Genomic DNA, 144,179 nt, shown 5'->3' on the forward strand with positions numbered 1-144,179 from the left:
AACTGCTCGCCCTTGACAGCTGCTAGCATCCGAACCGGAATTGGATGTTAAAATGTTTTGACCTCTCGGTACGTATGGTCAGTTTCGCCGGAAGTGTGAGAATTCTCAGCAGCCTTCACAATTTCCGGGACCGGTTGCACTCGCCTTACTGTGTCCGCCGTTGTCGAACGGTCTACTTTCTCGAAAAAGGCCATCGCGACCATCATCATAGAATCTCCGCATGGGAGCAGCATCATACGGGTGGAAACTTTTCTCTGATGAGGTCATCAGAGACAACATCCTTTTTTGCGTTTTTCTACTTCTTTAATGTTTTAGTCTCATCTAAAATTAGTCATTTAGTCTCATAAGTTCATCTTTCCCTCGTCCTGGCTGTCGCTTGCCAGGACTGGACTCGTACAACTTCGTCCTTGGACGTGTCTGCAATTCGTATCAGTTCGTTGCGTTTCTTTATTTTGGTTTACGCGTCCGCTACCAACTATAGACAAAAGTCCGGTTTGCCATGCTCAATAATTCAGTCTATTTGTTGGATACTGTCTGCAATGTCCTCAATAAAATTAAACTGCACTCTGTTACATTTAAAATGCCACGCAACGTCCTTTTCTTTCTTGAAGCGTTTGACCTCCTCTTGAGCACTAAACGTTGACCACCTAAACTATTCTTTCATGTTTTTAAAGTCACTTAAAAGTAAATTTACTTTGCATTTTCATCCGCGATGTTTCCCAAATACACATGCGGAAGTTGACAATAAACAAATAAACATATTTACTGGTCATTAAGGGCAAAGCTGAATGACTATTCCATGAGCATGATTACCCGCCAATACAATACACTGAGCGACCCCTAACAGACACTTTCTTATGCCATGGAACATAATTTTCTTCTTATTCGCTGCGCTCAAACTAGGGAAAGTATATATCTAATGGCAATTGTTGAAAAGTTGTTGATAATAAACGGTTACACAAAACTAACAATTTACTCCACCAATGAAATAAGCATTCTCTGTATCATATTGTGCATCGGCACATTATTAGCATGCCTCAGTATATTATTCCTACGACTGTTTAGGTCGTGAGAACAATATACAGATGAATCTTGCTAAAAAAATGAGTTAGTAAGTCGCAGGAAAAACATAGCTTAATCATGGTAACGATATTAAAAGTCTTGATACAGAAATAAAATAATCGTTGCAATGACATAACAAGTCGTTTTAACGAAACAAGTCGGTCGTGGTAACGACATAGCTAGACAATCATAATACTAGTAATTTGGTTAACGTATGTATTCGACGACGGATCCAAAAAAACTGTCATGACCCTGTATGATATGAATATGAATAGGCTCGTGCATTTAAATGCTTTTCAAACTGGCTGTATTCTGATCGGTCGTTACCACGAGTATGTTATCTCAATCATTTGTGTAAGATATATCATTCACAAGACTTATTGAGTGGTTCCCGTGAGTCAGCCACATTGTTACCACTACTTAGGTACTCATTCCCGAGACTTGATAAGTCGTTTCTACGAGTTAGTTATCTCCTTCTCGCAAGTTATATGTTCATTATCTCGAAGAAATAAGCCTTGCAAAAATTTGCATACTCAGCAAACCACTCGAGAGTACTTGACTTTGTTTCATAATAATTCGAAGGAAGACGCCAGATATTCTGCAATGTTGTATTTAATTATCTATTATTACATAATAAAGTTATATTCATTCAGGCAGTATAGGCAAAAAACTTTTTTCGGATTACCTTTATGATACAAAAAATTATCGGCTAAATGAACATATTTGAAGAAAAAAAAACAGCAACACGGTATCGAAGTGTGAAAGCGAAACATCTCTAACTGACATTTTTTCACAAAACGACATTTTTGTGTATTTGTATCGCAACTTCCATGCCCATCATATATTAAAATATCTTAGTTCCAGGCAATCAAATAAAAAGTAAACTTGAAATTTGTCCTAAAGCTCTAAGTGATATTAAATATATTTTTAGTGCGAAAAGTTTCTATGTACAATGAAGTGCTACTTAGAGCTCTTTCGCATGCAGGTGGTTGAGTTAAGAAAAATTATAAATTAAACTTTAAGCAAAAATTGAGGAATATATTGATAAAAAATAATAATTATATTTACATTTTTAAAACCTCCAGAACAAATAGTATTTTGTAATTGATTAAACTAAAAAAAATGATAAAAGTATTCACTTAAACCCTTTTCGCACTGAATTTGGGTATCTTTTCAAATTTTCTTAAATATTTATTTATGTGTAGCATTTATGAATAACTTTTTTTGACAACATTAATACGAGTTGAATCACTTTTTACCATAATGTTTAATTTAAACATGTATATATTTTAAACAATAAAGCTTATTGAAAAATGGGAACGTAATTGCAGAGAAAATAGTTTAATTGGAAATATTTTCAAAGAGATGTGAGCCTTGTTAAGACCTGTACCTAATTGTAGCTAGGTTCAAAAGCAGTTAAACTTTACTGAGTCTAGTAAGAGTGCTGTGACACACTCTAGGCCCATGCCTCAGGCTCAGAAGGACCTTATGTACTTAGAAATTCACATTCATACCACTAGTATGCTTACACGAATTCCAAAGAGATGCGAGCCTTGCTATGACCTCTACTTAATTTCTGAATGAAAAATAGTTTTTGTTTTAAAAAACATGAAGAATAAACGCATTAAAGTGTTCATGGTTTGAATGTTAAGTTGTGTAATTGTAAAATTTCAGATACCTTTAATCTTTGTATTCTTCTCTCGCAATTACCAAGTACCTAGTTTGTTTTATACAACCTATTTAAAAGTTAAACATGCCATTTACGATAAATAAATATTAACAAACATGACAGTAATTTGGTTGATATTGTGGTATTTACCAACAATAATTTGTTTCTGAGGTGAGATGTGACTTAGTTGGTCAATGAATTACTTTTCTGAAAAGACAAAATAAGTTATCATTGTGGGGTGATGTAATCGCTTGGTATCATACTTCCAGTGGATGTTTATCAGTAAGTTACCATTAAGCCGTGATGTGATTTGCTTGGTATCTGTGCAAGTGGATGTTATTCAGTAAGTATTCATTCAGGAGTGATGTGATTTGCTTGGTATTTGTTACCAGTGGATGGTAGTTAGTAAGTAACAATTCAGGGGTTATGTGATTTGCTTTGTATCTGTGCCAGTGTATGTTAACAAAAAGTTACAATCCAGGAGTGATGTGATTTGCATTGTATATGTGCCAGTGGATGTTAATAAGTAATTAACCATTCAGGAGTTTTGTGAGTTGCTTGGTATCTGTACCAGTGGATGTTAATTACTAAGTAACCATTAAGGAGTGATGTGATTTACTTGGTATCTGTCCCAGTGGATGTGAATTTGTAAGTAACCATTCAGGGGCTATGTGATTTTCTTGTTATCTGTGTTAGTGGGTGTTAATTAGTAAGCAACCATTCAGGGGTTATGTGAAGTGCTTTGTATCTGTGCCTGTGGATGTTTAACAATAAGTAACCATTCAGGATTGATGTGATTTGCTTGGTACCTGTGTCAATTGTTGTTTATCAGAGGGTTACAATTCTGCTAAGATGAAATCAAACAACTGAATGTTGTAAATGTGTACCAATTATGATAATTTGAAAATTTGCTAATAATTGCCAAATAGCAGTTAAGTTATCCAAGTGGAAAAGCCCCTTCATATTTTACCTTGTGTTTTAAGGTTCAGTTAACGTACAACTACATGCTAATACTAGTGCTCAGTGGAAAAAGATTGTCCGTGGATTACATTTGAAAGACTGTTTATGTACAACAAAATAAAACATTTAACAATTATATTAAATGTATTCAAAAGTGGTACAGAGGTTAACTCTTTATATTAGCAGAGTTTCTTGACACACAAAAATCCCAACATTAAGGCATTAGGTATTGTGTTACAACCTGAAGTGTAATAACGACCTGAATTGTACTAAACTTTATTACATTATTACAATTGCATGACAACCTGAATTGTAATAACGCCCGAAAGTGTAATCAACTTATTTCTTGGTTTAAAATTGCATCTGATCGCATTTTTAAACAGAGATTATTGCAAAATATAATGCATACATGTATATAAAATTTATGATAATAAGGCCAAACGACCTATGAATGACAAAAAATGTGTTCTCATACAACCTCAATTGTAATAAAGTTATTACATTTGTACAATTGCTTGACAACCTGAATTGAAATAACGCCCGACAGTGTAATACACTTATTTCTTGGTTTAAAATTGCATCTGATCGCATTTTCAAACAGCATTTTTTAAACAGAAACATATCATTACTTATTTTCAGCCATATAATTAATATCATCATTGTCTTACCGATGGCTTATATCTTGCGGAGCTATTTATCCACAGCTTATTCGTAAATTAAGTCGTACGATATTTTTTGAAACGGCCCCCTGAAACGAAATAAACATTTTTCTCAAATTAAAATTGTACATCATCGAATTCTAAACAAATACCTTTGCGATGTACAATGTACAAATGTATCTAAATAAGGTAATGTGACCGATAAAGGATAAATACAAATGATGTTTAACAACCTGGTTTGTTTAAACGTATTTAATTATTACATTCACTTGCTCCCCCCCCCCACCCCAAGTGTAATAATGCCCTGAAATGTAATAAACTTGTTTGTTGGTTAACAATTGTATATCAAATAAAATGTATATTTAAAAAAGGTAATACGATTGATGACAGACACACTTAGATTATGTGATACATCTGAATTGTAATACATACACTTAATGGCATTATTGGAATTCTATTGTCGCCCTGAAGTTTGGTAACGTCATGAAAAGAAATAAAGTGTTTGGGGTTTGGAATTGTAAATCATCGATTTTCTAAACTAAAAATCTTGCGAAATGTTTGTAAAAAAAATGTAATAACGCCCTGAAATTTTATAAACATATTACATGGTTTTAACTGGCATATAACCCTACAGTATTGTGACATTTAAATGTGTTGTCAATCTAATTTGATAATCACTGACGATTGAAATTATTTACTATATGACGTTTGACTCATTAATGAACATTAATGATAATGTGATTTCAGATCTTATCATCCTTGTTCTGCCCGATCGCTTGTACCTGATTGGCAAAATTTGTGGCACAGTGCGAACCTTATTCTTGTACCGTTCCGACAACCACTTTTAAATTAGCGAACATTGAAATCGGTGATCGCTCATCGACATTAAACTTAAATGTACTATGAATATCGATGGCCAAGCTCGCACAACGACATTCTGATTATACCATTGCTTTGAAAAACGAAAGGTGCGCTCGCTCTTCGACATTCGTGTCTTTTAAAGAAGCGAACGTCGATATCGGCGATTGCCTATCGACATTCAACTTGTACTATGAATATCGATGACCCTTTTCGCCCATCGACATTCAGATTATATAATGGCTTAGAAAAATGGCTTTGCATATCGTTTTTTTAAAGTCATTATATAATCTGAATATCGATGTGCGAGCTCTGTCATCGATAATCATAGTCGACATCGTCGATCTCCTATCTCCTATCGACACTCAACTTGTACTATATCAAATATTGATGGCCCCGCTCGACATTCGACACTCAGATTATACAGAGGGGGTAATCGCGTGATAATCAAGATGGCGACGTTCATGCCGAGGCAGGTATTTTTGCCATGTTAAACCCTTTGTTACTTGTATTTATTGTTTAAATGCCTCTCACGTTCCAGCCAAATCAGCAACATAGTTACTAGCGTTTATTTCGTGTTGATATTCGCTCTTTATCTCGACTTTACTTGTTGCGAAATTTCTTAGCGGGATGACCTAATCAAAAGCTCCAGCAAGAAAATTTGCGGGAAGTAAAGTCGAGATATAAAGCGAATTTAAATACGAAAAAATCGCTTATCACGTGTTTACTGATATGGCTGGAATGTGAGCGTCATTTAAAAAGTAAACAAAAGTAAAAAAGGGTGAAAAACGGCGAAAAATAACTGTCTCGACATGGACGTCGCCATCTTGACTATCATGTGATTACCCCCTCTGTTATATAGTGACTCAGAAAAATTAGCCTATGGTTAAACAACGAACATATACTCTGTTAAACACTAAAAGCGAGATTATACGATTTTGTCAAATATTTATGAATTTAGATAAAATGTCTCAAACACTTATTATACAGAACAGAACAGAATAGTTTATTTGACTTAAGCATATACAGCTCATCGTCGTTAACATACATATACAATAACAGCATGCGTTACAATAAAATACAAAATATACATCATTCGAAGGAAGATCGATTCAAAAAAGAATGAAATACAACATGTTTAAGTGAGAATGTCACATGGAAGAGGTTAATACTGGGTGACCACATACTGTAAAAACGTTGTTTAATGCTTGCAACACGTATTACATTATTATACGCTTAGTGGCTTTATGAAAGATATATAATATATAGCAAGTTTCAAGTTTTTTTGTTGGAAAAATCGGCAAAACGCCATTGACCATTGACAAACCAGTAAACACAGTATAGTCATAGTGCATCTATGAATTTCAAATACAATCAAGTAAATAAAATATACTACAATGAAACATGTTCACATATATATGACATTTTCTCGCATTTCAAAGCCTTTTAAACAAAACATGGCTAATTTTCTTAACACATTTTTCTTTGAACTATTAAGTAATTCGATAAACTTAAAAATATTTGGGCGACATCTGTAATACTTTGGAATTAATGTTTTCATAACATCGGCATGGTAAGGACATGTAAGAACATAGTGATATTCATCCTAAATATCATTAAGGTTGAATTAAACACATTAACGTTGATCTCTAACAATGTTCTGGTGTCTACCCGTTTCAATAAATAATTTGTGAGATGACAAACGTAATTTAGCTATAATGTTTCTATGTTTTTTATTTTCAGCAATATCAATATAAGCCGATCTTTCGAATACTGGTTTTAATTCCTTATATAAAATCATTGAACTAGATGATGTGACACTTACGTTCCAGTTAGTGATATACTGGTCTCGTTATCTGTTTTTAAGTAACGGGATAAATTGATTAGAGTTCACAGATTCGGGGAATAACCAAACATCGTTAAAACCGGTTTGGTTAAGAATGTCCCGGTCTTTTGATGACCAATTGTTTGTGTTAAATTTGCGTTCAATGTCTAATCTCTGTGATATAACAATTTGTTTTAGAATACAATTACGCTGCTTTACAGTATATAATTTCAAAAAGTATTGTTACGTACCTCTGCTTTGAGGTATACCGTTTTAATGACTTGATTACTTATAGCTTTCAAATAGTTGTTAATATAGTGTTACGCTTGTTCCATCCGTTTTGAAATATGACACAAGTCCATAGTAAACATTTAAACAATAATTTATTCGTGCGAAGACAATAATCGCAATAAACTTCGTGCGAAGACAATAATCGCAATAAACAACCCGTTAGACAGCAACACAATGTAAGTGATTCCTAACCGCCAGCTTGCCGGTAATTATACTAGGTTAATATTTACAAAGTTAATGGCGTGTGACGCACAATAAGTCAGTTCTGCGTTCTTTCAGTATTTATATGTAAATAATACAATAAGAGTGTTAAAATGCTTCCAAAAATCAGTGTTACTTAATGTAAACAAACTTCAATTTACTGGATTATTACTATAAACTTATGTGATAACGACTATTGTTCAATACTGATGACCAAAATTGGTCAGTGAACAAGATTCTGGGCAGTGACCAAGATTCTGGTCATTAATGACCAGAATTCTGGGCACCAGTGACCAAAATTGGTCAGTGAGGTGACTGACCATAAATAATGACCAAGAAATTAGAACGATACATGACGTCATTTACCAAATGTCATAAAAATGAGACATAATGGCGCCTTATTTAGAAAAACAATGAACAATACAAAGTATTCAAATGGATGGCTAACTTCTAGACGAAAGTTCTGGTGATGTTTAGATTATATAGACTCAGTTGTGTACACTTGTTAATTGGTTTATAAAGTCACATAATGTTACCAGAATGAACAACTTAAAAGGCAGTCATTTGAAAAGGTAAGTGCAACTGTTACACCTGGAGTGTATCAGTATTGAACGATTCTGACATATTTGTCTCAATACAAGGGGAATTGACCAACTTCGGCATATAGCGATAATGAGTTTGTCGACACATTTACATTTAGTATTCTTTTACAAAATTTACGATGGACGCGCTCAATGTTTTCCGCTTTGATAAATCCCCAAACCTCACAATTATAGTTTAGAATTGATGAAACATATGCGTTAAAAAGATTTAACATGACATTTATAGGTACGTCCATATCTTTTGTTAAGTTGAAGAAAGAATGCATCGCTTTTAAAGGTTTGCAATACAATGTATTTGTTGCGGGTACAAAAGATCCACCGCTTGACATGACAATTCCCAGATAATTAATATTATTCACAATTTCTAGTTCTTCTATTATAGTTATTTCAATATGAATTAAAATAAAAGTTAAAAAGAACATGTGTCAAAAAATACGAAATAAGCCAGATATTTAATTCTGAAATCGAAAATGTCTGTAAAGTCGAATTCGTCAGCATGTATATCATGCATTAACGATTTGAATCTAAATTTAGTTTTAGTGAAGATTCGTTCATACGACACAAAGACACAATTTTGTTTTACGGGTCATTTTAACCTCCTGAAACGATATCTGTTCATACGACACACGAACACTAACCCCGATCCTAATAAAAAGACGAATGCTTCGGTTATTAGAGGAAAATATGTACGAAATATCTTCGTCACAAAAGGCTCGGGACGCTTATTTGTCTTAGCTGCATGTTATGAAATTCGTCTTCAATGTATAATTTTTCTTGCCTATTTTGTGGTATTATAACATATTTTTATCAATATATTTCAATTTAAGACATATAAAAATCGTATAATCTCGATTTAAGATGCAATGACAGAAAAAATTGCGATACTACAAAGCGCAATCTTTTTGAATTTTCGACATTCTATGTTCACAGAATCAATATGCTCCACGTAAGTCAGACATACAATTAGTGGTTATGTGTCGTATGAATATACATAGTGCTGATAAATGCCAACTAAAGTCCATTGCTCATGTACAATTTTATTGTTTGTGTGTCGTATATAAAATGTAGATAAAATTACAAAGGCTGATAAGTATTGCCTGACTATTCAAACGCTTTATATCAGACGATATAAACAGGACTGATTTCATTTCTTGAAGTCATCCTCATCACTTGTTTAGTGTATGTCTGTTTAAATATTAAAACAAACAATAATGAGACCTGTTGACAATGCTACTTATAACACCCTTGTAGAGTTGCTTAAGGGTAACTACCAACGAAAGGTTTGTGTAAGAAGTTATGTAGATAAAAAGGACCCTGAAGATGTTTTTGCGGAATAAACAACGATTGTCTCTACGGGGAGAAAATCGCCTTCATGATGGAAAGCTTGTTGTTCGCAAATCTGCCGTTCAAAACATAGTCAACCAGAAATTTAAAGAAACGAAGTGTGCTGGCGCAAGAGCTCTTGCATATTCTTTGAAGAGTAAATATACATCAGTTTTGTAGACAAGGCTCTTTCTGATCTTGGATTACATTAGTGTCCAGAGCGTGTGTACAATATGAAAGAGACCGGAATTAGTCCTGAAAATCGCCCGCGAATGTGATTCCCCCCCCCCCCCAAAGTAAAAGCCTCGGTCAGTGATTTCACCGCGGTCAGCAACTATCACCCTCATATTTGCGCCATAGCTGCTTGGAACCACATGCCCCCTTTCGTTGTTTTTAAGGTTGATATTATCATAAAATATTGCACATTAAAAGGGTAATAATAAGAAATCCTAAGCTGTTTGCATTATCTAAAGCGAATATATTAAATTACTGAATACATTCGTCGATTCCAAACATAAAATTACTTATATACGGCACTGTAGATTATTATTTTAAATGAATTACATTAGGAACGGATACGAGTTTGGTTATGTTTAGTTATAAACTTTATGACGATTTAAAAGTAACTTACATTTTATAGAAATGAAAAGATTAAATATATAAAGCGCAATTTAACAATACGATATGTACATGTAGGCAAAATAATAAACGCAACGCGGAGCTAATGGATGGAGCGACAGCGGGAGCCGATGCATCAATGTCGGAGACCGGTTTGTCGAATGCAGATTTGTTAAAACAATACATGGAGACCCATTTCCTGAAGTACGAAAACCGGTCCGATATGAAGCAGCCGGTGCTGTTGATCTTTAGCGGCCATTCAACCCATACGTCGCCTGACATTATCTTTCAGGCCAGAGCAAGAGACATTCATTTGTTCGTGTTACCTGCTCACACGTCGCACATCCTCTAACCACTCAATGTTGCGGTTCCGGTCCGTTAAAGAGCTACTATCACACAGCGTGCGCAACCTAAACGTGTATTTAAAAGCAGTGAGCCCACTAAACATCATTTCGGCATTTAAAAGGCTGGGCTTTACCCCCTTAACAGAAGCGTCATCACAACAGAGAAACCTCCCCCATGTGAAGCGTTTAGAGACTACAGGGAGACGCCGCTATAGAAAGCGGATGCAATGCGACGGAAAAAGATGCGATACTACAATACTTGAAGACAAAAGTGTTCCAAACGTCTGTCACTGCTGTCTGTGCAGACGGAATAGCAAAAAAGAGCGAAACTCAATCCAAACGGTCATGCAATTACAGGTAATCAATACTTGACTGAAACTTACGAGCTCGACAAGGAAAACGTTGCGCAAAAACCGCGTGATAATAGAAAGAAGCCAGAACAAAATACTTTTTTAATTACGACTTTGCCGTCGAAAAGTTGCATTTTCGAAGATTCGGAGCCTGAGAAAGAAGATGATTAAAGAAGATGATGAGGTCTGCTGCATTTGTCAGCAACGCCAGCCACCAACCGTTCATTACTGCCCTCACATTAAACTGCTAAACTTGGGATCATTTTGAGTTGTGCGTACATTGGGTGCACGTGCATTCGGTCATGAAAATCGAGTTTTCCGACGCGGTAGCTAAACACCTTATTATTAAGTTTCCTTGTTAAATTGTTTGTTCGTCCAATGGTTAAATTATTATTATATATTAGTATTATTAAACTCCAAAAAGAGATGTTACTTATTACCTTAATATGTTTCTAGTTTTGAGAATACAGAATTGTTATTTTATTCATTTTTGTTTGCATTCGTTAAAAATATACACACAAAAATCAACACATCCTTTTGACCTTCAGTTATCTCCCGTACCAAACCTCATTATGCACGTATAAATAATCGACCAATCAGAGTGACCGAATAAAAAAGAAGCGTGGTCCTGACCTTCAACTGTAAAATTAATAACGAGGTAATTTTTTAGCAAACAAACAGTTTTCGATGGCGATTTGCGTTAAAACTTGTCTGTTATGTATACTTTGTTGACACATTATGTTTTAATTGTGTATTGTATTGCTTATTAGCAATCCACTACCAATTATATTCTTTAGTGACCGGATAGATAGGAAAACAGGCTATACTCTCTTGTGTTTTAAAGCTATTTTGTTATTTACATGTTAACTGGTAGTCATTTTTTTCTCTCAATATTTTGGTGAAAAGGACTTGCGCTAATAATATAATTAAACTCTAATGATTCCTCGGTCGCCATGGCGTAGCGGGTAAAGTGTCTGCCTTGCAACCGGGAGGTCACTGGTTAGTTACCAAATTTGAAGCGCTCTTTAGATCTACCCGATATATACAAAGTATTCGGTCTACCCACAAACGAGAGCGTTTCAAAAAGCCTAAAGCTTTCGATTCAATCGAGACAAAATAAGTAGCTTTACGCAAAAACTAACTAAGATAAACTAAGGATAAACTGTATCATTGATAGTTTTGATCATGCCCAAACAAACGATTAATTTGTTTAATCGTACTAACTTTTTAATGAATTAATTAATATTATGTATAATTTGTATTATATGAATGATGTTAGAATAAATGTATTTCTTAAAGTTAGACTTATAAAAGTACTAAAACAATATAATTGATATATACGTTCACAAATATTATTTACAAGTTCATAAAATCGTCGTGAAATTATAAATGACATATAGATTTTACATTTATTTCACTCATCATGGTGTAGTGCTAACTTTCACCAAATGCAATTACAAATAAAGCTGCTGTACTAATATCTTCAACTGCACAAAAACAATAGCGTCACATAGGACACAAAAAATTAACAGGATATAAAAGCAAAAAAGCTTTTCAATTTAAAGAGCGCAGATTGTCCATGAAATGAACTTAAACAATTTGTTTATTCTAATTGTGGTTTCTAATTTGATATTATATTCTTTGATAATTATGTAATATTGAATATTACCTTTACAAATATAAATGATTATGTTATGCATGTATCACTACAATGAACTGATAACATTATCTCATACATTATGCAATTATATAAACGTATTATGTCATGCGTTATGCACTAAAATAAACTGTTTATCTCGTGCATTATGTACTAAAATGAAATGTCAAATGGCATTTGCAATACGCGTATGCTGCAGACTCCATCCATAAGTTCAGCTAAACACATGAAATGACAAAAGTGAAAAATATAAACTACAAAAAAAGCTGCCACCTCCCTTGCCGCGGATGAATTGTTGCCGAAAAGATAAAGACAGAATTTGCGACTGGATTTTCGAAAGAGCAAAAAGACAAACTTCCATCACAGGGAATTGGTCATGCCTACTTTGAAACCAAATACAATAACACTTAAGACATAACGCAATTGCGAAACTTTGACTATTTGTACTGTAGTATTTGGAGTTTATTATACTGTACAAGCTTGGCACATAAAAAACGCACACAAAAAGTTAGGCGGGTCAATATACACTTTGACACCCCCCCCCCCCCGATAAAAAAAATAAAACAAAAGGTATTTTTACTGATTCTGGTAGGGTAGCACGTACTTTATATAACATATCAAAAGTTTACCGAAATCGGAATACCGGGAAAAAAATCAAGATGGCCGCAAAGATGGCCGCAAAAACCTATTAATGATCATAACTATGTAACTATCCACTCAAATTTGATGTTTTTGGTTTCTATACCCAGGTTGCGGAGACAAAAGAACGTTTTAAGATCACCAGATATAGTGTGTGTAAGTTTAATATGAAACACATAGTTCCAACATGGCCTCCAAAATAGCCAAATAGAGAAGGATCACAAGTACATAACGTTTGACTCAAAGGCGTTTATTTTTGTGTAAAACGTCATAGTTTTAGAGACAAAGAACACTTTGATTGATTTGTTGATAACACTAAGCAGTTGGTTCATCATAAAATCCAATGTATGACATTCAGCTGTCCACTATCACCTGATACACAATCTGTTTCCTCGCCGAATAACGGGGCTATGGACGGGACGGGACCATTCCACTGTTGCTTTAACAACATCAACGTCTGCATACCCTGGTGACACAAGTGCATTACATCCCTTTTAGTCAGAGCTGTGCTGATCCGAGCAATCATGCCTGCATTGATTTTGTCACGAGAAAAAAGTCATAATTTTTGCATGATCATTCTGCTCTTTGTTGGAACTCGTCTCCGCGGTGTGATATCTTTTGTAGAAACGGTTCGTCTTCGTAACCATCGAACAGCACTGTTGCTTGTCCGTTAAATAGGCATAAGACTCGGCTTTTGCGTTGTTTTGTCGCCCTTTTTCCATGGTAAACGATGAAGCAAAGAGCCACCATGAAGCACGTAACAATCAGATTCAGGAATACAGTTTAACACAGCCTCACTTGTTACGTTTACAGCTTGATATCTCATTTAATGTTTGACCTGAGGCTTGTCTGCTTTACGAATTAGCTTCAAAGAGGGCAGGAGGAAGGGGACTCAGTTCATACAACAATATCACTTCAAGGAAAAGATCTATAGATGTTGACACTACCAGGAAACACTGAAACAGAAGGGCATGATAAATAGTACGGTCTTAAGCAATTTTAGCGGAAATCAAATAGCGGAGCTATTCCCAAGATTTAAGCCGCTGACTTTTCTCTTAGATTAGTAAAACAAAGGTCGACTGTCCTGTGATATATCTTATGATCATGTTCCCAACCTCCTGAAATGCATGAACATTCACATCTGTCCAGCCACTATCCAATTGACTGTGTTTTTCAAAGAGGATCAGCTGTGTAGGGTGAGCAGGTTGTAATATGGGTCTGCTGTTCTCGAGATCAAAAGCATTTCTTTTGATGCGCACCTCAGTTGATTCTTTGTGTTGTGGACTAGTAGTATAGGCCAGTTCTGTGAGATCCTGCATCGCACTGTTGTACTCGAATGTTACAGGTGCAAAAAGGGTCAAACGGTTTAGCATTACCTTAGACAACATGTGCTCTTGAGAGACCTCATCAATGTAAGCTCAATGACAAAATCACTGCTTTGCCGAGCCCATCACTGATTGCTCCTACGAACAACGTGAAAACATAAACGAACTTTCGATAAACCTCTTGGTGCGTTTCATATAGGCTTCATGTTGCCTCTTCTATGCAATCGTCTCTAATTTGAGCTAAATGTCAAAACATGAAGTATCTGCGTCGTCTCGCCCCTAAGAATGGAAGAGTGCAACTTCTCTGCCTGATCAAGCAGTATCTGAATCTCGGGATCTTTCTGATATGAGCTAACTGTGTAAGCAATTGTCAATACGAAAATGGTCCAGCAAAGCCGTCTGGACAGCTTTTCCTGTCATAATGTGCACAATTGCATTTACCCCATAGTCTTAAGTATGTTTTAGACCGGGTCATTAACTGATGAATCCTATTGCCCCAAGCAAATTCATAAAAACATTCCAACATCGGAACAATACTTTCAGGCAACTACTTTGTAGCACATCAATTATGATTTCGGCAGCCTTCCAATACAAGGATTTGTCAAACGTAAAAATGAAAAGGTGGGAAGGTTGTGCTTCAAGTCAAGGTTACAAACAGAGTCTAATGTTGACAGAATGCACGACTTATCCCTAGAGTACAAATGATTATAAGCAAGAATTTGACTGACGGCTGCACAAGGTGCTAGTTTTCCTGATGCAATTTATGCATTATGCATAATTCCCTGCTTGTTCGGTGTTGCCTGCATGAAGCTGAAGGAGACTTCTCACAAAAAATCGACCCTCTTGTCATAATCCAGAAATCGCGTCAGGTCCTCGAATACTACCTCAGTACAAGCATGCCTTGCCAACCCCGTACTCCAATATAGAAAAGCTCTGTGGTATGTTTTTGCGGAATCAAATCATTTGTCCGTGATGCAGGCTAAACAGTATATTGAATACCATTCCCATGACAGTACATTTGCCGTCAATGGTGATAGTATTGTGATCAACGCTATCGGCGTAAAGGAGAACACACATAACAAACAAATCGATACCACTGCCAAGGAAATTAGGTTCAACAAAACCCTCTGCCTTTGACGCTTACCTTCGAACGCTGTAGACGATTTATTTTAATAAGTCCCATTTGTATTGGTGCAATGACAGCTTGTGAACGAACTGCTTCAATAATAGCATGACCAACTTCTGCAACCTTGCGCCTTTTGTCTTTTCAATACAATAACCATTTTACATCTTAACAGGAATCACGTAGTACGTACCCAGCCAAAATGCCATGTGTCCAATTTAACCTTACAACAACAGAGTATGCAGTCTTTATAGCTTTTAAAACCTACACTTGATTGCCTTGTGGTTCTCTTTCGTACAGAACTACAACTTTGCTTTGCAGCATAACTTTCAATGTTTTTATGATTTGTGTACTGCTGACGACATTTCAATGTACGTTGGTACCAGCCTCAGTTTCAAGATCGTATGTTCGCTCCACATTAGCTTCATTTATTCCCTTCATTGGCGGACTTTCGTCGTCCGCTTCTGGTCTGGGATCGTTCTGAAAGAGTCTGGAGTACGGTTGAAGCGGATACTTGTAGAGGTCACTGCAGTATTACCTCTTTCTGTTTAGGAATGTGGTACTCTCGATAAGGAGAATCCCCGCAATGTCTGATATAACATCGGCCTTTGGCTAACTGGTCTTGGTGAGGGTCTTGAGATTGATGTAGGCGTTCTAACTGCTGCTTGTGGTCATCTCTTTGTCGATGATACTACATTATTCCTCAGTCCATTCCCCCTTTGCCTAATTTATCTTCTTCCTTACCTCCCTGTTCGCTTTCTTGTTTTGCCCTAGAGTTCAAGATGGTTTACTTCTCATGCCCCAGCTCTCTTCTTTTTTCACATAGGTCCATGATTGCGGTCTTTCCCCATTGCGTGTTCTTCGTACTCTTTCGCACAAGAACTTCTTCGGCCGATGACAGTAGGACATCCTTGATGTTGTTATTCATGGTGTCGATGTGATTGTTAAAGAAGATCAAGGCTGCAAACTTGCCACCTATCTATGGTTGAAATACCTCTGCTATCACTGGATCTTTCATTTTCTCCAAGTGAAATCTAACGCGAGGGTCCTTTGTGATGCAATTGCTCTTTAGTCGGATTATATCATGGTTTAATGTTAGTCATAAATGGTTTAATACATTATACGATACATCCAACCATTTATGACTAGTACATTAAACCATGATATAATCCGATTAAAAAAATATCAACGATAAAGAATCAAAGGCATTTTCAAAATCTTTTAGCCGAAATTGACCCGGAGTATCGTTTTTATCTGTGTTATTAAATAAAAAATGTCTTGGTTTATCATCGTTTGAAATGAAGGTATTTATACCTTGTGTTTGAGTTAATAGGATAACAACTCTGAAAACAACTGTGCCATTTTAGGCCAAATAGACTAAATTAAGTCAATTGTAAAACCAGATGAGCTGGGCTTTTATCAGTTGCCATATGTTTCAAACAATATCAGCCACTTTTAACTTGATTGACCCATTTAACACTTTAATTCAAAGTTGAGGTATTTCTATGTAATAGAAACTATTGATATCTTCATCGTTTACGTTTAAATTGTGATACTAGTATAATGTTTAGTAGAAAAAAGTAGAGTTCGTTCTTTGTCCGTTGGCAGCAGTTCCTTCGGGAAATCAGGCACAACTGGTTTTCACCTGACATCCAATATAAAGAAGTGAAACTCCATCTGCTGGAGCAGTATCGAACTCTTATTATAAACAAATAGTTGGTCCTTTATTTAAGGCAAGTGACCGATTGCCCAAACAGTACAAAACAGCACAATACAAAACAACATAAACACATATAAGAATAAAGCTGGGGTCACCGCCTTGGAACGTAATTTCATTAATCATTCCAAATTTTAAGAGAAGAAAGATATAGTGAATCGAAACCCAACAAGCACGTGATTTTAAGTACGTAAGCATCATATTCTTTTGATAAAAATGAGTTTATTAAATTGAAAAGTTTAATAAAAACATTTACTTTAAGATATTTGAATTTGCGAACACGCTTCAAAACATCTCCATAAAACGATGGGTGGAAAATCCCATTAGTTAAATGCCATTTTAAAGAAACATTATATTTAGAAATTAAATCACCATACTTTGAGTGAAATTTAGCGAATTTACTTCTAAGGCTTTGATACAAAAAACCTTGTTTTAGCAATTTCTTTGTTAAAATACGATTACTATCATTAAAATCTTTAATACATGAACATGCTCTGGCATAACGTACTAACTGCGAAATGTAAATACCATAGGATGGACCTTTAGGGATGTTGCCATCTAGGAACGGAAAATTCACAATTTCAAAGTTAAAGTCTTCCCGTTTGTCGTATAAACTAGTTTTAATCATACTATTATTAATAGTAAGATGTAAGTCTAAATACGCAGCGTCTGTATTGGATTGACAAGATTTATTTAAGACTAGTTCTTTTGGGTAGATTTTGTGAATATATTGTTCAAAAAATGAGTTATCTAAATTAAGTATGTCATCAATGTACCTACTAGTAAGGTTAAAACATTGAATTAAATCTAGTTGTTTAGTTTTAGATAATTCTAACATAAAATCGCTTTAATAGCAATATAAAAAAAAGATCAGCTATAAGTGGCGCACAATTAGTACCCATAGGAAGGCCGATAATTTGTTTATATATTTTACCATTAAATTCAACGAACAAGTTATCCAGAAGAAAATTAAGTGCTGCACAAAAGTCAAGACACGTCCAAATGATGTAATTATCTAATATCTGATTGGTGAAAAAGCTGTTTAGTGTTTAAAGCTAGATATGAACACTTCTCTCTAGCAAAAGATTTTTCAATCAAAGAAACAATTTTGGATTGTATTAAAGCGTGAGGAAGCGTTGTATATAGTGTAGAAAAATTGTAAGTGCTAACTTGTGACACTTTATATTTTTTCTTTTCAATTTTATCAATTACTTCTAAGGAGTTTTTTATTGACCAAAATATGTTAATATTACTATTTTCATTAACTTTATTACAATATTTAGCTATATGATATCTAATAGCAACTCTCACTTCTTGGTCGAGACATTTTACCCAACCACACCCTGGTATCTGCTTCAGTTGGCGGGTAAAACGAAGTAAGGGGACTGGTACGTTTCGTACAACCAGTTGCAAACTTTTTGGAGACCAGACGGCGCCGCCAAGATAGCTTTAAGCACAATCAAAGGAAATGACAAGGGTAAAAAAATAACAGAATACAAAGCCAGATCGGTCGGCGCCCGGAATAACAACAACCGCGCAATCCATCGCCAGTCTTTTATCGTTAGGAAGGAGGTAGTCAACAGCGTCATCAGTTGCACCCAAATCTGCAGCAGATTTATTTTCATCCATTCAGCGAAACCAAATCATCACAATATCACAATCATACAGGTCTATGCACTAATAACTGACTTCAAAAATGAGGAGATTGAACAGTTCTATGAAGAATTAGAGCGCATAATAGTCGTTGTCTCAAAGAAATACATTCTCAAAGTCCTAAGCGATTGCAACGCAAAAATTGGACCAGACGCATACCAAGACTGGTCAGGGACAGTATATAGATTCAACTTAGAGGAGACCAATTACAGAAGTTTGAGACTTCGTGAGTTCGCCAGAAGCCTCCAACTCACCCTTGCCAATACGCTGCACCATAACAAACCGTCCAGAACAACGACCTGACATGCTCCAAACGGGCAAGTACAAAACCAGATATTTCATTCTGGCGCCGCAACGGCTCAAGCTCAGCATCAACAAGGCGAACACAAGAACATTTACTGGCACAGACATCTCAAGTGACCATGACTAAGTGCTAGCCACCATCAAGCTCAAGTTAAAGAGGAATTGCATCACAAAGGACCCTCGCGTTAGATTTCACTTGGAGAAAATGAAAGATCCAGTGATAGCAGAGGTATTTCAACCATAGATAGGTGGCAAGTTTGCAGCCTTGATCTTCTTTAACAATCACATCGACACCATGAATAACAACATCAAGGATGTCCTACTGTCATCGGCCGAAGAAGTTCTTGTGCGAGAGAGTACGAAGAACACGCAATGGGTAAAGACCGCAATCGTGGACCTAGGTGAAAAAAGAAGAGAGCTGGGGCATGAGAAGTAAACCATCTTGAACTCTAGGGCAAAACAAGAAAGCGAACAGGGAGGTAAGGAAGAAGATAAAATAGGCCAAGGAGGAATGGACTGAGGAATAATGTAGTATCATCGACAAAGAGATGACCACAAGCAGCAGTTAGAACGCCTACATCAATCTCAAGACCCTCACCAAGACCAGTTAGCCAAAGGCCGATGTTATATCAGACATTGCGGGAAATCTCCTTATCGAGAGTACCACATCCCTAAACAGATAGAGGTTATACTGCAGTGACATCTACAAGTATCCGCTTCAATCGTACTCCAGACTCTTTCAGAACGATCCCAGACCAGAAGCGGACGACGAAAGTCCGCCAATAAAGGGAATAAATGAAGCTAATGTGGAGCGAACATACGATCTTGAAACTGAGGCTGGTACCAAAGTACATTGAAATGTCGTCAGCAGTACACAAATGATAAAAACATTGAAAGTTATGCTGCAATGCAAAGTTGTAGTTCTGTACGAAAGAGAACCACAAGGCAATCAAGTGTAGGTTTTAAAAGCTATAAAGACTGCATACTCTGTTGTTGTAAGGTTAAATTGGACACATGGCATTTTGGCTGGGTACGTATTACGTGATTCCTGTTGAAAAGACAAAAGGCGCAAGGTTGCAGAAGTTGGTCATGCTATTATTGAAGCAGTTCGTTCACCAGCTGTCATTGCACCAATACCAATGGGACTTGTTCAAATCAATCGTCTACATCGTTCGAAGGTAAGCGTCAAAGGCAGAGGGTTTTGTTGAACCTAATTTCCTTGGCAGTGGTATAGATTTGTTTGTAATGTGTGTTCTCCTTTACGCCGATAGTGTTGATCACAATACTATCACCATTGACTGCAAATGTACTTTCATGGGAAAGGTATTCAATACATTTATTAGCCTGCATCACGGACAAATGATTTGATTCCGCAAAAACATACCACAGAGCTTTTCTGTCTTGGAATACGGGGTTGGCAAGGCATGCTTGTACTGAGGTAGTATTCGAGGACCTGACGCGATTTCTGGATTATGACAAGAGGGTCGATTTTTTGTGAGAAGTCTCCTTCAGCTTCATGCAGGCAACACCGAATTAGCAGGAAATTATGCATAATGCATACATTGCATCAGGAAAACTAGCACCTTGTGCAGCCGTCAGTCAAATTCTTGCTTATAATCATTTGTACTCTAGGGATAAGTCGTGCATTCTGTCAAAATAAGACTCTGTTTGTAACCTTGACTTTAATCACAACCTTCCCACCTTTTCATTTTTACGTTTGACAAATCCTTGTATTGGAAGGCTGCCGAAATCATAATTGATGTGCTACAAAGTAGTTGCCTAAAAGTATTGTTCCGATGTTGGGGTGTTTTCATGAATTTGCTTGGGGCAATAGGATTCATCAGTTAATGACCCGGTCTAAAACATACTTAAGACTATGGGGTAAATGCAATTGTGCACATTTTGACAGGAAAAGCTGTTCAGACGGCTTTGCGGGACCATTTTCGTATTGACAATTGCTTACACAGCCAGCTCATATCAGAAAGATCCCGAGATTCAGATACTGCTTGATCAGGCAGAGAATTAGCACTCTTCCATTCTTAGGGGCGAGACGACGCAGATACTTCATGTTTTGACATTTAGATCAAATTAGAGACGATTGCATAGAAGAGGCAACATGAACTTGACCAAACTACACAGACAAGCCAATTATTGCTGAATTATCACCTTATGGTAAGCAAGGCGGGTCGCATTGGTTGTTGGATGATGCTATTGCAGACAGTATCTATTTGTATTTTTGTCTGTGCTGCAGCTGGGTACTTCAATTACCTGCGATCTGCTTAAAACTATCTTCAGCCAATGTGCAGCCTATATGAAACACACCAAGAGGTTTATCGAAAGTTCGTTAATGTTTTCACGTTGTTCGTAGGAGCAATCAGTGATGGGCTCGGCAAAGCAGTGATTTTGTCATTGAGCTTACATTGATGAGGTCTCTCAAGAGCACATGTTGTCTAAGGTAATGCTAAACCGTTTGACCCTTTTTGCACCTGAAGCATTCGAGTACAACAGTGCGATGCAGGATTTCACAGAACTGGCCTATACTACGAGTCCACAACACAAAGACTCAACTGAGGTGCGCATCAAAAGAAATGCTTCTGATCTCGAGAACAGCAGACACATATTACAACCTGCTCACCCTACACAGCTGATCCTCTTTGAAAAACACAGTCACTTGGATAGTGGCTGGACAGATGTGAATGTTCATGCATTTCAGGAGGTTGGGAGCATGATCATAAGATATATCACAGGACAGTCGACCTTTGTTTTACTAATCTAAGAGAAAAGTCAGCGGCTTAAATCTTGGGAATAGCTCCGCTATTTGATTTCCGCTAAAATTGCTTAAGACTGTACTATTTATCATGCCCTTCTGTTTCAGTGTTTTCTGGTAGTGTCAACATCTATAGATCTTTTCCTTGAAGTGATATTGCTGTATGAAATGAGTCCCCTTCCTCCTGCCCTCTTTGAAGCTAATTCGTTAAGCAGACAAGTCTCAGGTAAAACATTAAATGAGATATCAAGCTGTAAACGTAACAAGTGAGGCTGTATTAAACTGTATTCCTGAAGCTGAATGTTACGTGCTTCATGGTGGCTCTTTGCTTCATCGTTTACCATGGAAGAAGGGCGACAAAACAACGCAAAAGCCGAGTCTTATGCCTATTTAACGGACAAGCAACATTGGTGTTCGATGGTTACGAAGACGGTTCTTCTACAAAAGATATCACACCGCGGAGACGAGTTCCAACAAAGAGCAGAATGATCATGCAAAATTTATGACTTTTTTCTCGTGACAAAATCAATGCAGGCATGATTGCTCTGATCAGCACCGCTCTGACTAAAAGGGATGTAATGCCCTTGTGTCACCAGGGTATGCAGACGTTGATGTTGTTAAAGCAACAGTGGAATGGTCCCGTCCCGTCCATAGCCCCGTTATTCGGCGAGGAAACAGATTGTGTATCAGGTAATAGTGGACAGCTGAATGTCATACATTGGATTTTATGATGAACCAACTGCTTAGTGCTATCAACAAATCAATCAAAGTGTTCTTTGTCTCTAAAACTATGACGTTTTACACAAAAATAATCACCTTTGAGTCAAACGTTATGGACTTGTGATCCTTCTCTATTTGGCTATTTTGGAGGCCATGTTGGAACTACGTGTTTCATATTAAACTTACACACACTATATCTGGCGATCTTAAAATGTTCTTTTGTCCCCGCAACCTGGGTATAGAAACCAAAAACATCAAATTTGAGTGGATAGTTACATAGTTATGATCATTAATAGGTTTTGGCGGCCATCTTTGCGGCCATCTTGATTTTACGTGCTACCCTACCAGAATCAGTAAAAATACCTTTTGTGGGGGGGTGTCAAAGTGTATATTGACCCGCCTAACTTTTTGTGTGCGTGTTTTATGTGCCAAGCTTGTACAGTATAATAAACTCCAAATACTACAGTACAAATAGTCAAAGTTTCGCAATTGCGTTATGTCTTAAGTGTTATTGTATTTGGTTTCAAAGTAGGCATGGCCTATTCCCTGTGATGGAAGTTTGTCTTTTGCTCTTTCAAAAATCCAGTCGCAAATTCTTTCTTTATCTTTTCGGCAACAATTCATCCGCGGCAAGGGGGGTGGCAGCTTTTTTTGTAATTTATATATTTATTTTTTTTCACTTTTGTCATTTCATGTCATTTCATGTGTTTAGCTGAACTTATGGATGGAGTCTGCAGCATACGCGTATTGCAAATGCCATTTGGCATTTCATTTTAGTACATAATGCACGAGATAAACAGTTCATTTTAGTGCATAACGCATGGCATAATACGTTTATATAATTGCATAATGTATGAGATAATGTTATCAGTTCATTGTAGTGATACATGCATAACATAATCATTTATATTTGTAAATGTAATATTCAAAATTACAGATTCTATATATTCAATTATAATAGAATATAATATCAAATTAGAAACCACAATTAGAATAAACAAATTGTTTAAGTTCATTTCATTCACAATCTGCGCTCTTTAAATTGAAAAGCTTTTTTGCTTTTATATACTGTTAATTTTTTTGTGTCTTATGTGACGCTATTGTTTTTGTGCAGTTGAAGATATTAGTACAGCAGCTTTATTTGTGTTTGCATTTGGTGAAAGTTAGCACTACACCATGATGGGGGAAATAAATGTAAAATCTATATGTCATTTATAATTTCACGAAGATTTTATGAACTTGTAAATAATATTTGTGAACGTATATATCAATTATATTGTTTTAGTACTTTAATAAGTCTAACTTTAAGAAATACATTTATTCTAACATCATTCATATAATACAAATTATACATAATATTAATTAATTCATTAAAAAGTTAATACGATTAAACAAATTTATCGGTTGTTTGGGCATGATCAAAACTATCAATGATACAGTTTATCCTTAGTTTATCTTAGTTAGTATTTGCGTAAAGCTACTTATTTTGTCTCGATTGAATCAAAAGCTTTTTGAAACGCTCTCGTTTGTGGGTAGACCGAATACTTTGTATATATCGGGTAAATCTAAAGAGCGCTTCAAATTTGTTAACTAACCAGTGACCTCCCGGTTGTTAGGAAGACACTTTACCCGCTACGCCATGGCGACCGAGGCATCATTAGAGTTTAATTTTAGTATTAGCGCAAGTCCTTCTCACCAAAATATTGAGAGAAAAAAATGACTACCAGTTAACATGTTAATAACAAAATAGCTTTATAACACAAGAGAGTATAGCCTGTTTTCTTATCTATCCGGTCACTCAAGAATATGATTGGTAGTGGATTGCTAATAAGCAATACAATACACAATTAAAACATAATATGTCAACAAAATATACATAACAGACAAGTTTTAACGCAAATCGCCATCGAAAACTGTTTGTTTGCTAAAAAATTACCTCGTTATTAATTTTACAGTTGAAGGTCAGGACCACGCTTCTTTTTTATTCGGTCACTCTGATTGGTCGATTATTTGTACGTGCATAATGAGGTTCGGTACGGGAGATAACTGAAGGTCAAAAGGATGTGTTGATTTTTGTGTGTATATTTTTCACGAATGCAAAAAAAAATGAATAAAACAACAATTCTGTATTCTCATAACTAGAAACATAAGGTAATAAGTAACATCTCTTTTTGGAGTTTAATTATAATAATATATAATAATAATTTAACCATTGGACCAACAAACAATTTAACAAGTAAACTTAATAATAAGATGTATAGCAACGATGTCTGCTGCGGAACTCGTTACCGCGTCGGAAAACTCGATTTTCATAACCAAATGCACGTGCACCCAATGTACGCACAACTCAAAATGATCCCAAGTTGAGCAGTTTAATGTGAGGGCAGTAATGAACGGTTGGTGGCTGGCGTTGCTGCCATATGCAGCAGACCTCATCATCGTCTTTAATCATCTTCATTCTCAGGCTTCGAATCTTCGAAAATGCAACTTTTTGACGGCAAAGTCGTTATTAAAAAAGTATTTTGTTCTGGCTTCTTTCTATTATCACGCTGTTTTTGCGCAGAGTTTTCCTTGTCGAGCTCGTCGGTTTCAGTCAGGTATTGATTGCCTGAAATTGCATGACCGTTTGGATTGAGTTTCGCTCTTTTTTGCTATTCCGTCTGCACAGACAGCAGTCTGCTGTGACAGACGTTTGGAACACTTTTGTCTTCAAGTATTGTAGTATCGCATCTTTTTCCGTCGCATTGCATCCGCTTTCTATAGCGGCGTCTCCCTGTAGTCTCTAAACGCTTCACATGGGGGAGGTTTCTCTGTTGTGATGACGCTTCTGTTATGGGGGTAAAGCCCAGCCTTTTAAATGCCGAAATGATTTTTAGTGGGCTCACTGCTTTTAAATACACATTAAGGTTGCGCACGCTGTGTGATAGTAGCTCTTTAACGGACCGAAAACCGAAACATTGAGTGGTTAGAGGATGTGCGACGTGTGAGCAGGTAACACGAACAAATGAACGTCTCTTGCTCTGGCCTAATTGATGATGTCAGGCGACGTATGGGTTGAATGGCCGCTAAAGATCAACAGCACCGACTGCCTCATATCGGACCGGTTTACGTACTTCAGGAAATGTGTCTCCATTAATTGTTTGAACAAATCTGCATTCGACCAACCGGTCTCCGACATTGATGCATCGGCTCCCGCTGTCGCTCCATGCATTAGCTCCGCGTTGCGTTCATTATTTTTCCTACATGTATATATCGTATTGTAAAATTGCGCTTTATATATTTTATCTGTTCATTTCTATAAAATGTAAGTTACTTTTAAATCGTCATAAAATTTATAACTAAACATAACCAAACTCGTATCCGTTCCTAATGTAAGTCATTTAAAATAATAATCTACAGTGCCGTATATAAGTAATTTTATGTTTGGAATCGACGAATGTATTCAGTAATTTAATATCTTCGCTTTAGATAATGCAAACAGCTTAGGATTTCTCATTATTACCCCTTTAGTGTGCAATATTTTATGATAATATCAACCTTAAAGACAACGAAAGGGGGCATGTGGTTCCAAGCAGCTATGGCGCAAAAATAAGGGTGATAGTTGCTGACCACGGTGAAATCACTGACCGAGGCTTTTACTTTGGGGGGGGGGATCACATTCGCGGGCGATTTTCAGGACTAATTCCAGTCTCTTCCATAATGTACACACGCTCTGGACACTAATGTAATCCAAGATCAGAAAGAGCCTTGTCTACAAAACTGATGTATATTTACTCTTCAAAGAATATGCAAGAGCACACTTCGTTTCTTTAAATTTCTGGTTGACTATGTTTTGAACGGCAGATTTGCGAACAAGAAGCTTTCCATCATGAAGGCGATTTTCTCCCCGTAGAGACAATCGTTGCTTATTCCGCAAATACATCTCCAGGGTGCTTTTTATCTACAGAACTTCTTTCAGAAACCTTTCGTTGATAGTTACCCTTAAGCAACTCTACAAGGGTGTTATAAGTAGCATCGTCAACAGGTCTCATTATTGTTTGTTTTAATATTGAAACAGACATGCACTAAACAAGTGATGAGGATGACTTCAAGAAATGAAATAATTCCTGTTTATATCGTCTTATATAAAGCGTTTGAATAGTCAGGCAATACTTATCAGCCTTTGTAATTTTATCTACATTTTATATACGACACACAAACAATAAAATTGTACATGAGCAGTGGACTTTAGTTGGCATGTATCAGCACTATGTATATTCATACGACACATAACCACTAGTTGTATGTCTGACTTACGTGTAGCATATTGATTCTGTGAACATAGAATGTCGAAAATTTAAAAAGATTGCGCTTTGTAGTATCGCAATTTTTTCTGTCATTCCATCTTAAATCGAGATTATACGATTTTTATATGTGTTAAATTGTAATATATTGATAAAAATCTGTTATAATACCACAAAATAGGCAAGAAAAATTATACATTGAAGACGAATTTCATAACATGCAGCAAAGACAAATAAGCGTCCCGAGCCTTTTGTGAAGAAGATATTTCGTACATATTTTCCTCTAATAACCGAAGCATTCGTCTTTTTATTAGGATCGGAGTTAGTGTTCGTGTGTCCTATGAACAGATATAGTTGCAGGAGGTTAAAATGACCCGTAAAACAAAAGTGTGTCTTTGTTTCGTATGAACGAATCTGCACTAAAACTAAATTTAGATTCAAATCGTACATGCATGATATACATGCTGACGAATTCGACTGTACAGACATTTTCGATTTCAGAATTAAATATCTGGCTTATTTCGTATTTTTCGACACATGTTCTTCTTAACTTTTATTTTAATTCATATTGAAATAACTATAATAGAAGAACTAGAAATTGTGAATAATTGTAATTATCTGGGAATTGTCATGTCAAACGGTGGATCTTTTGTACCCGCAACAAATACATTGTATGGCAAATCTTTAAAAGCTATGCATTCTTTCTTCAACTTAACACAAGATATGGACGTACCTATAAATGTCATGTTAAATCTTTTTGACGCATATGTATCATCAATTCTAAACTATAATTGTGAGGTTTGGGGATTTATCAAAGCGGAAAACATTGAGCGCGTCCATCGTAAATTTTGTAAAATAATATTAAATGTAAAGGTGTCAACAAACTCATAATCGCTATATGCCGAAGTTGGTCAATTCCCCTTGTATTTAGACAGATATGTCAGAATCGTTCAATACTTTTTGAAATTATATACTGTAAAGCAGGGTAATTGTATTCTAAAACAAATTGTTATATCACAGAGATAAGACATTGAACGCAAACATAACACAAACAATTGGTCATCAAAAGTACGGGACATTCTTAACCAAACCGGTTTTAACGATGTTTGGTTATTCCCCGAATTTGTGAACTCTAATCAATTTATCCCGTTACTTCAAAACAGATTACGAGACCAGTATATTACTAACTGGAACGTAACTGTCACATCATTTAATTCAATGATTTTATATAAGGAATTTAAACCAGTATTCAAAAGATCCGCTTATATTGATATTGCTGAAAATAAAAAAACATAGGAACATTATAGCTAAATTACGTTTGTCATCTCACAAATTATTTATTGAAACGGGTAGACACCAGAACATTGTTAGAGATCAACGTAAATGTGTTTTATGCAACCTTAATGATATTGAGGATGAATATCACTTTGTTCTTACATGTCCTTACTATGCCGATGTTAGGAAAACATGAATTCCAAAGTATTACAGATGTCGCCCAAATATGTTTAAGTTTATCGAATTACTTAGTTCAAAGAAAAATGTGTTAAGAAAATTAGCCATGTTTTGTTTAAAAGGCTTTGAAATGCGAGAAAATGTCTTATATATGTGAACATGTTTCATTGTAGTATATTTTATTTACTTGATTGTATTTGAAATTCATAGTGCACTATGACTATACTGTGTTTACTGGTTTGTCAATGGTCAATGGAATTTTGCCGATGTTTCCAACAAAAAAACTTGAAACCTGCTATATATTATATATCTTTCATAAAGCCACTTAGCGTATAATAATGTAATACGTGTTGCAATATAAAGAAGTGGAACTCCAGCTGCTGGAGCAGTATTGAATTTTCATTAAAAACAATTAGTTGGTCCTTTATTTAAGGCAAGTGACCGATTGCCCAAACAGTACAAAACAGCACAATACAGCACAATACAAACCAACATAAACACAAAATATGAATAAAGCTGGGGTCACCGCCTTGGAACGGTCAATGCAAAGCATTGGTGGTTTAAACCTGGTTATAGAGCGCTCAACCTCACACTTGGCCCAGCAATATTCATAATACATTTAAGTGTAAATTTAACGTCATAGCATTGTAACTCAAATTAAACAATAATAAAAGGGAATTAAAACGCATTCAAGCATTAAACAAAGTTTTTACAGTATGTGGTCACCCAGTATTAACCTCTTCCATGTGACATTCTCACTTAAACAAGTTGTATTTCATTCTTTTTTAATCGATCTTCCTTCGAATGATGTATATTTTGTATTTTATTGTAACGCATGCTGTTATTGTATATGTATGTTAACGACGATGAGCTGTATATGCTTACGTCAAATAAACTATTCTGTTCTGTTCTGTATAATAAGTGTTTGAGACATTTTATCTTAATTCATACATATGTGACAAAATCGTATAATCTCGCTTTAAGTGTTTAACAGAGTATATGTTCGTTGTTTAACCATAGGCGAGCTAATTTTTCTAAGTCATTATATAACAGAGGGGGTAATCACATGATAGTCAAGATGGCGACGTCCATGTCGAGACAGTTATTTTTCGCCGTTTTTTACCCTTTTTTACTTTTGTTTACTTATTAATGACGCTCACATTCCAGCCATATCAGTAAACATGTAATAAGCGATTTTTCGTATTAAAATTCGCTTTATATCTCGACTTTACTTCCCGCAAATTTTCTTGCTGGAGCTTTTGATTAGGTCATCCCGCTAAAAAATTTCGCAACAAGTAAAGTCGAGATAAACAGCGAATATCAACACGATATAAACGCTAGTAACTATCTTGCTGATATGGCTAACGTGAGAGGCATTTAAACAATCAATACAAGTAACAAAGGGTTTAACATGGCAAAAATACCTGCCTCGGCATGAACGTCGCCATCTTGATTATCACGTGATTACCCCCTCTGTATAATCTGAGTGTCGAATGTCGAGCGGGGCCATCAATATTTGATATAGTACAAGTTGAGTGTCGATAGGAGATAGGAGATCGACGATGTCGACTATGAATATCGATGACAGAGCTCGCACATCGATATTCAGATTATATAATGACTTTAAAAAAACGATATGCAGAGCCATTTTTCTAAGCCATTATATAATCTGAATGTCGATGGGCGATAAGGGTCATCGATATTCATAGTACAAGTTGAATGTCGATAGGCAATCGCCGATATCGACGTTCGCTTCTTTAAAAGACACGAATGTCGAAGAGCGAGCGCACCTTTCGTTTTTCAAAGCAATGGTATAACCTGAATGTCGTTGTGCGAGCTTGGCCATCGATATTCATAGTACATTTAAGTTTAATGTCGATGAGCGATCGCCGATTTTAATGTTCGCTAATTTAAAAGACATAAATTATACATGGTAAAGACATACATTATTGAGACAATATATTTTATATTTATATTGTATATTGTCGTTTACGATGTATAAAATAGTCTATAAGAAAAACGAGGCATCCTCGGTTTGGGTGTCGGAACGGTACAAGAATAAGGTTCGCACTGTGCCACAAATTTTGCCAATCAGGTACAAGCGATCGGGCAGAACAAGAAGGATAAGATCTGAAATCACATTATCATTTATGTTTATTAATGAGTAAAACGTCATATAGTAAATAATTTCAATTATCAATTATTATCAAATAAGAATGACAACACATTTAAATGTCACAATACTGTATGTTATATGCAAGTTAAAACCATGTAATATGTTTATAAAATTTCAGGGCGTTATTACATTTTTTTTTTACAAACATTTCGCAAGAATTTTAGTTTAGAAAATCGATTATTTACAATTCCAAACCCAAACAATTTATTTCTTTTCATGACGTTACCAAACTTCAGGGCGACAATGGAATTCCAATAATGCCATTAAGTGCATGTATTACAATTCAGATGTATCACATAATCTAAGTTTGTCTGTCATCAATCGTATTACCTTTGTTAAAAATACATTTTATTTGATATACAATTGTAAACCAACAAAAAAGTTTATTACATTTCAGGGCATTATTACACTTGGGGATGGGGGGGGGGGGAGCAAGTGAATGTAATAATTAAATACGTTTAAACAAACCAGGTTGTTAAACATCATTTGTATTTATCCTTTATCGATCACATTACCTTATTTAGATACATTTGTACATTGTACATCGCAAAGGTATTTGTTTAGAGTTCGATGATGTACAATTTTAATTTGAGAAAAATGTTTATAACGTTTCAGGGGGCCGTTTCATAAAATATCGTACGACTTAATTTACGAACAAGCTGTGGATAAATAGCTCCGCAAGATATAAGCCATCGGTAAGACAATGATGAAATAAATTATATGGCTGAAAATAAGTAATAATATGTTTCTGTTTAAAAAATGCTGTTTGAAAATGCGATCAGATGCAATTTTAAACCAAGAAATAAGTGTATTACACTGTCGGGCGTTATTACAATTCAGGTTGTCAAGCAATTGTACAAATGTAATAACTTTATTACAATTGAGGTTGTATGAGAACACATTTTTTGTCATTCATAGGTCGTTTTGCCTTATTAATATAAATTTTATATACATGTATTCATTATATTTTGCAATAATCTGTGTTAAAAATGCGATCAGATGCAATTTTAAACCAGGAAATAAGTTGATAAACTTTCGGGCGTTATTACAATTCAGGTTGTCAAGCAATTGTAATAATGTAATAAAGTTTAGTACAATTCAGATCGTTATTTCACTTCAGGTTGTAACACAGCCTGACAATACCTAATGCCTTTATGTTGGGATTTTTGTGTGTCAAGAAACTCTGCTAATATAAAGAGTTAACCTCTATACCACTTTTGATTACATTTAATTTAATTGTTCAATATATTTACAAACATAATTAATGTTTTATTTTGTTGTACATAAACAGTCTTTCAAATGTAATCCACGGACAACCTTTTTCCACTGAGCACTAGTATTAGCATGTAGTTGTACGTTAACTGAACCTTAAAACACAAGGTAAAATATGAAGGGGCTTTTCCACTTGGATAACTTAACTGCTATTTGGCAATTATTAGCAAATTTTCAAATAATCATAATGGGTACACATTTACAACATTCAGTTGTTTGATTTCATCTTAGCAGAATTGTAACCCTCTGATAAACAACCACTGACACAGGTACCAAGCAAATCACATCAATCCTGAATGGTTACTTATTGTTAAACATCCACAGGCACAGATACAAAGCACTTCACATAACCCCTGAATGGTTGCTTACTAATTAACACCCACTGGCACAGATAACAAGAAAATCACATAACCCCTTAATGGTTACTTACAAATTCACATCCACTGGGACAGATACCAAGTAAATCACATCACTCCTGAGTGGTTACTTACTGAATAACATCCACTTGCACAGATACCAAGCAAATCACATCACGGCTTAATGGTTACTTACTGATTAACATCCACTGGCACATATACAATGCAAATCACATCACTCCTGGATTGTAACTTTTTGTTAACATACACTGGCACAGATACAAAGCAAATCACATAACCCCTGAATGGTTACTTACTAACTACCATCCACTGGTAACAAATACAAAGCAAATCACATCACTCCTGAATGGTTACTTACTGAATACCATCCACTTGCACAGATACCAAGCAAATCACATCACGGCTTAATGGTCACTTACTGATAAACATCCACTGGCAGTCAGATACCAAGCAATTACATCACCCCACAATGATTACTTATTTTGTCTTTCCAGAAAAGTAATTCATTGACCAGCAAAGTCACATCTCACCTCAGAAACAAATTATTGTTGGTAAATACCACAATATCAAACAAATTACTGTCATGTTTGTTAATATTTATTTATCGTAAATGGCATGTTTAACTTTTAAATAGGTTGTATATAACAAACTAGGTACTTGGTAATTGCGAGAGAAGAATACAAAGATTAAAGGTATCTGAAATTTAACAATTACACAACTTAACATTCAAATCATGAACACTTCAATGCATTTATTCTTCTTGTTTTTTAAAACAAAAAATATTTTACATTCAGAAATTAAGTAGAGGTCATAGCAAGGTTCGCATCTCTTTGGAATTCGTGTAAGCATACTAGTGGTATGAGTGTGAATTTCGAAGTACATAAGGTCCTTCTGAGCCTGAGGCATGGGCCTAGAGTGTGTCACAGCACTCTTACTAGACTCAGTAAAGTTTAACTGCTTTTGAACCTAGCTACAATTAGGCACAGGTCATAACAAGGCTCACATCTCTTTGAAAATCATTTCCAATTAAACTAGCTTTTCTGCAATTACGTTCCCATTTTTTCAATAAGCTTTATGGTTTAAAATATATACATGTATAAATGAAGCAGAATGTTAAATAGTGATTCAATTCTTATTAATGTTGTCAAAAAAATAAATGTTACACATAAAAAAATATTTAAGAAAATTTGAAAAGATACCCAAATTCAGTGCGAAAGGGTCTAAGTGAATACTTTTATCAATATTTTTTATAGTTTTAATCAATTACAAAATAATATTTATTCTGGAGGTTTTCAAAATACAAATATAATTATTATTTTTTATAAATATATTCCTCAATTTTTGCTAAAAGTTTCATTTATAATTTTTCTTAACTCAACCACCTGAATACGAAAGAGCTCTAAGTAGCACTTCATTGCACATAGAAACTTTTCGCACTTAAAATATAGTTAATATCACTAAGAGCTTTAGGACAAATTTGAATTTTACTTTTTATTTGCATGGCCTGGAACTATGATATTTTAATACATGATAGGCATGGAAGTTGCGATACAAAATACACAAAAAGTCGTTTTGTGAAAAAATGTCAGTTAGAGCTGTTTCGCTTTCACACTTTGATACCGTGTTGCTATTTTTTTTTTCAAATATGATCATTGAGCCGATAATGTTTTTTGTCATAAAGGTAATCCGAAAAAAGTTTTTTGCCTATACTGCCTGAATGAATATAACTTTATTATGTATAATAGATAATTAAATACAGCATTGCATAATATCTGGCGTCTTCCTTCGAATTATTATGAAACAAAGTCAAGTACTCTCGAGTGGTTTGCTGAGTATGCAAATTTTTGCAAGGCTTATTTCTTCGAGATAATGAACATATAACTTGCGAGAAGGAGAGAACTAACTCGTAGAAACGACTTATCAAGTCTCGGGAATGAGTACCTAAGTAGTGGTAACAATGTGGCTGACTCACGGGAACCACTCAATAAGTCTTGTGAATGATATATCTTACACGAATGATTGAGATAACATACTTTGGGTAACGACCGATCAGAATACATCCAGTTTGAAAAGCATTTAAATGCACGATCCTATTCATATTCATATCATACAGGGTCATGACAGTTTTTTTGTGGATCCGTCGTCGAATACATACGTTAACCAAATTACTAGCATTTTGATTGTCTAGCTATGTCGTTACCAAGACCGACTTGTTTCGTTCAAACGACTTGTTATGTCATTGCAACAATTATTTTATATCTGTATCCAGACTTTTAATATCGTTACCATGATTTAGCTATGTTTTTCCTGGGACTTCTTAATTTTTTTAGCAAGATATATTGTTCTCACGACTTAAACAGTCGTAAGAATAATATACTGAGGCATGCTAATAATGTGCCGATGCACAAGATGATACAGAGAACGCTTACTTCATTGGTGGAGTAAATTGTAAGTTTTGTGTAACCTTTTATTATCAACAACTTTTCAACAATTGCCATTAGATATATAATTTTCCTAGTTTGAGCGCAGCGAATAAGAGGACAATGATGTTCCATGGCATAAGAAAGTCTCAGGTCGGGTCGCTCAGTGTATTGTATTGGCGGGTAAGTATGCTCATGGAATATTCATTCAGCTTTGCGTAACTGACCAGTAAATATGTTTATTTGTTTATTGTCAACTTCCGCATGTGTATTTGGGAAACATCGCGGATAAAAATGCAAAGTAAATTTACTTTTTAGTGAATTTAAAAGCATGAAAGAAGAGTTTAGGGAGTCAACTTTTAGTGCTCAAGAGGAGGTCAAACTCTTCAAGAAAGAAAAGGACGTTGCGTGGCATTTTAAATGTAACAGAGTGCAGTTGGAATTTAATGAGGACACTGCAGACAGTATCCAACAAATAGACTGGAGTATTGAGCATGGCAAACCGGACTACTGTCTTGAGTTGGTAGCGGACGCGTTAACCAAAATAAAGAAACGCAATGAACTGATACGAATTTCAGACACGTCCAAGGGCGGTTGGGATACATCGAAGTTGTACGATTCCAGTCCTGGCAAGCGACAGCGAGGACGAGGGAAAGATGAACCGGGATGAGAATAAAGCATTAAAGAAGTAGAAAAACGCAAAAAAGGATGTCGTCTCTGATGACGTCATCAGAGAAGCTTTTCCACCCGTATGCTGCTGCTCCCATGCAGAGATTTTATGGTGATGGTCGCGATGGCCTTTTTTGAGAAAGCAGATCGTTCGACAACGGCGGACACAGTAAGGCGCGTGCAACAGGTCCCGGAAGATGTGAAGGCTGCTGAGAATTTTCGCACTTCCGGCAACACTGCCCATACGTTCCGAGAGGTCAAAACAGTTAAACATCCACTTCCGGTTCCGGATGCTAGCAGCTGTCAAGGGCGAGCAGTTAGAGACATTGAAAGATTATTATATAAATAATTATACTAAATTTGCTAAAGACTATTTGAATATGAGCAATGTGACCAAGACATTATTGTGCGAGGACGACTACGTGACAATATCAAATTTTGGGAAAGTATTGGAGCATATGATTATGTTTTTGATGTTATTAAATTTGGTTATAAAATTTCATTTTACAAAAAGTCACATAGGCAGTTATTGAACAATAATAGATCTGCTTTCAGTAATACTGAGTTTGTGTTTGAGGCCAATCAAACTTTGTTAGATCGAAATTTAATTGAAAGTTGCGAGGAACCGCAAAATGTTGATAATCCGATGACAATTTAAAAAAAGGTAATGGATTTTTTTTAAAGATTTTAAAGCCGTAAACAAACATGTATATAAACAAAGTGTTTAATTTGAGGATTTTAAAGTGGCTTTGTAATTTCTGACAAAAATGATTGTTCTTTGTGAAATTTGACATTACAAGCGCATATCATTGTATTGTATTGAAATTATCAAAGCACATTGCGATTTTTTAGGATTTTCATGGAAGGGACAGACTGCAAGGTCCGCTACATCCGGTTTCTACTTCTTCCGTTTTGATTAAGTACTGCTTTTTGGATATTTACCAAGATTTGTCGCCCTTTGATCAAAACATGGCATAGCTAGAGAAAATACGTACTTATGTTTCTTGATGACGGACTTTGCTGTTCACATTCATACGAAAACACTTTGGTTTAAGGCATTCAAATAAAACACGATTCAGATTCGCGTAATTAAGGTTTTATTAAAAAAGCAGACAAAATGCATTTGGATCCCAGTTCAATTCATACAATTTGTGGGAGCTGTGCTTGATTTTTTCAACGGTGAGATTCAGATTACCGAGCATTGGACAAGTAAGGAAATATGTACATGCTTTTCATTGATTGAAGAATTTATTTTACTTATGTCAATTTCCGTGAGAAAAATTGCATGTGTTGTTGGTTCAATCATATCAATGTCAATTGTTCTTGGCAAATATCGCTCAACTTAAGACCAGGCACTTGATTTCGATATGAATTCAGTAAGTTCATGGAATTCTATGATACAAATAACAATTTCCGTTCTCTACAACATGAGTGTCGCAGACAGAAATTGAACATACATTTCAAAATGTCCATGTTTTTTTCGAAATATGATTGAAGCCTTTGACGGACCATTTATACCTATAATCGCCCCTTAGGTAAATGATCATCTGTATGAAAGATTTCCATGCGCTCAATGTACCGTGCATACATGGCGCTAACAGCATGATTTGAACATTCTGGCACGTCGCCCGCTTTCCATTTACGACGCATTAAACTATAGCGTTTGAAAGATTAATAAACACAAAAATCAATTTTTATATCTCACATCTTTAATTTAATTTTAAGTATGTTGTCGCTAAGTGTTGTTTTACATTAAAAAATAACCGCTTGCTGAGCATAGTTATAATGTTCGTTTTGACTTTGAGTGTAAAACTGGTGTTTCTGTTTAAAATTCCTAATTTATAATAATTTCTAATAATTCTAATTTCTAATTTTAGAGATTCACATTAGTTTCACATTCAACTCTAGCTCTTTATGGTTGTTACCAATCTATCAATAGTTTCCCATTTGATTTTTAAAGAGTTTAGTGAGAACATTTCGTAGAAGTTTTGGAACCGACCTGGGGTCACCACATTATTCAGCCTCAGGCGCGGAAGAAACTCGTAAAGTTCAAAATACTCACACACTCACAAACTGTTTTGGTTGCTCAACTTAATTAGATTTAAACTGCTTACTCGATTCAATGTACTATGTTTTCTATTATCACATAGAAAGGACAGAATACGTTTCAAAAACAATACAGAAACTTCGTAATTAAGTGAAGACTAAGATTTTGTCTCACAATTGTGTATTATGCCCGTGTATCAGTTTAAGTAAACAGCATAGACAATTATCCACCCCCCCCTCAAAAAATAGAGATAAAAAACACAGCTCAAGCAGTGTTTTGTAACTATAACACTGTTTGTTTCAAAACAAGTATGTTTAATTGGACAATTTAAGTGATATCTTACAACACTTTGTGTTATTTGAGAGATTTTAATGCGTTACCTAAAGGCATACAATTAAATGATCGTTTTTCCTATGTGTTGTAAACAATACTGTTATGAGTTAGTGCAATGTATATTCTAATTACATGCATTGTACATGCACTGATCAGTATGAAAACAAATCCGTATATCCGTGAACAAAACAAGTTTTAAAAGGCTAAATTATTTTAAAATATATCAAAATGCATTTTTTTTATCAGATTGTGATTTGCCCCGCCACTTTTCAATCTTGTATATCACAATTATGGACCATATTCACATAAGATAATACGTATGTCATTGCATTTTTTATAAGTCTCTTTGTGGTTTGTATATGTAGTTTCGATGTTAATTACATCCAAATAGCTTTTCAGGTAAATGTTGACACATGTCCTTGGCAAAAACTACACGTTTTTTGTACCGATTTGACAAGTATTTATTCATTTTGTCGTTACATTCCTCAAAATAGTTACTTGTTTTTAAAGACAAAATGTTATAAATTGCCTAAATCAAAAAATCTAACCAAAATGGTCGAAATAAGATGTTGTTTATGCCATTTGTGAAAACTCAGAACTTCAAAGGTTTAGGGGCAGCCATCTTGACCGTGATCTTGGATTTGGACATTATATGATCAATAAGTTTCGTGGGAACAAAAATAATCTTTTACCCAAGACATTGTAGATTATCATCAACATTTTCAAATAAAACCTTAGAATCAATGCAGCGTAAAACCCTGTTTCTTCTATTCTACAAGAGCTCAATGTGAGAGATTTTTGCCCTTTGTTGATAAATTATTTATCTTTATTTTTACTATTAAAACTAAGAGAAATGTTTTGTTGTTTATTTAACCATGTGCATGCACTTAAAACTATATTAAAAAAACCACATCCAAAAACACATACACTAAATGTTAACAAAAACTAGAACATCTCAAAATATATCAATATGCTCATTTCTCCTTCATATTTGTCATTTACCCCACCAACTTTTCTTGTCTTATATATCACCATTATTGATCATATTCACTTGAAATATTGCATCATTATATTCCTTAGTCCCATAGGTGTGTATAAATATAGTAAGGTTATAATTGTATCTAAACTGTATTTTAGGTATAAATTGAAACATGTCATAAGCAAACAAACATGTTTTGTTTACCGTTATTTTCATTGATGTAGTCATTTTTTCATTACTTGTATAATATTTCCCCAAAAGCTTAATTGTTTAATAAAAATTATATATACTAAATTGCTTAAATTAAAAAGCTCACCAAAGTCATCAAAATTATATGTTGTTTGTGTCATTTTCGAAACAAAGGTATTTCCTTAGTTTTTGATCGGCCATCTTGGCGGCCATCTTGGATTTAGAGCTCTTGTGCACAAACATATTCTTGAGAACACAAGACGAAAACTTACCAGTCATGCACTGTGGACCTCCTCCGTACCTACTACAGTGTATAGATGTATGTAAATGTTATGGATCATGTCTTCTTTCTAACAAAAAAAACACACACACACAAACATGTGTACAGCTAAATCCAAAGAATCTGCTGAGTGTATTTTGATATTTTATAATGTACAGTACATGTTTGTTTGTATTTGAAATTTTACTTTAGGCTTAATTATTCACCGAAACACAGCTCGTTTATTTGCTACTAATTTCACCTTTATTTGTTTGTAGACTTATAAATATGTTTGTGACCGTTATCTAACTTTATATGAAATCTTATTATTTTCTTATTCCTCTAGTTCTACTTGACAGACTGTTATGATGTTTATTGACCGCGTATTGTAAATTTACAAGATAAGTATTGATGCAAAGCATCAAAGGGCGTCGGGAATTTCAGTGTAAAAGGCACTCAATGAAGTTACATGGAACCATTTTTTCTACTGTTAATATTAATATATTGGCCGATTATTTTAAACAAAATAGAAAAAGATACTGGTATAACCATTATCTATTATTTTGTGTTATAATTCCCAAATAACCATTATCTATGATGTTGTGTTATAACCCCCAAATAACCATTATCTATGATGTTGTGTTATAACCCCCAAAAAAACATTATCTATGATTTTGTGTTGTAACCCCCAAATATTTCATATTTCATTTTATTTACATTGGTTTCCTTTTTTTACTGGCATCCGCGTGCAGTTTTCATTAATGGAACAGAACTGTGTAGGTTTTAAAAAATCTGCTTCATCTTATAAGCGTAATTTCATATTTTTCTCAACTTTAATGGGAGATGAATCTGAACTTATTCTTACGGTACTCATTTAGGATAGGGGTTGAGTACTCATTGATATGAAAACACTGTAAAAGTTTTAATGTGTTTAAGAACCCCCCCACCATCTCACACATATATTTCATAGGCATAATAAAAACAAAAAATGGTTGCAATAAAACAGCATATTTATTTAAACTAAAATGTCTACATCAAAACAAAAAGTTAACAAAGAACACAAATAAAATAATTTGATTATACTTGGGCTCGAACCTTGGGCCTCTCAAATGTGAAGCGACCACTACACTACGGAACCGCTTGAAAAATCACCTTCTAACTAAGATATTAATAAGCTATTAATAGTCGGTTTAAATGTAAACCCGGAAGTTTAAACGCTGGATAGTGAGCGGGGTTAAAGGTCCATACCAAAGGGTCCATACCACTGGCAAGATACGGGTCAGGCCTGCGGCCTTCTATATGTGGTTCTTAAAAAAACGCTGTAGGAGGACTTGATAGTAATGAGACTTGGGTGCTGTAATGGTGCTAATCATTTATAAGCGGCTGCTTCCTTTATCAAGACTCACTACAATTAATAATACGTGCCGCGCTTCGCGCTCTATAGCGCCGTTATTAGTAACTAGGTGGTTGCTAGGATAGTGGAACAAAGAAGTTTTGTTTTTATACAAAACCAGAAAGTTTCACCGGTTCGCGTATTTGCCCAGTTCCTGTGATCTTTTATTATTGCCCAGTCCCAGTGATCAGTTATTAATTAAAAGAATTAGCTTTGCATTATTGGCAATAAATGTTGTAGTAAATGTAATAGGCACAACTGCAGTACTTATTTACACTAATTTACAAAAAAAAATCACCACTATGCAATATATTCTTAAAACAAAAATATATACATTGATCCGTAAAATAACTTATCCTCCCATAAGCGAAAAAAACGTATCACATACTAGTCGCCGCACTTCAGTGCGACGCCAATAATCATATATGATAATATTTTTCTTTCTTTTATTATAGTGACATGTGTTTACGTACAAGGTGTTGACAGACATATATACAATGCATAAAAGAACACCCGGTCTAATAGGCCTATAAGTCACCTCAACAACAGTGTAACATATAACGTGATCATTATTATACAAATGGACAATAAAATATTTGAGCAACATGCTAAGTTCAATGAATAAATTAGAAATAATAAATTCAGGTTTATCTAAGTTAGATCAATATAAGAATAATTTCAGTAGTACTAAAATTATCAAATTAAGAAGGCATATTTCTGAAAAAAATGTAATACGTAGATGATACTTAGAAGTTCATTTACAATATTATATTATTTTAAAGTTTAAAATGACACAACTGCATACAACAGATATTTTTACATATATAACATACTGCTTCTGATATAAAACGCATAACAACAAATTTCGAACACTTTCTAGGATGACGTTTAACCAACACAATTAATTTATCTTTATTTGATTGACATGTAGTATATTCTTCAGAGATCAGAATATTCCCAAATATAACTGATCTTGTGTTTTCATAAAGAGCACATTCAACAAGAAAATGAGTTTCATCTTCGACCAGTCCACTATTACACAACCTACACCGTCTTTGCTAGGGGGCTTTGCCCACATACCTTCCGGTCTCGACCCTAAGTGGCATACTTCCGGTTCTGAATTGTGCAAATAAAGCGCGTTCATTTCTTCTTAAGTTCAGTGTAAGGTATTCTTCACAGACAAGTTCAGTTTCGAAGGTTCTATATGTTCTTAACTTTGAAACATGTTCATAGTCTCTAGACGAAATTATTGAGTAAAACTGAGTCATGTTTTCTTTAGCTAAATCCATTGGAATGAGACGTTTATGGTTATAATAATCCGTAAGGTTAAGACTAGCCACTACCGTTTTAAAATCACTGCACCAGTCATTGTTATTTGATGAACAGTAGTCCCTATCAAATGCTCGTTTGGTTAATCTATTTTCGTCAAGTCTTACAAGTCTGTTCCAAAACCTGATCATTGCAAGCCATCTACGATAAGTGCTCGGTAACCATCCAATTCCAACGAGTAGCGCTAATATAGGCGTAAATCTATGTACACCTAAAAAGTGTATATATGTGTTCTATTGTATCTGTGATATTGAATTAAACGTCAAGCGCACTACGAATTGCACTGCACGAGATTGTCATTAGCCAGAGATTAGTATACTTATTATTTACTTATTATCACGTCATATTATAAAATTTACTTTTTTGTATTTTTCGTTTAACGATTCACATGAAAACGTGAACTCTGTAATATATGAGGATTGCATTAAGTTAACGTTTGAAGTTTGTGCTATCTTTTTAATAAATTTGTGAATTAATATGCCGAATCTGATATTGAATCTTTAAGATTATTTCTGAGATGTTTTAATATAATTGTCTGCAGTCTTGTAGTATGAGAGTTTGTAGTTTTGTTTATGCGAATTAGTATGCGAAGTGATATTATTTTATTACTTTTTATTACTTACAGATTTTTGTAGCTGTGGTTGATGGCTTTATACACCGATTTAAGAATTGTTTTGTTTTCCAAATTATTGTACTATTGGAATAGTACCTCAACATAGTTCTGCATTAAGAACGGATATATATATTTAAACTAAGCTGAATGAAATATTGCTATTATATTAATTAAAATATTTTGGAGCAATATTTCTTTAGAATAAATGAAGGAACTGTTGTTTTCTATCAACCAATTAAGCTGTGAAAAACTTAATTGAGAAATGTGCCATTTGGCAATAATACAGCTTTAAGTATTACTTTAGCGGTCTTACTTATTGAGCTAAGACAAACTTTTTATCACACCACTCCCCCACAACGAAGTTAATGGAATATACTGGATTCACAGTGGAAATCCGTTATTTTTTGTGCGTCCGCCTGTCTTTTTTTCGGTCCGTCAATCTGTTCGTCCCTTTGTTTGTCCCTAAACGTAAATCTGTTCCACGAAATTTACAGTGCACACAATTCATTCTTACAATCATTGCCCCATATGAATTGAAGTCGTACATATGCAATTAGTATTTTACAACGTACATATTGCTAACGATTGCTCCCTTTTTCTCTATATAATTTTTTTTACAAGAATCTTACAACTTACGACATGCGTCGTCGGAGATAATGTTTAATACTGTGATAAAATCTTGTTCATCTAGCAATTATGAACACAACCCTTTGCAATCGTATTTCATAGTCCATTTAAGCCGCGTCATGCAAAAATGTGTCTAAATCTACGTAGTTCTGACCGGATAGCGCGGATGCGTACGCTTGGCTGGAACTGCGCTGGCATCATAAATATGGTCTGAGACTTTTTTTCGCCTGAAGCGGTTCATTTATCGTAGCTCGATTGCATATATTTGACTTATTAAGACTATATAGAACATTTAGAAAATTTCCCTTTCTTTGCTAGAACGTGTGCGTTTGGTATCTTTAGAAAGACCTTCAGTACCAAGCGGAGATCGAAGCGTAATGCTTTAGGTAGCAAGAGGGACATTATTGCGACGTCAATGAATTGGATAGAATGACACAAACACATTTAAATAGGGATGGCAACGAATATTCGAATATTCAAATATTCGAAAATCGGCCGAATATTCGATTTCAAAATTCATGTTCGAATATTCGATTTTTATTTTTTATGCAAAGAAATTATTTAAAATATATATATATATATATATATATATATATATATATATATATATATATATATATATATATATATATATATATATATATATATGCAGTCACATCTTTTTGTTCATTGCAGACTTCTTTAGTGCATCCGCCTTTGTTTGCATGACATCTGCCATCAATTAATGAGATGATAATTGGCATACTGGAGGGTATCAGGAGAGGGGTAGTGTCTTTATTAATCTTATCTGGCAGTTTACACGGGTGTTAATTCACCCGGTTTAATCTATTGTCGAAGACAATTGACATGTTATTCACAGTTCGGCGTCTCGCAATTAAGACAACCTGACTTGCGTTACCTTCAAATGACCAATCAATTTAATTTGGATATCCATACATTAAATCCATGATTATCTAATCAAAATTTAATTGCTTAAATATAACCAATTACAATTGTTTGAATTACGTTGACGAGGATGATGCGTAAATGAATGTAGTGATAGTATTCATTATTGAAGAGACGAAATGCATGTTAATATCTTTAATAGCGTAAAACGTTTTTGTGTGTACCCACTGCATGTAAATAATACTTAATTGATTGCTTGTTCATATATACATGTTGTCTAAATGTTGTATCGGTATGTTGTTGCTATGTATTCTGCGTGTAAATTAAAAAAACAACGTGTGCAGTAAGGTTGTTTATGCAATTATTTTGAAGTTCAAAGGCGGAATACATAATTATATATTTTAACAATTCTTTCCAAGTTTTGACATCGTCTTAGCTCTGGAGTCCGATAAAAAAAGGAGATAATAAAAGAACCCATATGATCTAAGGGAGGTAACCCAACATTGTATTGACATAAATCCGAATTACGGTATTATTTTTATCGGCAACGTGCCTAATATGTTATGAAAATAAAAATAATTAAGCGAATAAATAGAACACAATAATCAAAATCGTTCTTAAAAATTAAAACTCTATCCCTTTTCCAAAGCTGCATATACAAAACGATTATAAGTGGTATGCGTGGCAATCAGGAACATTACTTTGCTCCGGACAGGCGTAAGTTCGGACATTTTAAAATAAGGCTTAAAATCGAATATTCGAATATATTCGAATACTGACAACCGAATATTCGAATATCATTTTCAGTATTCGTTGCCATCCCTACATTTAAATATTGCATATTTATTTATTTATTTATTTCATTTGGTAAAAATATGAACATTACATTGTTACTACATAATGCAGACAACATAAAATATATTATAACAGCAATATACATAGTAAGCCATGGAATGCACACACAATACCAAGGATAACACAAAAAAGAGAAAAATTATTTTCACTTATTTCCATTAAGTATTTGCTTCGCGTGTGTTAAGGTGCATTGAAATAATGGACAAAATAAAAGACAGTTGGTATTAATATCAACAATATTTGTACCATGCAAAGGTTTTTGTCAATACATAATATGTTGCATCACTGGGCGCTACAGCACGTACAAAGAGGGGCACGAGACTGCATCTTCCCCGCATTAGACGAGCGTGCCGTTATTTTCCATAAGTGGGAGGTCGTTGGATGGCTGGAAAGAGGTTTTCTTGATCAGTTTATGGACTGAATAAACAGCTAGTTTTTTCCTAGGGCTTGCACCAACGACCACAATAAAGAAGGCAATTTGTCCCGTACAACAAAATACTACTAATATTTGCCTTACAATTTGTTCTTTACAAATACAGATACTATTAATATTTGCCTTATCGGTTCTTTACATGGACATAATTATACGCTCTACAAACACGATAAATAAAGAGACAAAATGCATGATAAACAGAAAGTGTTGGTCCAATAGAAGGCAAAATAAAGAAACAGCTGCCAAAGCATTGACCAAAACGGCGTATCTAGGTAAATTTTTCCGATGACAATCGGTTGTTGGGAATTACTACTTACGACAGCAGACGTTATTGTCAAATGGGCCGATCTCGCAGTAGTAAGAGTCAGGGCATCTCTCCCCGCCGCGTCCGCAGTAGAAACCCGGTAGAGGGGATGCAAAGGGACATTGGCCCCAGCACGTGCCGACCAGCACTACAAAGGGAAAAAACGGCCGCATACAGCAAAATTGTCCAATACCAGCTTTAAATATTAAACCATATACGTTAGTAATCCATGTAATCTTAACTCGTTCGACGAAGGCTGTACTTAAGCTAGCGAGTTCCACTTGTTTAATTCTTAAAATGTTCAAATAACGTTTTTTTTAATAAATTAAATCAAGAAATGATGGTTTGGTTATAAGTAAAAATTGAATGAAACGATTGTGCATAACTGGCTTTCTTCGACAACAAATCAAACACACACATGCTTATACAAACGAATTTATCATGTGAAATATAAATTGCAACAATAGACTTGTTATAAATGCTCTCCAAAAGAAATATCATTGTTACATATGTATAAGGGAACACAATTGCCATAGATTTATAATATGTTACAAAACGGATTGCGCATACATACACAGACTAAAATTGACCATAGCTAATTCTGCAATTATTAAAGACGGAGCTAACACATTTCAATCATGAGGGAAAAAAGATGAACCGATGCTGTTATATTGAATGGGAAAATCGCATGATTAATCAATGAATGTAACGCGCCGAAATACTATGTTAATGCAACACCTTCTCAGGCATGACTAATTTCCAGGTCAAGCAATATATACATTACAAAATAAATTATGCAAAAAAGAACACCCTTTAAACGTGACACGTAGTAATTTATGCTGTACGGATCTACAATTGATTTATCAAGTAAAAACGTGACATTTGCAAGTTCATGTTTTGGTTGCTGTTATCGATTCAGTTATAAACTCATACACTGTTCACAACAAATTGTATTTTTTTCATGAACAATCTTAAAATGTTTGTTGTATGGTGGAAGTATACGAGTTTAATCAAAATAAGTACATTAATCGATAGAACAGAGTTTGGTGAGAAACAGTTTGTTAAATTTGAGAAACATGTAAGCGTAAATAGTCAGTACAAACCGGTGTTTAAATCGAAGAAATACTTGTAAGGCATAATATGTAGTCTAATAACCCCCGACAGGAAGTTAGATGAACGGCACCATGATTAAACCCAGACGCATTTAAACTTCCGGCTTTGGGTTATTTGAAAACAAGTATTATTTCTTAATTATCATTTGATTGGATGAATGGAATTAAAAGCATTGTTAAAATTACTTGATGAAGATCTTTTTTACCACTGACAAAAATTAAAAGTACTAAACCGCAATTGAATGACTTTATTATAATTAACATGTCAAGTTATAGAATTTATTCACACCTCTACACCAATCCAAAATTTAATTAACTCTCAAAATTGTCTCTTTAATTTGTTCAGTGTTGTTGTTGTTGAAAATAAAACAACCATTGAATTATGTCATGTTACACCTCACTTTGTGTCAACCAAACATCGGTGTTCATCTCCGACATACGTTACCATAGTAACGCACATTGCTGTCAACTATACCTTGGTATTGAGCACCGTGCATTGCGTTCTATGTGTTTTATTAGTATGACATAAAAGTGGTTTGCAGTGATAAATAATCCTTCTTCTTAATATCTTCTTCTTAAACGTATCATAATCCTCTTCTTCATCACCACCATCAGCCGCAGAACATCGACGCAAAATATTCAAACTTTATACACCGTGCAGTTTTATTTTTAAATCAAAACCTGTTCTAGTAAATTCACGGTAAAATAATAGGCAAGATTGTACTAATATAGTTATCCTAACAAGAAAAAAATACTGTGTGCAAATTTTCATGTCAAATTCGATTATATCTAATAATGATACAGAATCGAACTCGAAATACCGTAAAAACAAATATATTTGAGTCGTGATCTGAGAAAACTGGGCATAATGCACGTGCGTAAAGTGTCGTCCCAGATTAGCCTGTGCGGATTGCACAGGTTAATCTGGGACGACAATTTACGCACATGCATTATGCCCAGTTTTCTCAGAACGCGACTCATTTTATAATAACAATTAAAAACGCTTCTTCAGAATAATGCCGACAGCGCTAGACTTGACAACATGACTCAATTTGCCAATTAATGCACGCGCTATTAAACGAGCAATCCGTCTTATTCCACAACCCAGCGGTGCACTTATCATTTTTCTTTACATTTCTCCCGTCAACGAAGTTAATTTAACATTAATTGCACGACAACCGTCAGGTAAAACGTCGCCGCTTAAACGTACAATTAGATATACACAGTCTAGTAGACTTGCGACTGGGGCAAACATTTGACAAAGGAAACATTTAAAACAGGATTGTAAAGAATTTATAAAATAATACAAATGTACACTCTGCTTAGCGTTTGACATCGCATAAAATAATAGATTTTGTATATCATCATCATAAATATAGTAAAGGAATACTAGTTCCTGTCTTAAAAAAGAACATGTAAACAATACGTTTGGTAAAAAGTTTTGTATCACAGCCGAAACTGTTCTATTACCCAAATCGTAAACGTTTGTAATTTAGTCAAATATATAAAACACTTTGTGTAAGAGATGTATTTTCGGATGGCGATTTCTAAAATAAAACAGACATTGATTACCTTGTTTTGACAAAGTATCACAGTTTAACATCGTTTACAGAGTGAATAAAAAGTGACGAATAATTAAAGACCTTTTTAATAAAAGTTTCATTTGACTTTTATTTCTATAATTACAAAAGGGACAATTTAAATATAATGAATACATACGAGTTATTTTCAACAAACGACACACATGATTATACTTGTTTGAACCCCATGTCATGTATATCATTTTACTTGAGATATGTTTCAAATATTATTTTGGTTACACTTTAAAATTTGGTCGATAAAAAACATCGATAAATCTCCCAAGAGAACTTATTTTTGCGGGACATTTGGAAAACTATTTTGTGTCCTTTATGTATAATTTGAAAAGCAAAAGACCCTTATATGAATGGTTTACGTTTTCATTCAGATATATCGTCAAACTAGCTATTAATATTTCATAATTTCAAGATTATAGTCATATCTTATAGTGTGTGTGCTTTATTGAAGTCAACTGTTATTGGTTGCTTTATCCATTGAAAACAGCCTAACTCTGTTTTTCGTTTTACACGCACGCATGATTTTGGGACCTTCGATCCTCTCACTGTGGTATCATTGTGAGTCTGTACATATAGGATTTGGTATGAGTTATCATATCATACCATATTTTATTAAACGAGTTCAGAATTTTGTTAGTAAGCGAGCCTTTGGCGAGCTTAGTAACGAAGTACCTGGACGAGTTAAATAAAATATGGTATGAAATGACGAGTTTAAGGTCGCCGTGGTGTAATGGATATGGTGTCCGCCTTGCGACCGGGAGGTCACGGGTTCGATCCCCACCGTGGGAGCGTTCTTTAGATCTCCCCCAAAGACACCAAGTACTGGTTCTAGGCCCAGGAAACGGACTCGAGAGCGTTTATATAAGCCTAAGGCTTTCGACGCAATTGAGCTAAAATAAATAGGTTTAAACTAAATGACGAGTGTCAGGTCGTTTTTATCACATGCTTTTAAATGACCAAATTAAATAAATATTTACGCAAACATAATGATAAATTCCGAATGTGTTTACATTTCGTGACGTCATTTGACGTTGCAACGTCATTTCAGCAAAATAACAAAATGCGATTGGTCAATCGCACGAAAACTAAGCCAATGAAAACGTTTAAAAAGTATATTACACATGTGTAAGATAAAAATATTCGTAATGGTTATATTACATTGGAAACAGGGTATGGCATGTGATAAATTGTATTTACCACCAGATGTATTCACTCTGAAGACACTTCATGTTTATGAATTTAATTTGACCCAACATTTAAAAAAAATCAATAAACTCACAATACCTCATCATTTGCTATGAATTTTTAACGGCTTCTGCCAATCACGTTTATAATCAGTATTTAATATTAAAAAATATTTCGAAATCCATATAACTTAATTGAATACAAGATAAAATGACTTACGGACTGCGACAAGACACGAGAAGACAACGCCGTTAATCGTGGCGGGAGATAGCACGAACCTTGTGTGAAATGTTTCTTTGTGCTTGCATAACGCGCTTTTATAACGTTCAGACTTAATTGGCCAATGAGCAATTGCATTGTATACATACATATAGACGTCTCAATGTCAATGATAACCAACGATGCAGTTATATCCTGTTTGAATAAGGAAATTGCAAATTGTAAACAACAAAAAACAACAGATCGCTTTGAGACAACATCCGTGATTGCCCGTACCGTTAACGAATGAAATAAGTTTTAGAACGCATTTGGGATATTGTGTTAAATAATTCTCAAGACTTGAATAACACGATTATATAACGTTCTCACTAAATGGCGGACGATGGCCCGATTCTTGTGGTAATTGTTTTTTTTTTCACTGAGCTTGCATACCGTGCTGTTATAAAGTTCGGACATAATACGTCGATGAGCAACTGAATTGTATACATACCGTGACGTCTCAAAGTTGTTGATAACAATGATGCGGTTACAACCCTTTTGAAATAAGGAAATCGCAATTTGCGAACAACAAATAGCTTCAATGAAACATGCGAGATTGTACGTAGAGTAAACCAATTAAAGACATTTTTAGAACTCATTTCATAATTTGCATTCAGCGAAATTGCAACTTGCAAACAACAAATCGCTTCAATGGAACATCCGTGAGTGTCCGTACCATCTGTCACATAGTACATAAGAAAGACCGCTTTCATCTGGTTTAAAATTATACCATTTTTGTTAAGGCTGAAAACCAATTCATCAATAAGTATGTAAAAAAAGCTGCCCAGTGTGTTGCCTGGCGGATAGCTAAGCTTTTTAATTAGAGTTTTATGTAAGGTAGATGCATGTTTGCGAGTGCCTTTAGGTTGTTTAGTGACAGATCGTGACAAGATTACATAGTTAACTTTAATTTCATGACAAGCAGATGCTATTCATCGCAATTTGTACTCGCTTTGTAAATGCACAAATATGTCAGTATACGTCATATTTACATTTTAATTTGTGGACACGTCCCTCTGCACACGTCCCGTCGATTTGCACACGTTACCGTCAATTGTTTCAATGTTTACTACCATATCAACTTCCGTGTGAACGCAATCTCTTGCACGATTGTCACATTAAAATTACTCTGTGACGGGCTCGGAACGTAGGCTGTCCGAAGTGATGTGATTTAAAGTCACATGATCATGACATTCAAGATGGCGACGCGAATTAACGTGTCAATAAGATCCGCGAACACAGGAAGTCGTGAAGATGTCGTAAAAAGAATCTTTTAAGTATTGTGTTTCGAGGATTAGATAAATGAAGTTAAATGGACAAGACTCTTACGAAGATAGTGTGTGTACATTAAAACGAGATGATTGAAAAAAACAACGTTTTAATTGTAAAATTGCAAACTTCGGCGATTGTGACGAAGATATTTCGTACATATTTTCCTGCAATAACCGAAGCATTCGTCTTTTTAGTTAGTTTTCGTGTGTCGTATGAATAGATATCGTTGCAGGTATTTAAATGAGCCGTAAAACTAATTTTAGATTCACATCGTACATGCATGATTTACATGCTGGCGCATTCGACTGTACAGACATTTTCGATTTCAGAATAATATATCTGGATTATTTCGCATTTTTCGACACATGTTCTTCTTAACTTCTATTTTAATTTATATTGAAATATATGTTTAATAAGTTTTTTTTACACATTTTATATAAATTAATAGTTATTTGACAAAATTGTATAATCTCGCTTTGAGAGAAACCTAAAAGAATGTGCATGTTTATTTTATATTTATTTATTTGTAGACTAAGTTTTATTAACCTAGCTAAACAACATGGTCACGATTCGGACGGAAACGCGGGCGGACCAAGGGTACATCTATGGTCCTTTCCGGTTTCACCCTCGAAGGGACTTTAGATTATTGCTGCCGTCAATGCGGTATATACGATAGCGACAAAACAGTAAAACCACACTTTCATTGCGCAATGAATCATTAATGCGCGTAAACAAATATTCACAGGAATATGATATCAATTATATCATTGATGGATAAAATGGGTCGGTTTTGTTTAAGCAAAGATTAGTGGGCTTTTCAAAGCCTATTGTTAGCAATAGAGTAATGTATCTGCATCGGTGTCTTTAATTAGTACTATTAAATATCGACGAATGTTACTTTAAAGCAATAATTTTCTTTTATACCTATTGATAAAATATGACATTTCTGCAGTGAAATAACAGCAGTGAAAATAAACAAATTGTTATTTTCACCGGTGAAAATAACACATTTTCCGAACTGTTTTACTGTGAAATGACGTCATTTTTTAGACGAAGTCACGTCATAAATCCAGCTGTATTGAGGCACGCCACGGGAGAAAGTGTAACTTTTCAGCGAAAGGGAAACCGCTGTTAATTATTTTCTTGAAAAAGGGGCATAAAAGAAACAGAAAATTTGTTCATGTCAGTGTAAGATCGTTTGTTATTTCACTCGTGATCATAGAAAATATATTTTCACGAGTGGCTGGCTGCGCCACTCGTGAAAATATATTTTTTCATGATCACGAGTGAAATAACAAGCGATCTTACACTGACATGAACAAATATCCTCTATAACTCCACAGGTTACACTATGATGTTCCGTTTCGAAAGAAAATCGAATACTATGGTGATTAACCCTCTGATATCTGTTTTATGAACACACTATATTTTTATAGAGAGACAATTAAAACTAGAATTCACATCACTATTTAATTTGTATGTACGCTGGTGAGATTTTAGTTATTAAACATTAAATGCAAAAAACTTTACAAAATATGTACACTATATGTCGACTCAGGTAGACATTCGATACGATATCAACTTCATCGAATTTTGATTAGACACATATTTTGTAAAGTTTTTACAATAATCATTATCCTTAAAATTTCTGATTAAAATGCATCAAAAAGGCTCGACATTAACGGCATTAAATGATCTGAAGAATAACAGGACATAGAAAGTTCGCAACTATTGGTTTGTTGAATCATGTTGACCTTTTGTATGATTTTTTGTTATGCATACATTATATTTATTTTAAACATGATGTCTTGTTTGTTTTTTGGTTAAGAAGCACGTGTTTCTCTTGTGAATGAAAACTGCTTATTTGAACATGTTTAAACTTTTGGGGAATTGTGATAACATATTTGCAAAAATTAGATTTTGCATCGATGGGAATCGATTTTGCAGAGTCACATTATTTTAATGTAAATGAGCAGTGTGTGTGTATAAATGATTAATAATTTCTTAGAGATGTCATTTGCAATTTCAACAATTTCAAATACAGCTCACGTTTTGTTTTAAATAATTGCCATATATCGATCATTTTGAAATAAATGCATACATTTATTAATGACAGTTCTGATAATTGCATCTGCCTACTTCTAAATCCACATTTTCATTCTGTTTATTTCATTTGTTTAAATAACCAATTACATTTAACTTTTTTTCTTATTGACGACTGAAATGTTTATTTCTGCGGCGTATTCATGAATTTAATTAACGTTTTATGCTTTGTGACATTCAAAAACATGCTTGCTTACAAATGATAGTAAACGATTAGTTATTGCCAAATTATATTTGCAAATTTTATTTGTTTACTGTGAAGCCCAGAACCGAATCACATGGATGTTTCCGTAAAAACGCCAATTTGGGAGCAGGTGTTACTTCAGATTCTAACAACAACTAAATATTTGACTGCGCGTTTAACAGTTTTAAAAATGACATAGTAGCGCATTTGCCACCAAATTTCCCCTTTATTTTTTTGGTTACATTGACAGAAGTTTCGAATACCTATGCGTCATAGTGGTTATTTGATATGTAATAAAGGAAATTAATACCGTACGGGTTGGTAATGAACAAAACAGTCCAGGGATTGTATGTATGAATAAATCAAATACAGCTTATCCTCAAATACGTACACGCCATAAGGAAAACATAATACACATGAGTCACAATACCAAAAATAGAAAAAAAGAAAAAAAAATATAATTAAGTTAAAAACACAAAACAATTGTGTGCATTTTTTTAAACAAATTTATTCACTATGGTAAGACGAAATAATTGATAAGATTTAATGGTTGTTTTTTTCTATATAAAAGATAAAGTTCTGGTGCATTACTATAAAGGGTTTATAAAACTCAGAATCGCGATTTTATTTGCTATTATGTAAAGTTAATTGTCGAATAACATGCGAGTATAGATGCGTGTAATCAAGTCATGAAACTATAGTAGAAAAAATATGTTTTCTTAAATAATTCACTCCACGAAATGGTGAAACAGAAACTGAAAACTGAAACTGAAACCAAATTGCTTGGACATTGAGCGGTTTGTGTTTTTTTTACCGTTTGCTCCTTAGCTAGCACAACTATATCAAACGTTCTACATGTAACAACAGTGACAGATTTTATGAACATTCAATAAATTGGATATAAAAAAAAACCGTCGCGTTTTCGTTATAACTGTATTAAATAGAATAACACAAGCGATCGGTATAATTATTTCCCCCCCCCCCTTCCCAAAAGCACCTCCGACCATGATTCTCAGAGCTACAAGTCCATTGAATGATATGACTATGTTCGGTTGAATGTTCAATGCTCAGTTTGACAAGAAAATAATATATTTGAAAATTATTTCCCGTTGATATTTGGTATATACATATATCCGAGTGATTGTTGCAAGCTTTAAGATACCGCTACCATTTTTCACCTGTGTTCGACATTTGGTCCCAAATTGTAAGTCGACGCCTTTTACATACCGATGCAACTGGTTACTAAACATTAGCAGGTTAACCCACTATTGTATGGAAGTGAAAGACCGGCAATATTATTTATCACCAGAAATGTTGCACGTTATGAGTATTCAGCTGATATGTTCCATGTTGCAATTATAGACTATACATACATGTCAAATAATATCCCGTCAAATAAACAATGTTTGGTATTTAATGTTTCGATTTTCATTTTTCATGTTTATTTTTAAGGTGCAGACATCTCAAATGTACATCTTGTGCATTGTCCAATTAAAACTGTTCAATGAATAAAAAATTAAATGTTCAAAATGTAAAATATACATATACTATATTTTTAAATCGCATACACAACGCACAAAACTTTGTCACAACTCTAGCGCTTCTTTACAAATTTGCAACAATAACTTTAACTCACTGCCGATTTCCAATGTGAGCATGTAAACACGGCTAGATTAGATATCGCGTATCTTTACATCTTGCAATGTTACAAGTCGACATTTGCACAGTTGGAAAGTCTGCATGAAATCTACACGCGCTGAAAGCGACAAAATTATTTTTCGTCTTAGCCAGGAACCAATGCCTCCCTTACTTGCCGAGAACCATTGTAAATGTAAACAATGATTCTTCTAGTGCACATGTGTTGGGCGCTTGGCCAAGTCACTTAAACACTATCAATATGTCATAAAACAACATTTATTCATCATTTTGACCAAAAATAGTTTTCTGATAATATATATATATATATATATATATATATATATATATATATACACACAAGGCATGTATCTCTTGACACAGTAAGATCACCTACATCAACATTTTCAAGCCATTTAGTGCCTAAATGGCGGTCGATTTTCGTAAACTATACACCATTTTGTTGGGAAAGGCCTCGTGACGAAAAATGACCACGAACGGCTACTTGCCAACATAAACTACAAGAAAACAATTCTCAACTCGATCGTAGAAATGCTAGGTCGGCTCTCGTCTGACCGAACGTTCAGTGCCGATTTTTTACAGGATTAAAAGTATCGAAATACCCCAGCTACCGAACATAATCCGCAGACGAGAGCCGTGTTACAACCTGAAGTGTAATAAAGACCTGACATGTAATAAACTTTATTACATTATTACAATTGCTTGACCACCTGAATTGTAATAAGTGTAATAAACTTATTGCTTGGTTTAAAATTGCAACTGATTGCATTTTCAAACACAGATCATTGCAAAATATAATGCATACGTGAATATAAAATTAATACTAAAAGGGCAATACGACCTATGAATGATAAAAAGGTTTTCTCATACAACTTCATTTGTAATAAAGTTATTACATTATTACAATTGCTTGACAACCTGAATTGTAATAACAACCGAAAGTGTAATAAACTTATTGCTTGGTTTAAAATTGCATCTGATCGCATTTTCAAACATATATTATTGCAAAATATAATGCATACATGTTTATAAAATTTATATTAACAGGGCAATACGACCTATGAATGACAAAAAGGTGTTCTCGTACAACCTAATTGGTAATAAAGTTATTACATTAGTACAATTGCTTGACAACCTGAATTGTAATAACAACCGAAAGTGTAATAAACTTATTTCTTGGTTTAAAATGGCATTTGACCGCATTTTCAAACAAATAGTTTTGCAAAATATAATGCATACATGTATATAAAATTTATATTATTAGGGCAATACGACCTATGATTGACCAAGAAGGTGTTCTCATACAACCTTAATTGTAATAAAGATTCTACATTATTACAATTGCTTGAAAAACTGAATTGCAATAACGCCTGAAAGTGTAATAAATGTTTTTCTTGGTTTAAAATTGCATCTGATCGCATTTTCAAACACATATTATTGCAAAATATAATGCATGCATGTATATGAAATTTATATTAATAGGGCAATACGACCTATGAATGACAAAAAGGTGTTCTCATACAACCTCAATTGTAATAAAGATTTTACATTATTACAATTGCTTGACAACCTGAATTGTAATAACGCCTGAAAGTGTAATAAACTTATTTCTTGGTTTAAAATTGCATCTGATCACACTTCCAAACACAGATTATTGCAAAATATTATGCATACATGTATACAAAATGTATATTAATAGGGCAATAAGAGTTATGAATGACAAAAATGTGTACTCATACAGCCTCAATTGTAATAAAGTTATTACATTATTACAATTGCTTGACAACCTGAATTGTAATAATGCCCGAAAGTGCACTAAACTTATTTCTCGGTTTAAAATAGCATCTTATCGCATTTTCAAACACAGATTATTGCAAAATATAATGCATACATGTATATAAAATTTATATTAATTGGACAATACAAACTATGTATGACAAAAAGGTGTTATCATACAACCTCAAGAGTAATAAAGTTATCACATTATTACAATTGCTTGACAACCTGAATAGTAATAACGCTAAAAAGTGTAATAAACGTATTTCCCGGATATGCTCATTTCTTGTTGTTTGTGTTGTTAAACATGATCTTGACATGTCCGTGATGACCTCCACCCGTATGCTTCTCAGAGTAAGTTGGTGAGGTCCAGGAGCTCACTGCTGGTGCCACAAATCAGGTCAATGTAATCCGCGAATCTCAAAATTTCAAATTAAAGATGGGTCTACCATCGATGGGGATAAACATGCGGTGGTCCTGGTAGTATCCTGCATTATCTTTTCAAGGACAAGTTTAAACAAGACGAGGGAGAGCAGACATTCCGATGTCCTGAAGTAGTGACACATCTGTCAATTGAGAACTGTCAAGTACTGCGCTCATAGCGTTTCCGTTCAGTTCTTTTAGGACTTGCAATAGACTTTCAACAATTATAAAAGTAAGAAAACGAAAGTCCAATCGACATGACTTTCCGTGGAGGTCCTTCAAATTTATATTGCATTTTATGTTAGATTGCATGTCGCCAAAACCGCATATTTGACAAGAGCGTTCTCCTGAGACAGCTCAACGAGTGTTTTACTTTGGTAGTATTTTGTTTCAGTAACCTGCTACAATGGCAACAAATACATATTTGAAGTTTAATAAAGTTCTTTTGTAGTGTATGAAAACTTAAAACTGAAAGTCATAATGTGGACAATCTTGGGAGAGGACCAACATGCGATTTTACATGCCGAATACAAAACCTCGAAGCCTTACAGTTTTAGATCAAAAGATTTTCCAACTGGTCATTACACACGTATACAATTAACAAAAAAAAAACGCTGAGATAAGCTAACTTCGACCCTACAGGCAGATTTGAACAGATTTAGTAGTGGACCACAAGACGATGTTGCACACCAATTATTAAACGCATGCCTATAGTATATATGTAAAAGAAAAGAATGATTTAAACAACTTTAAAAAGAGTCACCAAATGGTAATATGGATATTGTGATGGATATTGTCAGGCGTCTACTCAGATCGTCGTAAAAACGTATATTAGCCTTTAACCCCTTTTGGCATGGCTTAAGAGACTTAAATTATAAAAAGATCATTATGTTCATTACTTTAACTGTTCGTATATTTATCGATATATTGATAAAGGTAACTTGCATGTTTTACGTCGGATGTTGTGATCATATTGCGCATGCGGACTTGCGTATTTTACCGTTTTGTAACGGTGTTTCCTCGATTCCACTGTCAAAATCGTAGATGTTTATTTTTCATGAATCACACACGAAAATATTACAGAAAATACTGTCTACGTCATTTGAACGAGGAAATTACCCTTTGCACACGATTTATTAAGTTGTGTGAACTCGTTGCATAACGCGTGGTAACGACGTATTACGTCAAGCGTATTAAACAAATAAAAACAAGTAAAAACATCAACGTCCTCTTAGTGATAGTGGCGTGCGCTTTTGGAACGGAATTTCTAAGGTTAGATCGGGGCACGTTCTGGCATGACCGGTTTCCTACACAGCCGCTAGCTTTAGGGGCTCCGATTGCCTTTCTGCTTAGCGCAAGGTAGGAATCGTGAGGAAAGTTTTTCATTAGTCTCATAAGTCGAAAATGGCTTGCCATCAACACTAAATTAAACAGAATGGCATTAAAGTGATATTATGGGCATTTTTCACTGGTGAATTGAGCTGAACAGAATAAACAGGTCAAACTATTTTGTTAAAATGTGGTAACTGAGCAATTATCTGCAACTCATCTTACTACCAGTTGTTGATTAAACATTTATTTTATATTCGATAGTTTATGTGACCCACCCAGTCATGTAAGCCGAAATAATCCGTAAAAAAAATTGTGTCTTTGTGTCGTTTGAACGAATCTGCACCTAAACTAAATTTAGGTTCACATCGTACATGCATGATCAGTTGTCAAACGAAAGTACGGTTGATGTTCAAATGCATTATTTTTCTCTTTCCGGGATATTGTTTTAATATGTTGATGCTGCATTAACAAATATAAGTGTATATGAAGTGAAAACACCAAAAATAAACAACGGTTGCGATAGACACCTATAATTTGTTAGATGCCCATAATATCACTCACTATAATAAACTCAACTTTATTTGGTGTGATTATAGATAACTTACTTGTGCTAACAATGTATTAAGCCGTGATGACGATATAATCGACATAATTATAATATTGAATAAGAAAAATAATAACATGTGTATCAAGTCATATTTGATTAACATATGTACTAATAATTCACTTCTATATATAATTAAGTATTATTAAAAGTTAACAAACCCTATACACTGTAGAATAATTTCTGTGGACAAAAATGTTTTAGAACAGACCTGATTGATTTGTATGTACTATTTAAGTGAATTTATTATAAGCCAACTTATTAGGGTTCGTTCCTATAAAAATGACATAATATAACTTGGATATCAAATTTAAAAAGAAAGGCAATAACAGTGACTAGTTGTACATAAACATTACTTTAATTTATTATTTACACAATAAAAAAAAGATAGTGCTCATCTAATTTATGATGCAATATTTATAATGAACCGGATATACAAATAAAAATATGCATCATGCTGTAACAATTCTTAGTGTTTTTATCAATTCTTAAAGATCATATTCACGACCCAAGTAAATGTGAAGTTCGAAAACAGTTGGCCTGATGTGTTTAGGTGTTTCATTGACAAAGATCATCTGGCACAATGAAGACCCTGCCAAGTCCATTTGCATATGTTTTATTCGTTTAAATGTCTGCTCCACAGCGTGCTCCATTATTTGGAAAGTTGAAGGAGCTCAGCATCATTCATTTCATTTTCATGATCACCAAAAGGTTTGGTTCATCAGAAGATGAAACTGTGCGCCTAAAGCACTTCTTGAATTACGCTAGACATTTGTTTATGGCCGTAAATCACGGTGTCCACCTCTTTTGGCGATGCATTCATAAATGAGCAAGTTCAATTCGAGGTGGTGCTAAGGACCGGATGTTTTGAAATTTGACGGATAATTTCAAAGGGTGAGTGATGTTTTATAAATATGTTTTTTTTAAACATAATTCGGAAAATTAAAAAAGAATCGGACAGTGAAGTGCGATTCAGTTATATTGTTAGTGAAAATAGTGATTTTAACGTGTATTTGTGAATCAAGAAATATTTCCTCGAAAGTTCAAACAAATAATAACTAAGTATAAAGCAACACTTGAGAGGTCATGTGAAATTTGGTTTATACACCGCGCTTCCGCACAATCGTATAACAGATAAAATTAAAAAAATAAAGCAAGACATGTGCTGGAGAAAATATAGATTAATGTTCTGCTCTCCTTTTTTAATTATAATAGAATATCCCAAAGAACAATTCAAAAATATAAACATTCATGTGCAGATGTTGCATTGTAAGATGTAAACCTGGCAATTATTAAAAACAACAAAGTATAAGCTTTCAGACAAACTTGTTAAGTTACATTTTGAGATTGTTAGTTATCCTTTTTGGATTGTAAACATCCGAAGCGGCCATCGTTAATCATACATATGTGTATTTCTACATTATTTCGCTATGAGAGGGTTTATTCATGAGTTATTGCTTTAACAAATGTAAACTTTCTCTTATGAATACATTGTACTAAAATAAGGTTACTAATTTCATCAACTACCCAAAAGGTTAACAATGGTTTTAAAACAACAAAAACCTGTGTTTTGTATCAAAATTTAATGCTTCCATGCAATCGGTTTTAGTAAACGGACTTGCTCTTTAATTGTTAATAGTGACGTTTTCAAACGCGTGCGTGAATGTAAGTATACCAAAATTGATACGAGAAACGTTGTTTATTAACTGTTACAATCTCATTGATAATAAGGGTACAACGTGGTTATAATTTACTTTCTTTAAGTTTTTGATCTATACATTCTATCATTTGGCAACTATGTATCTAACCAAGCTGTGTAATCTCTTAGCAGTAATTGCTTAAATCACTATTCGATAATTATTACTTTGACCTGTACTATATATTATATTCATGATAAAATAGAACTACTTCTATCAGAAGGGACTTGTACGGTGGCATAGAGGTGACATTCACTACTCTTTTTTAAAATTGCACTCTTCTTTTTTCTATGTCATGGCCACGACTTAGTAACTCGTGGCCACGAGTTAGCTATGCCGTGGCAGCGAGATAGAAAAAAGAGGAGTGCAAAACTATATAAAAACGGAGTGCAATGAAAAAAAGAGCGGTGCAGTAAATAAAGGAAGAGTGCATTAAACAAAAGAGTAGAGAATTTCGAGATCTCGAGATCCCGACTTAGCTAACTCGTGGCCACGAGTTAGTCAGCCAATTAAATACTATCTTGTTCCCTCAAATTTGTCAGCCAATAAGAACGTCCCAAAAGCAAGGCTCTGATATAACATAACATACTGCTATTAGTACTACTATTACTACTTCTGCTGCTGTTGTTGTTGTTGCTGCTGCTGCTTCTACTACTACTACTACTACTACTACTACTTCTACTACTACTGCTACTATTACTACTATCGGTACTGCTGTTATTGCTCCTCCTCCTCCTTCTCCTCCTACTACTACTACTGCTACTGCTACTGCTGCTGTTGCTAGTAGTAGTAGTAGTAGAAGTAGTAGTAGTAGTAGAAGTAGTTGTAGTCGTCGTCGTCGTATTAGTAGTCGTAGTCGTCGTCGTCGTCCGTCGGTCGTCGTCCGTCGGTCGTCGTTCGTCGGTCGTCTTTCGGTCGTCAGTCGGTCGTCGTCGTCGTCCGTCGGTCGTCCGTCGGTTGTCCGTCGGTCGTCCGTCGTCCGTCCTCCGGTAGTGGTCCGTCGGTCGTCCATCCGGCGTCGTCCGTCGGTCGTCAGTCGGTCGTCCCTCTTCCAAACATCGGTCGTCCGTTGGTCGACCATCAGTCGTCCGTCGGTCGTCCGTCGGTCGTCGCCCAGCGTCCGTCGATCGGTCGTCCGTTGGTCGTCCGTCGTCGTCGAAGTGGTAGTCGTAGTAGTTGTAGTAGTAGTAGTAAAAGTAGTAGCAGTAGTAGTAGTAGTAGTAGTAGTAGTAGTAGTAGTAGTAGTAGTAGTAGTAGTAGTAGAAGTAGTAGTAGTAGTAGTAGTAGTAGTAGTAGTAGTAGTAGTAGTAGTAGTAGAAGTAGATAGTATTTGATTGGCTGACTAACTCGTGGCCACGAGTTACAAAGTCGTGGCCACGAGATAGAAAAAAGAGGTGTGCAATTTAAAATAAGAGAAGTGAATGTCACCTCTATGCCACCGTAGACTTCTATTGCGAGAGAGAGTTTATTAACTAATTACCATTTATAAGATATTCCGTGATTTTTTACCTTTTAATACAGCTTGTTTGATGGTAGTATTTATTGTCTGTTGTTTCAGATATGTTTACAAGAAATGTCAATTGTAAACATTCAAAGATTCATTTATTTATATTCATATGAATTCTATTCTTCTTGTTTAAACGAACTACAATAAAAAATGATGATGTTTGGCATAAAACAATAGTGAAGAAATAAAAAACACACTGTTTTTACATATACATGTAAACTATTTTGTCGGGCTTTTTACAACCTGCATTACGTGTTTTCCTGGTGTGAATTGCGATAATCTGGATTAGTACTATACGATCCTATTTGTTTAAGTCTTGTTAACAGGATGGCCCACTGCACGACGGTCTCAGGCGCCAGATCTGGACGTACAAGACCACGATGCACGGGAAGCTATACGGTAGTTTGAAGGATCTTTAAGCAAATAGCAGGCTTGTCCATCTGAGTGATCGACAAGGAGAAGAAAATTTTACGTGTTGTTTTCTTCATTTAATACTGATTGCAATGGTGGGTTTCTCTTGCTGTGGTGTCAATAACAATTGCGCCATACAGTTATTAAATTATAGTAAAATCTAATTTTATTTCTCTTTTGATGTTTTTCAGTTTGAATAACATTTCTATGTGGTTAACTATTGTTTACACTTGTGGTTCTTCATTTCTTCGCGTTCTTCGCGTCAATTAACCGTTTTTCATTATCCCACCGCACGTTATCGACCGTTAAAAGGCGTTGACCCCATATTTAATCAAAATTGATTTATGTCGTGTTGTATATAATATTAATATTTAGTAGATTGACGAAAATACAACACATATCAAACGATATATTATTCATAGTCATACAATAATCAGTATATGCATCCATAGATATGAATTCAGATATAAAAATAACAATAATTAGGCAGCAAAGTTAAATGACATTTATAAACAATTATTTAATAGAACTCAACGTTTACGATTAAAAATGAAAAATAATAAGTGTTGTCTAGCCGTTAGACTTTAGTCAACACTTGGGGACTGTTATCGCTATGGAGACCTGAGTTTGTTTCTTATCTTAACTAAACATGCACAATTTGCGTGTAACCATACAGTCTCTGTTGGACACAGCTTTTGCCAAGAAAAGTACATTTATTTCCTTTTCGTGCAAAATAAGCACAAGGCCCCTTCTTGCAACATACACAATTCATTTTCCATTTTATCATTTAAAGCCACACAACTTATTTTGCATGGTAGATTTAAGTATAAATAAGACACATATTTTATCTATGCCAATTAGAATATATCTGGTGATTACAGGTAGAAATCCGTCTTTTTTGCGCTTTAGAACTTAAAAATAATCGCGTTTGTGAAATGGACGTATACGTCTAGAGATCCTACTTTCGGTTTTAAAAGCGGTACCGTTTGATAAATAATAAATTACTTGCTAACTATGCTATAGATAAAAAAAATTCTATGCCAATTAGAATATATCTGGTGGTTAAAAGGTAGAAGTCCGTCTTTTGTGCGCTTTAAAACTTAAAAATAATCGCGTTTGTCGAAATGGACGTATACGTATAGAAATCCTTCTTTCTGTTTTTAAAGCGGTACAGTTTGAAAAACAATAAATGACTTGCTAACTAGGCTATAGATTTAATGACAATTTTGCACACTTTCAAATTGCATATATATGTATTGATTAACATGCATTTTATTTCAAGGTCAGGGGCAAAGTGTGTGGCTTTAAATATCTCACAATGATTGTATAAACGCAATGAAGAAAAACGCACCACAAATAGATATTATTAAGGTTTACAACTTTATGTTTCATCCAGTCTTAACCTTTATTGCAAATATAACGTATGGCGATGTGATTACAATTGAGGTAAATTTTGCAGACATTTGATATTTTATTTAAGTGGTACATAGTTCATACATCTAATAATTATTATATACACTTTCAAATCAAATTAAAATAATGCAATGTTTAGTAGATTGAACCATTAAATATTTTATTTCAATGTTTGCAGTACTGCCCAGCAATTAAAGTTGCTTACGAATCACTTATCAGACATTGATAAGTGTTGCCGTTTTATGCCTGTTCAAGAATTTATAGCAAAATACTATTGATTCGATGTATGCTAAAGCATGTATAAATGTCATATACAAGTTTGTATAATAAACATAATAAAGTCATATCGTTACGCAGTAGACTTTCTCGTTTTAAGTAGCAATCCTTTATTATTAAAGCAAATTGAATCATTCTTTTATCCATCGTTTAGCTTTAAGTCTGTCACTATAGTTCATGCGAATCAGATCTTGTATTATCGTTATGTTCGATCTATAAAACATAAGTTTAAGGTTTATATAAGAGGAACATTCAAATAAGAAGTGGTACTCTGATACGATTTTATGTGGTACCTTTCACAATAAACACAGCATCTCTTCAGCCTTCAGGCGTCGAAAACTCCCGGTTTCAATGCGTAGTTGAAAGGTTCCTGTTCTGATCTGCGAAATTAACGACTCAATATGTTTCTAAAAGCACGTTGTCACGTCATTTTCGATCATATACTGATGTTTTATTTGCCGATATGTTCTGAGTATCGGCCTGTTTTCGAGGCCCTGCGTCCATTTGTTGATGTCGTTTTTATTAGTGTTCGGTAGCTCAACTTAATAGACTATCTGGTGACATGTTTCCCATCGACCTTGATGCAAATAAGTACTGGAGATTAAGTGCGTCAAATTTGTGTTTAATGTCGGAGTTCCAGCCCTTATTGTGAGAGAAGTCCCAATTAAATACCTTCTTCGTTAAGCTATCGTCTGACGTCTTAACAAGGCGGTCCCGCAGGCGCAGCATCTCTATATGGTGTCTTGCGGTAGTCGTCTTCCACTAAGAACACTTGTAAATATTTTGCTCACGGCTGGAAGTAGGCTTATTCCACGATAAGCTAGCGATATGAGTGGGTCGTACATTTTGTTCTTCGGAAGTGGCTTGATAATTGACGCGGACCACATAGAGGGCGTAATCCCGCGATTAAAACACTTAGTAAACATTTCGTAGAGCAGATCGTTGGAACCGTCATGTTTAAAGACTTCGTACGGAAGCGGGTCCTGACGAGGCTTTGCTGTTTTTGCAGTTTGACAGAGATTTAATTATCTCGGCCACGCAATTGAAAGTACACTTTTTCTCTCAGTTACTATGTTACCGTCTTCTTCGAATGTTTCCATGGGTATTTTGGGGCTTAGTCGAGGGCCTAGCGACTTAATATGGCGCCACAATTCTTTTGGGTTTTCCGTGCATTTCGTTTCACGTTCAATTCGTTTTTCTCTCTCATACTGCCGCTTACATCGTTCAATTTCCCAATCAAAACGACGTTTTTTATTGTATTCAGGAGCCTGTATTAAACTTTGTTGCGCTTGGTATTCTTACACTTTCGAAATGCATGTTCACTTTCACACATACCTTTCAAGCCTTTCATACCAGTCAAGTTGACTGTTCAACCACTGTTTCGACTGATGGCGGAAGCCATTTTTATTGTTTTGACGTGTGACTGTGTTTTACTTTTAATCAGTGTTTCATAGTATAAGTAACACACATCTCTATATAAATTATCGATGTCATTTTGGTGCAAATAACACGTTTGTATTCTAACGATCACACTGGGGGCTGACGAGGTCAAAGCGTAGTCCGTTTCGCTACGACGTCGAGTATATGTTTTACTACGAAAACATTGTTTAAATACACATGACATCGAGAACGGATAAGTCGAAAATTGTGTTTAAAACATGTAAGATTATGATTTTGTAATAACAAAACTCTGAATTTAAGCACAATGTCATTTCATAGGTCTGTTACATCAAATTATAATCCAAGATGTGTCTGGTTTATGCGGTTAAACATGAAATAGACCGCTGATTTATCAAACCGAAGTCAAGTTTCACTTAAAAAAAATGCAATTAAGGTTTACAACTGTGTTTAATTGACACAATTTTACAATTTCCATATTGATCTATGTATTGTTAAGCCACTGGTGTGTTTAGAAATGTGTAGGGTGACCCAGTTATCAGAAATAAAGGCTACATATTATTATAAGGCATGATCATGTCTCTGACAGCATACGTATATGCCTCGCTACGACAACGCTTTAGCGTGCATGCGTTTCTCACAGAAGACGTATTGGTTATCTCTCAAAGGCAAAATAAAGAAGAAAAAAAATTAATACAGAGTCATGGAGTGGCTGGATGTTTCCTTTGAGACAGAGGTAGTAACAACGGCACAACATGATCCGAAGCGCACAGTCGACATGGTAATGCACATTATTATGATATAATTACATTCACGACTAGGCCAAAGGAAACGATTAAAATCGAAAATCCATATATAAGATGACAGTTGAGAGTCGAGAACCTAATGTCGTCGGTCTCAATAAAAATGACGCATCTTCACCTTTTGACAATCCCTTATACGTTCATTTTGAAAGAGACCGACGATAGGTTTTCAGCATACGGTACTCTTTATCAAATGACATTCGATTCTCAACTCGCTTATCTCGAAACTCTGCTTATGTCAAAGTAAATCCCATGTTCCAACTTCGATCATTATTTATCTCATACGGATTTTGATTTTTACATTGTATATATCAAAGCGATTTTCTTGAAAATCGGTTATCGTCAACTAATTTTGAGGTGAATTTCATGTTCGTATACATGATTGTACCTGTAAAATCCACACCTGTAACAGCCGTAAGGTGTGGAAAGTAGGACCCCAATGGCACAAAACCGCAATTGCATAATCAATATATTGTTGTAAAGTTGTGGCAGTGGGTTTCTGTCACAGGTTATTGTTAACTGCGTACATGACGGCCGGTAAATTTACTTCGTGTTACAATGCGGTTAAGGCCCAGTCTCACTATGATGCCGGCGGAGCCCCAGTGCGTGATCAGGCATCTACCGGGATGAACCGGGGCCCTACCGGGATGAACCGGTGCTCCACCGGGATAAACCGTGGACGACCGGGGACAACCGGTGCTCCACCGGGAAAGTATTAAAATGTTTAATACCTCCGGGATGAACCGGGAGTCACCGGGTAGGACCGGCAACGACCTGCGTGGCACCTGGAACAACCGGGACTGTACCGGGAACAACCGGGACGGCACCTTAGCTCCACCGGGGCCCAAAACCATCCCGGCAGAGCTACGGCAACGCCCCGGTGAATGCCGGCAGAGTCCCTTTATAGCTACGTTACATAAGTAAACCGGTGCTCTGACGGTACCGTCCCGGTTGTTCCCGATGCAGTCCCGGTTGTTTCCAGTGCCAAGCCGGTTATTGCCGGTCATTCCCGGTAACACCTGGTTCATCCCGGAGGTATTAAACATTTGAATACTTTCCCGGTGGAGCCCCGGTTGTCCCCGGTTAAACCGGGGCGTTGCCGCAGCTCTGCCGGGGTCTGATGCCGGTATAACCCCGGTGAGTGCCGGCGTAGTGACGGTATACCGGGGCTCTGCCGGGACTCTGCAGGCTTTCACCGGGTTCAACCTTTTCGTTTGGATGTTCATGCGCACAGTGAAGCACGGCATCTTTTGCACTGGGAAATGGCAGTCTGCAGTAACTGAAAACTGCATGTGATATGTCCAGAAATGGAGAAGAATTTGCATAATTAAAATATATGTTCGTAACCTGTTTTGTACTTTAAAATGTGTAATGTACACTGAATCGAAGTAAAATGTAGTTTTATTTAATTTAAGTTACCGTAATTGGCTATTTTAACAGAATAACCACCTTATGCATTGCTTCAAATCAAAATATTTCGATTTTAGCTCAAAATAAACTTAAAGGTTGCAACTACGCGCATTTGTTATTAGTTTGTTATTGAAAATAAGTACCTACCATTACTGGATGTTCCGTTCTCTAATCCATAAACACCAGAAAATATGAAACTCGCCTGATTAAGTAGTGTATTTACACCATGTTTTCGTAGTAAAACATATACCCGACGTCGTAGCGAAACGGACTACGCTTTGACCTCGTCAGCCCCCAGTGGATCATGTCTATCAGTCTGGTGTTTTCGATAAACTGCGCTGGTATTGAGCCGTAAGTAAAGCGCTTCCCATTTATTAGAGTATTTGTATTATCGGAGCACGTTCCGTTGGCTCTGTTTGTTGCATTCTTGAAGAAGGCTTTAACCCATTTATGCCTAGTGGACTCTCCCATCCTTCTAAACTGGATAAATGTATTTCCAAAATTAGAGGTGTCTAGCATGCTTATTTATATATTTAGAAATTCCTTTAAGCAAACAGCGCAGACCCTGATGAGACGCCGCATCATGCGGCGTCTCATGTGGGTCTACGCTGTTTGTCAAGGCATTTTTTCTAGACGCTAGGAATAAATGTGTTAACAGTCGTTGTAAAACATAGTACAGAGGGATCTGGCATTGTGAAATCCGGTTAAATGTCGTATTTATGGCCAAGCTCTTTCACTAAAATCCGTTAAATAGATCCATGTTCTAGTGTGAAGTGAATATTTTGTCTACGACTGCTTTCCCTTTTGGAGATATTTACATTGTCATATTATAGAGAAATTCGTCTAATTCATACGCACAGTATCGCCTCTCTTAAACATCCTAAAAATGATTACCGTGCCTATTTTGTTTTGTAAATTTAACTGGTTTTCTCACATTCACATTATCTATATTTACAAGTGTGCTTTACATCCGCACTTCGTCCGTTTATATCACTGCAAAACAATAAGCAGTTCGCATTTTAGTGTAGGTATACAACGCCCTTGAGCTGATAAAATACGCCCACGTGCAGATATATCGGGCAAAGAATGCAATGAAAATTGCCCTTTGTGTACCAACACCCCCTAGTCTTTTGTTGAAGGCGTGTATTCAATACAGATGTGTATGCGCGCAAATGTTGTATTGAACAATAAGTGCTTGTCTTTTTTTGTTCAGAGTTTATTTACAAGTCCATTCGAGCCCCTTCACGGAGTCATTAAGGATGGACCTGCCCCTGTGACCTTTCAGGGGAAAAACATTAATTTTGTGCCAAAGTAGGTCAAATTTACCCCGGCTACCCGGGTATTCGCCAAATGATTTTTATTTTTAAGATAGTTCGGTGCACGCTGGCCAATGAGACCTTAATGTGCCCTGTACCGCGTGGTGATGATGTGGTGCGGATCACGCGGAGCGTCCCGTACACTACTCATATACATGACACTCCACGCGACCCACACCACATCATCACCCGGAAAGTAAGGCCCAGAGCACACACATACAACACCCACCCACACACCTCTCATAACGAGTGATGCGTATGTGGGTGCCACACATGTGTGTTCCGGGTCCCATGACGGTGGTATGTAGCTGGTTATGTATTGTCTGTGGTGTGTGATTGTTGTGCATTTGTTTGGAGCGGAAGAGGAGGAGTCTGTCGGTCCGTCGGTCAGTCGTAGGAGGCTGTATCTCGTTCCAGTTCCCAGAGCATAGAGAACGCCGCCCCCGCAAAAGCGCACCCACACCGAGCGAGCCCGAGCCCCCCCCCCCCCGCGCCCGCATACGGCCCCGCCCCGAGCCCCCAACCGCTGGAGCCTCCCAAGACAAGCACCCTCATCCACCCTCTTGCTGCGCGAGACAACAGATCAGCCAAGAACCGACCAAGGAGTTTCACAAAGCCACACCCGGAGTCACCATCGTTCTTTCCCACCCGCTTGCCAAACATCCAGACCATGTATCAAGCTGGGCTGAATGAATCGTCTATTTACTTTATATTCGCTATTGTAACTTGATATGTAAAATAATAGGAAGTAATGAAATAATATCGTTGTTATAGCATATCTTTTATGCTTTTACTTATAATTGTTATTATGTTGTAGAAATCATGGTATTATAGTTGTATGGCCTTGTAATTAGTTTTTGTGTATCTATGTGAGGTTGTTGTGTCTCCGCCCCAAGAGAGGTGTTAGTGGGGGTTCGAACAGGATACAGGAAACGCCCCGATTCCAGAGGCACCCCTGGTTCTTTTAAGTGCCCGGTGTATAGCACCGATACACTGCACCCCTTTTAACGTCCCTCGCGGAGGACATATTAGTACATGGTGTTAGTATTGTTCCAAATATCATAATGCTGCCTTCTGTAATATCTTATAGTAACGTGGGCACGCACTGTTGCTGAGTATTTTGAGTATTGATTGTATGGTGGCGTGAGGGTCAGACTAGATTTTTGAAAGATCATGTACTTGACGACAGAAGAGAGGGACTGGGTGTGTGTGATTGTACCGAGATGACTATTTCTTTGTGGGCATAGACAATTTCTATATTTTCTTTCTTCTTGCTGAGGTGGTTGTCTGTGGCACTGTGGTGTTGCGAGGGCCAGACTGGTTTTGATCATTTACTTGATGATAGAAGAGAGGGTCTGTGGTTATAATAGTTTGGTTTTAGGAGAGCGAGCACGTTAATGGTTCTGGTCATATTATATATACTCGTCGTCCGTGGCCCGCTCGGGGAACCCCCCATGTCCATAGTCCACGTATCGGGTCGGACAGACAAGATACATGTTATATTATTATATGTATGGTATATTTATCCTGGTTACTTATTTACAGTGGTTTAAGTTATTCGCAACTATTGTAGATACGCTGTACTAAATTTGGTACTTAACTGAAGGGCGAGTGGCACGGGCGCGCGCGTTATTATCACTTATGCAAGGAACGCGTTTTGTTTATATACGTATTTTTGGTATTCCGATCGGCTTAGGGGGAGGTAATTTATTCAAGTAAAACGCGAGATTTAATGTGATGCCTTTTTAGAACTCTTATTTCATTAATTACATGCGGATATACAGCTGAATTTAAAATGAATTCCGCCAGAATTTTTTTTCGGAGAAAGATAAATTGAATTTCAATCGTTCGTAGGATGCGAGTTTCCTTATATATTTTCTATTTCAGGGGAGGTAATTATAAACTTATAAGTCTCCAAATTTGTCTTATTTGTATATATTTATGATCTTTTTCAATCTAATGGTGACTTAAACATAAGTAATTATTAGTATGTAGTCAACCTAGATATTATTACGGATATATGATGTTTATTTTATATCTTAGGAGTGTAAAGATGTATTCCATGCTGCTATTCCACTCATCGTGTTGCCCTCGCATCACTGAGGCGTTGTGCAGGATTGTTGTTTTAGTTAATAATGTAGTCGCAGGAGTTTTCGGTTCATTTGTTCGATTGATTAGGATACAAAATGCGTATAGAGTGTATTTATATTTTATTAAGGTATCCCGTGTCTCGCAAAAATTTGAAAACATGTTGTCTTACAATAGAGCCGATCGCATTCGGAGGCATAAGCAGTAGACCTCGATCAATTTTTACAGTAATTTTTTTGTACGCTGCTAATACTCCTGCACTTAGTTCTAGTCGCTGTACTGAATGTTCTGGGCATATAAAGAATAGATGATCGAAAGTGTCTGGAATGTTGCATTTGGGGCACAGAACAGTTTTGTAACAATCGCCGTGTAACCTACTCACCCTTAGTCGCATGCGAGTATATGCCCTATCTTCTTGTTTAATGGGGCTATAGATATGGATCTTGTGGCTGGGGTTAGTGATATATGGTAAATAATGATCAGCGCAGTAGTTTGAAAAGTGGCGGTCCTATTCATTATATGATTTTTGGTTGATAATGGCGATAAGTTCGCTCGCGGTGGGTTTTAACCCGGATAGTAGGCCCTCTTGGGATCCTATCTTGGCAAGTTTATCGGCGTATTCGTTGGCCGGGACGCCTACATGACTCGGTATCCGTATTAATTAAAGAGATAAGTTTTTATAAGTTAATTTCGTGATACCTTTTAGAACTGCGTATATCAAGCCTGGGCGCGTTTTTGATGATCCTGCGTGAAGTGCTTGCAATGCGCTAAGAGAGTCAGTTAAAATCGCTTAGTTTGTTCGTGTGCGTCAAGCGAGTTTTTCCACAGTACTGCGTCGTTAATTATCGCTAATTCACAGGCAAATATGGAGAGGTCTTTATGATGATGTACTCCGCTGTGGTGAATAATGGCGTTTTGCGGATTATATATAACGTACGCAGCGCCGGCTAGTTCTAATTCCTCGTTTTTACTACCGTCCGTGAAAATCTGTGTGTACCCGCCGTATTCATTATTTATATAGTTTAGGGCTATATCTACGCTATTGGAGTCGATTTCGGATTTTTTAATTAGTGTTGAGAGATGAAAGTCAATGTCGGGTTTGGAGATTTTACTCAGGGTATAATAAGTAGGTGGCTGTACTTCAATTTTGTCAACCTCATAATATTCATTAGGCGCTAGAACATTCATCGCGTACGGGAAGTTCTTGTTCCGTTTAAGGTAGACCGGGTCTTTGGTTATGCTTGAGTTAATTGGGAGGTTATCTTTCATAGCCTTTGTGAGCGTGTGATAGTTTAGCTGATTTATTTGTCTTTGGTGACTCAGATCAAGCATTCCACACTCGATGTTCGGTGCTTGTGGATTTACGCGTGCCCGTGATAATTTTAAGTGCCGTGTTTTGTACAACTTGTAGCTTGTATAGAAGATTTTCGCTGGGTGAGTTATATGCTATGCTTCCATAATTTATCTTTGCCCAGATAGTGTTGTAATTGCGCATCAGTGCTTTCGTATCCGTACCCCAGTTATTTTTTTGGATGCATTTTAGGAACTTAAGATCTTTTTGGCAGCGCACTGTTAAATTAAGGATGTGGTCTTTCCATGTTAAGTATTTGTCAAATGTCATCCCTAGGAAAGTAATTGTGTCAAGATACGGAAGCGGAGTGTCACATAGGGTTAATTTGGGAAGGTCTGCAATTTTGTTAGATGTCGTCATGGAGGCGCCGTTTGAGAAAACAATTGCTTGAGTTTTTGTAGGATTAATTTGCAAACCGTATGTTGAACTCCAAGTTTCTATAGCAGTTAAGGCTTTTTGAATTTTGGAAATTGCTAGTTTAGGTGATTTCGATGTGGTCCATATAGCACTGTCATCTACGAAAAGGGAAAGGTTAATTAGATCTATCTTATTTTGAGCATTATGGTCTTTAATTGTACTATCTAGTGTGTTCATTGTAGCGGAAAATAGTATGGGTGAGAGAACACTTCATTGAGGGCAGCCGTTTATAGTATCGACCGTTTCGGAGGTCGCGTCCTGCAGTCGTACTTTTATTTTGCGCGTTGTGAAGAAGGCTGCAAGCCATTTGAGCATAGTGCCCTGTATTCCTAACTTATGTAGCATTTAACGTGCAATATTTTATGATAATATCAACCTTAAAAACAACGAAAGGGGGCATGTGGTTCCAAGCCGCTATGGCGCAAATATGAGGGTGATAGTTGCTCACCGCGGTGAAATCGCTGACTTAGGCTTTTACTTTGGGGGGGGGGGGGTGGGAAATCACATTCGCGGGCGATTTTCAGGACTAATTCCGGTCTCTTCCATATTGTACACACGCTCTGGACACTAATGTAATCCAAGATCAGAAAGAGCCTTGTCTACAAAACTGATGTATATTTACTCTTCAAAGAATATGCAAGAGCTCTTGCGCCGGCACACTTCGTTTCTTTAAATTTCTGGTTGACTATGTTTTGAACGGCAGATTTGCGAACAACAAGCTTTCCATCATGAAGGCGATTTTCTCCCCGTAGAGACAATCGTTGCTTATTCCGCAAAAACATCTCCAGGGTGCTTTTTATCTACAGAACTTCTTTCACAAACCTTTCGTTGGTAGTTACCCTTAAGCAACTCTACAAGGGTGTTATAAGTAGCATCGTCAACAGGTCTCATTATTGTTTGTTTTAATATTGAAACAGACATACACTAAACAAGTGATGAGGATGACTTCAAGAAATGAAATCAGTCCTGTTTATATCGTCTTATATAAAGCGTTTGAATAGTCAGGCAATACTTATCAGCCTTTGTAATTTTATCTACATTTTATATTCGACACACAAACACTAAAATTGTACATGAGCAATAGACTTTAGTTGGCATTTATCAGCACTATGTATATTCATACGACACATAACCACTTATTGTATGTCTGACTTGCGTGGAGCATATTGATTCTGTGAACATAGAATGTCGAAAATCTAAAAAGATTGCGCTTTGTAGTATCGCAATTTTTTCTGTCATTCCATCTTAAATCGAGATTATCCGATTTTTATATGTCTTAAATTGTAATATATTGATAAAAATATGTTATAATACCACAAAATAGGCAAGAAAAAGTATACATTGAAGACGAATTTCATAACATGCAGCAAAGACGAATAAGCGTCCCGAGCCTTTTGTGACGAAGATATTTCGTACATATTTTTCTCTAATTACCGAAGCATTTGTCTTTTTATTAGGATCGGAGTTAGTGTTCGTGTGTCGTATGAACAGATATCGTTGCAGGAGGTTAAAATGACCCGTAAAACAAAATTGTGTCTTTGTGTCGTATGAACGAATCTGCACTAAAACTAAATATAGATTCAAATCGTACATGCATGATATACATGCTGACGAATTCGACTGTACAGACATTTTCGATTTCAAAATTAAATATCTGGCTTATTTCGTATTTTTCGACACATGTTCTTCTTAACTTATCTTTTAATTCATATTGAAATAACTATAATAGAAGAACTAGAAATTGTGAATAATTGTAATTATCTGGGAATTGTCATGTCAAGCGGTGGATCTTTTGTACCCGCAACAAATACATTGTATGGCAAATCTTTAAAAGCGATGCATTCTTTCTTCAACTTAACAAAAGATATGGACGTACCTATAAATGTCATGTTAAATCTTTTTAACGCATATGTATCATCAATTCTAAACTATAATTGTGAGGTTTGGGGATTTATCAAAGCGGAAAACATTGAGCGCGTCCATCGTAAATTTTGTAAAAGAATACTAAATGTAAATGTGTCGACAAATTCATTATCGCTATATGCCGAAGTTGGTCAATTCCCCTTGTATTTAGACAGTTATGTCAGAATCGTTCAATACTTTTTGAAATTATATACTGTAAAGCAGGGTAATTGTATTCTAAAACAAATTGTTATATCACATAGATTAGACATTGAACGCAAACATAACACAAACAATTGGTCATCAAAAGTACGGGACATTCTTAACCAAACCGGTTTTAACGATGTTTGGTTATTCCCCGAATCTGTGAACTCTAATCAATTTATCCCGTTACTTAAAAACAGATTACGAGACCAGTATATCACTAACTGGAACGTAAGTTTTACATCATTTAGTTCAATGATTTTATATAAGGAATTAAAACCAGTATTCGAAATATCGGCTTATATTGATATTGCTGAAGATAAAAAACATAGGAACATTATAGCTAAATTACGTTTGTCATCTCACAAATTATTTATTGAAACGGGTAGACACCAGAACATTGTTAGAGATCAACGTTAATGTGTTTTATGCAACCTTAATGATATTGAGGATGAATATCACTTTGTTCTTACATGTCCTTACTATGCCGATGTTAGGAAAACATTAATTCCAAAGTATTACAGATGTCGCCCAAATATGTTAAAGTTTATCGAATTACTTAATAGTTCAAAGACAAATGTGTTCAGAAAAATAGCCATGTGTTGTTTAAAAGGCTTTGAAATGCGAGAAAATGTCTTATATATGTGAACATGCTTCATTGTAGTATATTTTATTTACTTGATTGTATTTGAAATTCATAGTGCACTATGACTATACTGTGTTTACTGGTTTGTCAATGGTCAATGGCGTTTTGCCGATTTTTCCAACAAAAAAACTTGAAACTTGCTATATATTATATATCTTTCATAAAGCCACTAAGCGTATAATAATGTAATACGTGTTGCAAGCATTAAACAACGTTTTTACAGTATGTGGTCACCCAGTATTAACCTCTTCCATGTGACATTCTCACTTAAACATGTTGTATTTCATTCTTTTTTTAATCGATCTTCCTTCGAATGATGTATATTTTGTATTTTATTGTAACGCATGCTGTTATTGAATATGTATGTTAACGACGATGAGCTGTATATGCTTAAGTCAAATAAACTATTCTGTTCTGTTCTGTATAATACGTGTTTGAGACATTTTATCTAAATTCATAAATATTTGACAAAATCTTAGAATCTCGCTTTAAGTGTTTAACAGAGTATATGTTCGTTGTTTAACCATAGGCGAGCTAATTTTTCAGAGTCATTATATAACAGAGGGGGTAATCACATGATAGTCAAGATGGCGACGTCCATGTCGAGACTCGAGACAGTTATTTTTCGCCGTTTTTTACCCTTTTTTACTTTTGTTTACTTTTTAAATGACGCTCACATTCCAGCCATATCAGTAAACATGTGATAAGCGATTTTTTCGTATTAAAATTCGCTTTATATCTCGACTTTACTTCCCGCACATTTTCTTGCTGGAGCTTTTGATTAGGTCATCCCGCTAAGAAATTTCGCAACAAGAAAAGTCGAGATAAAGAGCGAATATCAACACGAAATAAACGCTAGTAACTATCTTGCTGATATGGCTGGAACGTGAGAGGCATTTAAACAATAAATACAAGTAACAAAGGGTTTAACATGGCAAAAATACCTGCCTCGGCATGAACGTCGCCATCTTGATTATCACGTGATTACCCCCTCTGTATAATCTGAGTGTCGAATGTCGAGCGGGGCCATCGATATTCGATATAGTACAAGTTGAGTGTCGATAGGAGATAGGAGATCGACGATGTCGACTATGAATATCGATGACAGAGCTCGCACATCGATATTTAGATTATATAATGACTTTAAAAAACGATATGCAAAGCCATTTTTCTAAGCCATAATATAATAAAAATGTCGATGGGCAATAAGGGTCATCGATATTCATAGTACAAGTTGAATGTCGATAGGCAATCGCCGATATCGACGTTCGCTATTAAGTTTAATGTCGATGAGCGATCGCCGATTTCAATGTTCGCTACTTTAAAAGACATAAATTATACATGGTAAAGACATACATTATTAAGACAATATATTTTATACTTATATTGTATATTGTCGTTTACAAAGTATAAAATAGTCTATAAGAAAAACGAGGCATCCTCGGTTTGGGTGTCGGCACGGTACAAGAATAAGGTTCGCACTGTGCCACCAAGTTTGCCAATCAAGTACAAGCGATCGGCCAGAACAAGGACGATAAGATCTGAAATCACATTATCATAAATGTTTATTAATTAGTCAGACGTCATATAGTAAATAATTTCAATTATCAGTGATTATAAAATAAGATTGACAACACATTTAAACGTCACAATACTTTAGGGTTATATGCCAGTTAAAACCATGTAATATGTTTATAAAATTTCAGGGCGTAATTATATTTTTTTTACAAACATTCCGCAAGAATTTTAGTTTAGAAAAACGATGATTTACAATTCCAAACCACAAACAATTTATTTCTTTTCATGACGTTATCAAACTTCAGGGCACCAATGGAATTCCAATAATGCCATTAAGTGCATGTATTACAATTCAGATGTATCACATAATCTAAGTTTTTATGTCATCAATCGTTTCACCTTTTTTAAATATACATTTTATTTGATATACAATTGTAAACCAACAAACAAATGTATCACATTTCAGGGCATTATTACACTTGCGGGGGGGGGGAGCAAGTGAATGTAAAAATTAAATACGTTTAAAAAAAAAACAGGTTATTAAACATCATTTGTATTTATCCTTTATCGGTTACATTACCTTATTTAGATACATTTTTACATTGTACATCGCAATGGTATTTGTTTAGAATTCGATGATGTACAATTTTAATTTGAGAAATATGTTTATTACGTTTCAGGGGGCCGTTTCATAAAATATCGTACGACTTAATTTACGACTTAAAGTTAAAATCTGAAAAATTATTTGGCTTACAATAAGTAATAATATGTTTCTGTTTAAAAAATGCTGTTTGAAAATGCGATCAGATGCAATTTTGAACTAAGAAACTAAGAAATAAGTGTACTAGTCTGTCGGGCATTATTACAATTCAGGTTGTCAAGCAATTGTACAAATGTAATTACTTTATTACAATTGAGGTTGTATGAGAACACCTTTTTTGTCATTTATAGGTCGTATTGCCTTATTTATATAAATTTTATTTACATGTATGCATTATATATTGCAATAATCTGTGTTTAAAAATGCGATCATATGCAATTTTAAACCAAAAAATAAGTTTATTACACTTTCGGGCGTTATTACAATTCAGGTTGTCAAGCAATTGTAATAATGTAATAAAGTTAAGTACAATTCAGGTCGTTATTACACTTCAGGTTGTAACACAGCCTGACAATACCTAATGCCTTAATGTTGGGATTTGTGTGTGTCAAGAAACTCTGCTTATATAAAGAGTTAACCTCTACACCACTTTTGAATACATTTAATATAATTGTTCAATATATTTACAAACATAATAAATGCTTGATTTTGTTGTACATAAACAGTCTTTCAAATGTAATCCTTTTTCCACTGAGCACTAGTATTAGCATGTAGTTGTACGTTAACTGAACCTTAAAACACAAGGTAAAATAAGAAGGGGCTTTTCCACTTGGATAACTTAACTGTTATTTGGCAATTATTAGCAAGTTTTCAAATTATCATAATTGGTACACTTTTACAACATTCAGTTGTTTGATTTCATCTTAGCAGAATTGTAACCCTCTGATAAACAACCACTGGCACCGGTACAGAGCAAATCGCATCAATCCTGAATGGTTACTTATTGTTAAACATCCACAGGCACATTTGCAAAGCACTTCACATAACCCCTGAATGGTTGCTTAGCAATTAACACCCACTGGCGCAGATAACAAGAAAATCACATACCCCCTGAATGGTTACTTACAAATTCACATCCACTGGCACAGATACCTAGTAAATCACATCACTCCTTAATGGTTACTTAGTAATTAACATCCACTGGTACAGATACCAAGCAACTCACAAAACTCCTGAATGTTTAATTACTTATTAACATCCACTGGCACATATACAATGCAAATCGCATCACTCCTGGATGGTAACTTTTTGTTAACATACACTGGCACAGATACAAAGCAAATCACATAACCCCTGAATGGTTTCTTACTAACTAACATCCACTGTTAACAAATACCAAGCAAATCACATCACTCCTGAATGGTTATTTACTGAATAACATCCACTGGCAGTCAGATTCCAACAATTACATCACCCCACAATGATTACTTATTTTGTCTTTCCAGAAAAGTAATTAATTGACCAACTAATTCACATCTCACCTCAGAAACAAATTATTGTTGATAAATACCACAAAATCAACCAAATTACTGTCATGTTTGTTAATATTTATTTCTCGTAAATGGCATGTTTAACTTTTAAATAGGTTGTATATAATAAACTAGGTACTTTGTTAATTGCGAGAGAAGAATACAGAGATTAAAGGTATCTGCAATTTAACAATTACACAACTTAACATTCAAATCATGACCACTTTAATGCATTTATTTTATCTTGTTTTTTAAAACAAAAAATATTGTACATTCAGAAATTAAGTAGAGGTCATAGCAAGGCTCGCATCTCTTTGAAATTCGTGTAAGCATACTAGTGGTATGAGTGTGAATTTCGAAGTACATCAGGTCCTTCTGAGCCTGAGGCATGGGCCTAGAGTGTGTCACAGCACTCTTACTAGACTAAGTAAAGTTTAACTGCTTTTGAACCTTGCTACAATTAGGTACAGGTCATAACAAGGCTCACATCTCTTTGAAAATCATTTCCAATTAAACTAGCTTTTCTGCAATTACGTTCCCATTTTTTCAACAAGGTTTTTTGTTTAAAATAAATACATGTATAAATTAAACAGAATGTTAAATAGTGATTCAATTCTTATTAATGTTGTCAAAAAAATATAAATGTAACACATAAAAAAAAATATTTAAGAAAATTTGAAAAGATACCCAAATTCAGTGCGAAAAGGGTCTAAGTGAATACTTTTATCAATATTTTTTTAGTTTTAATCAATTACAAAATATTATTTATTCTGGAGGTTTTGAAAATACAAATATAATTATTATTTTTTATAAATATATTCCTCAATTTTTGCTAAAAGTTTAATTTATAATTTTTCTTAACTCAACCACCTGAATACGAATGAGCTCTAAGTAGCACTTCATTGCACATAGAAACTTTTCGCACTTAAAATATATTTAATATCACTTAGAGCTTTAGGACAAATTTCAATTTTACTTTTTATTTGCATGGCCTGGAACTAAGATATTTTAATACATGATAGGCATGGAAGTTGCGATACAAAATACACAAAAAAGTCGTTTTGTGAAAAAATGTCAGTTAGAGCTGTTTCGCTTTCACACTTCGATACCGTGTTGCTGTTTTATTTTCCTTCAAATATGATCATTGAGCCGATAATTTTTTTGTCATAAAGGTAATCCGAAAAAAGTTTTTTGCCTATACTGCCTGAATGAATATAACTTTATTATGTATAATAGATAATTAAATACAACATTGCATAATATCTGGCGTCTTCCTTCGAATTATTATGAAACAAAGTCAAGTACTCTCGAGTGGTTTGCTGAGTATGCAAATTTTTGCAAGGCTTATTTCTTCGAGATAATGAACATATAACTTGCGAGAAGGAGATAACTAACTCGTAGAAACGACTTATTAAGTCTCGGGAATGAGTACCTAAGTAGTGGTTACAATTTGGCTGACTCACGGGAACCACTCAATAAGTCTTGTGAGTGATATATCTTACACGAATGATTGAGATAACATACTCTTGGTAACGACCGATCAGAATACATCCAGTTTGAAAAGCATTTAAATGCACGATCCTATTCATATTCATATCATACAGGGTCATGACAGTTTTTTCTGGATCCGTCGTCGAATACATACGTTAACCAAATTACTAGCATTCTGATTGTCTAGCTATGTCGTTACCAAGACCGACTTGTTTCGTTAAAACGACTTGTTATGTCATTGCAACGATTATTTTATTTCTGTATCAAGACTTTTAATATCGTTACCATGATTTAGCTATGTTTTTCCTGCGACTAACTAACTCATTTTTTTAGCAAGATATATTGTTCTCACGACATAAACAGTCGTAAGAATAATATACTGAGGCATGCTAATAATGTGCCGATGCACAAGATGATACAGAGAACGCTTAATTCGTTGGTGGAGTAAATTGTAAGTTTTGTGTAACCTTTTATTATCAACAACTTTTCAACAATTGCCATTAGATATATAATTGCCCTAGTTTGAGCGCAGCGAATAAGAGGACAATGATGTTCCATGGCATAAGGAAGTCTCCGGTAGGGGTTGCTCAGTGTATTGTATTGGCGGGTAAGTATGCTCATGGAATATTCATTCAGCTTTGCGTAACTGACCAGTAAATATGTTTATTTGTTTATTGTCAACTTCCGCATGTGTATTTGGGAAACATCGCGGATAAAATTGATAAGTAAATTTACTTTTTAGTGAATTTAAAACATGAAAGAAGAGTTTAGGGGGTCAACTTTTAGTGCTCAAGAGGAGGTCAAACTCTTCAAGAAAGAAAAGGACGTTGCGCGGCATTTTAAATGTAACAGAGTGCAGTTGTATTTTAATGAGGACATTGCAGACAGTATCCAACAAATAGACTGGAGTATTTAGCATGGCAAACCGGACTACTGCCTTGAGTTGGTAGCGGACGCGTAAACCAAAATAAAGAAACGCAATGAACTGATACGAATTGCAGACACGTCCAAGGACGGTTGGGATACATCGAAGTTGTACGAGTCCAGCCCTGGCAAGCGACAGCGAGGACGAGGGAAAGATTAACCGGGATGAGAATAAAGCATTAAAGAAGTAGAAAAACGCAAAAAAGGATGTCGTCTCTGATGGCGTCATCAGAGAAGTTTTTCCACCCGTATGCTGCTGCTCCCATGCGGAGATTCTATGGTGATGGTCGCGATGGCCTTTTTTGAGAAAGCAGACCGTTCGACAACGGCGGACACAGTAAGGCGAGTGCAACAGGTCCCGGAAGATGTGAAGGCTGCTGAGAATTTTCGCACTTCCGGCAACACTGCCCATACGTTCCGAGAGGTCAAAACAGTTAAACATCCACTTCCGGTTCCGGATGCTAGCAGCTGTCAAGGGCGAGCAGTTAGAGACATTGAAAGATTATTATATAAATAATTATACTAAATTTACCAAAGACTATTTTGAATATGAGCAATGTGACCAAGACATTATTGTGCGGGGACGACTACGTGACAATATCGAATTTTGGGAAAGTATTGGAGCATATGATTATGTTTTTGATGTTATTAAATTTGGTTATAAAATTTCATTTTACAAAAAGTCACATAGGCAGTTATTGAACAATAATAGATCTGCTTTCAGTAATACTGAGTTTGTGTTTGAGGCCAATCAAACTTTGTTAGATCGAAATTTAATTGAAAGTTGCGAGGAACCGCCAAATGTTGTTAATCCGATGACAATTAAAAAAAAGGTGATGGATTTTTTTTAAGATTTAAAAGCCGTAAACAAACATGTATATAAACAAAGTGTTTAATTTGAAGATTTTAAAGTGGCTTTGTAATTTCTTACAAAAATGATTGTTCTTTGTGAAATTTGACATTACAAGCGCATATCATTGTATTGTATTGAAATTATCAAAGCACATTGCGATTTTTTAGGATTTTCATGAAAGGAACAGACTGCAAGGTCCGCTACATCCGGTTTCTACTTCTTCCGTTTTGATGAAGTACTGCTTTTTGGATATTTACCAAGATTTGTCGCCCTTTGATCAAAACATGGCATAGCTAGAGAAAATCCGTACTTGATGTTTCTTGATGACGGACTTTGCTGTTCACATTCATACGAAAACACTTTGGTTTAAGGAACTCAAATAAAACACGATTCAGATTCGCGTAATTAAGGTTTTATTCGAAAAGCAGACAAAATGCATTTGGATTCCAGTTCAATTCGTACAATTTGTGGGAGCTGTGCTTGATTTTTTCAACGGTGAGATTCAGATAACCGCGCAAGTAAGTAAGGAAATATGTACATGCTTTTCATTGATTGAAGAATTTATTTTACTTATGTCAATTTCCGTGAGAAAAATTGCATGTGTTGTTGGTTAAATCATATCAATGTCAATTGTTCTTGGAAAATATCGCTCAACTTAAGACCAGGCACTTGGTTCCGATAGGAATTCAGTAAGTTCGTGGAATTCTATGATACAAATAACAATTTCCGTTCTCTACAACATGAGTTTCGCAGACAGAAATTGAACATACATTTCAAAATGTCCATGTTTTTTTCGAAATATGATTGAAGCCTTTGACGGACCATTTATACCTATAATCGCCCCTTAGGTAGATGATCATTTGTATGAAAGATTTCCATGCGCTCAATGTACCGTGCATACATGGCGCTAACAGCATGATTTGAACATTCTGGCACGTCGCCCGCTTTCCATTTACGACGCATTAAACTATAGCGTCTGAAAGATTAATAAAAACAAAAATCATTTTTATATCTCACATCTTTAATTTAATATTAAGTATGTTGTCGCTAAGTGTTGTTTTACATAAAAAAAAACAACCGCTTGCTAAGCATAGTTATAATGTTCGTTTTGACTTTGAGTGTAAAACTGGTGTTTCTGTTTAAAATTTCTAATTTATAATAATTTCTAATAATTCTAATTTCTAATTTTAGAGATTCACATTAGTTTCACATTCCACTCTAGCTCTTTATGGCTGTTACCAATCTATCAATAGTTTCCCATTTGATTTTTAAAGAGTTAAGTGAGAACATTTCGTAGAAGTTTTGGAACCGACCTGGGGTCCACACATTATTCAGCCTCAGGCGCGGAAGAACCTCGTAAAGTTCAAAATACTCACACACTCACAAACTGTTTTGGTTGCTCAACTTAATTAGATTTAAACTGCTAACTCGATTGAATGTACTATGTTTTCTATTAACACATAGAAAGGACAGAATACGTTTCAAAAACAATACAGAAACTTCGTAATTAAGTGAAGACTAAGATTTTGTCTCACAATTGTGTATATGCCCGTGTATCAGTTTAAGTAAACAGCATAGACACTTAACCACCCCCCCGTCACAAATTAGAGATAAAAAAACAGCTCAAGCAGTGTTTTGTAAAAATAACACTGTTTGTTTCAAAACAAGTATGTTTAATTGAACAATTTAAGTGATATCTTACAAAACTTTGTGTTATTTGAGAGATTTTAATGCGTTACCTTAAGGCATACAATTAAATGATCGTTTTTCCTATGTGTTGTAAACAATACTATTATGAGTTAGTGCAATGTATATTCTAATTACATGCATTGTACATGCACTTATCAGTATGAAAACAAATCCGTGTATCCGTGAACAAAACAAGTTTTAAAAGGCTAAATTATTTTAAAATATATCAAGATGCATTTTTTCTTCAGATTGTGATTTTCCCCGCCACTTTTCGTTTCTTGTATATCACAATTATAGACCATATTCACATAAGATAAAACGTATGTCATTGCATTTTTTATAAGTCTCTTTGTGGTTTGTATATGCAGTTTCGATGTTAATTACATCCAAATAGCTTTTCAGGTAAATGTTGACACATGTCCTTGGCAAAAACTACACGTTTTTTGTACCGAATTGACAAGTATTTATTCATTTTGTCATTACATTCCTCAAAATAGTTACTTGTTTTTAAAGACAAAATGTTATAAATTGCTTAAATAAAAAAATCTAACCAAAATGGTCGAAATAAGATGTTGTTTATGCCATTTGTGAAAACTCAGAACTTCAAAGGTTTAGGGGCAGCCATCTTGACCGTGATCTTGGATTTGGACATTATATGATCAATAAGTTTCGTGGGAACAAAAATAATCTTTTACCCAAGACATTGTAGATTATCATCAAAATTTTCAAATAAAACCTTAGAATCAATGCAGCGTAAAACCCTGTTTCTACTATTCTACAAGAGCTCAATGTGAGAGATTTTTGCCCTTTGTTGATAAATTATTTATCTTTATTTTATCACTATTAAAATTAAGAGAATTGTTTTGTTGTTGTTTTTAAACCATGTGAATGCACTTAAAACTATATTACAAAACCACATCCAAATACACATACACATAATGTTAACAAAAACTAGAACATCTCAAAATATATCAATATGCTCATTTCTCCTTCATATTTGCCATTTACCCCACCAACTTTTCTTGTCTTATATATCACCATTATTGATCATATTCACTTGAAATATTGCATTATTATATTCCTTAGTCCCATAGGTGTGTATAAATATAGTAAGGTTGATAATTGTATCTTAACTGTATTTTAGGTATAAATTGAAACATGTCATAAGCAAACAAACATTTTTGTGTACCGTTATTTTCATTGATGTAGTCATTTTTTCATTACTTGTATAATATTTCCCCAAAAGCTTAATTGTTTAATAAAAATTATATATTCTAAATTGTTTAAATTTAAAAGCTCACCAAAGTCATCAAAATTATATGTTGTTTGTGTCATTTTCGAAACAAAGGTATTGCCTAAGTTTTTGATCGGCCATCTTGGCGGCCATCTTGGATTTAGACCTCTTGGGCACAAACAAATTCTTGAGAACACAAGACAAAAACTTGCCAGTCATGCACCGTGGACCTCCGTACCTACTACGATGTATTCATGTATGTAAATGTTATGGATCCTGTCTTCTCTCTAACAAAAAAAAACAACACACACACACAAACATGTGTACAGCTAAATCCAAAGAATCTGCTGAATGTATTTTGATACATTATAATATACAGTACATGTTTGTTTGTATTTGAAATCTTACTTTAGGCTAAATCATTCACTGAAACACAGCTCGTTTATTTGCTACTAATTTCACCTTTATTTGTTTGTAAACTTATAAATATGCTTTTGACCGTTATCTAACTTTATATGAAATCTTATTATTTCCTTATTCCTCTAGTTCTACCTGACAGACTGTTATGATGTTTATTGACCGCGTATTATAAATTTACAAGATAAGTATTGATGCAAAGCATCAAAGGGCGTCGGGAATTTCAGTGTAAAAGGCACTCAATGAAGTTACATGGAACCATTTTTTCTACTGGAAATATTAATATATTGGCCGATTATTTTAAACAAAATAGAAAAAGATACTGGTATAACCATTATCTATGATTTTGTGTTATAATTCCCAAATAACCATTATCTATGATGTTGTGTTATAACCTCCAAATAACCATTATCTATGATTCTGTGTTGTACCCCCCATATATTTCATAGTTCATTTTTTTTACATTGGTTTCCTTTTTTACGGGCATCCGTGTGCAGTTTTCATTTATGGAACAGAACTGTGTAGGTTTAAAAAATCTGCTTCATCTTGTAAGCGTAATTTCATATTTTTCTCAACTTCAAGGGGAGATGAATCTGAACGTATTCTTACGGTGCTCATGTACGATAGGGGTTGAGTACTCGTTGATATGAAAACACTGTAAAAGTTTTAATGTGTTTACGACCCCCCCCCCCACCATCTCACACATATATTTCATGGGCATAATAAAAACAAAAAATGGTTACAATAAAACAGCATATTTATTTAAACTAAAATGTCTACATCAAAACAAAAAGTTAACATAAGACACAAATAAAATAATTTGATTCTACTGGGGCTCGAACCTTGGGCCTCTCACATGTGAAGCGAGCGTGTAACCACTACTCTACGGAACCGCTTGAAAAATCACCTTCTAACTAAGATATTAATAAGCTATTAATAGTCGGTTTTAATGTAAACCCGGAAGTTTGAACGCTGGATAGTGAGCGGGGTTAAAGGTCCATACAAAAGGGTCCATTCCACTGGCAAGATACGGGTCAGGCCTGCGGCCTTCTATAGGTGGTTCTTAAAAAAACGCTGTAGGAGGACTTGATAGTAATGAGACTGGGGTGCTGTGATGGTGCTTATCATTTATAAGCGGCTGCTTCCTTTATCAAGACTCATTATTTCAATTAATAATACGTGTCGCGCTTCGCGCTCTATAGCGCCTTTATAAGTAACTAGGTGGTTGCTAGGATAGTGGAACAAAGAAGTTTTGTTTTTATACAAAACCAGAAAGTTTTACCGGTTCGCGTATTTGCCCAGTCCCTGTGATCTTTTATTATTGCCCAGTCCCTGTGATCAGTTATTAATTAAAAGAATTAGCTTTGCATTATTGGCAATAAATGTTGTAGTAAATGTAATAGGCACAAATGCAGTACTTATTTACACTAATTTACACAAAAAATCACCACTATGCAAGATATTCTAAAAACAAAAATATATACATTGATCCGTAAAATAACTTCTCCTCCCATAAGCGAAAAAAAAACGTATTACATACTAGTCGCCCCACTTCAGTGCGACGCCAATAATCATATATGATAATATTTTTCTTTCTTTTATTATAGTGACATGTGTTTACGTACAAGGTGTTGACAGACATATATACAATGCATAAAAAAACACCCGGCCTAATAGGCCTATAAGTCACCTTAACAACAGTGTAACATATAACGTGATCATTATTATACAAATGGACAAGAAAATATTTGAGCAACATGCTAAGTTCAATGAATAAATTAGAAATAATAAATTCAGGTTTATCTAAGTTAGATCAATATAAGAATAATTTCAGAAGTACTAAAATTATCCAATTAAGAAGGCTTATTTCCGAAAAATATGTAATACGTAGATTATACTTAGAAGTTCCTTTACAATATTATATTATTTTTAAGTTTAAAATGACACAACTGCATACAACAGATATTTTTACATATATAACATACTGCTTCTGATATAAAACGCATTAACAACAAATTTCGCACACTTTCTAGGATGACGTTTAACCAACACAATTAATTTATCTTTATTTGATTGACATGTAGTATATTCTTCAAAGTTCAAAATATTCCCAAATATAACTGATCTTGTGTTTTCAAAGAGAGCACATTCAACAAGAAAATGAGTTTCATCTTCGACCAGTCCACTATTACACAACCTACACCGTCTTTGCTCGGGGGCTTCGCCCACATACCTTCCGGTCTCGACCCTAAGTGGCATAATTCCGGTTCTGAATTGTGCAAATAAAGCGCGTTCATTTCTTTTTAAGTTCAGTGTAAGGTATTCTTCACAGACAAATTCTGTTTTGAAGGTTCTATATGTTCTTAACTTTGAAACATGTTCATAGTCTCTAGACCAAATTATTGAGTAAAACTGAGTCATGTTTTCTTTAGCTAAATCCATTGGAAAGGGACGTTTACGGTTATAATAATCCGTAAGGTTAGGACTAGCCACTACCGTTTTAAAATCACTGCACCAGTCATTGTTATTTGATGAACTGTAGTCCCTATCAAATGCTCGTTTGGTTAATCTATTTTCGTCAAGTTTTACAAGTCCGTTCCAAAACCTGATCATTGCAAGCCATCTACGATAAGTGCTCGGTAACCATCCAATTCCACCCAGTAGCGCTAATATAGGCGTAAATCCATGTACACCTAAAAAGTGTATATGTGTTCTATTGTATCTGTGATATTGAATTAAACCTCAAGCGCACTACGAATTGCACTGCACGGGATTGTCATTAGCCAGAGATTAGTATACTTATTATTTACTTATTATCACGTCATATTATAAAATTTACTTTTTTGTATTTTTCGTTTAACGATTCACATGAAAACGTGAACTCTGTAATATATGAGGATTGCATTTAGTTAACGTTTGAAACTTGTGCTATCGTTTTAATAAATTTGAGAATTAATATGCCGAATCTGATATTGAATCTTTAAGATTATTTCTGCGATGTTTTAATATAACTGTCTGCAGTCTTGTAGTATGAGAGTTTGTAGTTTTGTTTATGCGAATTAGTATGCGAAGTGATATTATTTTATTACTTTTTATTACTTACAGATTTTTGTAGCTGTGGTTGATGGCTTTATACTCCGATTTAAGAATTGTTTTATTTTCCAAATTATTGTACTATTGGAATAGTACCTCAACATAGTTCTGCATTAAGAACGGATATATATATTTAGACTAAGCTGAATGAAATATTGCTATTATATTAATTAAAATATTTTGGAGCAATATTTCTTAAGAATAAATGAAGGAACTGTTGTTTTCTATCAACCAATTAAGCTGTGAAAAACTTTGTTGAGAAATGTGCCATTTGGCATTAATAAAGCTTTAAGTATTACTTTAGCGGTCTTACTTATTGAGCTAAGACAAACTTTTTATCACACCACTCCCCCACAACGAAGTTAATGGAATATACTGGATTCACAGTGGAAATCCGTTATCTTTTGTGCGTCCGCCTGTCTTTTTTTCGGTCCGTCAATCTGTTCGTCCCTTTGTTTGTCCCTAAACGTAAATCTGTTCCACGAAGTTTACAGTGCACACAATTCATTCTTACAATCATTGCCCCATATGAATTGAAGTCGTACATATGCAATTAGTATTTTACAACGTACATATTGCTAACGATTGCTCCTTTTTTCAACTTATAATTTGTTTACAGGAATCTTACAACTTACGAAATGCGTCGTCGGAGATGTTCAATACTGTGATAAAATCTTGTTCATCTAGCAATTGTGAACACAACCCTTTGCAATCGTATTTCATAGTTCATTTAAGCCGCGTCATGCAAAAATGGGTCTAAATCTACGTAGTTCTGACCGGATAGCGCGGATGCGTACGCTTGGCTGGAACTGCGCTGGCCTCATAATTATGGTCTGAGTCTTGTTTTCGCCTGAAGCGGTTCATTTATCGTAGCTCGATTGCATATATTTGACTTATTAAGACTAAATAGAACATTTAGAAAATTGCCCTTTCTTTGCTAGAACGTGTGCGTTTGGTATCTTTAGAAAGACCTTCAATACAAAGCGGAGATCGAACCGTAATGCTTTAGGTAGCAAGACGGACATTATTGAGACGTCAATGAATTGGATAGTATGACACAAACACATTTAAATAGGGATAGCAACGAATATTCGAATATTCAAATATTCGAAAATTGGCCGAATATTCGATTTCGGAATTCATGTTCGAACATTCGATTTTTATTTTTTATGCAAAGAAAATATTAAAAAAATATATATATATATGCAGTCAGATCTTTTTGTTCATTGCAGACTTCTTTAGTGCATCCGCCTTTGTTTGCATGACATGTGCCATCAATTAATGAGATGATAATTGGCATACTGGAGGTATCAGGAGAGGGGTAGTGTCTTTATTAATTTTATCTGGCAGTTTGCACGGGTGTTAATTCACCCGGTTTAATCTATTGTCGAATACAATTGACATGTTATTCACAGCTCGGCGTCTCGCAATTAAGACAACCTGACTTGCGTTACCTTCAAATGGCCAATCAATTTAACTTTGATATCCATACATTAAATCCATGATTATCTAATCAAAATTTAATTGCTCAAATATAACCAATTACAATTGTTTGAATTACGTTGACGAGGATGTTGCGTAAATGAATGTAGTGATAGTATTCATTATTGAAGAGACGAAATGCATGTTAATATCTTTAATAGCGTAAAACGTTTTTGTGTGTACCCACTGCATGTAAATAATACTTAATTGATTGCTTGTTCATATATACATGTTGTCTAAATGTTGTATCGGTATGTTGTTGCTATGTTTTCTGCGTGTAAATTAAAAAACAACGTGTGCAGTAAGGTTGTTTTTGCAATTATTTTGAAGTTCAAAGGCGGAATACATAATTATATATTTTAAAATTCTTTCCAAGTTTTGACATCGTCGTAGCTCTGGAGTTCGATATAAAAAAAGGAGATAATAAAAGAACCCATATTATCTAAGGGAGGTAACCCAACATTGTATTGACATAAATCGGAATTACGGTATTATTTTTATCGGCAACGTGCCTAATATGTTATGAAAATAAAAAGAATTAAGCGAATAAATAGAACACAATAATCAAAATCGTTCTTAAAAATTAAAACTCTATCCCTTTTCCAAAGCTGCATATACAAAACGATTATAAGTGGTATGCGTGGCAATCAGGAACATTACTTTGCTCCGGACAGGCGTAAGTTCGGACATTTTAATGTAAGGCTTAAAATCGAATATTCGAATATATTCAAATACTGACAACCGAATATTCGAATATCATTTTCAGTATTCGTTGCCATCCCTACATTTAAATATTGCATATTTATTTATTTATTTATTTATTTCATTTGGTAAAAATATGAACATTACATAGTTACTACATAATGCAGACAACATAAAATATATTATAACAGCAATATACATAGTAAGCCATGGAATGCACACACAATACCAAGGATAACACAAAAGAGAGAAAAATTATTTTCACTTATTTCCATTAAGTATTTGCTTAGCGTGTGTTAAGGTGCATTGAAATAATGGACAAAATAAAAGAAAGTTGGTATTATTTTCAACAATATTTGTACCATGCAAAGGTTTTTGTCAAAACATAATATGTTGCATCACTCGGCGCTACAGCACGTACGAAGAGGGGCACGAGACTGCATCTTCCCCGCAGTAGACGAGCGTGCCGTTATTTTCCATCAGTGGGAGGTCGTTGGATGACTGGAAAGAGGTTTTCTTGATCAGTTTATGGACTGAATAAACAGCTATTTTTTCCTAGAGCTTGCACCAACGACCACAATAAAGAAGGCAATTTGTCCCGTACAGCAAAATACTACTAATATTTGCCTTACAATTTGTCCTTTACAAATACAGATACTATTAATATTTTTCTTATCGGTTCTTTACATGCACATAATTATACGCTCTATAAACACGATAAATAAAGAGACAAAATGCATGATAAACAGAAAGTGTTGGTCCGATAGAAGGCAAAATAAAAAAACTGCTGCCAAAGCATTGACCAAAACGGTGTATCTAGGTAAATTTCTCCGATGACAATCGGTTGTTGTGAATTACTACTTACGACAGCAGACGGCATATCTGTCATCTGGGGCGATCTCGCAGTAGTAAGAGTCAGGGCACCTCTCCCCGCCGCGTCCGCAGTAGAAATTCGGTAGAGGGGATCCAAAGGGACATTGGCCCCAGCACTTGCCGACCAGGACTACAAAGGGAAGAAACGGCCGCATACAGCAAAATTGTCCAATACCAGATTTAAATATTAAACCTTATACGTTAGTAATCCATTTAATCTTTACTCGTTCGACGAAGGCTGTACTTAAGCTAGCGAACTCCACTTGTTTAATTCTTAAAAAGTTCAAATGACGTTTTTTATAAATTAAATCAAGATATGATGATTTAGTTATTAGTTTAAGTTCAATGAAACGATTAAACATAACTGGCTTTCTTCGACAACAACTCAAACACACACATGCTTATACAAATGAATTTATCATGTGAAATATAAATTGCAACAATCGACTTGTTATAAATGCTCTCCAAAAGAAATATAATTGTTACATATGTATAAGGGAACACAATTGCCATAGACTTATAATATATTACAAAACGGATTGCGCATACATACACAGACTAAAATTGACCATAGCCCATTCTGCAATTATTAAAGACGGAGCTAACACATTTCAATCATGAGGAAAAAAAGATGAGCCGATGCTTTTATATTAAATGGGAAAATCGCATGATTTATCAATGAATGTAACACGCCGAAATACTATGTAAATGCAACACCTTCTCAGGCATGACTAATTTCCAGGTCAAGCAATATATACATTACAAATAAACTAGAAATGGCGCGGCAGAGGCCGACGCGTATCCCCACGCCGCATAGATGTTATATAAAAAGGCAATTTTGGGTGGGCAAGGCCTATGTTGGTGGGGCCCCGGGGTGGGTAATGTGGACATGGATGGTCGAGATAGACCGTGTTGTCATAAGAGATGTTCAGTATTAATTTGAATTCATTTGGTGAATAAATGAAAAAGTTATGTTAAAACAAAATTTTGGGTGGGCGTGGTCTATGTGTGCGGGGCGCCCCGGGGTGGTAATGGGGCCATGCATAGTTGACATTGACCGTATTGTCATAAGAAAAGTTCAGTTTCTATTAGAAGTGAATCGGTGTAGAAATGAAGAAGTTAATGTAAAATAACTTCAAAAAATGAGTGAAAATCTCTGACCCGGTCCCATCCCAACCCCATTACTTTTGACTCAGGGGTCAGATCAAAATTCCAAATAGTGCACTGTCGCACATATGCTCATAGCTACCATGTGTTTAAGTTTCAATGTTCTAGTGCTAATAGTGTAGAAGGAGATAGTGGTAAGGACGGACGGACGACGGAGACAACCACATAATCCCCCCGCTCCAATTTGGAGCGTGGTGATAATCAATGACAAAAAAGAATCAAAGTACTGACAGTACTGGTGTGAGGATGCTTTTGAAGAGGATGGATATAAAAGAATCAATATAAGTTTATCTACATCACCACAATTGTATATGTGGGTACGAAAATTTTGGGTACGAAACACAATATGGGTACGAAAATTTTGGGTACGAACAAATTATGCCCCCCAAAAAATTGGGGGTACGAAAAAAAAATGGGGTAGAAAAAAAATTGGGTACGAGAAAAAATTTGAGTAAGAAAAAAATGTGGGTACGAAAAAAAAATTCAGTACAAAAAAAATTAGGTACGAAAAAAAAAATTGGTTACGAAAAAAAAATTGGGTACGAAAAAAAAATTTGGTTCGAACAAAAATTTTGGTACGAAAAAAAATTGGGTACGAAAAAAAAATTAGGTACGAAAAAAAATTGGGAACGAAAAAAAATTGGGTACGAAAAATTTTGGGTACGAAAAATTTTGGGTACGAAATTTTTTTGGAGTACGGGGAAATTGGGATACGAAACAAAAATTCGGTACAAACAAAATTTGGGTACGCAAAATAATTGGGTACGAACAAAAATTGGATACGAAAAACTTTGGGTACGAAAATTTTTTGGGGATACGGGGAAGTGGTACCCGTGGACCTCTCGATAAATTTGAAAGAGGACGGGGACCAAGCTGCCTTTGCCTTTATCAATGGCCCTGGGGTCGGTAATGTGGACATGGATGGTCGAGATAGACCTTGTTGTCATAAGAGATGTTAAGTATTAATTTGAAGTCAATTGGTGAAGACATGAAGAAGTTATGTTAAAACAAAATTTTGGGTGGGCGTGGTCTATGTGGGCGGGGCGCCTCAGGGTTAGTAATGAGGCCATGCATAGTTGAGATTGACCTTATTGTCATAAGAGATGTTCAGTATCAATTTGAAGTAAATCGGTGTAGAAATGAAGAAGTTAATGTAAAATAACCTAATAAATTACTAGTAGTGAAAATCTCTGACCCGGCCCCACCCCAACCCCCATCGGCCACTATCTCCTCCTTCGCTATTAGCACTAGAACCTTGAAACTTACACACATGGTAGCTATGAGCATATTTGCGACGGTGCACTATTTGGAATTTTGATCTGACCCACGGGTCAAAAATTAGTAGCATGTGCGTCGCTTGGGGTGGAGCTGGGTCAGAGATTTTCACTTGTTTACCCCATTTTACACCCATAACTTTTGACCTAGAGGTCAGATCAAAATTGCAAATAGTGCACCGTCGCACAAATGCTCATAGCTACCATGTGTGTAAGTTTCAAGATTTTAGTGCTGATAGTGTAGGGGGAGAAAATGGCCAGGACGGAAGGACAGACGGCGGAGATTATCACAATATCCACACGATTTTAAACGCGTGGGGATGATTATGCAAAAAGAACACCCTTTAAACGTGGCACGTAGTAATTTATGCTGTGCGGATCTACAATTGATTTATCAAGTAAAAACGTTACATTTGCAAGTTCATGTTTTGGTTGCTGCTATCGATACACTGTTCACTCTACACAATCTTGGTTGCTGTTAATTTTTATATCGCTCACAACAAATAGTATTTTGATAATAACCCTTCTACATTATTTTTTTTTCATGAACAATCTTAAAATGTTTGTTGTATGGTGGAAGTATACGAGTTTAATCAAAATAAGAACATTAATCGAAAGAACACACGTAGCTGACGATTATAGGTTGAGTTTGGTGAGAAACAGTTCGTTAAATTTGAGAAACGTAAGCGTAAATAGTCAGTACAAACCGGTGTTTAAATCGAAGAAATACTTGTAAGGCATAATTTTAGTCTAATAACCCCCGACAGGAAGTTAGATGAACGGCACCATGATTAAACCCAGACGCATTTAAACTTCCGGCCTTGGGTTATTTGAAAGCAAGCATTATTTCTTAATTATCATTTGATTGGATGAATGAAATTAAAAGCAGTGCTAAAATTACTTGATGAAGATCTTTTTTACCACTGACGAAAATTAAAATAACTAAACCGCAATTGAATGACTTTATTATAATTAACATATGAAGTTATAGAATTTATTCACACCTCTACACCAATCCCAATTTTAATTAACTCTGTCAAAAAATTCTCAAAATTGTATCTTTAATTTTTTAAGTGTTGTTGTGGTTGAAAAAAACAACCACTGAATTATGTCATGTTACACCTTACTTTGTGTCAACCAGACATCGGTGTTCATCTCGACATACGTTACCGTAGGAACGCATATTGCTGTCAACTAAACCTTGGTATTGAACACCGTGCATTGCGTTCGATGTGTGTTATTTAGACAATAACACACGGCAGAGCTGGGCCGGACGTCTATCATCGGCCCGCTGCCGTCATAACTAAATTCACGGTAAAATAAGAGGCGAGATTGTACTAATATAGTTATCCTAACAAGAAATAATTATTGTGTGCAAATGTTCATGTCCAATTCGAGAATATCTGTGCAGTCTGCACAGGCTAATCATGGACGACACTTTCCGCCTAAATTGGATTTTTGCTAAGAGACTTCATTTGAACGAAAGACGTTATAAAAGTGCGTAAATGTCCCTGATTAGCCTGTGCGGACTGCACAAACTAATCTGGGACGACACTTTACGCACATGCATTATGCCCAGTTTTCTCAGAACGCGACTCATTTTATAATAACAATTAAAAACGCTTCTTCAGAATAATGCCGACAGCGCTAGACTTGACAACATGACTCAATTTGGCAATTAATGCACGCGCTATTAAACGAGCAATCCGTCTTATTCCACAACCCAGCGGTGCACTTATCGTTTTTCTTTTCATTTATCCCGTCAACGAAGTTAATTTAACATTAATTGCACGGCAACAGTCAGGTAAAACGTCTCCGCTTAAACGTACATTTAGATATACACAGTTGTGTAGACTTGCGGCTAGGGAAAACATTTGACAAAGGAAACTTTTAAAACAGGATTGTAAAGTATTTATAAAATAAAACATCGCATAACAAAATAGATATTGTATATCATCACCATTAATAAAGTAAAGGAATACTAGTGCCCGTCTTTAAAAAAGAACATGTAAACAATACGTTTAGTAAAAAGTTTTGTTACACAGCCGAAACTGTTCTATTACCCAAATCGTAAATGTTGGTAATTTAGTCAAGTTTATATAACAATATGTGTGTGCGATGTATTTTCGGATGGCGAGTTCTAAAATAAAACAGTACTTGATTACCTTGTTTTAACAAAGTATCACAGTTTAACATCGTTTGCAGAGTGAATAAAAAGTGACGAATAATTAAATACCTTTTTAATAAAAGTTTCTTTCGACTTTTTATTTCTTTAATTACATAAGGACAATTTAAATATAATTAAAACATACGAGTTATTTTCAACAAATGACACACATGATTATACTTGTTTGAACCCCATGTCATGTATATCCTATTACTTGAGATATGTTCCATATATTATTTTGGTTACACTTTAAAATTTGGTGGATAAATAAACATCGATAAATCTCCCACGAAAACTGATTTTTGCGCGACATTTGGAAAACTATTTTTGTCCTTTATGTATAATTTGAAAAGCAAAAGACCCTTTATGAATGGTTTATGTTTTCTTTAAGATATATCGTCAAACTAGCTATTAATATTTCATAATTTTAAGATTACAGTCATATCTTACAGTGTGTGTGCTTTAATGAAGTCAACTGTAATTAGTTGCTTTATCCGTTGAAAACAGACAAGCTTTGTTTTACTTTTAACACGCACGCATAATTTTGGGACCTTCGATCCTCTCAGTCAAGTGGTATCATTGTAAATCTGTACATTGTATCTACTATCAGATGTATTCACTCTGGAGACACTTCGTGTTTATGAATTTAATTTGACCCTACATTCTTATAAAAAACATCTCACAATACGTCATCATTTGTTAGGAATTTTTAACCCCGTCTGCGATTCACGTTTATAATCAGTATTTAATATTTAAAAAATATTTCGAAATCCTTACAAATTAATTGAATACCAGATAAAGTGACTTACGGACTGCGACAAGGCACGAGAAGACAACGCCGTTAATCATGGAGGGCGATAGCACGAATCTTGTGTTTAATGTTTCTTTGTACTTGCATAACGTGCTTTTATAACGTTCAAACTTAATTGGCCAATGAGCAATTGCATTGTATATATACATATAGACGTCTCACTGTTAATGATAACCAACGATGCAATTATATCCTGTTTGAATAAGGCAATTACAACTTGTAAACAACAAAAAAAAACACACACAAAACAAATCGCTTTGAGAAAACATTCGTGATTGATTGTCCGTACCATTAAGGAATGAAATACAGTTTTAGAACGCATTTCGAATATTGTGTAAAATATTTCTTACGACTTTAATAACGAGATTATATAAAAAAAACGTTCTCACTAAATGGCGGACGATGGACCGAATCTTGTGTTAAATGTTTTTTCAGCAGGCGCGTAGCTGTACGTAGGCAGTGTGGGCATGGCCTGCACATCATTTTGAAAAATCGAAAAAAATAAAACGCCCGAAATACAATAAAAATCGAAGGCTATTGGGGGTTACCTCTAGAGAATTTAAACATCAAATATTTTGGACATTAAACGTGTTTCAAACGAGTTTATATTTAAAACTAAGAAAGCAATTCAAGACATTTCAGAACCGATTCCATAATTTGCATTCAGCGAAATTGCAACGTGCAAACAACAAATCGCTTCGAGGGAACGTCCGTGAGTGTCCGTACCATCTGTCACATAGTACATAAGAAAGACCACTAACACGATTTTAATTCAGGCTTTAATCTGGTTTAAAATTATATCATTTTAGTTAAAGTTGTAAACTAATTCATCTACAAGTATGTAATAAAGCTGCCTAGTGTGTTGCATGGCGGATAACTTTTTATGCCCCCGGATCAAAATGCCTTAAAGTTTTGCGATAACTTTTGCAATATTGAAGACAGCAACTTAATATTTGGCATGCATGTGTATCTCATGAAGCTGCACATTTTAAGTGGTGAAAGGTCAAGGTCAATGTCATCCAAGGACAATGTGTTTCTGACAAGCACATCTCTTGTTAATTAGAGTTTTATGTAAGGTTGATGCATGTATGCGAGTGCCTTAAGGTTGGTTAATTACAAATCGTGATAAGATAACATAGTTAACTTTAATTTCATGACAAGCAGATGTTTTTTATCGCAATTTGTACTCGACTTGTAAATGCACAAATCTGTCAGTATAAATCATATTTACATTGTAATTTGTGGACACGTCCCTCTGCACACGCCCCGTCGATTTGCACACGTTACCGTCAATTGTTTCAATGTTTATTTACATATAAACTTAAGTATGGAAAGCAATATCTTGCACGATTGTCAAATTATAATTACTCTGTGACGGGCTGAGGAAGGAGGCAGTCCGAAGTCATGTGATTTTTAGTCACATGATCATGACATTCAAGATGGCGACGCGAATTAACGTGTCAATAAGATCCGCGAACACAGGACGTCGTGAAGATGTCAATAAAAGAATATTTAAAGTATTGTGTTTTTGGATGATTAGTTAAATGAAATTAAATGGACCAGACTCTTACGAAGATATGTAAGTGTACATTAAAACGCAATTATTGAAAAAAAAACGTTTAAATTGTTCAACTGCAGACATCAGCAACTAAATTCATTAGTAAAATGGTCTTACAAAACTAAAAGCGGTCCATGCATACTACAACGAATGCAAAAATGTGCAGCTGCCTCTTCAGCTGCTTGCACAAGAAAACTTGGACTCCAGAATAACATTACAATTCAGAACAGGTCAAGTATAGTATCATCTGTTCATGTTATGAATTAAAGATTATGTATTTTAATCGTGTGTAACTTATTGTGTTTCATAAATCTATGTCACCCAATAAATCTTAACACCAAATGTTGGAATGTAATATACAGTTGATTCTATGTGTACGGGCCACTTAACTTTTCAAAATTAAAAACCAGGCAGGAATAAGCAAATTACGAGTCTTAAAACATGTTTTTTTGTGTACGAAATCTCTTAATGATTGTTGTTATTTATTTAGTTAGTGATTATTGTTATACTGAAATGAAGTAATGTAACTGTAATATGACTAGTAACACACTGCTTTGAAGTAAAAAAAACACCTGAAATAATATCTTATATCAGTCTTCATTCATAATCATATGGGTATGGGTGTTTCATGTTATTGTTTTTCATCACATAATATTTAAAATCTACACTATTTGCAAACATAGTTTTCAAGTTAATCCTTAGAGTGAAAAAAACAACATATAAAAAGATAGTATTAAAGACAAAACAACCTATTCACAATGTTTAAATCTATGAAGTTGTTAGTAATCTGAGATTATTCACCATTCTTAACGATTAATATTGGAAAGGTTTATATTTTAATTACACACAATACTTCTTTGACAGTCATTTGGAGCTATTTATGTGCAGTCTTACTCCAGAATGGGCAAGATGTTTGTCAAACCTACTCATTTGTGAGAACAAAGGTGGCTAATTTTAAATCCTTTCTTAATCATTTTTATTATAAACTGTTATTATTTAAATAAATCAATAACTGGTTGATTCAATAACCTAGCTTTGTTTGTTCCTAAGGTGTAGATAGGTTTTTCAAAAGTGCTGGAACTTGGATAACAACTGCTCATCAAATTTGAATACAATTTTTATCTAATAGCGTAAGGGTTGTTGTCATATTGGTCACAATAGGTATGTTCATACAATTGGTATTTAAGTTTATACTTGATATAAAAGTTTGGGTTCGAACTTTCAACCCTCTTTAGACAATACAATAGAATAAAAGTATTTGCCTTATTTTAAAATGGTGCAATAGTCAAGGAAAATACCTTTACATATTGCATTTCACAACTCCTATGTCAAGGGTTTGTCGTATATTTTTGTCGGCAAAATATACCCATAATGAAAGACATGATGTCACCATCAGAACTGTATAGCTTTATAATTAATATGAACATGGTATGATGTTTATTTTCAGGAAATAAGCTGGATATTCAAGAAAAACACCACTTGCCCGTACAGAGAAAAGGCATTTGTTTACCAGTAACATTGTCTTCATTAAGGTGTCAACAACAGACATACAAAAAACAGCCCCATGTAAAATATTGAAGAGCTCAATTGTGACAAAGTGGTTAAGAACATTTCTACAGAAAAAAAACTAAGTCTTTTCATTCCTACACTGAGCTACTTTACAAAAACCAGGATTTTCCCTCTTTTGGTGCGGTTCATGTGCTCATACAAACAATGCATATTGTTTTCCACAATTTCAAAGGTTAACTTTATAAATGTGACCATGGATAAAAATAAGGAATTTTAGTACTAAAATCGTTTCAGACTTTTTGGATTTATTTTTCACAATTTATACATAACATAAAAATGTATATTCACAAATCACTAAAATAAAACAGTGACACCCAAGAAATGTCATGTTTAATAATTCATTGAAATTGTAATAAATTGTGAAAATGTTATATATAATTCATAAGTGTATTATGTCATATCTCTTTTTGCATTATACTGTGTTTGTTTTGAAAAGGGTCTATTGACAACACTATTGTAATTCTTTTGAATGTAAATGTTTGTGCCTGTAGGCATTACTTTTTTAAGTGACTAAGAGGCAAATCGATGAATATTCATAAAGTTCTATGTCGAATACATATTTCTATTCATGTATGTTGACACGAAGATTTGTTGCAAGACATTTCCATGGTGATTTGGTTGAATTTAAAGCAAATACAATCATTTGTCCCAAAATGCATCTCCTCTCAAGCCCCCGCTGCGATTTAAACCCAGACATTTCTTGTCTTGCATGGAAAGTATTCTATCATGAAATACAATGACATGAGCAATTTTAAGACAATAAACCTTCACAAATATGTAATCACTGATAATTTGTAAAAACAGCCCTTAACATAATTTTTCAGACGACCTTTCTTACGAAACACACACCTGTTAAGCTGAAATACATAACAGCTTCAGTTTAGTTGTGTTTTTTTGCGTTGTGCGTGTATTTTCAAGTATTATATTTATCCTTCGTCAATTGTACTGCCTAAACACAATTGTCCGCTCAGGTACTACCGGTGCATAAAAATATATGGGGTACAGACAATAACAACACTAAAATGTACCCCTGAGTATTGCTGTGTGCCTTACCCATATTTTCCGCACCTGTGGTATATTGTACTATTCAGAAGAATATCCAGGTAACTTTAAAGTAAAATCTGAAGCCACAGCGACCAATTGAGCACCACTAACACCAGAAATGGGAGTCTGATCAAATTTTGTTCCCCTTCGTGAAGGGCGCGGAATGATTCATTCTGCGTATATAGGCAATACAATAGTTTCGAAAACATACATTAAAACTACCAAGTTTTTGCCCGATGTATCTTACATGACAAAATTCTATGTCATTGTTAAGTACCTTCGTTCTAAATTTCATATAAGAAATACTTTGTATGCGTTTGATCGGGTTGAACAAGATTCTTGTTCTAATAGCTGCTGGGCCCGTTGCAGATTTGTAAGTGAGAGCATGGAACGACAAGTCTGCATTGAAAATGTATTGAAAATAGTACACGACATACAACCGTCCAGATTAGTATATTTTTATGCTGTGCCTTCATACTGTTGTCCTTTAAGTTGTTATCAAGCGAAAAATCATGTTAAGCCAACACCGTTTTGGCCTAAACTTTGGCTTACTAAGATGCACCAAATCACAAAGTGAGGAATGAGATGCAATTTTTTCACTCCCAACCAGAGTTCGCATCGTTTCATATACGCAAAAGAAGAAGTGTCGTTAGCGATGATATATAATTTTGCAAGCTCTCGCATTGTTATGATGTAAAATTGATAAAAACAAAATTTGTTAAAACAAAATAAAAACGTTAGTGTTTTGTTGCTTCACGTACATTATTAACTTTACAATCGCAGAAGAAAGAAGCATGCCATGCACCTATCGTCCATTCATATTCAGCTAATTTATCAATGCAAGGTGACGTAATGCATTTATGAGATCATTGTAAATCTCAAAACTGTTGTTTCAACAGTGAATTAAAATGAAGGCAAAAATGCAATTAACGCATCGCATGTGGTTTTTAAGAATATGAGGCTAAACATGGTAAGGTTAAATAAAATGATCAGAGATTACCTCCCCTAGATGTTGACAACGTGCTGTGTTTTAAAAAATCAATAACATTTCTGTTTCTATGGATATACAAAGTTTATAGAGACGCGTTAATAAGGGATTTATAAGTTTCTCTCCCGTTTTGAACGCATATTCTAAACCCAATAACGTTTTTATCATTGTAAAGGTAATCGACATCGTAAATTGCGATCATTAAGGTCTTCGAATATAAACAAACAGAAACTTATATTATAGCATCATAAAACATTTCAAGATAACCACTAACATACTTTGAAAAATATAGTTTAAATTATACAATAGTATATAAATCTACAAACTGTTTAATGTGTATACATTCCAATGCGATACGCACACATTTACATAACGACGGAGATGAAACATATGCAGGAGTGCGATTTAAGAACCCGCTCAGTTGAGGAAAATGTCCTAAACCCATACAGTTTTCAATTAAACTTATTTGTATATAGATCCAGCAACGTTAATAACTTTTCGTAAAATAACTATGGTATTAAAACAATGAAATAAGCTAACAAGAGGAGGAATCACACCTTTTTTAAATACGATTTCATTGTGAATAATTGCCAGATTTGTTAGAGATTGGTAGCTCAAAATCATAATATGTTACCTGATAATCCTAAATATACTTGAGAATAATCAACATATATGCTTTCTATAACATGGAGAGCCATGACATTATCTAAGATTGCATGATGTTTGTCGACCATTGGGTAGCCAAGTAGAGCTATTCCCAAACCAAGCACATTGGTAACTTCATTTTATTAGTGTACAGGTAATTTGTAAACCGTGTAACTTAAGCAAATGTCAATTTCCGATCAATAATTGATCTCTTTTAAAAACACTTTCAGTGTTTGTCACAACCAATTTATTTGTCCTTTTTTTTTTGGGGGGGGGCGGTTGAGGATAAGTTGCACATTTATTTATTGTAATGCTTCTTATGGTTCATATTAGCATATAGGATGTTTGATTTATACCAAATGTGTTAACTCAATTGAAAAAACAACATACTAATTTATTAAATCATTTTGAATAAAACTTGCGACTAAGAATTTAGTTGGAAATAATTGTATCTGCCCAAATTCACTACATTAAATGTTCTTACAGTTCTATTGATTAATTAAAGCAACCTATTGATAAATTAAAACTACTTAATCAGCTTCTACCTAAAAAGAGCAGTTTTCGCACCTTAACCTCTTTGCAATGGCCAGGGGGGTTTAAGTTAAAAGGCCATGGCCTCCTCAATGAATAAGTGTGTTGATAAAAATAACCCAATTGAAAATAAAGTTTAAATACCATTGATTGTTCTGAATGCTCTTCCCTTTTGCGTTTTTACCTTGCCCTAAATCCATCTTTTTAAAATATTGTGTGTATTCCATATAAGTATCCCCGCACCCGAATGTGTGTTCATAACATTCACATCATAGCGCAATCCCTTATCAGTTATTAACCAGACTGTTCACGAGTCTCCCCCTTCCCCGATATCGACATACGCCACGGTAAATAGGCATTACGTATTTTAGTAAAGAACAAGATAAGTATTGATGCAAAGCATCAAAGGGCGTAGGGAATTTCAGTGTAAAAGGCACTCAATGAAGTAACATGGAACGATTTTTTTCTACTGTAAATATTAATATTTTGGCCGATTATTTTAACAAAATAGAAAAAGATACTGGTATAACCATTATCTAAAATTTTGTGTTATAACCCCCAAAAAACCATTATTTATGATGTTGTGTTATAACCCCCAAATAACCATTATCTATGATTTTGTGTTGTAACCCCCAAATATTTCATAGTTCATTTTATTTACATTGGTTTCCATTTTTTACTGGCATCCGTGTGCAGTTTTCATTAATGGAACAGAACTGTGTAGGTTTTAAAAAATCTGCTTCATCTTGTAAGCGTAATTTCATATTTTTCTTAACTTCAAGGGGAGATGATTCTGAACTTATTCTTACGTTGCTCATTTACGATAGGGGTTGAGTACTCATTGATATGAAAACACTGTAAAAGTGTTTGAAAAAGAATTGAATGAAAACTGTAAATTGCATAAAGAAGCTGCATTTCACAATACTTTGAAATTCAGTAAAAGATCATAATAGATTTATTGCTCCGATATTCATCATTTTCAATAGGGTTCGAGAAATACTGATATAAAAACACTTAACAAGTTTGGAAAGATTCAGACGAAAGTTGTGAAATCTTTTAAACAAGTGGAAATTGTTTATTTTGTCAAATTTAAAAGAAACAAAATCTGGACTTATTGTCCCGATGTTTCTCATTTTAAATGAGGTAAAAATGCTCATTGATATAAAGACACTGTAAGTTTGGAAATAATCTGATGAAAAATGTTGACATAATCACCTAACCAAGCAGTTTTTCACTTTTATTTTTAAATTCAAAGAGACATAATTCTGGACATATGGTCTGATATTGCTCATAAAGAGAGTTTGGGTTGGGTCCTCATTGATAAAAAAAACCTGTGCAAGTTTGGGAACAATCGGATGAAAATTTTGGACTTCGAACAACGATTTCAAAATTTCTCAAATTCTAAGGAAGATAACTAGGCCGTAATGGTCGGATAATGCTAAAGGACCATATCACCTGGAAAGTAATACGTGTCGCGCTTCACGCTCTATATGTGGTTCTTAAAAAAAACTCCGAGGAGTGCTTGACTCTATGGAAACGGGTTGCTGGGACACAGCTCCTCCTTGATAAGCGGCTGCTTCCTTTATCGCAACTCATTGTTACAATCAATAATACGTCTCGCGCTTTGCGCTCTATATGTGGTAAGGATAGTACTTAGGGCCTATGATAGACAACCATAAAAATACATTGATAATAGATGTGTTGTTTGCGTTTATTTGTTAATAAAAAAACACGTGTATTTTTTATAAGATATTTAAGCGATGTAAGAAATTTTAATTAACGTTGTAACCACGCGGCATCCATTAATTTTCATAAAAATGTCCAATTGTAGTAAAATGGATTTTAAAATGTCTACATAAAATAAAGCTTTATTATATTTATTAACTTGACTGAAAAAAATTGTCAGCCGCCGAACTGTTCCGTTCGTGCCGGAACCCGGGATTGAACCGGGGGCCTTTAGAGGATTGTTGCGTAAACAACTTCAGTCTAACGCTCTCCCAACTGAGCTATTCCGGCTGACATCATTTATGTACTGCTATTTGGTGAAGTTGTGTATAGCGATCGTTTTTATATGTCTATTAATAAACTAATACATTGTACGTTTTCGTACCACTACGCCTTCCAATAAATTTGCTTGCGCTATAGGTCGTCGAATATCGTACTACATTGATTCTCCACTAAATAAGCTAATTAGAAAAACCACAAAATAAATATATTTTGATTATGTTTTGTTTTTATACAAAACCAGAAAGTTTCACGTATTTGCCCAGTCCCTGTGATCTTTCCCCTGTGATCAGTTGTGGATCAGTTATTAATTAAAACAATTAGCTTTGCATTATTGGCAATAAATGTTGTAATAAATGTAAAAGGCACAAATGCAGTACTTATTTACACTAATGTACACAAAAAAATCACCACTATGCAAGATTTTCTTAAAACAAAAATATATACATTGATCCGTAAAATAACTTCTCCATCCATAAGCGAAAAAAAAGCAATACATACTAGTCGCCGCTCTCCAGAGCGACGCCAATAAATGTAAAACATGAACGCTATCATATATGGAGGAGGCAATTCATGTCTCAATACATAAGTTAAGTGTAGCTAAACGGACATTCTCATTTATTGTGTGTGGTATATTTCTACGATTCCGCCCATGGGCATTGATTAGTTAAGACCTAATTGTAATTACCAAATTAATAATGTTAGGAGATCATACACAAGCCTGTTTTAAATAATGCGAAACACCCTGTATTATACAAAGCTACACATTGGCTCTTACATGGATGTGATGTTCGCACTATTGTTTATACATTCCGACTTCCTGCGTGGTTTTGTACCGTGTTTTCCCCAAACCAATCTTTGCAATCCAGACGCTTTGCAAACAGCTGCAGCGTTCCTGTATATGTTCATGAAATAACCGCCCTTAAGGTTATCCTGTTAAAGATGCAGATTTAACGTTATGAGGTTCTCGGTTAATAGTTAAAGTCGATATATCGACTGTAGACAATCGAAAACACATTTGATATTCAGACGCCAATAACAATTAATAGAATATGTATTTATAAATATATGCACCTGTTATCAGAATGTTGGATGATCCACTTTTTATGGGCAGTGGTGTAGGCAGTTCAGAAGGGCAGACAACTGTGAACTCAGCATGGCAAATTATATTTTATTGAGTTTCTTCACAAAACGAATTTGTCTAGAATAACTTAGGAAGTACAAAATACCTCGCTGTGTGCAGAAGAAATCCTGAACACACTACAGTGCCATAATATGTTGATTAGCATTTAGAGACTAAGCTAAAGCAGACTGCTAGTGGGGCCGCCTTCCATTGTTTTGCCTCATGCTGTTAGACTAAGTGCCTAACCCCCTATCTATCTTTATTCCTCCCCCTTTAAAAGTACTTTTAACCCTGTGTGTTATTTTCTTTTATTGTTTATTAATGTTCTTGTAAATATAGAAACACACCATACGTTTTATTGGCTTTTAGCATTTTCTTAGTGAAACATACAATATGACTTGAAATTAACATACAATAGTTTTTTCAGAAAGAACATATCTCGTTGAGTTAAGTTCAATCGGTAATGGAATATAAGTCTTAACGCGAAACGAGTATAATTAAATCACTTTAGTTGTGAAACGTTTACCATTTATCGAACTTTAATGAAAGAGATTACTCTGTCCTTTTAAAGCCCCCCACCCCCCCTAACAGGTTTTAAGTTTATATAAACTCTAATATATGACTAATTGACCACGTTGACAAGTGTATGCCCTATGAATCTCCCTGCACATGCTGAACAATTGATTATTATACACATGAGAGGGGCATAATCCATTCTTCTGTATTTAACACGTGAAGCATAAATAGTCGGGGCTGTAACAGAGGCGAACCACGACGCTCCTAAGGTCCATAGCTACAAGACCTTTATTTGACTAAAAACTGTTTACTGTTTTTATAACTTTCGAAAATGCATGTTACCAATGGAATACACAATGTGATGTGCATCCTGATTTACTCAAAAGTAAAAGCCAATAATGAACATCCTGATGTACTCCAAAACCATTCAGAAAACATGGAACTATAACAGTGATAAAAAGTCACCAAAACATTATAACTGCACAAGGTTTTGTCTGTATTTTGTTTGGCATGATTCACATCAAACATTTCTGCAGTTTGTCCCGTAATCGTTCATAGTTCATGGACGACACATAGTTACTAACAATGTTCTTTACTCTTAAATTACCGGTGTGTAGCCTATCATTCGATATCTCGTCATGCGCGAATTACCAAGATGACGAGATTTGCATTAACTATCATTTTCTCGTACCGTGCATGGGACAAGTCCGTCCCTCTCTAATAATATTAATTTCTCTGCATAATGAAGGATAAAATATTCAACAACACCATATATCTGTTTTTAATCCAATTTAATGTCTGACTTAACTAATATTTCAGTTATACAAATACGTTGTGATTGCTACATGATTGTGTCCTTTCCATCTGTCCACCTCTAGGTCTTAACGCTAACTGAACTATTCCCCTATAACATTTGCCCCATGAAACTCTGTTATGAATCCCATTGGTCAGTGTTCTATATGTGTTTATTTCTGATTTGCTGAATTACAACCTATGACTGGAAAAGTCACTATTCAAGTATGCACCCGCTAATCAGCATTGTGATACCAATAAATAATGCAAATACAGCCCAAGGCTTGTGTCAACAGCATCGTAACCCCTTTGTTGTTAAACATACACCAGATCCAAATATTTAATATTTTTGATATACTTGTCAATATTTCGTACATAAAGAAAACCCAAATATTTCACCCATTTTCTCATCATTATTTGACACAACTTATCCTCTCAATTTGATTTGTATGTATTTTAGGATACAGAAAAATCTTTAAGAATGTAAGTATGGTAGTAAACGAAAACATATTAATACAAACGATGTAGAAAATCAAACACGCAAACATGAAAACATCAGTGACTAAAACATATATATGATGAAAATCTGCAAATTATTAATGAAAGTTTTAACGAATGTTTCTGCTGAAATAATAAAACGTCGGAATATCTAAATAGTCAATGTCAATCACAATGACGTGGAATGCGTCACTGATTTGGGAAATCCAATACGAATAGTGTCCATTTTTGACATCTTTGCTGAAGGCGATGTGGCGTCTGGGTGAAGAGATGAGACGTCCGGTTGGAGAGTATGGGACATCTGGTTGTAGATGGTAACGTGAAGTCTATTGAAGACGGCGGCTTCCGAATGAAGACGATGATTGTCAGTCGGAGAAGCTGTTGGTCCTCGGTTGTCGCACGATTTAGAATACTTCAAACGTTTATTATATAGAGTTCTGAAGAATGACTGCGTTCATGACTGTAGCATCATACAAATTGTTTATGTACACGTTATTAAGGTAACACACATATATATATATATATATATATAAGTTCATAGACGATAAAATGTTCACCTAATATATGTACAACGTACGCGCGATTTTTCATCACCAAGTCCTTTCATATCATCGTTTCTTTAAAAATCATTTTCGACGACGCGTGAAATGTCCATTTACAGTCCACTCGTTGTATGGTACTGATGCTGGTTCACAATTTGGATCAATGTCGACAGTGTTGGATCCTAATTGAAGTCGTCTGTTACGTCATCTGATTCTCGACGGATACATCGTCGTCGAAGATATCTGTATGTCGATGACATATTCTTCTTCTTTGTCGGGGCGTTAAGATCTGATCACGATCTCAAATGCGTTATGAACGCATGTTGCTGCAGGCAAACCACGCCAACGATGTCAGGAGCGCTGTTTTTCTCCTTAACTTGTATCGCATTGGCAAATCTTATAGGGTCAATTAGATGAAATGATAAACGGGCCTTCTATTTACATAGTTATAATAAATCGAATTTGTTATATTAGCACTCAGATTACTTATCACACCTGTGATAATATACCCAGATAAAATGAATGTGCTAAAGAAACGCTATTCTCATGACACAAATTTATTATGTTTGATTTAAACTATACGCATTTGTCTATTCAATAAAATGCTTTGTGCTTTATTATGTTTTATTTACTTAGAGAACAAAAATTTACAAACAAAATCCCTTGTTTTAATGTAGTCATTCTTATAAGGAAACGAAAAAACAAACTATATATATGATCAATATCAAAATTTAATGAATCATAGCAACATAGTTGGATCTTTTACATTATACTAACAAAAGATACAGTGCTTTGCTTATAAGGATATTTACAAACTGTATTAAAATGTTACCTATGCTTAAAATGGTGTTTACATGAGCGCTGTAGGGCATAAGCTAGTGTTAGTTAATGTCGTTGTCAAGTGCGTTATCATAAGCTGGTCTGATACGATACTAAAGCGTCAGTCAATATGATTAGATCGATATACGAATTGGGTATTTACCGTCCGTTGCGACAGGTGTGGTCTTTTTGTCATGTTTGTACCCGATTGAGATATATACACAATTATCACTTTGGGAACAGGAAACCTCGTTTCATTAAGCATACTTGATCATATAACCAGATGTTATCTATGGACAAACCTCATTGTTAATATGAAGCCTAATACTGCGAATCTTGGGAAATTGGAATCACACTTATATACTTAATTATTTAAATTTCATTAGTTTGAAGTAACGTGTTTATATAGAACTATGACCGTATCAACAGATGTTCCCGATAATTGAATTACATTGGTGAAATGAAACCATATTTCCATAATCAATTATTCAAACTTCATTATATCTCTTCCGAACTGACCTCTGTTATGTTAATTCCTAAATTACCCGCAACATACAGCTACGTTTCAAGCTATTCGTTATTCGAGCACGGGTAACTGGCATTTCACCCGTATACTAAAGTATGACATTTTCATTTCATTCTAAACCCGTAAATCGATGCTAATGACGATACATTATCAAAATCGGACGATGCCGTCCTCTATAATCCTCTTTTTTACATATTTAATACATATACATTCAAAACATATTTCTCTATATACAAAAATTTGGGGGTCTTTAAGTCTCGACATCTATCTCGCTTTATTTTGTAGTCCATTCATTTACATGTGTTCGGCCATTGTCTGAAGGCACGTGAAAATTGCTTTCTTCATGGCGTTATTTGAACGTGAAGTATTTTTGGTTAATTTTCGTTTTTTGTGTCTTAACGCTACCGTGTCAATTTGCATCTGATCATCCGAAGTATCATTTTCAAACCTACGTACAGGTGAGTTTTGTGAATTACTGTTATCGGAATGCATCGTATCTGATTCACTGGAGCTTGACTGTATATCCGCGAATTGTTTGTTTCTCAAATGTTTTTGCAATTCAGCAAGCGGAATGTTTTCCTCGTCATCCGTGTTATCTCTAATCTGTCGGGTCTGTTGCGTAATTACAGGTAACCCATGTACTGACGTATTTGAATCGCTATCAGAAGATAATGTGTCGTCCGCAAAGGCTAAATTTGCTTTTCTAATCGGGCGCGCTAGTGGTTTATCTATCATTGGCCATTCATCGATATTTGCGTGCCTTATTTGATCAGCGTGAACTTTAATAGTTGAGTTGTCTAACTGATTCTTTATTACGTATGTTAACGGCGACTTTTGTTCGATTATACGATAATATGGCCTCCATTTACTGTCTTATTTATTTGTACGTTGAAAGTTTTTGTTATAAACGGGGTCATAGCTTTCGAATTTAATATCTTTCGTATTTTTATTCACATAATCAGCTTGTCTACGTTTCGATTTTTGAATTTGGGCACATACCTTTTTAAATGATTTGTGTTGTTCTTCTAATATTTATTTTATGATAATCTTCACCGTGATATTTACGTCTAGGCTTTAACAAGTCGTCTATTGGAAGAATAGGGTCTCTATTAAAAAGTAAGAAGAACGGTGTGTGCTTCGAAGTCTCGGATGTACTAAATCTCATTGCCGCTAAAGACATGTTTAAATGTAAGTCCCATTGTGGTACATTTTCTTGAACCCGTTTTGATAGTATATTGTTCATAGTCCCATGTGAACGCTCGTTCATGCTATTAGACGCGGGATGATATATTGTCGTCTTTACGTGGTCAATATTCATTGATTTTAATGTTTCAGTGAAAGCTGTGCTAGTGAATTCTTTTCCGTTATCAGTTTTAATTCTTATAGGACAACTATGACGACAATAAATCTCGTTCATTAACAGGTGTATTACGCTATCCGAAGATTTATTTGGCGATGGAAACCCTTCTATGTATCCTGAGTATTGATCTACGAAACATATTATATATCTATTTCCGGAAAGCGTTTTCGGATATGGCCCGCATATATCTATGGAAACCACTGAAAACGGAAACGGCGGTATTGAGGTATCCGACGATATGTGGGCTTTAATTGCTTTTAAGTTTCTACTTTGACATATAATGCACTTAGATACATAATCATTCAATTCTTTGAACATTTTAGGCCAGTAATATTTCTCTTTTAGTGTCTAAAAAAGCCTTGGAGACCCAGGATGCCCGTTTTCATCATGATATTGCTTGACAACTGAACCAGTCAGGTGTTTAGGTACAAAAAGCCTGAGAGTAGGTTCCTCATCTACGTTTGATATGTAGTACAATATTGCATCGACCGTAATATATTTATCATCTTCATTCTTGTTCTGTTTCCCTAATCTTAATCTCGCTTTAATTTCAGATATATGAGGGTCTTTTTCTTGTTCTATTTGCATATTAAGCCCTGATATGTTATCATTCGACGCTGTGTCGTCGACTGGGAGTGGCTGCGGGGTTATAATATTATCAATTATTTGTTTGTGGTCAATGTTTGTGGAGTCGATTACATTAATTTCGCGTGTTTGGTCTTGTTTATTTATTTGCGAATTAATCGTAAAATGTTGATGGTTAATATCTAATTCTAGTTCTGTTTGATCGCATTGATGATTCTTATTTTGGTTTTTGGAGGTCGGCTTAGAAAGTCGGCAATAATATTCTTTTTTCCCGGTATATACTGTGAAACCATTATTAATCGTCAGGCATTAATTTTCATAAATTTCGTCAGTCGACCGATCGGCGAATTTAAGATCCTAACGAACAATCATGCTCTATGTTTGAACAAAAACAAACACTAAGTTGAACAATATTTTAAAACTTTACCGCAGACATGAGGCATTAAATTCCAACATAATCCATGCACACATTCACTGCTGTTTCGTAATCAAGATAAATCCGGTTTTGACAAAAAGGGATGTAGATTACACAAGGTACTTAACTGACACGTTACACTTCTTTAAAACGCGTGTGCAGTACAGCTGTGTCGAATGCGTTGATTTCGTTTATGTAGAATGGTAATGAATTAGCGCTAATTGTTTATAACTTTATTACCCAGGTGCATTGTGTTTTTCAGGGGTGTTGCATATTAGCCATCACGCAGCGAATGCCGATGAAAGACAATAAACCAAATGAAAAGATGACGATGTGTGATCAACATGCGTATTTATCACAAATTAATAAAGACTATTTTAATTGCTGTTTGTTGTTTGATTGTTTGCGTTTAACCACACTTATTACTATTTTATATGTATCAATTTATTTATTTTTAAATTATTGACATTATTGATTTATATACCGGTAGTTTACTTTTTAAGAACATACACACACATAGAGTTTATAATTTTAATGTTGATATCAGAATAAAAAAGCATTTTATTCAATTATAATAATAGAATAAGACTAATTGGCAATTGGCTTCGTTGTTACAAACACTCGTTAACGGTTATTCGATCCCACTTGTCCGCTAATCATAACAATGAACGTGTGAATGGCATACATTAAGAGGGTCCATTACTGTCCCTTGATAACAAAAGACTAGTTAATTGGCATGTGACAAACAGGCCCAACCTCCTGCAGTGATTCTCAAGTGTGTTCCCGCATATGTATTACACACAAATCGAATATGACTGACGCATTTTTTAAAAATTTAAAATCAGAAATCGGCGAATTTAAGTGCTGACGAAATCGTAATTTTTATAAAAATGACGAAATTTTGTGCTGTCGAAAATAAATGGTTTCACAGTATTCAATTTTGCAGTTATAACCCGCTATACTTAAGGCCCATAATTGTATTTTCTTGTTTTGCAACGGACTTTCCAATAAATACTTAAGCGGCTTGTGATCACTCCTTATAACAAATTCAGCATTGTGTAAATAATGGTGTAATATACTTAGACTGTAAAATATGCTGTAACATTCTTTTCAATAGTACTATATATGCATTGCGTGGGGCTTAATCTGTGCGATATGAAAAATATCGGCTTTTCGCCCACATAATCCTCGGTCTCGTTATTCCCGCATTTTTGAGTTAAGCAAGATCCTATGCATTTATCGGATGCATAAGTATACAGTATATAACCTTTTTTCGGATCAGGGTATGAAAGATAAGGGATTTGCGTAAATGAGTCTTTTAATTGTATGAAACTATCTTCGCATTGTTGTGACCATTTAAATGGGATATTCTTTCTCGTGAGATTAATGAGAGGCTCGACTACTTCTGAATACGACGGACAGAATCTCCTATAAAATCCCGCTGCGCCTAAGATAGATCGTACATCGCGCGCGCACTTTGGCCTAGGGAATTGTCGGATCGCTTCTACTTTTAACGGATCCGGCCTTATACCGTTTTGATCTATGATGAAGCCTAGATATCTAGTCTCTCTTTGTAAGAATTGACATTTTGATAGTTTAAGCTTTAGATTATGTTTACTGAGACTCTGTAGTACTGTATTTACGTGTGCTAAGTGAGATTGCAAGTCAGGTGAGAATATTAGTATATCGTCCAGATACGCTACAGCAAAGCCCTCACAACCTTTGAGTACTTTATTAGCTACTTCTTGAAATATAGCACCGGCAGAGGAGGCACCGAAGGGCATAACATTAAATTGAAATAGACCCCTGAATCCCGAAGCAAAAGCCGTTTTTTCTCTGTCCTCTTCTTTTATAGGTATTTGCCAATATCCCGATATCAAATCTAAACTGGTGAAATATTTACTTTTACCTAATAACGCCAATATATCATCTATTAATGGTAATGGATAGGCAATTGGTTTTGTAATTTTGTTTAATTGTCTAAAATCAACACAAAACCTTTTCTCATCTTTATTATCTTTATTTGAATCATGGTTATTTTTCTTTTTATCTACTAAAACAATAGGGAAGCTCCACGGACTTCTTGATGGACTTATTATGTTTGCGGCTAGCATTTCGTCGATGGCTTTATCTATGAATACCTTATTGTTTAATGGTGTTCGATACGGTTTCAATTTAATGGGCGGTTGATCCCCTGTATCTATGGTAAATGCTATCACTGAAGTTTGTGTTAATTCAAAATTATTTCTTGCGAAGAGAGTTCTTTGTTTTAAGAGTACCGGTAGAATATTTTCTTTTTGATTTTCATCTACACGTAAATCTGATAAGATTTCATCTTTAGATAAACCTGATTTCGGCTGATTATTTTTGATAACTTCTTGTACTGAGCATATTTCATTATCATTTACCGATTTTATTCGCCCTATGGCACAGTGTCGTCTAAGTCTTATTGTTTTGTGCGTATTGTTTATAATTAAAATGGGAAATTGTCTATCACGCGTTGTCTTGACTACTGAATTAACAATTGTTAAACCAGGTTCATTATCAAAGAAAGAATTGCTTATTCCATTAAATTCATAATTTGTATTTGAACGTATGCAGTTTCTTTTAGCTTGAGCAAAGAGTATATATGCAGTTTGTGGTTTTAACACAGTATGTCTCGTTAATCTCGCTATCGTTGAAAGGTGTACATCTTCTTCCAGAGGTACATAACAGTTATCAATCCTCAAACATCCTAAATCGAAGTACAAACGGACACCATTATCTTGTTAAAAGTCTCTTCCTAAAATAACATTTCTATTTATGTTACTTACTACAAAAAACATGTGCTCTTTATATATGCTCCCTATTTTGAATCTCAATTTTACACTTCCGTGGACATGTAATGAATTTCCATTTACCGACTTAAGATTTACTTTTTTTATTATCAGTGCGGGTTTTTGTTTTAACATATCATAAGTACGTTTACTCACGATGCTAACTTCAGCACCGGAGTCTATCAGGCTTCTAAATTGAAACCCACCTGTTGAAATAACACAAGAATTTGGACTACCACACAAAGCGATATTATATGTCTCGACTTTTTCATTCTTACCATAGACCCCTTTTTGGTAAGAATTTCCTAGTTTTTTCGATTAATGTACGTTTTTCTTTGAGTACATTCTCTACTAAAGTGTCCTAATTTACCACAATTCCAACAATCAATTTTATCTTTCCAATTTTTGTCATATTCGTTCTTGCGCCTGTTATCGTTTTGATCTATCGTATGACCGTTCCGCCCTACCGTATATGCACTTATCTCGCGTTGCCTACGGCGACAGATTTCAATAGAATGACCGTGTTTCTTGCAATATGTGCAAACAATAGATGACCTTATATAATCGATATCTGTCTGAATATTATCGGTCGTAATGTTATTAAGTCTATTTACCTGTGATCGCAACTCAAATTTAGCTCTGACACTTTGCTCTTGAATTGCGCTTTTTAAAGCATGTGATAGGGTTGCATGATTTTCGCGCATTAATTTAAGTCTCAAATAATCGTGCGATAATCCGTCGATAAAAATTTCTACTAACTGTTTTTCTTTATAGTCTAAATTTCCTTCAATATTTTCGTATGCATCAGTCGCAAGAGATAAAAGTCGCTCAGCGTATATTTGAACATTTTCGTCGGTCTTTTGTTTAGTCGTCTTTAATAATGAGAAAGCGTATTGTGGGTCTTGAATTTCTGCAAATCTTAATTTAAGCTGTTCCTTTAAATCTGTCCATGTCCCTGTCGGATCATCAGTCAAAAAACGATGTATGTAATCACTAACAAGCCCTTTACTAGATTGGTAAGCAACAAATTTTAATTTATTCTCATCCAAATTGGTAAGCGTTCCATATTTTTCTACAGTTTTAATCCATTTTTTAATTCTTTCGAATTTCCATCAAATGATTGTACAACCTGTGAAATAGTCTGAGTGCTAATGGCCGTTTTAACATCTTTAATTTGTTCATTTAAATTTTGAAATAATTCAGGGATTATTTGATTTGTCATTTTGATACAAGCGTTAGGAAATAAAACAGTCACTCACCGGAAGTTGCAGAATATGTGCGGTCTGATGTCGTTGTTCCCGGCTCACGGTCGTTGCTACTGGTTACAGAAGTTGCGTTTCTTCGCGTTGTTTTTCATGGCTTCGTAATCGTAAGTGGTAGTATTTCTTTGTTCGAATCCTTGGTTCACGAGCACCATTTAACGTCCTGTGTCCCGTAATCGTTTATAGTTCATGGACGACACATAGTTACTAACAATGTTCTTTACTCTTAAATTACCGGTGTGTAGCCTATCATTCGATATCTCGTCATGCGCGAATTGCCAAGATGAAGAGATTTGCATTAAGTATCATTTTCTCGTACCGCGCATGGGACAAGTCCGTCCCTCTCTAATAATATTAATTTCTCTGCATAATGAAGGATAAAATATTCAACAACACCATATATCTGTTTCTAATCCAATTTAATGTCTGACTTAACTAATATTTCAGTTATACAAATACGTTGTGATTGCTACATGATTGTGTCCTTTCCGTCTGTCCACCTCTAGATCTAAACGCTAACTGAACTATTCCCCTCTAACATTTGCCCCATGAAACTCTGTTATGAATCCCATTGGTCAGTGTTCTATGTGAGTTTATTTCTGATTGGCTGAATTACAACCTATGACTGGAAAAGTCACTATTCAAGCATGCACCCGCTAATCAGCATTGTGGTACCTATAAATAATGCAAATACAGCCCAAGGCTTGTGTTAACAGCATCGTATCCCCTTTGTTGTTAAACATACAGCAGATCCAAATATTTAATATTTTTTATATACTTGTCAATATTTCGTACATAAAGAAAACCCAAATATTTAACCCAATTTCTCATCATTATTTGACAAGTTTTAACATTTCATATACAGAATTTCAGCCTGCTGCTTTACTTGAAGTCTGTGTCCTGTGTGCACTTATCCTATCTTACAACAATAAATGTTAGTGTTACCAGTAGACAAAGAAGCCAATAGATATATATATTTCAAATTGGCTATAACATTTTTGAAAATTTTTGAAAAATAGAGCATTTAAAAAAAGGAAATTATCTTAATTACAAGTTTCTTAAAAAAATAAAAAAAATGGCTTCACAGTCAGATTTCCTAGCACTTTCTGACAACATAATGGCACTGTTTGGAATGGCAGTGTGAGCCATTAATGTACCCCTCTCCTTATCTTTTCCCAGGACAACAGCCTGTTTCTTCCTCTCTGTCTCCCACTCTTCGTCCGTCTCATATTCCTCCTCCTCTGATGATGGTCCGTTCTCGTCAAGTTTTTCACACGCTTTGTCCTGATGAATATAACATAGGATAATAAAGCATATGTTTTCATTAACATATCAAATATTTTCTTGAAGTAACTTCAATCCTTCTTGATATGACCCATCCCCTCTCCCCCTACCTAAGCATGGGTATTTTACAGTACTCCTATGTTCCATCACCCAGTTGAGGTCACAGAACAGTAGACCCGTATCAATACACGCCCATGTTATGAAACAGTGCACTCAGTCATTGCATATTCAAGTGAGAAAAAATATTGTTGAAGATAAGACAAAGAAATTTCATGGTAGGCTAAAACACTGAGTGAAATACCTAAAGGAAAGAACAGACATTTCTTAAACTAGACCTTCAACTGAAGTCTTATGAAAAGTACAAACAAGAGGGCACAATGCAATGTTGCGCTCACCTGAGACCCAAAGAAACTTAACTTACCAGAACTGCTTTTATGATGTTTGAGCAATAAATGTTACTTCTAACAGTTTTTTAACCCCTAATGATTCTTCTTGGTCGAAACATAATTGGAACAAATCTTCTGAACAAGTTTGGAAATTTGGCAATGAAGATGGCTCCTAACTGGCAGTTTTGAAATTAGCAAACAAAGGCCATAATTATATTTTTCATCATGTCATACAATGAATCAACTGCATCGCCTCCTAAGGATCATAAAAATGCAGTGTCCATGCTAGGATTCAAACACGATGGGGGATTTTACTGAAAATTTTAATATTACAAAGATGTAGGACTTTTTTCCTTCTTTGACTATGTAAAGTATTCCTCCTCCCATGCAAACTATGGGGGGGGGATCTTCAATTAAAGGGGGTGAATCCCTTCATCCCTTGTCCTAGTATAGACACTGAAAATGTAGGTTTAATCAAAATGAACAGAAAAACTACAACTCTGCTTTGAAAAATCTGATGCGTCGATAAATGGACCATATAGGGGAAATATATATGAATACAAAATAATGTTTGTGAAAATTTACTTTTTAAAGAATTTAAGGTGGGGAAAATCTGACAAACATCATATAAATTTGTTGTGGTCTAGGGTGAACATTTATTGAAACCAAGACTTTCAATTGTTGGGTATTAGGATCAAATATAAACTGACCATTTTACCAATCACTCACCACATAAAACTTATCCCAGGACCTGTAGTCATAGGCACTGCTACGCTTCGGTTTGGCGTCCCCCTTTTTCTTCTTAACCTTCTTCTTCAGTTTCTTCTTTTCCAAACTGTTTCTAAATGGAGGCAGTGCCTGCAAGTGCAGAGGGGTCAATCAAAATAAACAAATGAAAAGCAGTTTTTCTTTGTATTATTAGATTATTCCAAAAGCAATTTAATGTGTATAAATATACAGTTATCATACAGGTTTTTGGGGAACAGTCACTACAGACAGCCAGTTTTAGAAAGCAAGCCTCCTATAATATTATTTAAGGCGAAGAAAATGTTTCAAGCCCACATATATAAACTAAAAGCAGAGCACAGCTGGTTCCCAAGGTTATTTTTGTTGTTTTTTTTATTCAATATAAAACATACAATGTAAATATGTGCATAAGCAAGAACAAAAGTGGTATAATACAACAGTAATAATGTCAAACACATATTATACATGATATGCTAGGATATACTGTTGTTGTTTTTTTTTGCTTTGGTTGCATGTTGTGTATGCTGTTATTTTTAAATGTAATACTCAATCCTATAGATGAGTTGCGTAGAGTTAGGTAGAAGACAACTGGACTGGGTTATGAAAGTTTATGCGTTTCCATTTTTGTTCAAAAATATGAAGTTTATCGTTGTTGAGGGCCATTTCTTTTTCAATTTTGATCTTTAGTTTTAAATAGTTTATAAAACAGTTGAAAGTAGGTATTTGTTTTTTGTATTTAAAGCTAAATATAAAATATTTCAATAATATGATAATGTGGTTCACAGTGTTATTAATTTCTGGTATTTTAAAAGTATTCACACCGAAACTTATATTTAAGAGAGACAGTTTTAATTTTAATTGTTGTTTCTCTAGAAAAGTTGTTAACTGGTTCCATAGAATTTGAATATGTTTGCACTCCAGAAAAGGTGTTCTATTGTTTCAATGTGTTCGCTGCATATATCACATAAATTTGTGTTGGATAGGTTGCACTTAAAAAGGTATTTATTTGTAGCTATGATTCTATGTACATATTTATATTGAAAATTTCTCAGTGTGCTATCTATAGTTGTTTTATATGGCATGATAAATATTTGTTTCCAATGAAATTCTTGTTCTCGAAGAAGGCTTCGCCATTTATTTTGAATCTTGGAGTTTTCTGCATGGTGTTTAATTTGTAGTTTGTAAGATATTTTGTTTGTTTTGTTTTGTTTTTCAAGTATGTTTTCCGTGAATGATGTTTGAGTACATGGTGTGTTATTTGTATTTATTGTAGATTTAATATGTATGGGTATGCTTTTAATTAATGTGTAATACATTAGGAAATTGCCTGAAGGTATTCCGTATATATAACATATATTCTCAAAAGAATAGAAGTCTTTTATTCTGTAATCGTACAATTGGTCGACATATTTAATGTTTTTTTTTCAAACCAATGTTTATAGAAAAAAGTCTTATTGTTTGAAGTTATGTCTTTATTGTTCCATAAAATAGTTTTACTGGTGATTTGGGTTTCAAGATTATGAGTAACATTAATCCATGCCGATAAAACATTAGATAGAAATATGTTTTCGTTTGCAATTTCATGCAAAATGGTTTTGCTGATGTTATATTCAAAAAGTAAGGAGTCACCATATTTTTTTAGGATTTCCTGGTAGAATAATTTCCATTTACTTGTATTGGTATTATCTAGATATCTTTTAACCCAGCTGCATTTGATTGCATTCAAGAAAGAGTCGATGTCCGTTAATTGGATACCTCCATTTTCTACAGATTGAATTAACTGAGTTCGCTTAATTTTATCAGGTTTACCGTCCCATATGAAATTAAATATTTCTGATTGTATATCTTTAATAATATCATTTGGTGGTTTGGGGAGAACTGTTAGTGTATACATTAATTGAGGGAGTGCAAACGTTTTCAACACTGTGTTTTTTCCGATTAGTGTAAGTTTACGATGCTGCCATGATTTTAAACAATTTTTAAATTTTTGTAATTTAGGCAGTATGTTTTTTAGAACGGTTTCATTTTCATGGTTCGTAAAGGTTATTCCTAACGTTGTTGCTTCATCTGATGTCCAGTGGAATTTCATTTCTTTTTTAAGTTGAATATTACTTTGTTTAAATTTACCTTCTCGTAGCACAGTGCATTTACTTTTGTTAAATTTAAGACCCGATGCCATTCCAAAAAGGGTAAGTGATTCTATAAGATTATTGAATGAGTCAATACTGCCATTTAAAAATAAGTTGCATCGTCAGCAAATAGGGACTGTTTAATATCTTCGTCAGGTTCTAGCGATATTTCATTTATATGTTTATTTGATTGGATATAGTGTGATAGATACTCGATGCATATAATAAATAGTGAGGATGAGAGTGGACATCCTTGTCGTACCCCTCGTTCGATGTTAAAACTGTTTGAGAAGAAGCCATTGTTAATTATTATACTGTTAATATCGGTACAAAATAGTTTTACCCATTTAATTAGACTTTCACCGAAATGCATATTTTATAAGCAAGAGAACATAAACGAATGGTCTAGTGAATCGAAAGCCTTTTCAAAGTCTGCAAAGAAGATGAGGCCAGAAGTGTTTGGTTGGTTGAAATAATTTATGCATTATTGTATCAGACGTCTATTTTCACCAATGTATCGTCCTTTAATAAAACCAGATTGAGATCTTGAAATTACTGATGGTAGTACTTTTTTGATTCTGTTTGATATACTTTTTGTTGCAATTTTTATAATCATTGTTAAGTAGACTAATCGGGCGCCAGTTTGATAAGGATTCTAGTTTTTTTCCAGGTTTTGGAATGAGTGATAGTATACCTTGTTTTTGTAGCGTAGTTAGGTTTTTGTTGTTAAATGAATAGTTAAGTGAATTAATTAAATGTGTTTTAATTTCATTCCAGAATATTTTATAGAATTCGACTGTGATGCCATCAGATCCTGGACTTTTGTTATTTTGCATTTCTTTAAGTGCTAATCCACATTCATATTCATTAAGTAATCCGTCGCACAGTTGTTTTTCTTCTTGATTTAAAGCATGATGTGTATTTTTAAAGAGGGTGTTATTTTCAACATGTTTTCGTTTATAGAAGGTTTCGAAAAATAAACGTTGTTCTTCTAGTATTTGAGATCTGTGTGTTATATCTTCGCCATTAACTACTAATTTGTGTACAGTTTTGTGTTCACTTCTACGTTTTTCGATGTTTGCGAAGTATTTTGTATTTTTTTCATTGTGTTCAACATGCTGTGCACGTGCTCGTAATATAATTCCATTGAGTTGTGTATGATAAATTCCTTCTAATACTTGTTTTTTTTTATGTTATTTCATTCTCAATGTCTTTGGTATCGTTTGTGTTTGTTTCATGTAATTGTTTTTCAAGTGTTTCGATGATTTTGATGGTTTCAGTTTCAAGTTTGCGTGTTTCTTTTTGTTTAAATGATGTGTATCTAATTGTTGTGTTACGTATATTTCCTTTAATTACTTCCCATAAGGTGTTTGGGTTCGCATTTTTATTATTTTGAACTGTATTGAGTATTTCTTGTTTTATTTGCGTTTGATATTGTGTATCTAATAATATGCTGTTATTGATTTTAAAGTTTCCTGGGCCTCTTTCAGGTTCTATTTTTTGTATTTTAAGTTCAACTAGAGAGTGGTCAATCATATATCCTGGTTTTATGTTACATGTGTCAATAATGTTGCAAAGTGACTCAGATATTAAAAAATAGTCTAATCTACCAAATATTGTTGATTTTGTGTTTGAGTGCCAGGTGAATTTGCTTTCGTTTGGATTTATTGTACGCCAGATGTCTATCATATTGTAATTTTCAATTATATTATTCAAAATGTTTCTATTTTTAGAATGAGAATAAAGGGTTCCCTTCTTTTTATCTAATAATGGGTTAAGAACAGTATTGAAATCACCACCGATTATAATGTTTTTATCTTGGTTATTAATTACAAACGAGTGTAATGTTTCGTAAAATGTGGAATCATCTATGTTAGGGCCGTAAACGTTGATTAATGTTAATTGTGTTTCATGTATTTTGATATCTATACTTGCTTGTCTGCCAATTATTATTTCGTTAAAGTTATCGACTGTGATCCCTATATTGTTTTTAATCAGAAAGGCAATGCCTTGTTTATTAGTATGTTGTCCACTGAGGTAGATGTCTCCGTCCCATTCATCTTTTAAGGTTTGTGCTAAAGTATGTGTCAAGTGACTTTCTTGTAGTAGGCATACACTTTTTTTTTTCGTCTAACCATTTGAAGATTTTTATTCGTTTGTCTTTATTGTTCAGCCCTTTTACATTCAAAGTACATATTTTAATCATTTAAAAAAGGTGGAAGGTGATGTGAATGATAATGTGTGTGTGCTTGTCCGGTTCGTTTCATTTTAAAAAATAGAGAAGAGCTATTCATCCTAAACAAAAGGTTAAGCGTAATGGAGTTATGGGTCAGATGAGTACTCTGTATGCAAAAATTCATATCCCAAGTCCCAGCAATGGATGTTTCATAAACAATACATTGTATTATGCTTAACAAAAGCATCCGTGAGAACGTATTTTTTCTCTATGCAACCCTATATAGATTTAAAGGAGACAACAAAAAAACACTATGTGTACAAAAACAATACCTTACAATTAAGTCAGACAGCCTAAGCATGGATTTGCTCTATAAACACATTTTATACAATTTGTGACAATGTATAGCTATATCGACATAAAATATGCAGCTGGAAAACATACCGAGTGTTAATACAAGAAAATGAACTAAATCATCTATATTATTACAATATGCAGTGTATTGCATAAATTTAGTTCACATCTTATTATATTAACAGTGATTAAATGAATAAAGATTAACATTGGAAGGTTTTGTGGATTGTAATAAATTCTTACAATTATATCCTATAACGGGATGGTTCCCAAGGTACCAGTGCAGAGCTTGCAGGCTTGTTTTTATTTCCATCACTGGTGTGCCCAAGAGGAGGGATGACTGTTTGAGCTGTTTCCCAATTCTGCTTTTATGTTGACCAGTGTTGCAATTTTCCACACACCTGCTTATAATGCCAAGTAGCAATGACAATGTTGTCAAGTGAGCTAAGAGCTTGATCCACTTAAAGCCATACACTCTTGATAAGCCTATTAAATACTCATACACCGCCAAAAGCTCTATTTGGTTTTCAATTACCATGTCTACCTACTTAATGAATCAAGGTTGCCTTAAACAATTGTATAAGAGAGTGTGCAATGCCTTATAATGCAACATGTATTAAATTAAATTACCCTTTTAAAGTGTACATGTATGAGATGCTCATGCAACAAGGGCTGTTTAAACTTGTTAAAATCAGACGATAGGCACCTGAGATGCAAAGATGTTGTTTTGGCTACCATATCTTTAACTTACAATCACACTTTTTTTCTGACTCTGCAACATAAAGTTATGGGAAAAAACCCATATCAATGTCTACTAGAATATGACAGTTGATTTAAAGTCATAAACAAACTCCCCAACAGTGCTTTTCAACAGTACACCTCTTTACCATACTTTACAAAAATTATGTCTAAATTCACCACTAAATTACATTTTCATTTAATTCAAAATATAGCGGTTTAGGTCCAAATGTCAAGAATGTATACCGATGTACCTGTATATACATTGATTTCCTTTACAAAGTTCAAAATGAATGATTTAAATACGCCATGACTCTGGTAGACTTTCTATAACAGGTAAGCTTCAGCGAACAGGTCTACTCAGTATTACAAAACCTGTTTGCTGATGATTGTATTTTCGCATGTATATTAATTCTTTTTTAGTTTTTAAAATCTAGACTAGAGTGAAATAAGGCTGTTGAGCAACCTCTTTAGTAACTTGGTTTGTGTCAATCAGGAAAACTTGTGTGCTTGTTGGAGCTGAGGATTTTTCACTTTAATGGCGAAGAGGCAAACACAAATTGTGAATCAGAAAACTGCTCTGAGCTTGTGTTACCGCTTCATGGCCATGCTGTAGCGGGTGTATCGGGTACTTAAACCATATTAAGGGGGGGGAGTGCTAACAGAGTTGAGCATAAAACTGGAATTATAGGGGCCCTGTCAACCAGTTTGGTTTGGAACATCTTTTTTTTTGTTGTTGTTTTTTTCATTTGTATTGGATTGCAACACACCTCTACTTGTTCCATTCAGTACATGAAATAAAATAAACAAGAGCATCGCATAGCGGGTGCCAACGCTCGGCTGTGGGTGCTTGGATTTTGTTTTTTCGACCTTTGACCTTGATCTATCACCACTCAAAATGTGCAGCTCCATTGAAAATACATATGCATGCCAAATATCAAGCTGCAGACAAACCATGCTCTTACTAATTATCTCCATTTCAAAAAAAAAATTCATTACGAATCATACCTAGATTTACTACCTGGTAGCCTAAGAATGTGTTTTCTGTAGACTAAGACCATCAGTTCAACCACTAAGAATACAAACTGATATGCTAGAAATATAATTGCTAAGGATAAGCGTTATTGTTTATTTTGTAGTTCACAAGATATTGAATATGAATATCAGTTAATGCGTATATGTCCATTTTCAGAGGAGATACGCAAAAAAATGTACCAAAGTACTATTATCAAAGCCACCGATGTTTAATTTTTTGGAAATGTTGTGCATTTAAAACAAGACCAAATTAATTAAATTTTCACTTTTTATTAAATGCGCATCAAATAAAAGAAACTCATTGTTTAATTTAAGTTCATCCTAGTAAAACAAAGACACATACTTAAAAAAAATTCTGAATAAACACCATGTTTATGTATAATTGTCAAATGTAATATGTTTTGTAATAAAGACGGTATACCGTGTGTACTTAAATGTATACCGTATATGCAAGTCATAATTAAACACGATTGTTATTTACGGCACCAATTCGGACCTCAAACATAGCGAATTAGAACATGTCTGAAGGTAACTACGTGCACATTGACATTTTTATAATTGCGATCCTGCAGAAAGGGGTCGGCTTCTCATGTTGTAATTTAAATTTACTGTTCAAATTGTTAACTTAAATAAGACCCGTCACTGACGTTATGTAATTCGGCATAAGAGCTACTTTATAAGTGAATTACACTGAAATATCATTTTATAATAAACTAACTGCCAGCAAATGGTTTGCATACTGCCTTATTTATTTTTGTTAGCAAAGTCATACATATAGGATCTGGCACGAGTTGTCATATCATACCGTATTTTATTAAACGAATTTCCTGGACGAGTTTAATAAAATATAGTATTATATGACAACGAGTGTCAGATCTATTTTATCACATGCTTTTGAATTAGCAAATTAAATAAATATTTACGTAAACATAATGATAAATCCCGAATGTTGTTTACATTTCGTGACGTCATTTGACGTTGCAACGTCATTTCAGCAAAATTACAAAATGCGATTGGTCAATCAACGAAAACTAAGCCAATGAAAACGCTTAAAAATGTTGTATTACACATGTGTAATATAAAAAAAATATGTTATGGTTGTATTACATGGGAAACAGGGTATAGCATGTGATAAATATTAATACGTAAAAATGCAAAACCGTGCCTTAAGTAAAAATGGTTGAGAAAGTAATTTCACACTTACAAAATAAGTATGAACCTTTTCCTTCTCCGTTTCTGTTGGAGTCATATCACCCCATTTAAATTGATTTACGACCCCACTCATGAAAACTTGATAGACAAATTTATTTCATGATAGACCCCGTAAAACTTTGAGAAAAAAACGTTTGTTATACTTTAATATAGATCTACTTCAGACCATTGTTTTTTCGTTTCTATTTCTTTATATGATACCATTGTTCTGTCAACTTTTGTTATACGCATGGTTTATTTTGATGTTTCAAAAGAAATGACGCTGGAATGAAAATTATAGGTAATTCACGATAGGTAGACACTTGTAACTGAATATGTCATTATTGTTAAACACGTGTACATATTTATTTTGAATCCTATACTAGAAGTGATAATTCAACTATTGTTTTCTTCGTACGCAGATAAAACATAAAAAATATGGATTGTATTTTGACATATTACTATACATTTTTTCCAGGTTTGTTTGATTATATGGAAATATATTAAACATTATAGTTTCTACTGAAATGGTTGTTGAAAGTCAAATTATAAATAATTCGTTCAAAAAATCAACCATAATTCAAATATAAATTTAAAGTCACAGTAAACTTACAAATTTATTTCAATTTTACATCGACAGGCGCCCAGTAAATATACCTTATGTGCAACTCGACTTATCACTAAGTAAAACTAACTCTTTACTGTAATCTACACTTGTGTCACATACATTTTCGTACGTTAGCGTGAAATTTGATGTAATAGTAATTTTAATGATAATACATAACCCCGTTTTAGGTCACTTTTATCCGTACCACGTGCAAATCAGCTGAAAAGAGCTACGAATGACGTCTATTGGAGCTTAGTAAGGGTTATTTATAGTTCGTGTAAGTAGACTCAATATAAAGTTATTTGATTATTTTAATGAAAAGGACATTTTGTTCATGACACGCAATGAAACGAAGTGTTCAATAGTATTTTCAATTGTAGTGTTTTGTCGTAAATATATTCATAACTTTGTGTTATCCCCATCGGGATGCGGTAGTTAATGGTGGACATTGAACCAGTGTTGTTAAGTTTACATAAAATACATAAGACAATTTAATTCCCCATATATATGTCATAAGTGATATAAGTTAGTAAATGCCAAAAAAGCAAAAGAGACAGAATCCTTTTAAACAAATAAGTGTCAACCTTTAAGTTCCTAAATTTTAATATAGTATACAAACATGGTCCTTGATGTAATGATTTTAAAAATTGTCTCTTATTATGTTATATATTCATAACACTTATTGTCTGTAATTGTCCTTATTATAATAATTATGAATACAATTGTTTTGTGATAACAGTGGTTTAACTCAAATATTCAGTTTTTCATGACGCTGTTACGGTTTTTCAGTCTTATGTTGATCACAATAACGAATTAGGTGCGCGTCTGTAAACATAACGCTATATAGCGTACTTTGAATAATTAACATTTTATAAAATGTCTTTTTGTATGATTTTTATTAAAACAATGCAATATAATATGACCCGCATTGTGCGAAAAGGGGTCTTATGCCATATGCGAGCAGCGTATCTCCAGACCAACCTACGCAAACCATCAGTCTAGCCAGGAGCATCGCTCTCCGCTATAGTCACGCAAGGTTTGTGGTCTCATTAACGGATATACCAGCAGAATGGTCTGAAGCTACGCTGGTCGCAAATGTCTGAAGACCCTTTTAAGCACAAAGCGTCGTGAAATGTCAGTTATATCATTGGCGATACGGTTCTTCGTATTTAAAAAAAACACAGAAACACTCGAATTCACATGACAAACAATATATTTTATTATTTTGTTGCATTTATTTTCCAACATGTGTACAGTATTATTTATATGATAAATAAATTTCACCAATTCAGACATAAAGCAGTCAATAGTGTTCACAGATCATTGTTTCACATTAAATGATCATAGCAAAGATAAACGTCAATATCAAAATGACACAATAACACAATGCATCATTAATGACCAAAGCACCAATTTAAAACCACAATTTGTTTATGGAGAAAACACAGCATTACAGATTAAGTATAATTCAAACTACCAATGCACCACATATGACTTGAATGATTTATATGGGTTTTTTTGTATTGTCGATATGAATAACATTAATTTAAACACATTTGAATTTCAGCTTGAAGCATTTCCACAGTCCAATGCATTTGAATCGTGCCAAGCAAGCAAACATAAACATGATGATTCTAAATGCCATATTAAGCAAAGCAAACGAAGTTTTCAAAACACAATAGAAAACAATAATCTTGTGCAAAAACAATTCAATATGCAGTTCCATTGTTTTTCTTTTATAAATCATGATATCTAAGCTACTCTTAGAGATAAGACTACATGGTTCTACTCTTAGAGATAAGACTACATGGTTCTACTCTTAGAGATCAGACTACATGGTTCTACTCTTAGAGATAAGACTACATGGTTCTACTCTTAGAGATAAGACTACATGGTTCTACTCTTAGAGATCAGACTACATGGTTCTACTCTTAGAGATCAGACTACATGGTTCGGAGCACAGCTCTTATCCAATCTTACGTCATATTTTATTTGATACTGAAACCATTTGATGATACATTAATCGATATATCTGTTATTCTTATTATTCAAGGTTTTAATGCCTGTATTTTTTTTTACGTGTTTATGTTTTAATAAAACAATAACTTCATCTCAACATTCGCTTAAACCTTCGCCGGAAGTTATAAACTCAAAATTCTTACCTGTCTAGAAGTGCTGTACTTGTAACAACTTTTGTCAAACTTATAAGGGAGGCACCCGCTGCAAGGGAATTGCATGACAATATGTATAGCAGTCGACACTTAGCAAAATAGCAACAAAATACAATATAAATAAAATAAAGATTTAAATGTCAATCACTCGGATGAGTGTCGAAACGTTGTATTGTCAGAACTTGTAGCGTACAGTTATCATTTTTGCACGGGTTAACACATACCGCGATTGATGTCGGTCTTGATAAACTGATCAATCCGAGTAGTATTGTGGAAGACACAGTCCAATTCTTCAGACTGGCCAGTAGTATTGTGGAAGACACAGTCCAATTCTTCAGACTGGCCAGTAGTATTGTGGAAGACACAGTCCAATTCTTCAGACTGGCCAGTAGTATTGTGGAAGACACAGTCCAATTCTTCAGACTGGCCAGTTCGAACGTGCATTCGATGTTATTGTCTTCAATGAATAAATAATGTAGATCCGGTAACATGGTAACGGCGGAAGGTATGGTGGTAAGAAGCGTATGCGACAAGTATATGTCCGTGAGTTGCATGTTGTTTTGAAATGCCCTGTTCGTGATGAACTGGATAGGATTGCCTGCTAGATTAATTTCTTTTAGACTGCGTAAACCAATAAGGTCATTGTCCTTGATGAATTCTATTAAATTGTCTTTAAGGTTCAATGCATACATACTTTTAAAAGCATTCACGCCACTGGGTATTTGCCTAAACGAGTTGTTAGTTAATTCAAGCTGCAATACACTGAAATTATCGACAAATTTATCTGCATTCATGAACCGCATATCGTTGTGGACCATATAAATGGCTTCTACAGCTGGAAACATTGTAAAAATGTTTGGGAAAAAAATCAACACGATTGCTTCGATAATCTATCCTTGTGACGTGTAGCGTTCCGGATATATGACTGCATGGTTCGAAGACGTCCGACTTGCTTTCGTTTAACAAGTAATTGTTATCAATCTGTAATGATGAAAGGGCAGAAAGAGTACATATTGCATTTGGGATTTTTCTAAAATTAGAGCCCATTATAGCCAATGACGTCACATTTGTAAGTCCACGAAATGCGCTTGAATCCAAAAACTGAAAAGGTATATCGTACAGCTCAAGGTCTGTAAGTTTATATAAGAAATGAAGTTCGGTCGGCCATTGCTTGAAAGAGGCCATTCCGACGCTAAATTCATCCAGAGAATGTCCAATTTTAGCCATGACTGAAGGATTCAATGACAAAAGTGGGTTTTCATACAGAGTTAATTGTCTAAGATAGATAATCGAACTTATAGCCTCTGGTAGATGGTTAAGACTATTTTTGTGCAAATATAATCCAATTATATTGGCTTCTATTCCACGAAAAGCGTATTCGTCAATTTGAGAGATGCTGTTGTTGTTAAGCCCTATATGGTATGAACAACCCGGGTTGCGCAACTGAATAAAGGCATCGTTTCCAATAACGGTAAGATAGTTGTTACTCAAGCTAAGTACATTAAAGCAAACATTTGTATAGCCTGTCAAGTTGAAGACGGGGATTGAATGTAATGCCTTGGCGATACAATTAATGGAATAGCCTGTGAAGAAGCCAAAGTCTCGTGAGCAAGGATCCAAGTTTGTGTCCAGAAGAAATCCGTAAACACATGCTGCGAGAAACACGATCAGGACCCCGATCATCTGTAAAACAAACATGGTGTTTCAGTATAGAATTCATAAGGTTGATATTGTTCAACTGTTTACGTCAAAGGCAATCAATTGCAAGTTTCATCAGACACACTCAATTACAGAAGAATCATAATCTGTATTTATTTGCAAAGCCGCATATGCCCGTCGACGAATATTCTACTCATATATAATACCACATCAATGCGTTAAAAAGCATCGTATATCGTCGTTTTCGTCGTCGTCGTCGTCGTCGTCGTTGTCGTCATGTTAAAATGTTTGCCATAATTTAGTAACTGAAATAATGCTGTATATGTAATACCTTTCCAACAATAATGTGTTGAATTACATGCATCATACTTTGATTTGGAAAAAAGGGAAAGGTCTAAAGCCGTTATTACTGACGAGAACAACCCGCGTTTAAAGCACGTTAAAGTTTAAACGGTAAAGGCGCTGACATGTTGTTGACATGTTGTTGACCTATTTATAGTAGCTGTATATTTGTGTCATTACAAAATGGCCATTACTGTATTCTGATAACGCGCATAACATATAAAATGCATAATGACGGGACATACAATATAAAATTAAACCGCAGATTATTTGTGGTTACCTTTTTCTGCTAATTAAATCGAAATAAATAATTATGATGAAATCGATAATCCGCAAATTTCTGCACCATGCAGAGTGTATTACCTTACGAGATCGAACAAAAGTTTCATTCTTACGAATATATTTTAAGATTAGCCTTCGTATAATGAAATAGCGATCTTGTAGCGGTGTTTTACCGATCTCATATCAAGCACTTGAACTTCAGGTAATTGTTTCAGATAAAGACCTATCCGCATACGATTGCTCCTCTAAATGCGACTATAAGCAGATGCGGAGTTAAACGCCTTTAAAAAAAAGTAATTTAATTTTTTTTATACTGGCTTGTTTTTGTCTTCGTCTGATATGAAAAGTGTCAAGCGTCAACTTTTATACTACATAAAGTATGTTTGTATTTTAATTCTATACACTGTTTAAACAATACTTGCTTAGTTTTTCATATTACTATTACTTTTGCAGCATTAATGCACCAGCTGAATAATGAAGTAAAAAAAATGGTTGTTAACAAACGTACCACAACACAATTCCTCGGAGACATTTCACTGCGATGTATCTTGTTTGAGTCCGGAATGAAAATGAACTAAACTAGAACGCGATATAAAAGCTTATAGACGTCATTTGATAAGAAACCTTTCGGGAATGAAGCAAACGACACGATAAAAAAAAAGGTCTAAATCGTCATAAATTTAATTTGAGGACGAACCTCTTGGGGAAGTAATTTATATTATTTCGATATATTGGCACATGATAAGGAAAATTGCCGTTAACCAAAACTGGTTAATTGTCAATAGATCAGCCGTCGTTTTGAGGTAATTACGCATTTACACTCAACATATAGGTTAACCCATTTATGCCTAGCATCTAGAAAAAATGCCTTGGCAAACAGTGTTGATCCAGATGAGACGCCGCATGATGCGGCGTCTCATCAGGGTCTGCGCTGTTCGCTTAAAGGAATTTCTAAACATAGAAATAAATATACTAGACATCCCTAATTTTGGAAATAAATTGATCCAATTTAGAAGGATGGGAGAGTCCACTAGGCATAAATGGGTTAACCTTTTACATGGTATGCTGGTTATTATACTCATGCCCAAAATAAATGTTTTCAGTTTAACCCATTTATGCCTAGTGGACTATCCCATCCTTCAAAATTGGATCAATTTATTTCCCAAATTAGGGATTTCTAGTATATTTTTTCTATATTTATAATATATATCATGCGGCGTCTCATCTGGGTCTACGCTGTTTGCCAAGGCTATTCTTCTAGACGCTAGGCATATATGGGTTAAACAAAGTTAAGCTTATAATTATGAACTAGTTATATGTTCGTGTTTATATATTTGGATACAAAAGCAAAGATGAATAAGTGGCAGACTTTGCTCGTGTTGATTTTATAATGAAATGAAACATCGATCCTTAGGCGGGTCATATCTTCGACGATTATTTACAGCATTACAAGCTAGTTTTCAATACATGTTTGCATTAAATTACCATCTAATGTGTTACTACTTACTTAAAGTAAACTTGGTTTTTACAGGTTATTTAAAATGTCAATTAATTTAAAGCTAAAAAGTTTGACGGCCCGGAAGACTTCAAGGACAGGTGGTAAACCTACAGTGTCCTCTGGAGAAAATTGTTGGTGAAATAATATTGTAAAGTACGTATGATTAACTCGCATTACTGTTATACCTAATGTAACATTAACATTGTTTGTAACCTGATAATTTCTAATTTGCATTAATTTGCAATTACCGGTAGTCCCTACTGTAATGCAAATGTCCTTCTCAAATTAAAAAAAAACACACTGTCACTGATTTACTCACACATTCCAAACGTTTCCAAAATATAATTGAAATTAAACCGTAAACACAGTTTTAAGCAAATGTTCGCTTTCGAGACAAGAGAGCATACACATTTTGCATCCACATTTTGATCACTCAAAAGTAAGTTGTTTGTTTCCAAAAGCATCTCCAAACATATATGGTAGGTCGGACACGCGTTTTATATCTATTTTTCTTTTTCTTACGTTACACTTCCTATTTACCAATCAAATAAAGCTTAGTAATGACATCCAGGAACATAAACAAAGTTTAGGGCGACACCATTAGGTCGCCGGGCCTTTGGAAAAAATAACAAGTTAGGCCTTACTGTTACTTTGGGAATTTTAAACACAGGACAATGGCTGATAGTTGATAACAATTATCCAAATGTTATCTAAAAAGTGACAGCTTGACAATGTACACATGTGAGCAATTGGTTAATCAAAAATAATGTTTGACTATAAGCATTAATTTAATCTCAAAACAATACAAATAAGCAGTTTAAATAAATAGGTACCTGCCCCAACGAAAGCCTGTCTGCATAAAAAGAGGATATTCAAAACGTGTACACTCATTTGTCGATAGGTGTGTTAGTCTGAGTGTAATACAGTTTTGTCAGTGTATTCAACACCAGAAACTTCACGCACAAATCTTTGATTCTGACATTGACATGCTTATCTCGAAACCTTAAGGACGGACAGTGCGATCACTATATGCACACCTTCGGGGGCATAAAACTACGAAACAAGCCTTGTAAACAAGTCCCTTGAAACGATTATGTAGAAAATTAATTCCAGGAGGACACCATTCTAACCCTTATTGATTTTTAATCTTACCTACAATCTGTACGGTTTTCATTTTTATAGGAAGACCAAAAATGTTGTTCTTATTTTGATACACATGTGTAATTTATTTAAAACATCTTCATGAGTACAAATTAATATTAAACACTTCTCCTGCGAAACACCAACATACTTTAATAAAGATAATAATTTGCTTTTGAACAACATGTGTACTGTTGCAGTACCAAAATCTGTGGCAATTGGACAGTATTTTAAATATATTTTAGAAAGTAGTGTACCGATCCGTAAAAAATTCACAAAAATCAAGCTTGATTCAATTTTCCCGTGCTTGCACTTTTTTGAAAATTTCTACTATTTGGTGTTGGAAAAATAAAAAGCAATCATAAGCCTTAATTGTGTAATATGATATTATATATTGTTAAATCTATGTTACCAGACCACATATAGCGTTAAAATGTTTGCTTTTGCTCTAAGGATAACTGATTGTTCATGTGTAAATTTTATTTGACGAAATATTTTACGAAATATTCGTTGATTTTAACCGTTATAGGGTCTTTAAGTAAGGGCAACAAATATAAGTAAACGCTCCATCCTGGACCAGGCATATGTTCTTCGGGAATAATTGTTATATAAAACAAACGTTAAACACATGTTTGACGTAAAATTAAAAACTGGTTTTAAATATTGTATATGTGCATTATCAAACGTGTTGATTCACTGACGCTTGTTCAAGAATTGATTTAGTAGCGAATAGTAAAAGCATGCTGTCGACATAGAGACGGACGAATGTCTTGCAAAAGCCTATCTCTTTTAGAAGCACGTGTATATAAAGGATATCGCTTTTAATTATAGTGTGCTCATCTTAGCGATTTAAAAAAGACACAAAATAAGTCGTGCGTATTTGCTTTATTGCATTGGTAAACGTTGCGGTCGTTGTACAATTAACCCATTTATGCATAGTGGACTCTCCCATCCTTCTAAATCGGATCACTTTATTTCCAAAATTAGGGATGCCTAGTATATTTATTTCTATTTTTAGAATAGTTCTTACAGAACTTTTTTCAAGCAAACAGCGCAGACCCTGATGAGACGCCGCATCATGCGGCGTCTCATCTGGGTATACGTTGTTTGCCAAGGCCTTTTTTCTAGACGCTAGGCATAAATGGGTTAAGTACTTATCTGTGTATTTAAGGAACATCAAACTATGTCGTGTGTATTTGCTTTATTGTATTGGTACAGTTTGAAATGATTGTACAATTTAGTACGTATATGTCTATTCAAGTAACACACACACATGTATGTCCATATCGTCCTGTATACATTAAGCTTTTTTGGGACATCAAATCATTCTGAAAGTCTGGGATTGATACGCCTATTACTCAACACTGTCTTATGTTTCGTAAAGATTTCAGAAAATTGAAAAGTAAACATAACACAACTCTTACTTCAATCACAATTTCATAACACAATTTAGTATTGTATTTCTTACCACAATCTTAACAGGCGTTAAAACAAGTATAGTCTTATAACGATTTGTACATAAGTTATACTGGACACATTAATAAACGCACACGTTTTATGGTTGTTAAATGTCGCAAACTCGATTTTACAATTAAAACATTAAATAATATCAGAACTATACAAATCACATGTAAAAACATCAAATAAGACATAAACAAGAATGTTCACACAATATGTATAGCTTATGCTATTTTTTCTTAATTTTCTTCCTGTAGGCTTACTTTTTCGTGTTATGATTTTACGTAATATCAATTTTATATTTAATAAATTATCATAGTTTCTATAATTGCCTTAAGCAGGATAAAGTATACTCATTTAACCAGTAGCGCCATAAAGCAGTGAGAAAATATATAACAAACATTGAATTAGAATTATGTTGATTTTACTTGCAACACATTTACACTCCAGTGGTACATATATCGCTTTCTTGTGTCATTGATTCCCTATCCATCTCTCTTGAATGTGTTAAAAACGAATTTCTCATTTTAGAAAACATGTGCACGAATGCATTGCGAAACTTTTTACTTGACAAAATATATGTAAAGAAGTTAATCCAGTTTTGAAATTCAGCTGTAATTATTCCGATGGATGTATATAAATGGAAACGAACAAAGTCAGTTGGATTGTTCATCAATATAACACTTTTGTCTGGATAAAAGGTAAACCACAATGTGGCCAGACCATAGGGAACATGAAGAAACACAAAGAAAGCAGAAACTGAAATCAAAGTTGTAGTTAACATGCGTTGTTCTTGTTGTTTTTTTATTACATGTTAATAGAAAAAAGCAAACTACCACAAATGATGAAGACGTCATAAAAAACAATTTTTCTTTAATGAATATCATTTAACTGAATTGTAAATCTGAAGTTAATTGTAAAATCATTAGTCGCGGACTTTGCGCAAAATGGTCGTAACTGACTTTGTCACAGTCTGACATGCTACGTACTGGTACCATCGTCACAGTCTGACATGCTGCGTACTGGTACCATTGTCACAGTATGGCATGCTAGGTACTGGTACCATTGTCACAGTATGACATGCAACATACTGGTACCATTGTCACAGTATGACATGCTACGTACTGGTACCATTGTCTCAGACTGACATGCTACATACTGGTACAATTGTAACAGTCTGACATGCTACGTACTGGTACCATTGTCACAGTCTGACATGCTATTTTCTGGTACCATTGTCACAGTCTGACATGCTACATACTGGAACCATTGTTAAAGTCTGGTATGCTACGTACTGGTACCATTGTCTCAGACTGACATGCTACACACTGGTACCATGGTCTCAGTCTGACATGCTACGTACTGGTACCGGTGTCACAGTGTGACATGCTACGTACTGGTACCATTGTCTCAGGCTGACATTCTACGTACTAGTACCATTGTCACAGTCTGACATGCTACGTACTGGTACCATTGTCTCAGTCTGATATGCTACGTACTGGTAGCATTGTCACAGTCTGGCATGCTACGTACTGGTACCATTGTCTCAGTCTGACATGCTACGTACTGGCACCATTGTCACAGTCTGACATGCTACGTACTGGTACAATTGTCTCTCAGTCTGACATGCTACGTACTGGTAGCATTTTCACAGTCTGACATGCAACGTACTGGTACCATTCGCGGGCTTATCATATAACGTTCGTAACTGACTTTTTGTAAACTTTTTAGTACGATAAAAAAAAATTATCAATATTAAAAAAATATTTTGCATGAACAGGTACTGCACACTAATTTAAAGATCACATAATATACTTCTACTGGCATGATTGTAATCGGAGATAATTGTTGAATATCATGATACGACTGTTCTGCGCTTAAAATCGTGTCAAAGTTCTTTTTCTGATACTATTAATGCGTTATCCACAAAATGTTAATTTACAAGGACAAATTATGTCAGCAATGATGTCATAAGTGATGGCATATTATATTAGAATCATACATTAAGACTGTTGCTTACCTAACACTATAATCTTTATATTTGTTTTCATTGCAAAACGGTCGCAACTTCAGATACGACCGTTTTGCAATGAAAATAATTTGATTTTCAGATACGATCTTTTGCCAAATGATGGTTTTGGGTTTTTTTGAAGCAGAATTTAGCTTTAACAATTTTTCCGATTATAAATATTGACATTGTAGTACAAAATATGCAATAAAGTCATTTTTGTAAAAAATGTCAGTAACGACCGTTTTGCGCTAAGCCCACGATTGGTATCTTGGAAAATATGTATAGATACTAAAATAAAATATGTATGGCCTTTATTATTATTTAAGTTCATAATGTACATGGTAATTAATTAATTTCAAGATCAATAACAGTATCATGTTGACCATGCAAAGCAAATTCATTGCATTAGCCAGTTATAGGTCTGATAAGTATACACTAATGATCATCATGATATTCAGGTATGAAAATATTGACAAAAATATGTCTAGAGAATCAATTATGACAATAATGTTACATGGAAAATCAGAACTTTTATCATACGTCTACGCTGATATCTACCTGATACAAAGGTTATGCATATATTTTTATATCAGGTTAGTAGGGGGTTATATTAGTCAATGTTTTGAGGCATGACAAATTACACGGAATCAACGATAGAGTATTCATTTTCGGTAGAAATTAATCGGATTTCACAAGACAAACAATTTAATTCAAAGATGTAGTACATTTTAAACACACAAAGAAACAAAAACAGCTTAACACGTATTTTACAAATATTAAGCACAATTGCTTATGGCGCCATTCATAAAACATCAAACGGGATATTCATATTCATTCCACAAATGCAGAGTTGCAGCGATTATTTTTATTATTTTAAAGAAATGGGGGTGTTAAGGTTTGATAAATAGAAAAACAGATTACTGTCGTATTGCTTTATAATATATCAGACACACAAATACAAAACGACTTGGCAAGCCTTGTCCTTTTTGTCTTTGCCTCACCTAAGATATAGCAAAACAATAGGGCAGTAACCTGTTATAAACACTAAAAACACTGTCTTCACACAACTAAGCACAAAACACAACACGTTTTGCATTGGGCAAGGCTTGCGATAGAACAAAAACAAAGGTTAGTAAGTTTTCAAATTCAAACCGCAAATCAATTATAATTTCAATTGTCTAGTGATAAAAAGCTTTTTGTCTAGAGAATCATCAATGTACCCATCTTTAGCCCTATCAGACTTCCATCGACCATGTCGCTTCAAACATCTCTCAAACACGCCCTCGGCGTTAGGTAGTCTAAATAATTACATATATATATAACCAATAACTGGTTTGAACAAAAAATCATTTCATTCATCTGACCGATTTGCTAATTACATATTTGTTAATAAAACGCCATATGGGAAGTTGTAGTTGTACATTTTGCAATTATAATATCCAAAACATTCGTATACATGCCAGTGTTATAATGGCGTACATTAATACCAAAGTGATCAGATTTCAATTGTAGATCATTACAATGAAACTCACTTAATTTGACAATATGCATGATACATGTACATGCATAACCCAAAAATGATCAATCAATGAAAACAGTAAAATCTCCTTATATCATCTCTAATGAATGCACATGTACATGATACATCTTTCTTGTGAGATGGTTTGAAACACACACGCTTTGAAGCTTCTTATAATAGTTTGTTAAATCTTTCTTTGGATCATGTACACTATTCATAGAATGGATCCATTTAATATTGTAAAACACAGATGTAAAAAACGTTATTAGATTTCCTCGACCCATCAATTGAGCCATGTACATTACTACTGATATTTGTAAGGCAGGCATGGCGACTACATTTTCTTCACAGTATTTGAAATGTGCACATGAAGAATTCTTTTCTTCACCGTATTGTCTGCTCTTGATTGTTCTAAGTATTTACTTAGCCATTCTGTCCGCCATCTAATCTCTTCGAAGCCCATGCAAGCCCGAGCCCTCTAATCGCTCCTTCAGAGTACCTCTCAAAACATTTCCTGTCAAACATATGTACTATACATCAATAACTGTATTGTGATATGCATCTTAACGCTATCTTATTTAATGATAATCTAGTGTTACCAAAACAACCTGGAATCATACAGTCTCTACCAAACTTTTGCAATATTTCACAATATCTCTAAAATGTCCGTATGACAAATCAACATTAGCCAATAAGGCGAACTGCCCCTTTTTGGAACAACAAGGATGCATTTTGCTTTTTCCGATATCTTATTGATACATATTGATACCAACCTAGTTTCTGAACTAACCAGTTTACATTGTTTTCCCATATTGAACTAAGGCACCCACTGCCTCTTTTCATTGAATCCAGTATTCACACAACTTATTAAAATCTAAAGCTATTTCTTTTGACTACCATTCAATAATATAGATTTTACATTTTATTGTCTGAATACACTTTGATGTACGAATTTTGCAAAGCTTTTAAAACATTTCATATAACATAACATCCGGGGACCATAGCATACTCTCTGCTCTCTTCATGGAGCATCTCTGCTCACTTCCGGGAGCAATCTACTGGGCTCTTTGTCCACTTCCGGGGACCATAGCCTACAATTTCTGCTCACTTCCGGGAGCAATCTACTGGGCTCTATGTCCACTTCCGGGGACCATAGCAAACTCTTTCTGCTCACTTCCGGGAGCAATAACATACATTTTCTAGCCGTATGCAATGCATTTTCTTGATCATAAGAAATTTTACTTACGTCATATTGAACGACGGAATAATTATCCGGTTTATCTTGAAAACCAACTTCCGGTGGCTTAATGTATTGACTTCATATTAAATAACAATATGCATTACCTGTTTCGTTTATAGAAACACTGGCAGTGTACCTCCTTGATTTGAACAGTGTAATATAGTAATCAATTCCAGGAATAACTTTTCTCTTTTCGTCAATAATCTGTTCAGTTCCGGGAACAGGTTGCTCTTTTTATTAAGATCATGTACATTCCAATTTTCTCATTTTCGGGTCTCAAAGACCACGAGTACATACCTTTACTCTCTTCGTCAATGGAATTAAACAAATTAAACATAAATTTGCTTTTTTATTTTTATGAAAATCGTTAGCTTGACAGTCATTTCGCCTATATCTACATTAAAGCTACAACTTTCTATAAAACTTCCATAAACCATAACTTGTGGTACTTGCATCAGCAAATATATTACACAAAAACAACTGATTGTGTTTGAAATCTTTTCCACCGTTGATTAACTGCCTAGTGCTTTGTCGGACCGTATTTGGTACAAAAACGAATATGGTACAAGTTTGTACCATATTCGGCCGAATATGGTACAACTGTCTAATTGTACCATATACGTATCTGCAGTTTTGGGGTAAAATGCCTGACCGAATATGGTACAAACTTGTACCATATTCGGATGAAAAATGTACCACATTCGTTCCGAATATGATACACACTCATCATCGTAATCATCATCATCATCATCATCGTTATCTCATCATCATCATCATCATCATCATCATCATCGTTATCTCATCATCATCATCATCATCATCATCATCATCATCATCATCATCATCATCATCATCATCACATCAATTATCAACACCCCAATGATCATCATCGTTGTTATCTTTACCAACACCACCATCATCATCACCATCAAAACCAACATCATCATATCCATTATCATGATCGTAATGGTGATCACAAAAGTTTTTTTTGTGATGATAATGACAGCGATGTTTTCGGTCGATAATGAGGATGTTGTGATGATGATGACGACGATGAGAATATCATCATCATCATCGGCCAATAAACATCGCCATCATCATCATCACAAATATTTTGATATCATCATCATCATTATCATCATCGTCGGCCGATAAACATCGCCGTCATCATCATCTAAAAACTTATCATCATCATTATAACCATCATCATCGTCCGATAAACATCGCTGTCATCATCATCCCAAAACGTTTGTTATCATCATCATCATCATCATCATTATCATCATCATCATCATCATCACCACAATCATCAAACCCCAATCATCATAACCACTGTCATCATCATCACCACCACCATCATCATCACAATTTTTTTACCATCATCATCATCACAAATGTTTTGTCATCATCATCATCACATATTCATTTTACATTTTGTATTTTATAATTTGTTTCATTCAAGAGATTCAACAAACTTGTACTTTTTTTCATTTATTGGTATACTGACAGGATTTTTCAAAGTAATATTGAAGAACATAGAACAGCATTTAAATTTTAATCCAACTGTAGCATTTTGACAAGACATAATATACATATATACATTCATTTTAGTAGCAGCCAAAATATCCCAAATGTGCTTCGTAAAAAGTTACCAGTAAATGAGCAAATGACAACAAATTTCCGGTAGAAGAACATAATCATCAATCACAAAAATAACATAACAGGTTTCCAAACACCGATATACATGTATATTTCACCTGTAATGTCTGTACATGACATCTATGATATCATACCAACCGATTCCACTAACACGCAAACGCAGCCATGCGTTTGCCCATTTTGGCCCCTTGATGATTTCTTTTATTGCCGAAATAAGACCGCTGTTTCTGCCCGCTCTTGTTAATAGGAAACGAACGCTTACAGGATTTCTGTTACTAGTATCTAGTCCAATATCCGGCCGAATGTAAATTCTAGGTGTTTGCAAACTCATTGACCTTATTAAATCTCTAAAGGGTTTGCCGACCTTCGCCAACACAAACTGGATTGACGGGTTTGATTGTATGCAGAACTTAAAAATTTCAACTTGAATGTGAAGTGGTAACATCAGAAATGGAAAAGTCGTTCGCTTCTGTGCCCTCCTATTGTTTATCATATCTTAAAGCTCTTTCAGGGCTGAACACACAGAGACGTCACCGTTGTCGCCAGAGTCACCGTTGTCGCCGGAGTCACCGTTGTCGCCAGACGCAGCGTTGTCGCCGGAGTCACCGTTGTCGCCGGAGTCACCGTTGTCGCTGGAGTCACCGTTGTCGCCGGAGTCACCGTTGTCGCAAGAGTCACCGTTGTCGCCAGACGCAGCGTTGTCGCCAGATGCAGTGTTGTCGCCAGACGCAGCGTTGTCGCCGGAGTCACCGTTGTCGCCAGACGCAGCGTTGTCGCCGGAGTCACCGTTGTCGCCGGAGTCACCGTTGTCGCTGGAGTCACCGTTGTCGCCGGAGTCACCGTTGTCGCAAGAGTCGACGTTGTCGCCAGACGCAGCGTTGTCGCCAGATGCAGTGTTGTCGCCAGACGCAGCGGTGTCGCCGGAGTCATCGTTGTCGCCAGAGTCACCGTTGTCGCCAGACGCAGCGTTGTCGCCTGACGCAGCGTTGTCGCCAGACGCAGCGCTGTCGCCAGAGTCACCGTTGTCATACGACTGTTCTAAGCGTGATATTATGTCCTTGTACACGCGTTGATTGATACGGATACTAACGTAATGCATGCCAAATCCTTCTGGGAAATACCCCAATGCAATTGTTCCAACATCACCATCGAACTTTCCATCTGCTGACACAATTGATGAGTGTTCTAGTCCTCGGGTAGAAACTACCAGGCACTGCAAATTATATTCTCTCATA

The 144,179-nt window shown here is 34.8% G+C and overlaps 2 protein-coding genes, 2 long non-coding RNA genes and 1 other non-coding gene across 6 annotated transcripts; all 5 read right to left on the reverse strand.

The window, feature by feature from the left end:
* Positions 1–40,114: 40,114 nt before the first annotated feature.
* On the reverse strand, positions 40,115–90,036 carry LOC127868891 (uncharacterized). Its single transcript, XR_008044298.1, has 2 exons — positions 88,762–90,036; positions 40,115–41,967 (listed from the first exon to the last, which is right to left on the reverse strand). It is a non-coding gene; the product is annotated as an uncharacterized LOC127868891 (long non-coding RNA).
* On the reverse strand, positions 44,309–49,837 carry LOC127868887 (uncharacterized). The gene is made up of 3 exons (XR_008044293.1): positions 49,673–49,837; positions 45,575–45,709; positions 44,309–45,209 (listed from the first exon to the last, which is right to left on the reverse strand). It is a non-coding gene; the product is annotated as an uncharacterized LOC127868887 (long non-coding RNA).
* A 1,496-nt stretch (positions 90,037–91,532) lies between the features above and the next one.
* Positions 91,533–97,840, reverse strand: LOC127865299 (uncharacterized). Of its 2 annotated transcripts, none has more exons than XR_008042579.1 (3): positions 97,724–97,840; positions 92,299–92,436; positions 91,533–91,934 (listed from the first exon to the last, which is right to left on the reverse strand). XR_008042579.1 is itself a non-coding variant. In XM_052405304.1 (3 exons), the coding sequence occupies exons 1-3, from the start codon at positions 97,761–97,763 to the stop codon at positions 91,842–91,844; spliced, it is 303 nt and encodes a 100-aa protein (XP_052261264.1). In that variant the 5' UTR covers positions 97,764–97,840; the 3' UTR covers positions 91,533–91,841. The 2 variants fall into 2 exon arrangements, 1 of the variants encoding a protein (XP_052261264.1); XM_052405304.1 differs by having other exon boundaries at positions 91,533–91,966.
* An 8,146-nt stretch (positions 97,841–105,986) lies between these two features.
* On the reverse strand, positions 105,987–106,076 carry Trnaf-gaa (transfer RNA phenylalanine (anticodon GAA)). The gene is given in 2 exon segments: positions 105,987–106,022; positions 106,040–106,076. It is a non-coding gene; the product is annotated as a tRNA-Phe (tRNA).
* Positions 106,077–130,678: 24,602 nt separating this feature from the next.
* On the reverse strand, positions 130,679–133,044 carry LOC127868898 (leucine-rich repeat-containing protein 28-like). The gene is made up of 2 exons (XM_052411043.1): positions 132,928–133,044; positions 130,679–131,819 (listed from the first exon to the last, which is right to left on the reverse strand). The coding sequence occupies exons 1-2, from the start codon at positions 132,949–132,951 to the stop codon at positions 130,917–130,919; spliced, it is 927 nt and encodes a 308-aa protein (XP_052267003.1). The 5' UTR covers positions 132,952–133,044; the 3' UTR covers positions 130,679–130,916.
* Positions 133,045–144,179: the final 11,135 nt, after the last annotated feature.

Source organism: Dreissena polymorpha, chromosome 1 (genome assembly GCF_020536995.1).
Source record: "Dreissena polymorpha isolate Duluth1 chromosome 1, UMN_Dpol_1.0, whole genome shotgun sequence".
NCBI lineage: Eukaryota > Metazoa > Mollusca > Bivalvia > Myida > Dreissenidae > Dreissena > Dreissena polymorpha.

Excerpts from the sequence above, each read along its gene's own strand:
- LOC127865299 (XM_052405304.1), bottom strand. The coding sequence starts at position 97,763 with ATGATTAACGGCGTTGTCTTCTCGTGCCTTGTCGCAGTCC. Across the intron at positions 92,437-97,723 it reads CTCGTGCCTTGTCGCAGTCC|TCCTGGTCGGCAAGTGCTGG; the intron begins GTAAGTCACTTT and ends TTCCCTTTGTAG. Across the intron at positions 91,967-92,298 it reads CAGATATGCCGTCTGCTGTC|TCCATAAACTGATCAAGAAA; the intron begins GTAAGTAGTAAT and ends CTGTTTATTCAG.
- LOC127868898 (XM_052411043.1), bottom strand. The coding sequence starts at position 132,951 with ATGTCTCCGAGGAATTGTGTTGTG. Across the intron at positions 131,820-132,927 it reads CTCCGAGGAATTGTGTTGTG|ATGATCGGGGTCCTGATCGT; the intron begins GTACGTTTGTTA and ends TTTGTTTTACAG.